General features: G+C 47.1%; 1 protein-coding gene across 1 annotated transcript; it reads right to left on the bottom strand.

Moving 5' to 3' along the window:
* Positions 1–55,082: 55,082 nt before the first annotated feature.
* On the bottom strand, positions 55,083–129,953 carry Tead4 (TEA domain transcription factor 4). The gene is made up of 12 exons (XM_038319260.2): positions 129,713–129,953; positions 99,742–99,996; positions 79,856–79,920; positions 79,537–79,599; positions 75,596–75,724; positions 74,465–74,508; positions 73,955–74,010; positions 70,768–70,907; positions 69,883–70,056; positions 57,291–57,431; positions 55,457–55,609; positions 55,083–55,357 (listed from the first exon to the last, which is right to left on the bottom strand). The coding sequence occupies exons 1-12, from the start codon at positions 129,951–129,953 to the stop codon at positions 55,244–55,246; spliced, it is 1,575 nt and encodes a 524-aa protein (XP_038175188.2). The 3' UTR covers positions 55,083–55,243.
* Between the last annotated feature and the right edge of the window lie 14,226 nt (positions 129,954–144,179).

Below are 144,179 nucleotides of genomic sequence, written 5' to 3'. Positions count from 1 at the left end.
TTTTTTTTTTTTCCAAAAAGTAGGATTGTGGGCATGAGAGTGGCTTGTGGTATTTTTTAAAAATTTAGTTTTAATTTCATGCTAAGCAATATATAATAACAGCAAGGATCTGTGAATTATTATATAACTAAGAAGACATTTCAGTGGCTGTGGCATCTTGTGCACCATGCTAGGGAGACCCGGGGGGGGGGGGGGGGTTACGTTCACACACAAAGGCAGTATTCCCGTCTTGGTACCCCAGGAGCTACTCACCCAACTGGCAAGCTTTCATGATCTGTCCAGCAGAAGATTCTGGGGACACGACCATTCTCCACACTACAGGCCTTGAAGAAAGGTGGCATGCAGCTGTTTCACCTCTTACCTCTAGGTGGTGCTAAGTGAGAGAAGGTCCCTTGATGCAGAGGAACCTAACCCTACTGACCCCCTGTGTTCTGAACCCCCATCACTTTCCATCCTGGGACCCCCTTTAAGACATCCATCCATCCAGCCCTAGCCCAGCACTGTGGAGGGCCATGGAGCAGAAAGAGGCAAAGATTTTTTTTTCTACTATGAAGGAATATATCATTGAAATCAAAGTAGTTAGTGAGCTGGACAGAGGTGGAGGATCCCAAACTTGTCCCAGAATCTGCTCTGGAGCTGGAATGTACAACCTCAGGAAATGGTGTTCACTTCCACAGGAGACCTACCCCATAGAGTATCTACTAGTCCCTGGAACCCAACACTGCCTCACCCTGCAGGTGCAGTCCAAGGCAGCCAGCCGCATCGCTGACCAGCCTTCTGAATGCTGCCTACCTTGCACCCTATTTGTGCAGACAGGCAGCTCGCAAACTGGGCCTGGAACAGGTGTGGGGAATCGGGTGGCTGACACATGAGCTGGGACAGTTATCTGTGGTATGGGGTGGCTCAGATCCACTGCTATGTAATTGTATGTGCCTGGGAGAAATGTCAGGCCCAGAAGAGAGCAGAAGGCTAGATGGGAAGAAGGCCTAACATGCTGTCCTGGCTTTGTCCAGTACACAGATGGATATTGGTGCCTCCCTACAGTGATATCTGCTGGTCTCACATTCTTCTCAGATATTCCTCAGAGTTGGACGGAAGGGGTCCACCTCCTCCTCTGCTGCACCTTGCTGCCATCTGCACTGGGGACAAGCTCAGACACGCTGCAGGACCACCACCACAGCACCTCAGTGTGAACAGAAACTCTCAGGGGGTGGGGGAGGCAGCAGCTTGGACAGAGAAAAACAAAGTGGCCTCTGCTCTAGACAGGTTCTCATCAGTTCCCCAGCACCCAGGAGGCAGACTGAGCAAACAAAGGCAGGAGGAGGAAGGCTGGCTGTGAGACAGGCAAGTTTCTTGCCTGGACATGTTTCCTTCCTAAGTGTGTGTGGCCGAGTCCACAGCAGACAGTGGTAGGAGGAGGGAGCAGGACGGGGGACAGGGGACTGCCCATGACTGATGCACACTCTCACTATTAGCAAATGCTCCTCACCTTTGAGCCCCCGGCATATGAGGACAGACGAGGATAGCTGCTAAGCTGCCCTTGCCTCCGATGCTCCCTCTTCTGGGTTCGGCTCAGTCTCCCTAAGGTGCCGGCGCTCAGAGAAGCCCGGCTCTTAGCATACAGAAGGTAGAAGTCAGAACAAGCAGTTAAACTCACTGCTCTTGGGGCTCGGGGCTTGAGGCTTGTGATGGAAAGTTGATGCTTTTCATTATAAAAAGTCTTCTGCTGTTAACAGCAACCATGTTAGAAAGATTAATAGGCTGTGTACAGCTCAAGAGTGGTGTGTGAGCATGTGCAAGGCTCAGCACACATACAACACACACACACACACACACGTACACACATACACACGTACACCCACCCCACATTGATTCAACTCCAGATTTGTAGAGCACGACCTTTGAGGATCCAGCTCACCTCAGAGCAATGTTTTCACTTGTTACCTCTCGCACCTCTCTCCCCACAGCTTCTCCGCTCCCTTTTGTCTTTCCTATCCACACAAGGACATGGCCCATCTCCCCTGTGCCCGGCAGATCCTGCCCCCTCCCAAAGCTAGGCCCAACTGCTGTTCTGCTCATAAGGAGAGTGTGAACTAAAGCATCTGAAGTCAGTCCCTGGGTCTCTATTCCAGCACCAGCCTCTTTTGGAGAGAGACAGCCACTGGGCCAAGTTGTAGCTGAGACCATTCCATCCCAGCCTGAGGCTACCAGGAATGCGCCATTAGGCTTTGTGTGAACACGCTCTTGCTGGAACAAGAAGGTTTTACGTCACTGAGTGGCCTGGGAATGAATGAGAATGAGAACTTGTGAGTAGGAGGCAGAAAGGAGGAAGCTGACTGGTGGGAGAGTGTCTGGAGCGTGTGGGGGCGTGCAAGGGCCCCATTCCCTGCACTGTAAAATAAATAAGCAAATAAGAACAAACAAACAAGAATAGAGCAAGGTGCAGCACCGAAAAACAAATAAATGCTTAAGATAAAAACAGCTCCTGGGAAGAGGGGTTCTGACACCTCCCAGGCCTGGCGTCAGGCATGGCCAAGGTTCCACGGTTAAGTTCAGTCACATACCTTCCTGCCCTTATTGCCTATTGGCCTGGCCTCCTCTCTGCACCCCTCCTGCGTGTTCTAGGCCCTGGAAGGACGATGTGAGGGCAGCTCTGTTCCCCCTGATCTTGGAGGAGGGCATCCTGTGGACCAGTTATAGCCACTCAACACCTCCCCAAGAGTGAGACGAAGAGAGAAGAACGGGCCAAGTTTGTGAATGAGACTGAGACAGCATGGGTATTTCCCTTTCGGTGGTCTGGCCAACGGCGGTGACAGATAGATAATGCCCTCTGCTACACTCTTCTTCTCCAGGGTCTACCAAGATCAACACTTCAAGACAGACACTGGAGTGCCAGCTAAGGACTAGCACCAGGCAAGGAACCCAAGGCTCAAGTGACATGCTCTGTATCAGCTCCTCTCCTGATCCCAGTACTCCTTCGTCCCAGTTCCTGCTCAGGACTGGATGCCACAGGCACCATCAGAGCCTCTGGGCTGGGGGTGTGCCTCTGTGCAGGAGCCTAGCCTAGCATGGAGAAGGTGCTAGGTGCCACCCAGTGCAGAGAGAAAGGAAAGGGGAACATAGGGGAAAAGAGGAAGGAAACGGCCAAAAACAAAGGAGCTCCTTTCATCGCCCAGCTCTCCAGCCTTAGCCCATTCCAGCACGTGGTTCCCACCAGCAGTGGCCTACTGTGTGTGCACCCATCCTCTCCCTCTGGTTGCCTCCTCCACAGTGAGGGTATCATGTTCTGCTCTTTCCACCATCCCAATGCACCGAAGAAGAAAGCAGGAAGAAGAGGCCCAGGGCTTACCCAGCACTTCATGAAGACACCAGCATTGGGGAATGTCTATTCAAACAGCCCCTTGAGGCTGCCCTTCTTCTCTGGGAGTTTGTCAGATCTGGTAGATGTCCATGACTTCAACATAGGGTCACTGGAGCTTGGGCTTGACTGGCCAGTGTGCATGACAGGTGCTTGTTTTACTGTGGACAGAAGAGGAGTTGGTCTGAGGGTGATGCCCAAAGGGTAGGAGAGACAGCCCTGGTGCCCAACCCATTTATGACCTGGGACAGATGACTTCCCCTTTCTTCATCTTCCCCTACTGGGAAAAGGGAGATAGTAAAGGTTTGCTTTCACACAGGGCTTTCTGAGGAAATGTGCATTTGATTAATAAAGTCCTCAGTTTAGAAACTAAGCTAGAGAATGTCAGAGCATCCTCCGAGCATGCCTGCCTCCTCCATACGCTCCTTAGATCTTGACAGATGCCTCTGGTTTTTCAGGATACCAGTCACTGAAGAGGGACAGAGCAGGCCCAGCCTACCGTATCCTGTCCCAGAAAATATGACAGCCGAGGCTCTGTAGCTTTCTGTGGGCACCTCAAAGCTAGGGAGCGAAGGGTAGGAAAAGAGGAGCAGGGCTGGGAGGAGAGGACATTGGAATGAGAGGGGGTAAATAAGGAACATGGGAGAAGCTTTGAAAACTGAGAGACAAAAAGGAAGCTTGAGGTAGAAAGAAAGCAGGCCAGGCAAAGGAGGCTGGAAAGGACCAAGGAAGCTCATTTAAACCCTAAAGAGGAGCAGGTAAGAAGCTAGAGGAGAGGGCAGAAGCAGAGCTTCCAGAATTGGGGACCTACCCTGTCCAGACTCGCTGGCTATCCGGGAAGCAGAAAACTCCAGGGTCCAGAAGAAGTTGGAGTTGGCCACACTCTTGCCCTACCCCTAGGGTGTCAGGGGTGCAGAGAGGTCCAGTAGCAGACTCATAACTCAACACAGGGTGAGAAGCACTTGGAATCTGTAATGCCTTCTGTGAGGACTCAATCGTGCCATTAAGAGCCCTGACTGCTGGGGCCAAGCCTAGGCTGAAGCTTTTGGGAGCAGTCTTCAGTACAGAAGGGCTCACACCATCAGTCCATGGGTCCAGGCCCAAACTTTAGGCTGAAGGTCTCAGGTCAACTGAACTGGAGGGCAGCCATGGCGGGCAGTGAGGGCCACATACTCTTGAGGCATTCCTCATCCAGGGAAGAAGACAGTCAGCTGAATTAATCTCCACAACACTGCAGAGGCTCTAGGAGCAGGAAATTTCCTGGATGGCTCACTCTTGCCTCAAATGCATAGAATACCACTTGCACACAGGGCTAGATGAATGGACTGGTGTTGGTAAGGTGAGCCCTCAGCACCACAGAGGAGCTCTTGGTGCCCCTGGGGCTAGTCAGGAATGTGCGGCTTGATAGCAGCCATGAAGTTCAAGTCCTCAGTGAAGACAGGGAAAGGCTACTCCAAGCCTGAAATTAATAGGGGTCAGTGCCTGGGGCCTAGTCATGTACGTCTGGAAAGGTCAGGGAAGGTCAAATTTGGGCTGGCAGCAGGACACAAGAGGAACAGCCAGCCAAGGGTGCAGTCCTAACAAGATGGAGGAAAGTCAAGGAAGAAAATTGTCAGCATGGCTTTGTTGTTGCTGCTGTTATTGTGATATTAGGGATGGAACCCAAGGCCTTGACAAGCACTCCAGGCAAGCTTTCTATCACTGGGTTATACCCAGCCCAGCTTTGCATGTGTGCACAATCCTACTCCAGTGTGAGCTACAGCACATTCCAAGCCGAGACTTGAGAATTTTCCAAGTGAAGAGTGAAGCCAGACCATGAGGTCAAGAGGAAAGGAAAACACATAATAGGAAAGGAATATCATCAACACTTGGTGGTAGCAATCTGTGAGTCGGAACTGTAGATCACTAAGGTTTTCCTTCTGGAAGCCTAGCAGCCACTAGTACCCTAAGCAAAAGAAGTGAACTCAGGCACAAGTTTTTTTGTTTTGTTTTGTTTTTTAAAAAAAAGGAAGACAAGAAAGAACAGTCCAGAAGAGTGGCCAGCCATGCTGAACACACCAGCCCACGCTTAGTGCATCCGCCTAATCTTTCTTCCCTTCCTTACTGCAGCCCCACTGCACCCAGGAACTGCTGTGTACACAGCAAAGGAAACCCACAAGGATATGCAGATACCAGCTGTAGGGACACAGACATAGCAGTGAAGAACACCCCTGCTGGACAGAGGTCTGCAGAGCCCTGGGTGGACAAACAGAGGGCACATAACCTGGGAGGGGCCAGGTAGGAAGGAGGAACCATGGCCCAAGAGGCACAATCTAGCCACGGTCCAGAGGCAGATTAGGGAGCACAGTGGACAGGACCAGGGAACACAGTAGCTGAGTCTCAGGAGCCCTGAAGATCTGTTGCAGAGCTCAGATCACATCATGAGGGCACCACAGGACCAGAGAGCATTTTAAGCCTGGAAATAACATGGTGAGAGAGATGCTTTGAGAATCTCAGGGAGCCAGATAAGAAGCTGGTGCGGGAGAATTGTCTGTATTATGTCAATCATGCTTTAAATAAATGCTGATTGGCCAGGCAGGAAGTATAGGTGGGAAAACCAGACAGGACATAGAAATAATATAATGAGAACAGGAGAATTCTGGGAAGGAGGAAGTTGATTCCTGTCACTCTTGCCCAGATCACCGAAGCAGCAGGATGTGATCTGCCCCACTGAAAAAGGTATTGAGCCACATGGCTAAAATAGATCAGAAAAATGGGTTAATCAAGATGTGAGAGTTAGCCAGTAAGAGGCTAGAGCTAATGGGCTAATCAGCTTTATAACTTACAAAGATCTCTGTGTTATTTCTTTGGGGCTTGCCAGCTGTGGGGTACTGGGCGGGACAGAAACCCCAACAAGCAGGCCCCGTTCATGTTACAGAAGCAACTGCAGTATTCCAGGCAACAACTAGGAGGATCTGAGTACAGACTGAATCAGCATGGACAGAGGGACGAGAAGAGAAAAGATGACAGGACATGAGGACTGGACCCAACTCAGCGATGCTCTCTATGGGGTGTGGCAGGAGAGCCTGAGAGGCCACAACCAGAACATCACAGCTGGTCACTCTCCACGGAAGGTTGAAAGTTTGACCTGGGCGGCAGTGTGGAAGGGGCTGAGGGAGCCTCTTGAGAGAAGGTAGCTGAGTGTGTCCATGGATGTATACAGTGCACTTCAAGGTTTCCTTCATGTCTCTGTTGTGATCCCCTGCAGGTGGAACAGAAGTATCCAGCATATCAATGTCATCCAACTATGTTCTGAAACCTTGTGCTTCCAACTGCCAACCTGTGTGTGGACTTAGCCACATAACCTCAACCTGGCTTGGATTTATTGCAGATATTCTTTATGGAAGCAATGTTTTGGATCCTGAGAGGCACCAGTGCCAAAAAAAAGTGAGGACACTGATTGGGTACCTCATGCCTTCCACCACCCTAGTCTCCAGGCCAGTATGTATCCTTTCCCCACACATGTGCTAGCTGTTGAAACAGGCATTGCCTGTGGGAACCATACAGGGCTTTCTAGCCTTCCCTGCTTCATACCCCACATGCTCTCCTCAGCCCAGGCAACTCTCAACAACTCTGGTTTGTGGTATCAACATCTTAACCTGTCTAGAAGTGACCCCTGAGTCTCCCTGCCATTTCCAGCTGACACTGGATCCCTAACCAGGCCTCTCAGCCCCAAGTAGAGACATGGACTAAGGAACCACCTTTCTCCATCCCTGTAGATCCCCCAAAAGGCCTTAGTTGGGTCAGCTCCAAAGTTTTCAGGGACAGCTACACTGGCCTGATGTGGCCACTAGCAATTGAGGAAGAAAAATGAAAATATTTGCTGAAAACAGGAAGAATGCCCTCTAAATCTAGAAAAATCCTGCAAAAGCAGATATATAGAAGAGGCCAAAGACAGTTCTTCCAGAGGTGACACAGGGCCATTTCTGCTATTTTCTGTGTGACCCAGTAGGACAGCTCTGTAGAACTCAACAGTGGCCTGTATAGGCAGGGATGACATCTTTCCCATTCGGTGACCTGGTTCCCGTGGCCAAAGTCAAATACCACAATACCTTTAAGAAAAAAATCCACTTGACTGACAGGTAGGCAGCAAGCTAAAGATAAAGTGGGAGAAGACGACACCAGCGCCATGACACGGCACTGGGGGCAGAGGATGGAACTGTAAACTTGAAGCCACTTTTAGTTCTCTAGAGTAAAAGGACAAATGACTTTCTTAGCCTTCCTAGTTTCTCAGCCCACAGTTCTGCTGCCCCCGGGAAACCTTTAGTAATCTTAGTTTGTGGTATCTACAGTCTTAACCTATCTAGACAGAGAGGAACAACCCAAAGGCCATTCACCTCAAAATATTCACCAACCATCTCAGAAGTGGATTTAATTACAAAACTGTAAGAGTAGCGAATTCAGACACAGGAAATTAAGTTACCATCATGTCCTTATCAGTGCTAGGGAAGCAGAACTTGAGTCTGGGGCTTCAGCTACTCTACCATCCTGACACTTAGCACTATTAAGGATGACAGCCAGTTTTGATTAGTTCTGGAAACCACAGCACCATACCCACTCACTGGGAACAACTATCCCATGAAATCCGAACAAATCATTTCAAGACATTGCACCCTTGTCACAAGAATCAAAGACTCAGCCCGGCAGTGGTGGCACACATAGAATCCCAGCACTCGGGGCCAGAGGTAGGCAGATCTCTGTGAATCTGAGGCCAACCTGGTCTACAGAGTGAGATCCAAGATAGCCAGGGCTACACAGAGAAACCCTGTCTTGGGGGAGGAAAAAAAGAATCGAAGAATTCTGCAACCCCTCCCCGTGAATTCTTCCTCATGAAGAGCTGCCAAGAGATGCAGTGCAGTCCACCCTGAAGCCCTCACCCCAACCAGATGACAGCCCAGTCACAGAGAAATGCAGGCCAGAAGACAGTGAAGCAGAGACCTGGCGCTGGGCTCCTAGCACTCCCCTGCCCACACTGCCTTCCTCTGTGTTGAGGCAGCTCTTTGTACTTCCCATACCAGATATCTGTGAGAATGACATCTGTCCAAACCTGTCCTGGATATGTTCTGCTGTTGAATTTTAAAAAGAAAAAAAAATTATCACTTCACAAAAGGCATCTGCAAGCTGTTGGCCAATATGAATTCCTGCAGAGAGCTAAAGGAGAAATTAAATCTAGAGTCCAAGTACATCTAGAATGTGAGCCTAAAAGTGTTCTAATAGGAATACTTTCATCAAGACTGTGTGATATGTATCTCTGTTTAAGAGAAATCCAAAGAATATTAGACCAACTTCCAAGAGCCAGTCCTATTTACCCAATTTGCCTATCTAAAGCATTGCACAAGGTTGAACGACACTCCTCATCCCATCAGATGCCTGTGTCTAACTTAGCAGTATGGACCTCCAAGCATTCTTTGACCTCCTACTTCCTCCAACTCAGAACTAGAAAACTAATTCACAAAATATGTTTTTGTTGCTTGTATAATTTCTAACCAAAAGTCACTGTCGGCTATAGAATAAATCATTTGTAGAAGAGGGTTCAGTTAGATGTGACCCCAGAAAGACCACCTCACATATATCTTGCTTTCAGATGAATGATTCCCCTGTGATTGGTGGGAAACGAGGCAAATGTGGGTTCTGATGACCCCTGCCTTAGCTAATAAAGAACCCAGGCCAGGGTGGGAGAAGCAGGGACTCTGCCTTCACCCTCACGGATTATAATGTCAATCAGCCCACATGGAAGGCTTTTAACTCCTAAGCAACACCGTCTCCAATCATCCTAATGATGCAGACATTCAAATGAAACAGCCTCCTGAGTCCAAGCCAGTGAATGTTTCTGTAACACACAGAGAGGCTTCAATTGAAACCCATCTTGGGGCCTCCTCTGGCAGGTGCATACACAACTATCTGTTCCTGGCTGCAGCTACAGCAATGGTGCCCAGAGCCCAGTGTCAGCTGTGTGGATACAAAGCTTTCCTTGCTCTGGGAATATACTAGAAAAATTATAGAGAAACTTTCAGAAAGAATGCAGTGCTCTCCCAAATTATGAAGACTACCTGAAGCAGAGCCAGCTCTCAGGAAAGGAGGGAACACATGTTACCATTGGAGCTCACTCCCAGGCACTGACACCAGCAAGAAAAATGTCACTAATGAAGCAGGAAGGAGAAAGGTCTCTCTGTTGATAAAGGAAATCAAATGGTGCTTTTCACTTAGTCCAAGCCACTGGTCATTTCAGTGGTGTCTTAACAGTCATTTGTCCTCCCAGAATCACCCCCATGTACCAAATCTTGATGCAACTACTCCCCAATTCACGGAGAGAAGATGCCCTTCAGGGTTCAAATTCCCATGGTTCTGTTCAGGTCCCAGCATAGATAATCAGAACTGTCCTCAGATGGTCCTATTTCAAGATTTACTCAAAGAATCAGCATACATCTAGCTGAGAATCTGTTTTGTTTTTGTTTTGGTTTGGTTTTTTGGTTTTTTTTTTTTTTTTTTTTTGGCAAGGAGTAGAAGATCATCTCAAATGGAGAAGCAGAAGCTTAGTGCAGTCCGTCATTGGGTGGGCAAGAGCATTGCCTCAAATCCAAACACTGGCAATCTTCTACCACCCTCAGCACTACCTATTGGCCAGAGGGTGAGCCTAGCTCTTCCGCTCATCTTTCCCAAACACTTGCCCATCTGGGTTACCAGGCAGCACCTAAGAAAGTACTTTTTCTCAGATTTCTGAGCACTGAGTACTCTCTACTAAGATGTACTTCTTGGACTAAAAACCAAGAAGAGTATCCTACTGACTTCAACAGACCCAGCCTCTTTTCTGGACTATTTGATCTCTCACCAAAGCAAGCCAGTAGTCATTTTTATTATACAAAAGAAAAGAAAAAAGAAATTGCAGTGGCATTTACCAATGCATTCTGCAACTCTTCACCCAAGTATGTAGTATGGCTAGTTTAAAAAACTGGAGCTTCGTAAAGAAAGTAAAGCGGAGGTTGGGATATAGCTCAGTTGGTAGAGTGCTTGTTGAGCGTGCACAAAGCCCTGGGCTTGAGCCCTGTAAACCAGGCATGGTGTACACCTGCAATCCTGTCACTCAGGAAACAGTAGCAACAGGATGAGAAATCCAAAGACAGCTTTGGCTACATGCAAGAGAGGCAGGGAGAGAAAGAACAAAAGCAGCCAGACCAGAAGAGAATGGGTTCCCTAAAAGGACCTTCATCTTCCAGTGCTTCTGGGGTTCCAGAAGCCAACTCATGGCAATAAAGCTGCAGACACATCTCTAAGGGCAGCCAAGGGACCAGGAGTCATGTAGACTGCCCAAGGACACGGTTGTTATCCTATAAGGGTTCAGAGAAACACTCCAGCTCTTTATTCAGACAAGTAGAAAGAAGAGCCAAACCTTCCATGAAGTTTCACAAGAGAGAAGAAAGAAGAGGATATGTCCTCCTAACATTCTACCTTAAAGAAGAGCCTCACCCAGCTCTGTGACTGTGGATGATGTGACCAGCCCAGATACAAGGCCTACTGATCATGTAGATAGGCATTTACCCAAAGACAGTTAAGCACAATACAAATCTGTTGTCTACAAGAACAGAACTGGGCTAATAATGACAAAGAAAATAATTATTATGACCCCTTTCATGAGATAGCTGGGATAGGCAGGAGAAGGAGTATCCTTGCTAGTACTTAGGACAAAAGAATTCTCTTTATGGAGATTATTCAAAAGATTTTCAGGCTAATATTTCTGTATTCTCTAACACTTTTCCCAATAAAGCCTTAGAGACACTGAGGTGAAAGAAAGTATATTCTGTAGATGAAGCCTGCCTATGTTAGCACTCTGTGACATTAGATGAGGAATTGCACTGGGTGAGAACACACAATGCAGAAAATGCATCTGCATGCCACTGAACATTTTTAAGAAGCAGGCAAGGCGAAACCATCCAAGAGAAAAGCATGTGCAGTCATGAAGGAAATCATGCAAAACCTCTCTGAATGCCGGACAGGGGCCATTTCTGTGGCTTCTGCTGGTCACTTCACCACATGGTTGTTCTAAGGAACTGACTTTGTTGATACAGTTAGAGTAGAAAAAACTAGAGTCATCCAAGAGCCACTGACACCATGACATCATGGTTCTTCTTTTCCTTTGTTCGTTTTTGTTTTGTTTTTTGAAACAGTATTACTCGTAGCTCAAGCTGGTCTCAGACTCACAGCAGTCCTCCTGCCTCAGCTTCCCAAATGCTTGTATTACAGATAAGAGCCACTGGACCCCGCTTGACGTCACAATTTTTAAAGGCGCGTCTTTGGTTTTCTCGTTTTCCCTTCGTGCCGAATTGATCTGAAAAGGCTCCTGGAAGCAGCTGTGAGAAGAAAGAAGGAAGTGTTGGCTATGCTCTTCCCAAAGGGGTTTGTGTTAAGGACAAGATCCGGAAATGCCTTTTTCTATTCTGAAAGTGGCCTCTACACAGCGTAAGCTTTCTTAATGCAGAGGGAAAGACTGCTGTACAGATAATTAGAGAAGCAATGATTTATGGGTGATGTTCTCCCTGTGGTTTGGGTGGCATGGCTATGAGCATGCCATGTTAGTAGCAATAATTGTATGGTGAGAAGGGACTTTAGAGCATTAAAATCAGAGAGAGGAATGTTACTCATCAGGACATCAAAAGAAAGGCTTACCTGTTAACAAGGAAACCAAGTGAAGGTTTTCTCTAAATTCAAGCCAGAGGCCAGTTCAGTAGTATCTCCTAGTACTCCCAGTGGTATCCCCATATCCTCCAAGTATGGATCCAGAAATGGCCCTTTGATGGTGCTGTATTTGGATACCTCCAGCTATACCCAGTGACTTGGACTTGTTTTATATGACTTTTGTCAGAAGACAAGATTTTTTTTTCTACTGCCTCAACTAGCGACATTTTCCTTTCCTTTTCTTTCTTTCTTTTCTTTTTTTTTTTAGGATTTGAATTTCTTTTTAATTTTGTATGTGTGTTTGGTAACATGTGCCTGCATGTTGTTGTATCTACCTTTTTGCTTGCCTGGCATCCTCAGAAGCCAGACGAGAACATTTGAGCCTTTGAAGCTGGAGCTACAAGTCAGGCGGTGGTGGCGCACGCCTTTAATCCCAGCACTCGGGAGGCAGAGGCAGGCGGATCTCTATGAGTTCAAGGCCAGCCTGGTCTACAAGAGCTAGGTCCAGGACAGGCTCTAAAACTACAGAGGAACCCTATCTTAAAGAAAAAGAGAGAGAGAGAGAGAGAGAGAGAGAGAGAGAGAGAGAGAGAGGAGAGAGAGAGAGAGAGAGAAGCTGGAGCTACAGAACAGCTGTGAGGCACCATGTGTCTGGGAATCAAGCCTGGGTCCTCTACACGAGCCATGCTCTTAAATGCTGAGTTGTCTCTCCAGCTCCCATTTATCTCACCCATGTCAGGTCATAACAGTACTCCTCTCTCATTTACATGAGTACTATTACCAACACGTGATCAATATACAGCCTTTGCCTGCTGAGGCATTTCTCTGCAGCCCTGCTTCTTAGACTTTGTTCAGCCAGGGAAAGAAATCACTCCTGCGTTACCCTTTCTCTCCTTTTCAGGATGAGCAGTCAAGGTATCAGTTTAGAGGGTGGCAGGTTAGAGACACAGCATAAAAGACTCAACAAAACACTTACTAGGGCTTCTCAGAGGGTCTGCCTTGGGGATTTTGACTTTCCAAAGTTTGACCATCTTTTTGCCAACTTGACCAGTGGTTTATAAATCGTTTAGATACTATAAGCTTGTTTTCTCTTACCTTCAGGTCACACTAGTGTATCCCTCATCTACTACTAAAGTAGCAGGCCTCACCAAGCAGAGAGAGGGACAGAACTAAATTAGAAGTACCTCTTCTTCAATAGATCTACTCACCTCTATGAAGTTGCTTAGAAGACTGTGTGATCCCGAGTCCATCATATATAGACTTTCATTTCCAAAACTAGCTTATTTCAAATTATTTTTATTAGTCCCCAGAAAACTGCCGTATCAGATACTCTTCCTGCTTCCAAAGGTATACTGTCAATTATATGATCATGGACCTATTTGCCTTGGTCATTATAACTCATTTGTAGAATTCTGTTACACTGTTACACTGGCCATGTCAATCTGGTGGGAAGTAGACTTTATCCTATAACCAGCCATGTCCATTAAGATGTTTAGATATTCATATGCATATTTTGTTGTATGATAAAGTCAGTAGGAATTCCCTTGTCCTCAGAGTATACTACTTTCAGGGGTAGGGAGGTAAATATCATATGGGTAGATATTAGTAAATATCTAAATGTCATCCTTAAAGAAATTACTTTTCTACTTACCAAAATTAAGAATTCTAGCATTTTCTTTTTCATACTGGCTGGTAGAAAAACCATGCAGGCAATCTGAGTCACAGAAGAAAACACAAGCATTTTCACTCCGTTATTATCATTCACTCTCTAGTTTCCTGAAAGCCTTCAATCCCAGAAGTCTACAATCCCCAAAAAACCAGGAGCCCAGCGAGCCCAGGCAGGGCAGACAGAGCATGGTTTGAACTCATTCAGAGCTCCATTCTTTTTTTTTAAATATTTATTGATTGACTTATTGATTCATTGATTATGTATACAATATTCTGTCTGTGTATATGCCTGAAGGCCAGAAGAGGGCACCAGACCTCACTACAGATGGTTGTGAGCCACCATGTGGTTGCTGGGAATTGAACTCAGGACCTTTGGAAAAACAGGCAGGGCTCTTAACCGCTGAGCCATCTCTCCAGCCCTCAGAGCTCCATTCTTAAAAAATTGTCTGCTTATACTTTCTGGTGATGCTGGGCAATGACAGCAAGTTTTCTTTTTTTTTTATTTATTTATTATGTATACATGTCTGCGTGTATGCCTGAAGGCCATAAGAGGGCACCAGGCCTCATTACAGATGGTTGTGAGGCACCATGTGGTTGCTGGGAATTGAACTCAGGACCTTTGGAAGAGCAGGCAATGCTCTTAACCGCTGAGCCATCTTTCCAGCCCCGACAGCAAGTTTTCAGCTCTGTCAGGCATCAATCAGAAAGGGATGCTCTACAGCACACTGTATAATGTTTGGGGGCTTGGTGTATTAACTGCTTGCTTGCTTGCTTGCTTGCTTGCTTGCTTGCTTGCTTGCTTGCTTGCTTGCTTGCTTGCTTGCTTGTTTAAGACAGAGTCTCTTTAAGGAGTTCAAGGGTGACCTTGAATTCCTCCTGCCCCTTCCTCCTAAGTGCTAGGGTTACAAATATTGATACCACATCCATCTTAACTGCCTTTTAGATTAAGATATTTTCAATTTAAAATGTGGTTTCCCCCATCATATATGGAGGGACATCTGTGGGGTTATTGTTGACATAATTAGTTTAGATGAGGTGATACTAGCCACATATGCACATTCATTATCACAGCACTTAAGAGGCCAGAAGCAGAAGAATCTAGAACTTGAGGCCATCTTCCCTATAGGCCAGGCTGGGCTAACTTTACCGTGTAGCTCAGGCTAGAATCAAACTCTTGGCAAATCTTTGTGCACCAGTCTCCCAGTCGCTGGAATTACATGTGAGCTGGTATATGTGATCTTTCATTTGTTCAGTTATTTTATTGCTATGCTGAGCATGAAACCTGGGACTTTAAACATGTGATGCAAACACCTTACCACTGAGCCATATCTTCAGGCCATGACAGGTGTTCGGTAAAAACAGAAAAAGCTAGACCCATGGCATACACCTGTAGTCCCAGCTCCTCAAAACACTGAAGCAGGAGAATTAGCTGATCTCAGGAGCTTAATAAAGGCCAGTCTAAAAAACATAGTATGACCCTGTCTCAAAACAAACAAGCCAATATACAGAGACAGACAGACAGACAGAGGTGATGAGGGAAAGAGATACTTGGGGGTTACAAAACACAAGCCAAAGACCAGGGATTTGCAGCTAATCAGAGCCAGTTAGACACAAAGGAACCCCAATACAGGTTTTTGATATTCCTATTGTAAACCCAATACAGGTTTAGAATAATCCTGTAAACACCTTATATTTGTGCTCCATCACTGAACTACATCCTCAGGCCTAGAACCTAAGACAATAAACTTCCAGTCTGTGGCATTTGGGCATGGTAGCCCTAGGAACTTAGTGCAACTGATTTTAAGTTCCACTCTTTGGTCTTTTATGTTCCCAGTCTGACTCCAATGTATCTAAGATGAACTTATTTTTTTTCATATATGTTTCCTCTTAGAGATTTCTGACTTATAAATCTAATTTTCAATAGTTTAGAGAAAGAACTTGCTGAGTGTGGTGGTGCATACCTTTATCTTTATGCCTTTGAGGCTAGCCTGGCCTACAAAGTGAGTTCAAAGACAGCCAGGGTTGTTACACAGAGAAAAATCCTGTCTAGGGGAGAGAGAGAAAGAGAGAGAGAGAGAGAGAGAGAGAGAGAGAGAGAGAGAGAGAGAGAGAGAGAGAGAGAGAGAGAGAGAGAGATCAACCTCTTTAAAAAATAAGCCTACTTCCATTCTCTTGACTTTTCTTCTGAGGTTCTAATGACATTTGACAGTGGAAATTACTTCTGTTTAAGGCCTCCCCTTCTTGTATATCCATTCTCATTTCCTTCTACCTCTATATTGATGGTAGATCCTCAATTGAGTCTTTTATTTCACTTGTTTTGGAGGCATGTGAATAAATGTACCTACTAAGGGTTTACATTTTAGTAAATTCTACGAGAGTTTGGTAGAAGTTGATAGTTTCTTTCCCACTAACAAATCACAGTTAAATTTCAGTAATAGACTTTCTCAGTTCATTTGGGGACTGTGTGTCACTTCAGATCAGGCCTGATTCAAATTCACGATCCTTGTGCCTTATACAGGAGTATGCTGTCACACAGAGCTAGATGTCCTTCATTTTAATTGAATAAGTGACTGTCTAGAATAAAGATTGCATTGCCAGGACTGGAGAGATGGCTCAGCGGTTAAGAGCATTGCCTGATCTTCCAAAGGTCCTGAGTTCAACTCCCATGGTAGCTCACAACCATCTGTAATGAGGTCTGGTGCCCTCTTCTGGCCTGCAGGCATACACGCAGACAGAATATTATATACATAATAAATAAATATTAAAAAAATAAATAAATGTGTGAAGAATACTAAAAAAAATTGCATTTCCAATTTGTCCTCAGGCAAGGAGTGACCACATATTTTAAAAGTCTTTAAAAGTGTGTGTGTGTGTGTGTGTGTGTGTGTGTTTGTGTGTGTGTGTGTGTGTGTGTACCAAAGTGTATATGTGGAGGTCAGAAAACAACTTGAAGAAATCCATTCTCTGCTTCTATGGGTTCTGGGAATCAAACTCAGATATCTGAGCTGGCTTGGTGACAAGGACCTTTATTGCCTAAGCCATTTTGCTGATCCATATGCAAAACACATATGCATTAGAGGTATAAATTTTAGGAAGTTTTGTGAACAGTACAGATCATGCCTTTCTTCTTCCCTTTGCACTTCTCTCTCTACTCTGTACCGGCAAACGTACCGGCAAATGCCGGCAGTACCGGCGGTTGTAGGGGTTAGGGAATAACCACGATAGTCCTTTTATAATTAATCAGTTTTAATACAAGGGGAAATAAGGGAACTTACAGAACCAAGGGTCCAGCGGAGCAGAAGGTACGCGGGGGAGAGCAAAACGGGGCTCCTTCCAGCGCCCTGATCCTATTTAAGGGGTATCCTACTCCGCTGGGGCAGCCACGCCCCTGAACGCAGGGATTGGGCCAGCTGCCCCAACACTACTCCATGGGATCTCCACACAGTTTGCTTGGCCACATGAGTTCCTTCAGTTAATGAAATATGAGTATGTAGGACAGATAGCACGCATACTTAGGCCTCCCTAAGTTCTGGGGCTTGGGAAATCAGCTCAGTGGCAGACTGCTTGTCTAGCAAGCATAGGGTGATTCCTGGCACACGTGGAGAGACCATCTGAATTTTTCTGAGTTGGTCTCCAGTGTGTTTGCTTTTCTACTATGAAGAGACCAAACCTTGCAATAATTGCTGTTTTATTCTGGGTCTTTGAATGGGAGATATATAGAACTGATTTAAATTTGACTTGTATCTGGAATACAGCCAAAGTATCCATGTCCCCATTCCTGCCAGCTTCCAATTTCTAATTAGTTAGATGACACAAGCAAGCCAACAAAAAGCTGTTTATACAGCACTGAATTCATAAGGGAATTCTTAGGAGCTGAACACCAGCTTTTTAAATTTTTTTGCTACGAATTTCTATTTATCAGTAATAAATAATGCTATTATAATACTCATGTGCCAATTTGTTTTTAAAGATTTATGTATTTTATGTATATGGGTGTTTTGTCTGTTTGTACATTGTACATCTGCATACCAGAAAGCTGCTATGTGAGCGATGGTGGCTCAGGACCTTTGGAAGAGCAGACATTAAACACTGAGCCATCTCTCTAGCCCATGCCAATTTGGTTTTTATTTTTGCTTGTTTGTATTTTATTTTTTCCATAAAGGATTTCTCTGTGTAGACCTGGTTGTCCTAGAACTACCTCTGTATATCATTCTGGCATCGAACTTCACAGAGACCTACCTGCCTCTGCCTCCCAAATTCTGGGACTAAAGGAGTGTGCCACCACTGACCGCTCACAACAATTTTTTTCTTTAGTTTTTTCCTTTTGTTCCTGGGGCTTGAACCCATGGCCTCTTGTGTGCTAGGCAAGTACCCTACAACTGACATATTTCCCCAGAAATAACTCATGTACCAAATTTGGAGTGAACATATGTTTTATATTCTTTGTTATATACCTAGGAGTGGAATTTCTGTGTCGTGTGGTAACTGAATTTTTAAAAGACTATTCCATAGTTCTACAAAGAGGCTTTGTAAAACCACTTAAAATAATTTCGCATTTCCAACAGTAGTGTATGAGGGAACCAACTCCACCCTTACCAAAACTTTCTCTTTCAGACATCCTTGTAAGTTTGATATGGAATCTCACTAATATTTTGATTTGCATTTTCTTAATGACTATGTGACCAACTTCCCATGTTCTCACTGCTATTTATAAATAAATATCTCTTTATCTCCTTCCCCTCATCCCTCCCCACCCCCCCCCTCAAGTGCTCTACTACAGAGCTATATCCTCAGTACTCACTTTCCTTTTTAAATTTTGAGACAGGGTCTCAGTAGCTCAGGTAGGCCTTGAACTTGTGACCTTCCTGCCTCAACCTCCCCAGTAATTGGAATTACACACTTTGCCTGGCATCTCTTCTCATTTTAAATGGTGTTGTCTTTCTTGTTGGGCTTTTAGTTATTCATATATCCAAGGTAGATCATAAAAGACATAGTTTGCAAATTGTTTTCCCAATCTATATGGTCTTTTAAAAAAACTTTTTTTAGATTTGCTGTGCATGAGTGTTTTGCCTACATGTATGTATGTATAATACAGGTGTAATTGGTGTAATTGGTCAGTGGTGGCATACTCCTTTAGAAGAGGGCATCAGATTCTCTGGAACTGAATAGATGGTTGTAACCACTATATTGGTGTTTGGAACCAAATCTGAGTCTTTAGCAAGAGCAGCAAGAGTTTTTGGGGGGTGAGATAGGGTCTCTCTATGTAACACTGGCCTTCCTGGAACTCACTCTGTAGACCAGTCTGGCCTTGAATTCACAGAGCTCTGCCTGACTCTACCTTCTGAGTCCTGAGTTTAAAGGGTGCACCACTATACCCAGCATAGCAAGAGCTCCTAACCACTGAACCATTCCTCCAGCCCCTGGTATTATCTTCTCATTTGTTTTTACACATAGGCTCATTATGTAACCCAGGCTATTTCCCAATTTGAGATCTTCTTGCCTTGGCCTCCTGAGTTCTGGGATTACAGAAACACACCACTGCACCTGGGGCATTTTACTTTCTTGACAATGTTTATATTAGTCTGTGAGGACAACCATATCAAAGTACCACAGATTGGATATGACCTCATTGGGGAGTAATTTTTTTTGTTTTTTATTGTTATTTGTTTAAATATTTTCTTTATTTTTATTTTATGTGCATTGGTGTTTTGCCTACATGTATGTCTGTGTGAGGGTGTTGGGTTCCCTAGAACTGGAGTTACAGACAGTTGTGAGCTGCCATGTGGGTGCTAGGAATTGAACCTGGTCAAGAACAGTGTTCTTAACTGCTGAGCCATCTCTACAGTCCATTTGTTGGTTTTTTGAGACCAAGTTTCATGTAGCCTAGCCTGGCCTGAAACTCACGATATATATATATCGTGTGTGTATGTGTGTGTGTGTGTGTGTGTGTGTGTGTGTGTGTGTGTATGTATGTATGTGTATAGCCAAGAATGGCCTTGAATTTATGATTTTCCTACCTCTACCACCCAAGTGCTAGGATTACAGATATATGCCACCATACCAGGCTAATCTGTGTTTGAAAGGAACCTAATTCAATCCATAACACTCTACCCCCAGACTTATAAATTAATGTCTACACACACACACACACACACACACACACACACACATATATACATAAAATTTTGACAGCCCCCAAATTCTTATCCCATGTCCGTGTCAAACTCTAAATCCAAAATATAGGTAGACAGTATGATGCCAAAATCCTGTAATTCCAGCATATGGGATAGTTGAGGCAGAATTACTTGTGCCTTGGGATTTGAGACACCTCCTCCCAGGCCTGGAAGTAGGAGGAAGGAAACCAACTAAAAGCCTCAAAATAAAACAAAAATTAGAAAACTAACAAGGTTAAATGTCCCTAATCTTGAAAATCTGAAGTGCTCAAAACTTCTGGAACACCACTATGATGCAATCAATGAAAAATTTCACATGCATGAACCTTTTTGCATAACATTATTAAAATATTTTAATTACCTTTAGGCTACTGATTTCCATATGCAATGAAGATTTTTTTTTTCCAGGAAAAAGGAATGCCCTTTAAGACATTTATAAGCTACAGATCCATTAGACTTTAAAGCTCAAATGAGAAATATCTTGAAAAAAAATGAGTTTTCGTGAAAAAGTTGACTGGAAACCCAAGGAATGATGTCTTTTAACAAGCTTGCCTGGCGGGCATCTAGTCACCTTGTTTGGCATCCGATCCTCTAAGGATAAGTAGTCGTGTTGAGTACTGAAGAGGGTGGAGCTGACAGTAGGGTCTGTAGCTATACTGATCTAGCTGCAGCACTGGGAAGGAAATGAGCAAAGAACCTGAGTAGGGAGAAACGAAACTGGTGAATGAATGAAACATAATACAGAGAGTAAAAATGTGAACGGGATTATACGGGAGCAAAAAGTTATAATGGTGGGAGGCGAATCTGAATAAATTGGTAAGTCTTGTTCAACTCTTGTCATCTCAAAGACATACTAAGTTATCTTAATGAACCCTAGGAGGCGGGGACGAAATATAATTCACACCACCCTTAGTATTTGGGAGCTGCTTAAATCCACATCCTTCAACGAATGGCTGCCACTACGCTCTTTGCATGGCCCCGACTAAAGAAAGCCTACTGCGGTTTAACGCAAAACTGGGATGCCTGAAATCAGGCAGCAGCAGCCTGGTGGCTTCGCCTTCGTGCTTGGTGCTTTCGGTTGCTGGCACTGCCCATGGGAATTAGTTCCCGCCCCTGCCCATGCCCCTGGCACAATCGCTACAGAAAAGTGATGTGCCGTGTGCCCCACGGACAACCCAGTGGCCCAGAGCACTACCTTCCAGGGCCATAAGTAAACGTGCCCTAGACAAACGATGCCCAGGCCACTCTAGCGACAATCACAGAGCCGCTCCTTCAGGCAGCGACGGGTAACGGTCCCGGTGGGAGAGGGGGCGACTCTAAAGTCTGGAGGGGGTTCCGCTCCGCGCCTCTCGGAGTCCCTTCCTGAGGCTGAGGTCCCCCGCGGGTCCGCTTGCTCCTCTCCAAGGCCGCCCTGGGCTTCCCACGGGTAGACTCCGGACTCGGTGTGTGAGGAGCCCCGTTAAGTGTGGACGCTCCGGAATGCGACTCCGCCTCTGAGCCCGGTTATCACCGCTTCCCGCCTCTAGCCTGTGAGGAATCCCGCCGGCCGCGAGCAACTGTGGAACCGGTGAGCGCTAGGGGCTGGGGGGGGGGGGGGGGGGGAATGAGAGCCGAGCCTGGGTGTGGGGCAAAAGATTGAGGGCGGGGCTTGGAGCGCGGGAGGCGGAGCCTGGGTGGGAATAAAAGATTTGGGGCGGGGCTTGGAGCGCCGGAGGCGGAGTTCGAGTGTTGAGGAGGGAATTTGGCGCTCCCTGCTGGTCAGTTGACTTGGTCTGTGCTCCAACTAGCTAGTCGCTCCTGGTGGTGGCTGGGGAAGGCAGATTAAAGAGACACCTCCCGGCTACGTAATAGCTCCTTAAAGTGAATTACTAAATCAATTAGAAAACCCTATCAGCAAGCTTTCATGCCTTGTTGGGCTAAAATGCATTGGTTCATTCTGCACATGAATGGCTCGTTTACAGTTTAGAGGGTATACATGATTTTAGTATTCTTAAATTTGTATTGGTCTTTTAAAACCTTTTTATATGTATTATTTTTATGTGTATAAGTGTTTTGTCTTCATGCATATTTGTGCACCATGTGCATGCAGTTCCCAGAAAACCAGAAGAGGGCATTGGGTCCCTGGAACTGGAGTTATAGATAGGAGCCGCCACCGTGTGGGTAACAGGAATGGAACCCAGGTCCTCATGCTAAGCAGCTATTGCTCTTGACTGCTGAACCATCTCTCCAGTCACCTTGTATAGGTCTTCTGGAAAATATTGTTTCATTGATTTATGCAGACCTTCTATACACTGCCATATTTCATTTGATAAAATTTTAAAATCCCATTCATTAACAGCGCCACCTATTAAGTATTGATTGGTAAGGTGTCAAACTCACCAAGTAGCTAACAAAGGTTTTCAAAATACATTTTCTGAAAGCTCACGCTTGTCATTGGCAACAAACATTATCAGTCATTGTGTTTGCCATAACAAGATCATTGTTGAGAAAATATTGACCAGTGTTGAAGCAAGAATTATCATAGATTGTCAGTTTGGTTTTTAAGTCAGAATGGTGCTCAGAGAGAAGAGCAGTATTATTGACAGATTTTATTATGTTATCATTAAATTTGAATTTGTTAGCTAGCCGTTCACTGTACTTTATTATTGTTTTGTGGAGATTCCCGTTAAGAATTTCTCTAAAATACTTGACACATATTCTAGAATTTCAATTTTGATCTAAACAGAATAAACCCATCCCTTCTTTCAAAATAATGATATAGCACAAAAGGATCTTATTAAGTAGACATTGAGCGGCACAAAGAATTGCTGCTAGGCACGATCATGCAAGCCTATAATCACAGCCCTTGGGAGAGAGATGGAGACCCTGATAATAATAATAGCAATAGTAATAAGTTTGGATAGTGCTGTATAATTTGACTTGAGGCTGGTTCTATAAGGCTTCATACTATTTTCATTAAGAAACTGTTGTTAATCGGGCATGTGGAACATGCCTTTAATTCCAGGACTCAGGAGGCAGAGGCAGGTGAATCTCTAAATTTGAGGCCAGCCTGGTCTACAGAGCAAGTTCCAGAACAGCCAGGATTACACAGAGAAACTCTGTCTCAAAAAAAAAAAATAAGAAAGAAAGAGAGGGAGGAAGGGAAGGAGGGAAGGAGGAAGGGAGCGAGGGACGGAGGGAGGGAGGGAAGGAGGGAGGGACGGAGGGAAGGAGAGAGGGAGGGAGGGAGGAAGGGAGGGAGGAAGGAAGGAAGGATACTGTTGTTGCATTCCTGAACACTCAGACAAATACTCCTAGTGATGTTTTGATGCCAGTTGTGAGCCGAGATTTGCCACCACTGGGACACTAAACAGCTTCTTCTAGAGACAACCACATTCATCTGTCTGAGTGGCAGAGTCTGGGTGACTTGTCTACAAGAGAGTGTTGTAGCTACAGGAGAGTGGGAATTGGAGTTTTCACTCCCACAGTAAGGAGGCAGAACTCACAATGATTTCTGCACATACAGAGGAAGGCTACTTCAGAGATGAGCATAAGCACAAAAGAGACATGCTCAGCATTATTAGTTGCTGGAGGAAAGCAATCAAAATCACTGTGGAGTTTTAGGGCAAGAACTCTGAGAACCCCAACCGACCAGGCTCATCTGTGTGCCACACTGCACCAATTACAGAGACACATAGTGGTGACAGGCAGGGAAGGGTTAAGCAATGTGGCTGTGTTGGGACCTTCAGTGACCACAAGTCCTTCATCGTGGCACTGATATGAACTTTAGCTTGGTCAGCGTGTTACCTGCCTGGTCCTTACCTCTGTGGTCTGGTTGACCGTTATCTGAGCTCTGCTTCTACATGGCATGTATAAGCTCCCACTGCTGAGGGGACAGTCTGTCTTTGAGGTGCTACTATTCCTGGAATCCAAGATAACTACAGATTTAAAACATTGTTTGGAGATATTCGGGCATCCTTTTGGGATCCAGAATAGGACATCATGAAAGCTATGACAAGATGCCTCAGTTTCTCTTCTCTCTGGACTGTTGGAGATAGGCTAGCTAACCTTGGTTTTTAAACAAGCACTTCTTTAATAATTAGCATAGTTAATGCTGACTTATGATACATGTGATGACATATCCAGAGAGTAAGGGAGACAGATACAAATGAAGGTAGTGATTCTGGGTCTTTATTGCCTTGGGAGCCCAAATGATGAGTCAATATTTTACAGCAAAAGCAATTTCTAGGTACCTGTGGCACTAATGATAACTTACTTAAATATTAATTACATTCATCAAGGTTCATCAAGTAAATTACTTGCTAATATTTATTTATTTATTAATTAATTAATTTATTTATTTAGCGACAAGGTCTGTATGTAACCTCGCTGTCCTAGATCTCCTTACGTAGACCAGGCTGGCCTTAAACTCAGAGAGCCACCTGCCTCTTCCTCTAGAGTCCTGGGACTGAAGGCATGAGCCACCATGCCTGCCCTTCAAAATACATTTTTAAAGGAAAATAAACTGGGCGTCCTGGCACAGGCCTGTAATCCTCACACCGAGAAGGCTGAGTTGGGAAGATTCCAAGTTCAAGGTCAGCTTGGACTGTAGAATGAAAGATGCTTCCCCTGGGGAGTTAATTTTATGCTGTGTTAATTACACCTCAATACATTGCTTTTTTTTTTTTCTCTTTGTTTTGAGGGTTTCTGGATTGCTGCTAATAAATACAAATGTTGACTGTAAAGGTTGTGACTGCTGTTTGTTGGCAGGACTGATTCCAATTTTTTTCTTTTTTTCTTTTTTTAAAGACAGGGGTTCTCTGTAGCTTTGCAGTCTGTCCTGGAACTTGCTCTGTAGACCAGGGGACCTCGAACACACAGAGATCCACCTGCCTCTGCCTCTTGAGTGCTGGTTGATTCTAATTCTTACTGGAGGATTGCCAGACAAGTATAGATACGAACACCAAAGAACTACAAAGATAAGTTGTAAAATCCTTAAGGTTTCAAATACTGGTGTTAAGCAGTCTAAATTGTCAGAGTGAGCTCTGGGATTCAATCAGGAACTTCCAGTAAGGGACACTCTGTACCCTGGCTATGTGAGGTTAGCACAGCTCAGGTTATACAGTTAAATTGGTTGAGCAAATTTTTTTACTTTGAAAATTACCAACTAGACCAGCCAGGCCCATATTCTGGGCCTTGGGTTTGTCCACCCTCAGAGCCCTCTACCCATCTACGATCTGCTGGAGAGGTGAAGAAACGGGGCCTGCGAAACCACAGCCTCAGGATCACCATGACTTGGGGCAGCAGTAGGATATCTCAGAGGAGTTTCCCTGAGGGTTCAATGATGACTGTGCGCCAGAGGCCTTGAACCAGACCAGTAACTGGTTGAAGTGACTTGCAGGTGGGGCTAATTGGACCAAAGGGTATAAAGCAGGACGCACCTTAACTCCCAAGACCACTACAAAGAATGAAGAGGTGTTGGGGGGACGGAGGAACAGAGATGGGGTTTTTGTTTGTTTGCTTTGTTTTGTTTTTAATTAATTTGAGAGGGGGTTCCTTTTAGAAAGCTGCAGTGATGAGGGGCTAATATGGAGGAATGGGGAAGGTGGGCGGGATTGGGGTGCATGATGTGAAATTCCCAAAGCATCATGTTATTAAAAAAAAGAAAGAAAATTACCAGTTGGAGGCAGCTGATCACAAATGTGTACTGTTTTGAAATATGTGCTTTATAGTCCACTAGAATAAGTGTTTTGTTTTTGTTTTTTCAATTGTATGATTGAAAGGGTTTTTGTTGTTCCTGGTGGGTTGCTGCTTTGTGGGTTGGTAGAGTGCTTGCTCTGCATATGTAAGGTCCTGGATTCCGTCCCAGCACTGAAGAAAAACAGATGGATCTGCAAACTTGTTTTTGAACTTTGTTACTGTTTATTAAATGTGTTTAAATATATGCTATATAAAAACAATTTAAACACGAGCCTTATTTCAAAGGAGAGGTAAATTGGCTCCATTTGAAAAGGAACTTAGAAAACTTAATAGCCCATTTCCCTTTCGTCTCATTCTATCTTCTTCTTAAACATGCTCATCCTAGTTTCCTTCTGCTGCGGTGATAGCGCTCTGGCCAAAATCAGCTTCGGGAAGAAACGGTTTATTTGGCTTATGTATCTAGGTCACAGTCCGTCACAGGGGGAAGTCGGGGCAGGGCCGCAAGGCAGGAACCTGAAGGTAGGAACCATGGAGGAAAAAAACGTTCCAACTCTTGTTCAGACACCTTCCATATACACCCCATGACCACCTGCCCAGGGAATGGTGCCACCCACAGCGGGCTGAGCTCCCTCCTGTATTTGTTAAGATAAAGAAAACAATCTGTTATGCACATGTCCACAAACCAACTTTATAAAGCTAATTACTCAGTTAAGACTTTTTTTTGGGGAGATCATTCTAGGCTGTGCCAAGTTGACAGTTAACACTAACTAGAACAATACTCCTTTTTCCACAGTGTCAAATGTTGGAGTTTCAGGCCTGACTGGTAGTGCACACCTTCAATCCAAGCACTTGGAAGACAGAGGCAAGGGGATCTCTCTCTGTGAGTTTGAGGCCAGCTTGGTGTACAGAGAAAGTTCCAGGACAGCAAGGACTATATTGAGAGGGGAAAGAGAGAGAGAGAGAGAGAGAGAGAGAGAGAGAGAGAGAGAGAGAGAGAGAAGAGAGAGAGAGAGAGAGAGAGAAAGAAAGAGAGAGAGAGCTATATGACTAAAGCATTGCTTCCTTCAATATCATTTTAGTAATCATTTGTATTAAAATTTTTTCATAATATTCTAGTAACTAACATTAAGATTTTGTGTCTAGGGCTGGAGAGATGGCTCAGTGGTTAAGGGCATTGCCTACTCTTCCAAAGGTCCTGAGTTCAATTCCCAGCAACCACATGGTGGCTCACAACCATCTGTAATGAGATCTGGCGCCCTCTTCTGGCCTTCAGGTACACACACAGACAGAATACTGTCTACGTAATAAATAAATAAATATTTAAAAAAAAAGATTTTGTGTCTAAGCCACTTAGCAATGTCTTTAATTATTTTAGGAATATATTTCAGTTTGACGTAAACCATTGTTTTATGCTAGGTCTAATGGCTTGTGCCTTTAGTCCCAGCACACAGGAGGAGAATCAGGCAAATAAATATCTGTGAATTCGCTGTCACATAGCAAGTTCCAGGCTAACTAGAGTTGTAGAGACCTTATCTCAGAAAAACAAAACAGACACATTTTATGTCATCATATAGCACTTGCCTTCCTTCCTTCCTTCTTTCCTTTCTTTTCCAGGACAAGGTTTCTGTGTGTAGCTCTGGCTGTCCTGGAACTTGCTCTATAGACCAGACTGGCCTTGAACTCACAGAGATCCGCTGGCCTCGGCCTCCTAAGTGCTGGGATCAAAATCTTGCACCACCACCTGGCCACTTGCCTTTTCTTTGTGGAAGGTATTATCATTGTTTTAAATTTGTTTCCCATTTTACTGGGAGAAAAAAAAAAAAAGGTGGCTCTCAACCACCAAATTAGTTTAACAACAAGGCTTTTTTTAAAAGCAGTGTAATGCTGTAGTCCTGTAATGTTAGCACCCTGGAAGCAGAGGCAGGAGGATCACAGCGAGTTCAAAGCTAATCCTGACTACATAGCAAGTTTCAAGCCAGCCAGAGATATATAGATAGACTGTGTCCCAAAACAAACAAACTGAAAAAACTGGTTTGAAAAGTCTCTAGTGTTATAAATGGGGTGTTTTTTCTATCAGCCAAGAACCATCAAGTTGAATAAAATGCAGTAATTAGAAAGTTTAGAATTGGCAGCAGCCCGATTATCAGGATATATAACTTTGTAACCAGAATACTAACAAAAAAATAAGTGGTCCTCAGGAGATTACTTGGATAACCCAAGAGTCTGTCCTGCTGGCTGCTCCACCAGATAGGGAAATCAGACAAGAATCATTGGTTAGAAGCAGGGCCTGCTTATGACCCTAAGACTGAGAAAATGGTGTGCTCTGAGTGTCTCAGGTACAAACTGAGTAAGGTGCAGGGGTACTCTCTGAAAAAAGTATCCCTGGAAGTAGCTAAGTACTGTTTTATTTCCTTAGGTAGGGATGAAAGGATGGATACCTGTTGGCACAGCGACCAAGATAGGGGAGTTCCCTTTCTTGCTGAAGACGTAAGTCTGTTTCAGCTCCATTTGCCTAAGGAAAATCACTTATGGACCAACACAGCTTTGATATAAGGAAAGTCCTCTGTTTACCATTAATCTATTACTAATGATACACATTTCAGAGCAAATCAGCCTATGTGCATCCTTGGTAATTTGCTATTTTCACTGTGTTTCCTCTTAGCTCCTGTACTTTCAAGGAATTGCTATAAATGGTAGCCTTGTTGTGTGTGTGTAGGGGGGGGGGGGGCTAGGAAGACCTCAAAGATAGAGACCAGATATAGAAACCTCTGCCCGTATGCACTGTCTCCATCAAAAAAAGAATTCAGAGATGACACAAAATAAGGAATTGGGAGGAAGTTGGTTACAGGACAAAAGCGCCCACTCCAGGGGTGGATCAAGGTTCTCAAATGAGTCGCATCTTGGAGTTTGGGGTAGATCACCTTCTAGAAACACTATAATCAGGGATAGCGGCAGGCAGGGGGAGGGAAGAGAAGGGGGAAGGGGAGAAGGGCGGGGATTATTTGTGAGTTGGAGTGAAGGAAAGGAGGAAAAATCCAGGAACGGGTTGGGATGCCCTGCTGTCAAGTGTATGATAAGAACTGCAAAGTGTACAAGACGAAGGCTATACACATGCAATTGGAATAAAGCAGAAAACGATAAGTAGCCATCTCAGTCAGCCTTGCAGGTCTGAGTGGTCGAATTATAATATGCCAACGACATCAGCCTCGGGCCCCTTGTCTTTCCCAGCACCTCTCCATTCATCCCATTGTGTCAGTGTGACATTCTGATTTTGAAGAGCCTACAGCAGTGCTGTTCCAAATGTCCGACAGTGGCATAAACTCTCAGAGGCTGAGCTGAGTGCCCAGATTCTGTTCTCTTTGTGGGGCCTGAAAAAGCATCCCCAGTGCTCTGCGTGTGTCTGTTTCAGGTCCCTGCTGCCTGAGTATCAGCGCGTGTGAACTTCCAACCCAATTATGACTTTGATGCCGAGTGGGAGAAGCATTTTTCAAAAGAGGCAGATTTTAAACCAGGACAAATCTCAAGGAAACATAATGGTTTTGGCAGGATCCTCCTCCAGCTTCCTAGGGTGTGAGCTACAGTAAACAAAGCATTTAAGGCATGTTTGTGTACGCGGTATTGGCTGCAGAGCTCAGTTTCTCCCCAGGACACCTCGAGAGTGTGCATGTTGTATCCTCAGTGGGGCTCTGTGGAGAATCGCTCTCTATTCGCAAGACTGCATTCGCTTTCCTTTATTTAAAGCAGATCTGTGTCTTCAGGGAGACACCATACTTTACCCAAGTTGTTTCTCCAAGTACAAGGTAGATAATACATAGTCATTTGTAGAGCCATGTTTTGTGAAAATTTGTTCCACGTTGCAAAGTAATAGTTACCTGCAGCAGAACATTTTAATTAAATGCAGCTAGACTGCACCAAAATATGCAGTTAAGAGTGAGTACTGCTGAGCCATCTTTCAGGCCGTTTTATTTTTAAAGATAATTCATCATGTATTTTTAATGTTTAAGAGTGTTTTCCCTATGTTTGTGCTTATGCACGTGGAGTCCAGAAGCGGGTTCAGATCCTCTGCGACTGGAGTTACAGACGTGAGCTGCCATGTGGGTGCTGGAATTGACCTGGATCCTCTGGACGAACAGCCTGTGCTCTTAACTGCTGGGCCATCTCCCCAGTCCTATTTTGCTTTGTTTTTGAGACAGGGCCTCCTATAGACTCAAACTCAGTGTGTAGCGGATGATCTTAAACATCTGCTCCTGTCTTTGTCTCCCGAGTGCTGGGATTAGAGGCAGAGGCCTCCATGTCCTGCTTTAAAACCAGCTCTTTTATAAGACAACATACAATCATTCCCCTTTAGAACTTTCACCTTGCTTTTTGTTTTTAAAGATTTGATTCTGTTTCGTGTGTGGGCCTGAGTATGTTTAAATGCTATATGCATGCAGGTCCTCGCAAATGCCTGCAGAGGCGGCGTTGGATCCTCTGGAACTAGAGTTAAAGACAATAGTGAGCTGCCATGTGGGTGCTAGGAACTGAAACTCGCCCCTCTGCAACATCTGAGCCATCTCTCCAATGCCTGTCTTGCTTTTTTATATTTTTTATAATTTTTTTATATTTTCAAGGCATACTTGCATTCAATTTGTACAACCTAAGATTTCCTGCTGTGTCTTGATCACAGACAGGCGTGGAAAGTGTACATTAAACACCATTTTGTGTTTGCTTTAGCATACTTCACAGTGCACAAAGTACTAGAGTCTATCTTTGTGTGTTTGTATGTATGTATGTATGTATGCATTGTGTGCAAGTGCACACACCCATGCATGCATGTGTAAAGAGGTCAGTGTCAGGCCTCTTCCTTTAACACTCTTCCCATTATATTTTAGTGTTTAAACATAATATGCTTCTTAATGATACTTGGTATAAGATTCCTGGCTCATCATTAGATCAACAGAATCATTAACCTTCTTCTGCAGTTCTAAGACTCTGCTGACACATGCACGTGCTTCCACACTGATTTTTTTCCCCCTGAGACTAATACAAGGACTCTCTGTGTTGCCCTAACTGGCCTGAAACTCACTATATAGACCAATTTGGCCTGGGATTTCCAGAGATCTGCCTGCCCCTGCCTTCTGAGTGCTGGGATTAAGGACTCCACCTTATTTTTTGAGACAAGGTCTCTCTTGAGCCTGGAGCTCACTGATTGGCTAGGTTGGCTGACCATTGAGTTCCTAGTACCCTCCTTTCTCTGCCTCCCAGTCCTGGGATCACAGGCCTTGCTGCCATGCACCTGGCTGCTCACATCAATGCTAAGGATCCATGCTCAAGCCCTCACACTTGCATAGCGAGCGCTTCAGCCACTGATGGCGGCCAGTATTCTGCTGGTTTTCCAGACCTAGTAATGATCACTGTCCAGGTCACTGTTGGCCTTATGAAATCCATGATGCTGAACTGATTCCACTGTAGAGGGGTTTCACTGTGAGGCTCCGGCCAAGCCTCCCGGACCATCTAAGTCACGGCTGTAATCTCATGGCTACACTAGCAGACCCACTCTGTAGGCAAGACCCACCTTTACTGTAAGCAAGCTATGTCACACGTGACACCAAGTGAACATGAAGAGATGAGATGTGAAGGAACAGGGCCATCTGTGATGCAACCACTTGGAAACTTAGTCTTCTTACTGAATTTGGCCATTTGCTCCATGTTCCCACGGAGCGCCACATCCACGAGCATTTTTAGGCTACAGCTTTGTGGCCCAACAAAGGTACCCATCCGTGGGTCTCTTTAGCTGCCAGACCTCAGTGCTGATTTGCACAGATCTTGCTATTAATAACATTGCAGTCTTTAATTTCATGGAGAGGCCTCTCTGGGACTTATAATGGAATTAGAGACGTCAGCAAGTCTCCAGATGTTTCTTGATTATTACAATACCCTGACAGCTCTTTGGCTCACAAAGATGTGTTATAAACAAGTGTCCTTCAGTCCACCAATCCAGATGTTCTTTCTCTGCCATTTGGCATGGAGTATACCCAGGATATTAAACGAGGTACCTAATAGAGATTTAATGGCATAGCAACACGGGCTATGAGAAATAACCTCCACAATTTAAATTATTTTATGATGTCAGAATACAGTTGTGCTGTTTATGTTTTCTGTTCAAAAATCCTTCCTGTTTTCCAGCTCCTTGAACTTTGTTATCCCCTTGCCCCTGCCTCCCCAGTGGTGGAATTATAAGAATGTACAGCCATGCCTGCCTTATGTGTGCTGAGACACAAACTCAGGGCTTCACGCATGCTAGTCAAGCATGCCACACTGGGCTATATTCCCAAGCCTTGGCTGAACATTTTCAAGAATATTCTCTAAAAAAATTGTTTACTGGGCCCCGGGGGTGGGGTTGGAGAGAGCAGGCTCAGCAGTTAAAACATTTGTGGCTCTTGTAACAGGACCCTGGTTTGTTTCTCAGAATCTTGGGACCAGGTGGCTGCTACCCATACTTCCAGTTGCAAAGGATCCAACGCCATCTTCTGACTTCTGAGGATAGTCGTCATACATGTGGCACACATACATATATGCAGCCAAAACACTTATACACAGAAAATAAAATAGATCTACAGATTTTTAATTAATCGAGAACCTTTACCTGTGTATGCCTTAAGAACTATTACTTTGGCCGGGCGGTGGTGGCGCATGCCTTTAATCCCAGCACTCGGGAGGCAGAGGCAGGCGGATCTCTGTGAGTTCGAGGCCAGCCTGGTCTAAAAGAGCTAGTTCCAGGACAGGCTCTAAAAAAGCTGCAGAGAAACCCTGTCTCGAAAAACTGAAAAAAAAAAAGAACTATTACTTTGTTCTGTTTCTGTTTCTATTTTCCCCACGCTCACTGAGTATTTGCATATTACTTGTGAATTGTGTATTTTTGTCAATTTTCTTGGGGAGGGGAAGGTCTTGGCATTTCATTGATTTATATGGGCTCTCTATCTTCACTATCTGATGATAGAGATTTTACCATCACAATTGCTATAAATTCTGATATTGTTTGCTCATTAGTGTTTGTCTTTTGATACACATCAATTTTAAAGTCCTGAATAGCATCAAATATATCACTCTTTTTAAAAATCATTTTTGATATATGCTTCTGCCTTAGAAGCTCTTTATTTTCTGAGTGTCATAAAATGTGCCTTCCTTTTTTTAATCTCAATTTTAGTTTTAAACTTAGCTCAAACCTCTCTGCAATGTATGCTGCATTTTGTGTAGACACACATTTATACTGATGTTTTCCTTATAACTGGTTGGTTTCTAAGTATTTTTTTTTATCATGATCAGCCCTCTTGAACTCACAGATCCACCTGCCTCGGTCTCCCAAATGCAGGGATTAAAAGTGTGCACCACCCCTGCTCAGCATTCAGCCCTCTTTTTATTTTTAGTTTTCCTTCCTTTTTGTTATTAAGTGCTTATATACTAGATGGTCTGTTTATTGACATGAATGTTGCATTCTTCCTTGTATTAGACTTATTATTTTAGTTCATAGGTTTTATTAATTACCTATTGGACATTGAAAAAAGATCCTTCAAAAAGAATATGTGTGTGGGGGGGAGGGGGTATACATACAACATATGTTACCCTTTCAAACTCTTTTTTTTTTGAGGTGCTCAGGATTGAATGCACAGCCTTACCCATGGTAAGTGGGTAAGCCCTCCCATCTACCACTGAGCTTTGTTTTCTCTGCCATCTCTCCAGCTCATGGAATGCACTTTTGAAAAATAACACATTAAGCACTTGAAAATAGACCCTGTTGACACTGGATGTTACCAAGGCTCAGAAGACCCTCTAAAGGACTTCCAGGGTCCTCGGTCCTCAATGAATTGATTAGATAGATAGATAGATAGATAGATAGATAGATAGATAGATAGATAGATAGACTTGCAGAAGAAGCAAGGACAGTTGATTAGGAAAAGATATACTCCCGAGGAAGGAGGAAGACTAGAAGAAAGAGACAAGATGAAATCTGATGTAGGTGTGTCTTCTATCTATCTGATGATTTCATTGGTTAATTAATAAAGAAACTGTTTGGCCTAATAAGTTAGAACATAGGTGGGTGGAGTAGACAGAACAGGAAGAAGGAAGTGAGGTAGATGGCTCAGACAATTGCCCTGCCTCTCCTCTCTGGGACAGTCGCCATGAAGCCAGCCACCAGGTCAGACATGCTGCATCCTTCCCAGTAAGATACCACTCATGGTGTTACATAGATTATTAGACATGGGTTAAAGCAAGAGATATGAAAGTTAGCCAAGAAGAAGTTAGATATAATGGGCCAAGCAGTGTTTAAAGGAATACAGTTTGTGTGTTGTTATTTCAGGTGAAAAGCTAATCATGTGGGAGCAGGGCAGGATGAAAAGCAGGCCCACAGATCCTCACTACAGAAATCCATTCTGCCACAAAGGATCAGGGCTCTGATGTCTCAGCCACCCATCATGGTTTATCCTAATTGAGCCCTTGGTGTAGATCCTCACACTTAGATGGCCATTTCTCCAGCTCTGTGTTGTCTTTTCTATACATCAACAAGCTGATTGTGCTGGGCAGTGGTGGCGATGCACGCCTTTAATCCCAGCCCTTGGGAGGCAGAGGCAGGAGAATCTCTGTGAGTTCAAGGCCAGCCTGGTCTACAAGAGCTAGCTCCAGGACAGCTAGTGCTGTTACACAGAGAAACCCTGTCTCAAAAACCAAAAACAAACAACAACAACAAAACCCGAACTGATTGATATATAGAAAAGGAGATATGTGTAGATGTGTAGATCAGAAGAGAACTGAGAAACTTTCTCTACCTAAATCTGAACAAAACTATAAACACACTGTTTTCTTTTTACCAATGTGAGTCTCTCAGTTTTTGGTAGAGTGGTGAGCAGTGGACCTGATTTTCCATTTACAATAATGAAAAGTAGCTTCAGTGAGAAATGCCCCTATGTTTATTACATTAAGTTTGCCCATCGCTGCACCTCTACAGGGTCCACTGTGGGGAACCCCATGGAGTTCTAGGACTACTTCCTTAGAAAAGTCCCTCCAGGGCACAGTAACCAGCTAAGGACCCAGAATGTCAAAATCTGATGAACCGTCCTAGTCACCGTGAGACCACACGCCTTAACAGGGCAGCTAACACAGCAAAGGCGAGCCTCGCCAGCGATACCTCACTTGTCGGAAGTTGCACTAGACACAGCCTTCAAGGTTCTGTAGCTGTTGTGTTGCGACCTGAAATAATGTAAAATGAGCGTTCTTTAGAGAGTGATGACCCTGCTTACTCCCAACTGGGTCCAGGAGTTGGAAGACAGGATTGGAGGGTCGTGAACTAGTCACACACATCTCAGTTCCCTTCTGCAGAGCACAGGGTTACCCAGATCGTCCTGATGAGTACATTTGTCTTTTGGAAAATTGTCCTTCAGGGTCTATCATAGAAAACCAAATATAATTGTCCTCCAAAATGGATCCTCAATATGCTTACTAACTATAAAGAATAAATAGAATTTTAGAGTCATAAAATCCAGTAGGTACTGTTGTGTGACAAAACTTTTCATAGGGAAACAAAATACACATCTACTCTCCCCAGATAAGAAGCCCAGAACAGACCAAAGTACAGATACCACCAACATCCAACCTGGTGAACCAATGAGTTTTATTGGGGTTACTTACAGGCATATGGGTGAGGGGTTGTTTACAGGAGCAGAAATGACTCTAAGACAGATGCATCACCATAGCCCACCCTCAGCATGGGTGACATCTCACAAAAGCTGGGAACCTGGAAACACTGCACAGCCTCCAGGCAGCTCAACAGGCTGGAGAGTGTCCTTTCCAAGTGACTCCGTGGAACTAAACCTCTTCAAAGCAGCTGTCTGGTGTCTGCTTCTTCCAGGCAGCTGGTCTGAGGTTGGCTCTTCTGAGAGTCTTCCTTGCTGCTCAGCTCCCTTCTATCTGAGAGGGACTCTCAGCGTTTATTGCTTACTATGGCAGGGAAACCCCTAGTGAATCTGGTCAGCTTCAGTGACTTGTTGAGCTCTCTTGAGTTGTTTGCCTTCCCGCTTAAGGAGCTTCCTTTCAGGGTGGAATGTTTCAATCTCGGAGGAAACTGTTCCACAACAGGTCCCAGCTCACCAGGAATCAGTACACTGCCAGAAAAGAGTAAATAAAATCCCAGCATTGTCAGTAGAATTCATTGAGAAAAAGATACTCACTGCCTTGGTGACAGTCCTACCAATAACACAAGCCTGGAACTCGTCCCTAGGAAACACTAGTAAAAATTAGATTAGGGCTGGAGTTATAGATGTGTGGGTTTTGGGTAGGTGCAGGGATCTGGATGCCAGTCACCATGATTGTACAACAAACACATTAACTATTGATTACCTCTGGCCCCTTGAGCCACACTTTCATCTACTTTCAAAAGAACAGAGATTTTTTTTTTTTACAGATGTATGAGTAAAGGAGTCAAGGCCCATGTTGTTATTTACCCCTGAAATGTGACCACTTAACAAACCGCATCAGTATACTTATACCTGTGCTTAGCTGGAAGGAAAAACTGTACCTTTTTCTGTAAAAGCTTTGATTTCTTAGGCTATTTCCCCAGGTATCATTTTATTCGTACCACACTTATTTCTCTTCTTTCTAACTACACCTTGGAGGGATTTTCACAGAGGAAAGAATGTTCAGATCCCCACATTGATCTTTACATTGCTGAGTAACCTAATGGACTGCCTTTGTGGTGGTGAACATTATGTTTAGAGGATAAATTTGTTGTGCTGGGCTTATACAAACTGGGGTTTTTAGTTCCTCCCACCTTGAATGTACCATCAGCTGGTACAATTCCTGGTGCAACTGGGTGGAGTAAGCTTCCTCTTTGGGACCACCAGCCCTCAAATAACAACACAGACTTATTAATTATGAATGCTTGGCCTTAGCGTAGGCTTTTTTCTAATTAACTCTTATAACTTAATTAATCTGTTTCTATTAGTCTACATTCTATCCCATGACTCGGTTGCCTTTCCTCCGTCCCCTATGTCAGATTGTTCTGCTTCCCACTGGCATCTCCGGAGCACCCAGACTCATTCCTCTCAGTTCTTCACTTCTCTTTGCCAGAAACCCTGCCTATCCTCTCCCGCCTAGCCGTTGGTCATTCAGACCTTTATTACACCAATCACAGCAACACATCTTCACACAGAGTACAAATATCCTATGACATTTTCCCCCTTTATGGAAATAAAAAGGGAAAGTTTTACCTCTTACATAGTAAAACTATGTACAATAAGAACAATTATCAGATAAGAATTACATTCACAATGTTCAGTCCATTTATATTTGCCAAATTTGGAGAAGGTACTGTATTATCTATCTTATCTTTGTGAGTCCAAAGTTTTATACCTAAATAATTTTCTACCATAACTTGTATTACCATCCTAAAAAGATCTTTTTAGACTCCAAGGCATTTTTTTAGATAAACAATGTAAGCATTTATGTTTCTCAATCTTATAAACTTTACACCTCTTATGTAAGCTTCTTTACTGAATTTGATAACAAGGAAAACTGTAACTATAACTACCTAGTCTTCAACCCTATCAAAGACTGGAGAAGGATGTAACATTACCTAAATAAATAGGAAGTACAAAGCAAACAACTTCCAAAACTATAGAAGTAACAAAGGCAGCTGGCTGCCTGTACAGTCACCTAAGGTTCCTCTGCAGTGATAGGGCATCCATCTTCAGCCTACAGCCTAGAATATGTGACAGACTTTTCTGTAAAGCAGGAATTTTGAATAACTGTCCTACCTTGCCTTGGTAAAGTTCAGCAGTCTCTTTCTTTTGTTTCCTGCTCATCCAATTTGGACAGCATACTGTCAGCAGTCAAGACAAAGCTAGTTTCTTGCCCAGTGACTAGCTTTGCCACATTGAAAGTGAACTCCATATGGAGGTCCTTTGATACTCATTATCCCTTTTTTAAGTAAATTGGTACTTCCAGGAGCAGACTTGTCTCACTGTCATGCCTTATGTTATTAAAACATCTTAAATGCCATATCTCTGAAGTGTTTGAAGACCATCTATCTTCCTAAAATATATCTGCTTGACCTTGAAAACATACCTAACATGACTGCAAATTTGTTTGTTATAGATGACTAACTACTAACCTGTATTTCTTAACTATCTTAAACAGTTTATTACAATAGCTTTCAAGGACTAGACATTTACCTTATATTGTTAAATGAACTGCATGGGTACAATGCCTTAAACAAGAGTAGAAACATATATGTCATATAACTAAAATAGCCTTAAATTTGCATCAGTATACTAAAATCCATACTAATGTAAAATATTTGAGATGAATAGTTGCTTTTTTAGTTTAAAAGTTGATGGAGGAGAGTTATCTGTCTATGTTACTTTCATTGGTTAATTAATAAAGAAAACTGCCTTGGCCCTTTAAGAGACAGAAAATTAGGTAGGTGGAATAGACAGAACAGAATTCTGGGAAAGAGGGGAGACGCTTCAGTCAGTCACCATGATTCTCCTCTCTGAGATGGACGCAGGTTAAGATCTCTCCTGGTAAGCCACACCTCGTGGTGCTACACGGATTACTAAATATGGGTGAAAGAAAGATGTGAGAATTAACCAATAAGAGGCTACAGATAATGGGCCAGGCAGTGTTTAAAAGAATACAGTTTCCGTGTAATTATTTTGGGCAAAGCTAGCCGGGTGGCGGGACACAGCCCACTGTTCCCTCAACAGATTGGCGCCCAACGTGGTAACTAAATCCACTTAAAGACCTGAGAGGGATTTAAATAAAGGAGAGAGAGAGAGTTTAACACAGCTTTTTGATGTTTTCCTGGACATGCTGTAGAGAGATTTCCTGTTTCGGCAATAGCGGCAGAGAAAAAGCTGAGTCATTTTAAAACGCGGCTTCCTGGGGCTGTGCCACCAGTGCAAACTCTGGCTATAAAGCATTTCAGTGGCTTTTATGGACTGGATATTTGTGTTCCTGCTTGGGATCGGAAGGAGAGTGCTCTGAGACCAGGCCAATGGCTCAGAGCTCCCTGCCTGCACTTGGGCTGATGGCAGAATCAGGCTTAGGCGATCGGGAGAACATGGCAGATTTCTGCCATACAGAGAGATGTTTCCAGGCTGCGCGGTGCTCTGCGCATCAGATTTGGCTGTAACTTGATTGAAAAGAGTTTCTGTGCTGCACGCTCAGTCTCAGAATTAAACTGCTGATTGCGGCTCCAATGTGGACTGCTGTGTGCCTGGAACTGTGTGCGGCTCAGGGGCACCAAATGACTGAGGCAGGAGAGGCTGTGGCTCTGCTCCACCATGCTGAACTGTGCTGATCTCAGGCAGGATCTATTGTAATTACCATGATAACAGCGCAGTTAAGGTTTAGACTGGGCTGGAAACAGGCGGTACCATATTACCTCTACGTGGCACAACTTAAGTTTTTTTTTTTTTTAAATATTTATTTATTTATTATGTATACAATATTCTGTCTGTGTGTATGTCTGCAGGCCAGAAGAGGGCACCAGACCCCATTACAGATGGTTGTCAGCCACCATGTGGTTGCTGGGAATTGAACTCAGGACCTTTGGAAGAACAGGCAATGCTCTTAACCTCTGAGCCATTTCTCCAGCCCACAACTTAAGTTTTTAAGAAGTGCTTAACCTTTTAAGAAATGCTCCTGGATAGTAAAAAAAATTACAGATTCACAATAGGAAAGATTCAGACATAGAAGGCCTTTAAATGGCTCACAATGTTGGATGAATATACGTAGGCTTGAGAGAGAGAAGAAAAAATATAGAGAATAAAGTTAATGCCTTAAAAAAGGGTAAAGTCTTTAAAGAGACAGAATAAAGTAAGTGATAGAGTAAAAATAAGCCACGTAAAAATGAAAAATTCACAGAGAGTCTGAATTATGTATTTTATTGTGTTTTCTTTGAAATTTTTGACTGTAAAGGAGCTAAATACAGAGAGACATTTCATTATATGGGCTGCCAGTCTAGACCAGAATGGACATCTTAACGGTATGACTTCAGAATTTGGATCTAAGAACGTGATGCTTTGGAAAAGAGTTTCTTCTTTTGTTTTCACAGAGGATGAGACTCTGTGGATTGCTTCTATTCCAATATGGTATGATAGACCACGCCCTCCTGAAAGGTTGCTGTGAACACCCTCAAAAAATTACTTCACTCAACTGCCGACTGAGATGAACCTGGCAGACAGGTTATACCATGAAAGACCTAAATAACAACGCCCCCATTCAGCAGGAAGCAGTTTGGAGAGACAAAACTGCACCCATTTTCCCAAATATTGTTTATAAATGTTCTTTTACATTTAAAGGGGGAGATGATATAGATATGAATAATTTGCATTGGTATGGATTTTAAGGTCAATTTGTTATATGTATATGTATTTCTGATCTTGATTAAGGTATTGTAATTGTATAGTTCATTTAAAAATGTAATGTATAATTAGGAAATATAGGTTGTTAATGGATAATCATTGATAATAGTTAAGCTTGTAGTCATGTTATTAGATTTTCTAGATATGTAGAGATATATTTCAGTTAGATAGACATTCTTCATATCTTTCAAAGACTGCAGAATATGGCATTTAATGTTTTAATAACTTAGGGTTTTTCATGACAATGAGACACGTCTGCTCCTGGCAGAACCAATCTACTTCGAGAGGAAGATGGGCATCGAAGAGGCTCCTTATGGAGTTTGTTAGCCATTTGGGCAAGAAACTGCTCTTGCCTGGACTGTTGCATAAACTGGACACAAGGAACCCACAGAAAGAGGACTGCTGAACTTGCCTAAAGGTGAGATGGCCTTTTGGGGTTCCTGATTCATTAAAGAGTCTACGAGATGTTCTGCAGGACACAGCAGAAAGTGACTGAACTGTCTTTGGAATTTCCTGCTTCATGGAAATGTCTGCTGGATACTTATGGGCCTGTAGGCTGAAGATGGATGCCCCAACGGTACAGAGGAACTTTGGGTGACTGTCCAGGCAGCGAGTTGTCTCTGTCATTTCTAGAGTTTGAAAGTTGCATATGACTTGTTTACTTAGGTAATATTATATCCTTCTGGAGTCTTTGATGGAGTTGAAGAATAAATAGATAGTTATACCTTTCCTTAGTTATGATAAAAGATAAAATAGATTTAAATATTGTAACTGTAATACTTGCTTGATAACTGTTTTGTTATATGTAATTTTGCTATGTTAAAGTTGAAGCCTTTCTTTTTTGTTTAAACAGAAAAAGGGGAAATGATGGAGAAGAGTTATCTATCTATGTTACTTTCATTGGTTAATTAATAAAGAAAACTGCCTTGGCCCTTTAAGAGACAGAAAATTAGGTAGGTGGAGTAGACAGAAAAGAATTCTGGGAAAGAGGGGGAGACGCTTCAGGCAGTCACCATGATTCTCCTCTCTGAGATGGACGCAGGTTAAGATCTCTCCTGGTAAGCCACACCTCGTGGTGCTACACGGATTACTAAATATGGGTTAAAGGAAGATGTGAGAATTAATCAATAAGAGGCTACAGATAATGGGCCAGGCAGTGTTTAAAAGAATACAGTTTCCGTGTAATTATTTTGGGCAAAGCTAGCCGGGTGGCGGGACACAGCCCGCCATTCCCTCAACAAAAAGTATATTCAATAATCTATTCTTTTAGCCTATCATTTCTATATCCCCCATTTTTATCTTCAGAATGAGATCACTGAATCTAATCTCCTTTGCTTAGCTTCCTCCCTGACTATGACCAACAACTTTTAGTCAACGCCCTAAATGATAATAAACATCCATAATCCATCAAAAGACCAAAACCCACCCACCCCGCCTCTTGACTGTTTTCCATTGTCTGAGGGTGACAACATCTTTAGGGGACCCTGAGAAAATTGAGAAATTTGGGACAATGGTCAAGTCCTGGGAGAGCCACACAGCTCCCAAATAATTGATACAGAGACTTATTAATTAAGAAAGCTTGGCTTTAGCTTAGGTTTGTTCCACTAGCTCTTATACTTAAACTAATCTGCTCCTATTAATCTATGGTGGTTTTGTTTTGTTTTGTGTTTTGTTTTTTTTCTTTTTTGAGATTTTTTTAAAAGATTATTTATTTATTACATATACAGTATTCTGCCTGCATGTGTACCTGCACCCCAGAAGAGAGTACCAGATCTCATTACAGATGGTTGTGAGCCACCATGTGGTTGCAGGGAATTGAACTCAGGACCTCTGGAAGAAGAGTTAGTGCTCTTAACCACTGAGCCATCTCTCCAGCCCCTTAATCTATGTTTTATCATTTGACTTTTTACCTCTTTTCATTCTGTATGTCCAACTCCCTCTGTGTCTCATTGGCTTCTCTCTGGCATAATTCAAGCACCTAGATTTCTCTCCTTCTTCTCTATCCTCAGAAATTCTTCTTGTCTCTCTTTCCTAGCTACTGGTCATTCAGCTCTTTATTAAATCAGTCACAGTGGCACATTCTCACACAGTGTAAATAAATATTCTGAAACAGTTGGGCTGTTCTTTAAAAAATTGCCGATTGTTGCAAAATATTTCAGTGCCTCAGCTATTTCTATGAGGTCACAATATTAAACAGGTTGATGGCTAAATTCTGCTTTTGTGTGAAACACCTGCTTGCTTAGATGACTGAGGAACCCACTGGAGTCTGTTACATAATCAAGCCTTGCCCGAACCCAAACACAATATGAGTTAATTTGGCTTCCCAAGATTATAACTTTGTGGGGGTTTGCCTATATAATCCTTTGCCTGACAATAGCCGGGACCTTATCTGGAGCACTCTCTCTGGTTTGGTCCTGACCAGTCTCTTTTTAATAAAAAGCCTCTAATTTACCAAACCCAAACTTGAGTCAGACTGGTGAATCTCTGAACGACTCTAGACCCACAAAACCTTTCCTGTAATTTTCTTGTGCTTTCATGGTTCAAGTCTCGCCGAACAACGTTTCTCACTTTCTAGTTCCTAGACTGTGTTTCCTTGGCTGGCTGTTCTAGCTAGCACTTTTTTTTTAATTGAAAATAAAATCTGCCTTATTCTCTGCTCCCCTCCCTGCCTCTGCCCTCCCCCTTCAACCCTCCCACGAGGTCCCCATGCTCCCAATTTACTCAGGAGATCTTGTCTTTTTCTACTTCCCATGTAGACTAGATCTATGTAAGTCTCTCTTAGTGTCCTCATTGTCTATGTTCTCTGGGATTGTGGTTTGTAGGCTGGCTTTCTTTGCTTTGTGTTTAAAAACCACCTATAAGTAAGTACATGTGATAATTGTCTTTCTGTGTCTGGGTTACCTCACCCAAAATAATGTTTTCTAGCTCCATCCATTTTCCCGCAAAATTCAAGGTCTCATTATTTTTTTCTGCTGTGTAGTACTTCATTGTTAAATTACCACATTTTCCTTATCCATTCTTTGGTCGAGGGGTATTTAGGTTGTTTCCAGCTTCTGGCTGTGACAAACAAAGCTGCTATGAACATAGTTGAGCACATGTCCTTGTGGCACAATTGAGCATCCTTTGGATATGTACCCAAAAGAGGTATTACTGGGTCTTGAGGAAGGTTGTTTCCTAATTTTTTGAGAAATCTCCACACTAACATCCAAAGGGGCTATTCCAGCTCACATTCCTACCCTGGCTAGCGCTTCTAGAAGGGCGTTCAGCTTCATGGAAAGTACATCTGTCCTATCTTATTTCTGATTTTCAAAGGGATCTTCTGGATAGTTCTCCACCCATTGTAGGTTTTATTAGGTGAACAAACTTCTCTCATAATCCTACTTAGAGAGGCCTTTATTTTTGGTTTTGGCTTTTAATCTTTAGTGGATGTTTTCCCAGTTTTCCTGTGTCCTTTGAAACAACTGTAATGTTTTTCTTTTTTGTTTATTTGTTTGTTTTTTGAGACAGGGTTCCTCTGTGTGCTCCCTGGCTGTTCTGGAACTCACTCTGTAGACCAGGCTGGCCTTGAACTCAGAGATCCGCCTGCTTCTACCTCCTGAGTGCTGGGATTAAAGACACGTGCCACCAATGTCCGGCTACATTTACCCCTTTTAATTTAACAAGATGAGCTTGGTTTTGTGTCCTAGGAAGAGCTGGAATGTGGTTATGATTCTCTTTTATTAAACCATTGTGGATTTTTGTTCTTTATTGCATATTTTATTGAATCATATCAACATATTATTTTTCTCCTTTTGTTTGAGACAGGGCTTTTTATGTACCCTGTACTGGCCTTAATCTTGCTCTATTGCCCAGACTGAATTTGAGCTTAAAGATCCTTCTGCCTTGGCCTCCAAAGTGTTGAGATTACGACCATGTGCCCCACACATAACTTTTAGTTTTCTGTTGTAGTTTCAAAGGTTCCCAGCCCGGTAAAGTCTGCTTCGGTTGCTCCCTTTTGTCTACTTGAGGATTTATAACAATTTGAATTCATGTGTCTGAGTTTCCTTCCCTTCCTCACTGGGTATGTGTTTATGTGTATGTGTATGTACATGTGTTTGTATGTGTGTATATATGTGTGTGTGTGTATATGTGTGTATGTATGTATGTGTATGTGTGTGTGTGTGTATGTGTGTGTTCCTAGGAATGAACTCAGGGTCTCACATAGGCAGGTGATTGCTTAATAATGAGTTATTCTCCCAATGGGTTCATATGTTTCTTGAGTGTATGCTAGAATTTGCTAGAAAAATCACTTTTTGCTAGAAAAAAAGCACTTTCTGGTGCTTTCTTTTGGAGGAGACACTGTAACTCCTTATTCACTCCCTAGTGGCTACATAAATAGTCCTTTGTCCTCTATTCACGTTTAGTAGGTTATATTTTCTAAGAATTTGTCTATTTTCTCTAAATTTTAAAATTAGTTGGCATACTTAGTAATATCATTTTCCTAAAATTATTTCAAAAAATTGATTAGTGTTAAATGCTGAGGGTCTAAGATAGATTTATAAGTCAGTTTAGGACAGGTTAGATAGTAAATGTTTAAAATGCTACATTTTGTATTTTTTTCTTTTCTTCAATTTTCTTTGAATTTTGCAATAAGATTTCACACTGTAGTCAGAACTCATTGGCTTCCCAAGTGCTGGAACTACAGGTGAGATCCACCATGCCGAGATACTTAATTATTTTAAATAGCCCAAGCTAATCTAATTAAGCTTGTAAGCGATGTTAAATACTGATAGGACTCGTGAGGCAACTGAGCATTAATCAAAGAGCAAGTGAACGAGACCTAATACAAACACACTAGCTTGAAACACAAGGCAATACAAGTTGAACCCAATAAAACTAGTCCTTTAATTGTTCAAAATAAGTCAATATTCAGAGATCTTCAAGTCTTCTTTTTCATGCATAAAACTTCTCTTCAGACATTAAAAATTCTGTTGATGATTTTAGACTATGAAGCATCCAGCTGAGCCCGGCCTGGTGGCTTGTGTTTGTAATTCTAGCATTCAGGAGAATGAGACCAGCGCGGGCAATGGAGTGAGATTTTCTTTTTTAGAAAGAAAGGGAAGTGGAGAGATGACTCAGTGGTTAAGAGCACTGGCTGCTCCTCCAAATGACTGGGGTTTGATTCCCAGCACCCACGTGGTAGTTCCCAACTATCTGTAACTCCAATTCCAGGGTATCTGACGCCTTCTGACCTCGTAGACACTGCATGCATGCAGTGCGTAGGCATACACGAAGGCAGAGTACCCGTACGTACGTTGTTTTCTTAAACTTGCACAGTTGAAAAGATTGCATGGAGCAAAGCATGGTGTCAAGTGCCTGGCGCACTGGAAGCAGGAGAATTAGTCCAGGTGGGATACATTGCAAGATCCTGTTTCAAAGAAACAAAAAAGATTATGCGTCAATATAAACTTGGAATATGAGCCGGGCGGTGGTGGTGCACGCCTTTAATCCCAGCACTCGGGAGGCAGAGGCAGGCGGATCTCTGAGTTCGAGGCCAGCCTGGTCTACATAGAGCTAGTTCCAGGACAGGCTCTAGAAACTACAGGGAAACCCTGTCTCGAAAAAAAAATAGTGGCTCCTTGAAATTTAATTTTCTTGCATTCATTTTTATTGCTGTCTTTTCAAAGATTTTCTTTACTCTTTTCATCTTATGTGTATATGCGTGTTCCTGCATGCATGCCTGTGTACCACGTGCCTGCAGTGCCCATGGGTGATAGTAGAGGGTGTCTTGATCTCCTGAAGCTGGAGTTAGATGGTTGTGAGCTGCCATGTAGACACTGGAAACTGAATGCAGGTTCTCTGCAAAGGTAGCAAGTCCTGTTGGTCATTGAGTTATCTCTACAGCCCCTGGATCTTTTTCTTTAAAGAGAAAAATAATTTTACTGTGATGAATATGCTGTTCAACTATACCCCTTGTATTCCAACCCCAACCCTGCTGTGGAATATTTGTTTAAGATAGGCTACATTTGTTTATGCTGTGGAATACTTGTTTAATATGATGCAAAGATGTGTTGCATTCTGTTGTAGGAGGAGGCCACTTGTTTGTTCCTGTTTGCCCAGAACCAAAATAATACACAGAAACTGTATTAATTACAACACTGCTTGGCTTTATGCATATTTCTAGCTCACTCTTATCTCTTAATTTTATATTTTACCATGAGGGTCTTTTTATATTTTACCTTGGCCTACCGGCAAGGTTCCTGGCAACTTGCATCTTTCTCCTCTGGCTCCAGGGCATCTACTGACTCCTCCTTCTTCCTCCCAGCATTCAGTTTAGTTTTCCCCACCTATCTCTATTCTTCCTTATCACAAGCCAAGGCAGTTTCTTTATTCATTAACCAATAAAAGCAACACATATACAGGACTTCCCACACCAGCATTCTTTTATGTTACATTTGTTTAACTCTGTGAAACTGTGATTCTTTGCCTGTCTAAAACATCTGATGGTCTAATAAAGAGCTGACTGGCCCATAGTTAAGCAGGAGAAAGGATAGGTGGGGCTGGCAGGCAGAGAGAATAAATAGAAGGAGAAATCTGGGAGGAGAGAAGGAAGAGCAAGAGAACAGGAGAGGAGGACACTAGGAGTCAACAACCTAACCACCCACCCAGCCAGCCAGCCAGCCAGTCAGGGAGTAAGAGTGAAAGTAAGAATTGCAGAAGTAAGAAAAAGGTAAAAACCCAGAAGCAAAAGTTAGATGGATTAATTAAGATAAGAAATTAATTAAGATAAGATAAGGTGTCTGGGCAGTGGTGGTGCACACTTTTAATCCCAGCACTCGAGAGGCAGAAGTAGGAGGATCTCTGTGAGTTCAAGACCAGCTTGGTCTACAAGAGCTAGTTCCAGGACAGGAACCAAAGCTACAGAGAAACCCTGCTCGAAAAACAAAAACAAAAAAAAAAAAACAACAAAAACCAAACAAACAAAAAAGATAAGAAAAGCTGGATAGAAACAAGTCAAAAGTCACACTAAGACATTTATAAGAATAATAAGCCTCCATGTGTTTTATTTGGGAGCTGGGTGGCAGGTCCCCTAAAGAGTTAAAAACAACCAACAACATAGCCCCCTGCTCTATCTACAAGAAGAAATCACTGAGCCTCAATACAGCCTGAGGGTGGAGCTTTCTCGTTTGTTGAAAAGTCCACCCCAGTGACTTCTCAAACTTGAACATGCTTAGGAGTCACCCATAGGTGTAAAGTTCCAAGAACAGGGGAGGGTAGTAAGACCTTAGAGTTCCAGGGAGTCCCAGGTCATGCAGGAACAAGTCCCACAAGAGTGGCCATCCTTCACCAAAAAGCCCTGGCAGTGGCTGCCCTTCACCAGTGGCCGCCTGGGTACACACAGGCGCTTTCCTGCCAGGTAACAAGGCCTGGAATCGCTCTCAGCTCAACCAGCACTTGCCCACCACTGCCCACACAGTGCAACAGTTGGGCCTTCGTCTAAGGAGAGCTTAGGCCTGTTGTCATTCCTGGCTCGGTTCTTCTGTTGACTTGTGTGTGCCCCTGTCATCTAATAGGGAACAGATCATAAAACTGGTTAGGGGGCAGCTGCAATGGCAGCCATTTGTGAGTGAAGTGATGTGGGAGTCCCCTCTGTATGCTGCGAATACCATTGGTTAATAAAGAAACTGGAATGGGGGTGGGGCACAGCCACATCTATAGCAGCTGGAGTGAGTCAGACACTTAGGCCCAATCAGAAAGGACTATGGGATGCACCTTGCATGTGTGTCTTCCTCAAGGGGCAGCTAGGGCTAAGGGCAGATCTCAGGTGCTACAGGCCACTGCAAGGCCACTTCGAATCCTGGCTTAGCCGTAGGATTCTGCAGAGTCCAAACCAGAGGGAATGCTCCTCATGAGAGGCCATGTAGGTACATAAAACCAGAGTAGGGGACACAGCAGCAGGCTAACCAATAAAACCCAGAGGCCCCCAAAAACCACAAGGGGAACGTGGTGAGTTGCCAAACCAGAGAGCGCAGCAGCAGATATCAAAGCCAGGGAGCACAGCCAGGAATCCCAGACCAGAGAGATGAAGGGAAAGAGCAAGTGGGCAGATCACAGCGGGGAGGGGCCCGGGCCAACTGGGAGCAGGCATCTGAGGCTTGCTTTAATGTGTCTCCCTCCAGCACAGGTTGGGGCGGGAGAGTCAAGGTTATAGAGCCATAGAGGACTGCACAGAACAGGATTTCCTAGGGCTCCTTGTTTCTCGGAGCGAAGGAAGACAGTATGTGGGAGTAGGAGGCACATGGCTGGCAACAAGGGCAGTGAGAGCCTGGGTGAGCAGCTCTAAGCCTCCGTCAATGCACACCCTAGGAGCTGGCATACACAATCCCTAGTGTTGGTGTCAGGACTGGGGGCTACATTTCAAGAAAGGAACTGGAAAGAAGTCAGCAAAGGCGTCTCTGGGGACAATGGTGGTGGCGCGTATCTATGATCCCCATCTTTGAAAGGGTCAAGAGTTAACCAGCTAAATATTGAGTTTGAAGTCAACCTGAGCCATGTGAGATCCTGTCTCAAAACAACGTTACTGAAGGGGAAAGACAGAATGAGAAAATGGTGGCAAATTCTTAATTCCCAGCTTGTGCTTGGGGCTGGGAGGACTGAAAAAACCTAATCCCTAAAAAAGGCACGGTCATAAGACGCTCCCCAGACTTGGCTACGCATCTGATGACTTCTGATTATGTCTAGGATGGGCTTGTGAACCCGCCACCTGGCAAACACATTTCCCTCCCACGGAGCTGGTCATCTGCTCCCTTTTTCTCCACAGCATCTTGTGAACCACACACCCTTGCTTTAGCCACAAGGTGATTATTGTACAAGGGGAAAAAAAAAAAACCTGTTTTCTTCATCTTGCTTTAATTTTTTGTTTTGTTTCCTTGGATGCAAGCCAGGGCCACAGACGCTAGGCAAATGTTGTACTGCTAAACTGCTCCCACCTCTAAACTATATCCTCTCGGGGCTTCCCACCCTATCCCAGCCAGCTTCAGGCAAGCCCTGACCACCCGTGATCAGCCCACCTGCATTCATGAGACACGAGGGCTGGGCTGAGCAGCCAGCCAAAGCAGAGGTGAAAAGGCCTGTAGAGTACTTGCCAGGTGTGTAACTTTTCTGGTCCCTGTGATTAGACACCAAAGAGAAGAAGCGAGGTGTGGTCTGAGGGGGTGCAGTCTGCTGTGGAAGATGCGATCACAAGAACTGCTCACGCCAGGAGCAGTGGAGCGGATGGCGTAGCTTGGTCACCTCCACGTCGATCAGGACACAGAGAGCATGGGAAGTGTGCTGACCTGGAACTCTCAAGTGCTGACTTTAGGGCACTGGCACCAGCTAGGTTCTGGAACCTTCCAGAACAGTGCTACCCACTGGGGACCAAGTGTTCAAACACATAGGCCTGTGGGGACATTTCACACTCAAACCAGACCAGCTGAAGTTAGTTACTGATTTCCCAAGCTTCTTCATCCATGAAAAGAACGGCCTGTAGGAGCACAGGGCAGCCGTGGGCATCAAGCAAGAAAATGTTTCAGAAGTGTTTTGTACACTGAAAAGTGCGAGGAAAAGCTGAGTGGCACACGCCTGTGGTGCAAGCGTTTGGAGGGCTGAGGAAGGAGACAGGTTTTGCCTCAGAAGGTGTAGGTATCGTCACCATTTTCGTCACCATCATCATCACGGTCGTCGTCGTCGTTTTTATGCCTTAACTCTGTCGCCTCCAACTTTGCTCCCAGACTGAACACTGTTGTGTGTTAGAATTAAGTTTGGCTGCTAATTCAAAAAAAAAAAAAACTAGACACAATGAAAGGGGCAAACAGAAAACTTCATTCCTCACGTGAAATCTACTAGAGCTTGGTAACACTCTTGTGTTTCTGCTCTAGCTTGTACCGTGACCCGTCTAAGGTCATCTCAGAGTCCACTGTAGCTACACAAAGCCTGGCCACTACAGTGTAGCGATATTTCGTTTGTATTTAATTAAAGCTTGCCTGAGTTCAGAAAGTAAAACAACTGCACTGGTCAGCCTTACAGAGCAGGCAGTGGTGACACAGCCCTTTAATCCCAGTAGACCCACTAGTTTTCCATAGAAGCTGGGCGGTAGTGGTCCACGCCTTTAATACCAGCGCTAGAGAGGAATATAAGAGACAGCTCTCACACAGTCTCATTCTGAGATTCCTGGAGGCAGGCTCACCATTTTGGACAGGTCAAGGTAAGAGCCAGTGGCTGACTGTTTTGCTTTTCTGACCTTCAGGTTGAACCCCAGTTTCCGTCTCTGGATTTTTATTAATTGTGCTACATTACAGCACATTCCCGATAACTCCTCAGAACAAAGTGCATGCCCTCTCCCTTTAAGGTCATTCCTGGAAATTTTATTTCTACTTACCTCCACTGGCCAACTTAGTCAGTTAACCACCTCAGACTGCAATGGAAACTAGGAAATATGGTTTTACCAAGAATGACCACACGTCTAGATAAAAACAGAGGGGTCTAGTCCTGTCATTTGAAAAGGAGGCAGGGGACTGTCAGAAGTGGTCACTTCTCCATCCTCATCTCCTAGTGAGTAGCAGCTGGCCTCCCCCGGCCCCCAAACCTCTCCTTTACTACTGAGAGCAAATCACACTCCTGCTCCTCCTGTCTGTAAAGGCACCGTAGTCAGCACAGGGCTGCCACAGCTTCTCTTCTTAGCCCCAACTCACCTCTCAGTAATGACCCAGCTCCCAACTCCAGTAAGAATCTGGGTGTCCTTCCCGAGTCTGGTCCAGGGAGGATGGTGCCCACTGAAAGGCAGGCCCTGACATCCAGGCAAGGCTTCCTCCTGCCTCCCTGCTCAGGACGGGGAGCAAAGGGAGAGAGTGCAGCAGGTATGGGTGGGGTTTCTGCATCAGCCCTCTCTGAACCCCAAACTAGTTCAGTTTAGCACAGTGGCTGATGAGAATTCAGTTCTTGGGAGTGTTGTGGGACGGTGGGCAGCCTCTTCATGACCTATTCAAGAGCATCTGAACTCTTCAGCTCCGAGTTCAGGTCCTGCTCCCACTGGTTTGGTTCAGCACTGGCCAGTCCCAGTGTGCACCGCTAGTATGCATCTTTATGACCAGGCACAGGCCTCTACAGAGAAATGATGAGCACGCAGACCTCTGGGTTTGTAACAGACTTTACTGAAGATTTGAAGAGATGAAGGGGGTTTACATAGAAAAAAAATACAAAAGTCTTAAAGTCGAATATCAGACATCTGTGAGTGTAAAAAAAACCAACATTTCCACCGCCTGGGCTCTGGCTCGCTAGGAAGGCCCGTGCCCATCTGTCCTTTCTAACCAATGGATATATATACAAAAGCCAAGTTCCAAACACTTCTCAAAGGACTTTTATTTCAGAGAGCAGGTTCCACCGTGCAGTTCATGCTGGCCTCAGTCTCCTCCTGAGTGTATGTTGGGGCGGGGAGCAAAGGTGTGCACTTGGCCACCTGGCTGGGCATATTAGTTAGCTACATCCTATATATAGAGTCAACTCTTGAAGGAAAAGTCAGTTTTCTTTCTAACCTCTAAATTATTCAAGATGCCATTGCCCCTTACTACCGTAGCTCTATGAAAGAAGAGGTTTTCAGCAGGAGCCGCACCCAGGCAGCCACTGGGTGGAACCCGAGGGAAGCACACACTGTTCTCTCGTCCCCCTTCTGTGCCTGGCTGGCCGAGGTCTCAGAAAGCTCAGGCCTCCTGCACTCAACCCCCAGCCTGGGAAAGAATGGGTGCACAGACCAGGGGTGTAAGACCAGATCTCGGCCCCTTCACCTGTGGGTCTGGGACACACTCATACACACAAATACTAGTTGGTTGTATGTGTGTGTGTGGGGGGGGGGGGTTGTTTTGTTTTAGTTTTTTGGGTTTTGTTTTGTCTTTGCCTAGTGTTTGTTTTTCTGGTCAGGACACATTCCTTTCATTCTCTGACACTTTGCTGCTACAATCTGTCAGACCCTGTGAAGCAGAAAACCTTTCACCTGACCCTACTGCCACTTCTGACATTTCCTGCTAACTAGGTAACGCCAGGAGGGTTTTCACTCCCAGGGTAGTTGGCTCCAAGACCTTTCCTCATCTCGCAGGCCTGGTGACATGGGTGACCTTCTCTGGTCTATTCTCCCTTTTCTCTCACGTGGCTGCCAAATGGAACAGTCCTAGGAAACTAATAGTTTCCAGCCCCAAATACCCAGGGAAGCATTACTGGATAGGATCACCCTCAAATGCCCAGGGAAGCATTGCTAGATTGGATCACCCAAATGCCCAGGGAAGCATTGCTGGATTGGATCACTCCCAAATGCCCAGGGAAGCATTGCTGGGTGGGAACACCCCCAAATGCCCAGGAAAGAATGCTGGATGGGATCACCCACAAATGCCCAGGGAAGCATGCTGGGTGGGTTCAAGAGCATCAAGAGCAACAATCACACCTGCTCCTTTGTAGAATCCAAAGACTCTAGGTCTGTTCTCTAAAAATAGTATCAAAGGAATGAACTCCCTTGCTTGACACCTCCAGGCCTTGCTCCCACCCAGTGAGAACTCCAGAGTGCACATCCACACACGGAGTGCGGGTGACACAAGAGACACCACCTGCCTGGCATCTACCTGGCATGCTGGCAGGGGCTTGCCCAAGTTCTGTCACTCGGCGTACCCCTGGGGCACACCCATTCCCTCCCTATCTCCAAGACTCTCTATTCTCCCTTGGAATGTTCCTTCAGATCCACTGTGGTTCAAGAGTCAGTGTAGACTCTGGGCATCGGCAGCCTCCCCTATGAAGCTAACCTTGGTGCCCCCCACACCCCAGCATTTCCCACTGTCCACAAGGCTCTTGCATCCAGTCACCCCTTCCTTAGTCCACAGTCAGCTCAGAGTCACCCTGACTGTTTTGCTCATGGATACATTCCCAGAGCCTGCCACATCTCAGAAATTAAACAACTACTCACAAAGCAAACAGAAAATACACCAACAACCCAAGCAACTTCCTTAAGCTCTCAGGGTCTCACTTTCTTAATCCTTAAAATAGGACTTCAGCTCCCCAGGAAGCTGAGGCAGGAGGATCACTGGAGGTAGTAGCCCAGACCAGAGAGGGTGAGCTCATCTAAATAGACAATAGCACCAGCACAGAACCATCTGCAAGACTGGTAGGATTGGGGTGAGGGTGCCTTAGTCAAAGGCCATGCTGGCTCAAGTGAGAGGCAACTGAGACTACTGTCTTCTACGGTGACTCTCTGTTAGGCCACTGAGGTCAGGTCACACAGGAAAAACTCATGATCCACACTGGGACCCAACATCTGAACTGACCTGCTTCCCAGAGGAAAAGATTGTGTGTCCTTCATGTCCCTAGAGAATGTCCAGAATGAAATGTCAGTCTGGGGCTTTTCAAGAATGCTGCAGCATGGCCAGGCAGCATACATGGGGGTAAGGGTAGGGATAAGATTGGGGGTGGGGGTTCAAACACAGGACTGCATGTGAGGGGTGAGTCCTCATCACAGGTCCAGGGATGCAGTAGTCTTTCCAGGACCCTTGACCCCCTCTGACAACAGGACCTCTATACAGTGCAGTGGGGAGCAGGTCTGGGTCTAGCCACCATCCTACCATGGTAGAGAGGTGTGGGTTAAACTTCTTTGGGTTAAGAGGGAATTTGGGGGCCACTGAAACACTGGGTGGCTTGTCTGTCTTCCTCATCTGAGATGCAACCAGACTCCTCCCACATGCTTAATTTGCATATTTCTGGCAGTCACTCTGCCCATACCAAGCCCTGAGGTCTTCTGCCCCAGCACCAAAATTAAACAGAAATAACATCAATAAATATCAGAACTTGTTCCCTCAAAGGCTACCTCTTCCCTGAGACCCTGGATCCCTCCTATCTGAAGGGCAGTTGCTGCAGGGTCACCCCACTCCGGTGCATAGCTCCCACCTCCGGCTCCTCAGCAGGAGCTGCAGCTCCCATGGTTAGTACCAATGTATATTTATTGCATATGTGAATGTGCTCAGCACTACATGAGGCACTGATCATACACGAGGTAGGTGAGTGTTATACCCATTTTACAGATGGGGAAACTGAGGCACCATGACATTGATACACCACAGGTTGCACATCAAAGTCAGGCTAGACTGATTCCAGATCCTTTGCTCCTCACCCCTGTAGCATCCCCTCAATGCTGCCCTGCTCACTATTGCATCCCCATAGATACATCCCTGAGTTCTGGGCACACACAAACACGCCCAGGTTGGATCTTTCTTCCTGAGGCTCCAGGTTACTAGAAACTGGCCCCAACTGGGGAAGAGGACACCAGAAAGCCAGGAGAGGGTAGCAGAGAGCCAGATCCAGGCTCTCCAGAGGGAGGGAAGCAAGGGGCTGGGCTGAGAGTCAGATCATTTAACTGGCACTGTGCCCAGTTACTTTTTTGTTGTTTTTGTTTTGTTTTTTTTTTTCTTTTTCGTTTTGTTTTGCTTTGTTTTGTTTTGGAGACGGAGTTTCTTTTGTAGCCCTAGCTTTCCTAAAACTCAGATCCCCTGCCATGTGTGCCATCCCGACACAGCAGCCCCTCCTCACCAGTGCTGAGCAGAGAGGAAAAGGGACTAAGAGCGAAGCTGAGGAGCCTGACAGGAGCTGGAAACGCTGGCCCTGAAGCGGGACTCCCTACCTCCAAGCCTTGCCTAGGCCTGGAGCCACTGACCCCTGCAAGGCCACTGCAGGACCACCTGAGTAAATCTTACCCAGTCTCCAGCCAAACCTAAACCCAGCCCTGTTAGCAGGGGTGGGGCCTTCTGCTATAGCTATCCTCGGGCAGCCACGGCAAGGCTGACAGTACATGCGGTCACGCATTGCATCTCTGGGTGTGTGACCCACATGCCATCTGTCCTTAGGCCACGAGTGTGACCAGCAGCAGAGTGCAGGGTTCCAGCAGCTGAGGAGGGACCACTGGGTCTTGAGCTTTGGTGTCTGGCTGAGTCCATTAGGGTTCTGGCTCCTGGACCATGGGGCATCTCTGGGCTTGCTTCCAGCTTGCCTCCTGGTGCCCCCTTCTCCCTTGCCCTTCTGGGCTCACACAGTCAGACCAGCTCCTCTGAAAACACTTGACACCTCGGGTTTATTGGGGGTTGGGCACTGCAAGATCAGGCAGTTGGTTCCTCCTGCTCAGCTCTCTTGGCACTTCCGGGGACTATCCCTGAAGGTTCCCTCCCAGGTCCCCTTTCCTGGATTTGTCCCCCCACCATCATTCTGCAAGTCTGTCATTCTTTCACCAGCCGGTAGATGTGGTGCTGAGCCCCGTGTTCGCTGGCTGACACTTCGAAGACATAGGCAATACATAACAAGGTCTCCTGCGTGTCTCGATTGGTGACCACCTGTAGGTGAGACAAAGGTGAGGGTCAACGCCCTGGGCCGAGAAACCATTGGTGCCGCCCACCTATGCACCACATCCTGGGCACCTGCCCTGGGCATACCTGCAAGATGGTGAAGTTCTCCAACACACTGTTCATCATGTACTTCTCGGGTAAGTGCTTCAGCTTGTGAATGAAGTTGATCATGTACTCACAGAGCGGGGACCGGTGGATGCGGTACAGATAGTGGCCGTTCTCATAGCGAGCATACTCTGTCTGTAGAACCCCAGGGACAACAGAGGCTTAGAATCCCCTCCACTCCTACGCAAGCCCACTTTTAGCAGGGATGTACAAAAGTCCAACCACAGCCACTGGGAAGTAGAGGCAGAAGATGGCCCGGGAGCAGAGCCCATCCTCAGAAGTTTCTGGACATAAGCCAGGTCTCTCCTCTTTGTCACTGACACAACAGGCAGACACTTCCAGGAGAAGGCAATGTAAAGACCTGAAAGTCGTGGCAATGAGATGGGGCAGGGGTTGCTCGTGAGGATGGGGTGAGGGAGGGTACCAGCACCTGTGTGATGGAAGTGCCAAATGCAGGATGGTTGGTGGTGGATGCTACTGGCATAGGAGCTGGATGAACAGGACACTGAATGATGACTGGCTAGAGACACAAGCATCTCAGAACCTTGATAAGCTTAATGAAAAGTCCTAACTGTAGGAGCTGTGTAAAAATATGCCTTTGTGGGGGTAGGGTGGATGTAGGGCAACTGTGAGCCCTGGAGTCCTTTTCTAGTATCAAAACAGAACAAGAGACCACACACACAGCTACTACTGGATTACACTCAGGGCAGCTAACATGAATCCAAAGCTTCCCGGCAATGGAACAGGGAGGGTTGGGACCCCGAGGCAAAGCTCCATTCCCGGGTCCTGCCTGGCATGAGTGGCTGTCAACACCAGGTAGAGAGGATACCATCAGTTCAGGCCCACATGGGCCAAGAGTTACCAGGATGACATCATGCAGTGTTAGCACTGCACAGGGTCACAGACTTAAGGGCCACTGGTACCCTGGGGTGCAGGCTGTAGGGTCATTTTGTCATTCTCATTACATAATAAGACCAGAATGTCACAGCTATTGGGATCAGTGGGTGGTGAAAACCCAGTAATTCCTTAGAGAAAAGTGGGGGCTGTTAACACAACCCCAACAGGAAATGGGGCTCAGGGGAGATACAGGGATCAAACCCAGGTCCTCTTAGCTTGTGCTCACTGCCTGCCTTTGACAGGGTGAGTGGTGGAGAGACAGAGAATTCTGCCCAAGTGTATAAGGTCTCCAAGGCACACCCAAACTGGAAAGCTGCTGGGCTGCTGGGAAGGGGGAATCTGAAGACCGTATCAAAATGGGGGGATGTAGAAGCAAAGCTGTATAGCTCGATGGGAGAGGACTTGCCTAGCATATACCCAAACCCCTGGAGAAACGGGGACCCCACAAACTCTGCATTCATGGCGTAAAAAACGAGAGCGAACAGAGCCTGAACATTCATTTTCACTGCCTCCGCCTCTAGAGAGCTGTGCAGCTGAGGAAGGCCACGCCTATTACCCCTCTCCCCCAAGCTGTCAAAGACACAGATGGATCAGGGAGAAATCCTTGGGCTAGCCTGTGCGTTGGTCCTGCTCTAGAAGGTGTGGGATGCTTGTAAGGAAGGCTTGAAAGAGATCCTGACCAGAAAATCCAGCCAGGGCTCCGAGGCACAGAATGGACAACTAAATCAGTAACTTATTAGATACAACTCAGTAACTTATTAGATGCTTCACACCCAACCCAAAACGCGTACTTCCTGAAGGTAATGGAAGTACATAGGGCCACCACCCTCAGCAATTCTGCACCTGGGTGGGGGAGCTCCAGGGAAAGGGGGCACGCAGGCCACCCCCTTCACCCCACACCTACTGAGTGGCCTCCTACCTCAACTTTCTCCACGACTTGCTTGCCGAAGGAGCAGACCTTAGTAGAACAAGTAATGATCATGTTGTCCAGGCTCTCGTACTGGCTGGACACCCCATAGAAGGCGCTGCCCTCATCGTCGATGTTAGTATTGAGGTCTGCCTGCCGGAGAAATAGGAAGATGTGGCTGTGTTCAGGGGTGTTCTTAGGGGTTATGGTGCAGGTTCTTGTGAAGGGACTCTAGCTGGCCTCAGTGTGACAAACATGGCTCTGGCCGGCTTTGCCCTTCTCCCCCATTCCCTCTGTCCTGCTAAAAACCATTAGATTACATTCCGAAGGCTACCCCCAAGGCCTATTCCCTGTTAGGTCACTTCCTCCTCCTGAGGCTGACACCAAGGTCCAGCTGTCAAAGTATTAAAGTCCAGAAATCTAAAGTCCTCTCAGGGCTGCCCTAATTAACCTGTCCAATCAAAATTAAACATCTCATCCTAACACTAGGTTTCCCCTTTTACCTTTATCAGCTGTCATTTGCCTATGGGCGGCATTCTCCTCTGCCTCCTCTCTCTCCAGAGGCAGGATTTGTCCTCCAGGAAAAATACCCCTTCCCACTCTCCCTGGTTGCCTTCCCCTTCTTCTACTTCCTCTATCTCCAGTCTTTGTCTCTTATTCCCTGCCCTTTGTGCCCCTGGGGCAAATAAATCTCCTTTGTGCTGAGAACTTGGTCTTGAGATTTCTTGTGCTGATACTGATCCCTTCATCTTGGACAAGAGAAGAGAACTTGAAAAGAATGGGGATGGGACTTGGGTACAGCTCAGTGGGAGAGCCAGTTGTTGACCTGGAAGATCAAAAAGAAAAAAGAAGAAAGAAAGAAAGAAAGAAAGAAAGGAAGGAAGAAAGAAAGAAAGAACACGGTACACAGCAAGCATAAGAAAGCTTCTGCCATCCCCCACATCCAGGCTCAGTGTAATTCTGGTTTGTTTCCCAAACATGAGAAATGAGTTCCCAGCTGCCCACAGGGAAGCCAGGCAATTAGTTATTGGTTGGATATTGCATTAATTACTTTAGGGTCACTGTGACTAACTACCACACACAAACAATCTAAGGAAGGTTTATCTTGGCTGTCCCATTCCCTCCTTGCAGGGAAGACAGAGCAAAATAATCCCATCCTGATGCTAAGACCATGAGATAGTGGCTGTTCACATGGCATGGGACAGGAAGCAGAGAACACGAGCCAAAACCAGGAGTGGGTGTAACCTTCAAGGACTTGCCACTAGTGTCTTATTTCCAGCAGTGAGGCCACAACTCTTAAAAGCTCTACAGCTTTCAAAACAGAGCCACGAGCTAGGAACAAGCATTCCAAATGCAAGTCTGTGGGAGACACTGCAGATTCAAAGCATACCCCTGACCCAGAAAGGTTCGTGTCCATCTCCTAATAAAAACAATCACATGTAGTCAGACATGTCCGGAGTGCAACGTCTCTTCTGAGGCAATCTGAGCTATGAACCCTGCAAAATCAGAAAGAAAACTGCCTACTTCCCATTCATCCTGGAACCGAGTAAACATTCCCATATCGGAAGCAAAGGAGAGCAGCAAGAACCTCAGACACTGGAAAAACAAAGACTCAACAGTTAGGAGCACTGGCTGCTCTTACAGAGAACCTGCGCTCAGCCCCCAGCACCCACGTTGGGCAGCTCACACTCTCTTATGTTCTCTTCTGGCTTCCGTGGGCATCTGTACAGAGATACACACTAAAATCAACTCAACAAAATAGGAAATTTTGTAACTCCTTATCTGATAGCCGGGGCTTACGGTGACATCTGTACTCCAAGAGCTTGGGCGTTCCAACCCCTATGGCTCTGCCATTTGCAGTTATGGCCTCTCCTGTGAGCTGGCTCTACTGGGTGCCTGCAGCTTTCTTCAGAGACATCCCACATTGCCATTATCTTCAATGTCCTGCAACTCAGGCTCCCTCCATGTGTAGTTAGCACAGGGATGCCTATCAGAGAACCCAACCCTTCCATACATCGTGTGGCCTCACGGGTTGTTCTGGAACCCCATGACCCTGTAACTCACGCATTTGTACACCAGCAAACCCAGCAAACAGTGGGTGATTGCAAGTTTTGCTGCTAACTCAAGGGGTAGCTGGATCCCCAGAGACCATGGCAACAGTGTCCTCTGAGTGCCTATTGGGCCGAACTTGGTAAACATTGCCAGAAAGACACCCCTCAGCTCTTTGGTTTGGGGTGTTCTGCTGCTTTGGGGTATGTCCTATATTTATTTTAGGTGTATGAGTACACCCACGTCAGAGGAAGCATGTGGAACCAAAGGGCAACTTTTGGGTACCGATTTCTGCCTTAATATGTATTTACCTGCCTGGGCTGGCCTGATTTGCTTGACGTGATAACCTCTAACTCTATCCATTTCCCTAAAGATGACCAGACAGCAGGCTGATTTATTTATTTTATTTTATTTTTTTTGAGAACAGGTCTCACTATGCAGGTCTGACTGTCCTGGAACTCAGGCTGTAGACCAGCCTGCCTCTGCCTCCCAAATGCTAGGACTGAAGGCGTGTGTCACTGCGACTGGCCAGAAGTCTGATTCTTTTTTTTTTTTTTTTTTTTTTTTTTTTTTTTTTTTTTTTTTGGTTTTTCGAGACAGGGTTTCTCTGTAGCTTTGGAGCCTGTCCTGGAACTAGCTCTTGTAGACCAGGCTGGCCTCGAACTCACAGAGATCCGCCTGCCTCTGCCTCCCGAGTGCTGGGATTAAAGGCGTGCGCCATCGCCGCCCGGCTCAGAAGTCTGATTCTTATGGTGGGGCTTCCTCATCGACCACAGAATGCAGAAGTAACTGCCACGTGGACCAGAGTAGAGGCTGTGAATGCCGTGTGAGCTGCCAATCACAATATAAGTTCTGAGACTCACAACTCTTCTGCAGATTTGAGCACAGGTGACAGGCAGTTTTACTCGTGGCCGCTAGGTGGCAGACTAGCACTAGTTTTCTCTCCTTTGCCTCTTCCTTTCAACAGCAAAATCTTCCTGTAAACTGACAAGAAAGTGTTAATTACCCTGTAATTAATTCATGTGGCACGGAAGACATGTAATGCAGGCGCCTGTGAGAGACAGGCACACACTACTGAGAATGACTAGCCTTTACCACGATGGATGAACACAGCCTGCTGAGTGAGGAAGCAATTATGGAATAAAATGAAGAAATGTTTTTTTTTTTTTTTTTTAGGATGTCTTAGTTGACTGTGCATGGCTTAAACGGGGCCATTCTTTGGGAGGAAGGAAAAACAAAGCAACAGTTACAACAGCATCCTAGCCAATGTTTAGCCTCTGAGACAAACAATCCCCTTTCTAAACACTCTCCTTTCCCAACCCAGGATGGCTTTCTGTCTCCCCACCCTGCCGCCACCCTGATCCTGTGAAAGAGGGCAGCTGGGGGTGGGGCGGGGTGGGAGAGGAGCACCTGTGAGTCCTGGAGGATGTGGGTCAGCCATGGTCCAAGGTCTTCCTCTGACAAATGAGGTGAACAAGGACCTGGGCCCAGGTTTTCTCCCACTTTCTCTGTCATACGACCTTCCTAGAAGACCACTTCGTCAGACTGGTCTGAAAACATTGTCGTGAGACCCAGCTGTCTGGAAAGGTAGAGGCCCTGGGGATGAGGCCAGGGCATTATAAGGTGACAATACTCAGATGACGAACACAGTGGCCATTAACCACAGACCCTCCATACCCTCATGGTGTCTTTGAGCTGAGATCTTGTCATGGAGCCCAGGCTGACCTCCACGGTCATTCATTCTGCTCCAGCCTCCTAAGCACTAGGATCACTGGCATCCACCTAGCTTGTGCATCCTTCCGTGACACTTTGTAAAAATGTTTGTTTTGTGTGTGTGCATGCACGTGCATGATGGTGTGCATGAGGTCAGAGGACAACTTGTATGAGTCAATTTTCTCCCTCCGATATGTGTGTTCCAGGAGTTGAAGTCGGGTCATCAGATGAATGGCAAGCACCCTTCCTAACTGCGCCATCTGCTGGCCTTTGGGATATCTTTGACATCAATTCACTTTTATTCCTTAACTTTACCCTAAGCAATGCAATCATGAAAACTATTTTTTTCTCCTCTTATATAAGCCAAATGAACTAATAAATAAGAAATGTCAGTGGACATAACACTTACAAGACCTCTCTCTGCACCATGCTGGAAAGATCCGATACCAAAGAACTCCTCAGGCCATGCACAAAGGCAGCCTCCTGTGTCTGCGCCCCACGTCTGTGTGGCTTGCCCAGGCAAAGGTCCATGGGGTGCAAGAACCCTGTCCTTGGCAAACCTCACTACGTGCCTGGCACACCTGGCCTTTCAGTAAAGACTGCGGGTACCAGTTCCACTTCCCAGCTCTGGGTGGTGCTATGATAGAGGGGTCATGTCCCTGGGTACATCAGGGTTACTCCCCCCCTGAGTTCTGGACCCCACCCTGAGCCCTCCAACTCTTCAGTCATTCCCTCCCACCCTAGGACCCCTTTAAAACACCCATGCATAGCCAGGCAGTGGTGGCCCACGCCACCGCTCCCAGCACTCAGGAGGCAGAGGCAGGCAGATCTGTGAGTTCGGGGACAGTCAGGACTACACAGAGAAACCCTGTTGTGAAAAACAAAACAAAGAAACAAACAAACAAAAACCAAAGAAACATTCATCCAACCACAGCCCCACATTTCTGGGGACTGTAGGACAGAAAGGGGCTAAGGAATATCCGTGTACTCAACTGAGGAAAAAGTAAGATTATGGAGAAGGATGGAATCGGCCCTGGGCCTGTGATGCACAGATCTGGGAGACGGTGGCCAAGGTGACACAGAGGACCCATCCCACAGTATCTCAGCTAGTCCTTGGGCTCCAGGGTCCGTCCAGCTCCACCAGCACCTTCCCTGGCAGCTGTAATCCAGGACAGCTGTCCCTCTCGGCGAGCAGCCTTCTGAATACCCCACCCCCTCACCCGCCCTATTCATAGCTGGTTCACGGGGGTGGGCAGCTCGTGGGCTGGGCTTGGGACAGGTGTGAGGGATCAAGTGACTGACAAATGAGCAGACAGCCTTGACTGTCATGTGCTGGTATGTATCTGGGAGGAATGTTGGGCCCAGAGGAGAACAGAGGACTGGACGGTAGAAAGGCCCAGGGAATGGTCCTGTTACCCAGCTCCGCCCAGCGTGCAGACTGGTGTCCCTTCCCCTGCCCAGGACAAGCAGCCTCTGTTAGTTTTCACGAGGTTCTGGGGGATGGGGTTTACGTATTTCAACCCTTACTCCAGTGGGAATTCTCTCAGAACTGGGCCTTAAGGGCTCCACCACCTCCTCCTCTGCTGCACCTTGCTGCCATCTGCACTGGGGACAAGCCCAGACACGCTGCAGGACCACCACCACAGCCCCTCAATGTGAACAGAAACTCTCAGGGGGTGGGGGAGGCAGCAGCTTGGACAGAGAAAAACAAAGTGGCCTCTGCTCTAGACAGGTTCTCATCAGCTCATCACCCGGGAGGCAGACTGAGCAAACAAAGGCAGGAGGAGGAAGGCTGGCTGTGAGACAGGCAAGTTTCTTGCCTGGACATGTTTCCTTCCTAAGTGTGTATGGCCGAGTCCACAGCAGACAGTGGTAGGAGGAGAGAGCAGGACAGGGGACAGGGGACTGCCTATGACTGATGCACACTCTCACTATTAGCAAATGCTCCTTTGAGCCCCCTCCCCCACCTCCCCGGCACATGAGGACAGACAAGGATAGCTGCTAAGCTGCCCTGGCCTCCGATGCTCCTTCTTCTGGGTTCAGCTCAGCCTCCCTAAGGCAACTGTGCTCGGGTCGTAGTGAGAAGAGGAAGGACAAGGTGGCACCTGAGCCCCCAGATTGGAGCCCACATGAACAACTGCTAATCTTTAAGCTGGAAAAACAGAGGCACACAGAAGCCAAGACTCCCTCAGGATCCAGCTCTCAAGGGGAATGCCTGCATCCCATCGGGACAGCTGGGCCCCAAAGTCAGCTGACCAGTCACACTGTGAGGGCTCTCCTAATGTCCACTAGGCTCCTGGAAAGTCCATGCTGCCCTGAGTCCAAGGCCCACTGTGGAGCTCCCCAGAGTCTGTGCTGTTATAAGGCAATGACTACATAGGCTGTTTACACAGCCATGACCAAGCAAGTCTGCAGACCAGCCCAGTCCAACTCCTGGTGTCCCAGCTGTCCCCACACATCCTTCTTCTACCAGTTCCCTACCAGTGTGCCTAAGGGAAGGCAAATGAGTAAAGGGGGCCCAGTAAGGTAGTCGAAGGAGACTCAAGTTTTACTTCCACCTAGAAGGAAGACTTTATCATATTTCCTGGGAGAACAGTCAAGATCTAGAAAAAGAGCCCAGGTGCTCTCCTCTGGGAGTAGATGGTCAGAGCTAAGTCTGCCTTCCTCTCTGCTATCAACTGGCAGTCCTTGGAGTCCTCTGGAGCAATCCAGAACCTTTCCCCTGGACTGGGATGAGCAGCAAATCTGTGCCTGGGGGCATTCTGTTATCAGGTCGGATTGCCCTGACTCTGGAGCCACATTGTTTGGGACTACAGTCTGGTTCTGTCCAACAACCTCGGTTAAGTTTGGTGAAACTGTTTATCCTGACCATGCCTCAACTTTTCCTCTGAAGACAGGTTATCACCTTTATTCACCTTTGAAGGCTCGGCAACATTCACAATGAGAGCCCATGTGACCCATTGACACGAGTGACCTATGACCGTTCAGTCTTCCCAGAATATACCAAGCACGACCATAGGAATGATGGAGGCCCACCCAAAATGCAGGCCTCAGACCCAAGCCCTTGTCTGCAACATGAATTTCCCCAGTTTGTGAAATGGAGATTCTAAGATAAGCCTTACCCGAAATGTGTCTCTTAAAATATAAACTATTGCCTCCAACTGCGCTAGGGTGCAGCTCAGCCATACAAGGCTTACCTGGCATGTTTAGTACAGGGATTGCCTTGCACATGCAGGGCCCTGGGCTCCCTATACCCAGAACTGAAAAAAATAAATAATAAAAGGAAACTGCCAGCCAGAGAGGAAGGCACTGATGTCTAGTCCTCCAAGGCAGTATGCTGATAAACACATCGCGCCACTGCCAGCAGAGCCTCCCTTCTGACTCCAGTCACATCCCAAGGGAGCTGGGCTGGTGCTGAGAGTCACTAGTCACCTCACTCTGGAGGGGAACCCAGGATCCCCCTAAACATTTCAGAAATTGGAAGCTGCCAGTATACCACAGCGATGCTTACTGAAGCCCACAGCAGAGCCGCGGAGTTCGCTCTTCCCTGGTTTACCAGAGCAAGGTGCAGCCACACAAATAAATACACACTGCACCGCACGGGACTTTCGAAAGGACCCCACAGCAAGCTCCAGTAGAGTTCTTTCCTAATGCTTGCTATGTGGAGAGCATGGCTGGAATTCCAGTGGCCATGACAGATGCTGAGGGTGACAAGGAGAGAGGACTCAGGCTACGGGGGATATTACAGAGCAGTCAAGACCACCCCTGGAGGCTCTACCCCCAGGCTTCCTCTACGTGAACTTGACTTATGCACCAATGCTTTGGGCTTTGGATAATTTGCCCTTAGATATAACACTGAAAGAATCCAGAAACTAGAAGACAAAATAAGGAAGTCTCTAGAAAAAGAGACCAAACAAATAAACTGAAAATATAAAAATGGCATTGGAGGGACTTGCCTTGAAAGAATGAGAGCCTGAATTCAGAACCCACATGGAAAAGCCAGGCTCTGAGCTTAATTGTCATCCCAGATCTAGGGAGGGAGAGGCAGGTGGATCCCTGGGGCTCTTTGGCCTAATCATTGATCTCCAGGCCAACAAGAGACACGCAACACACAAATACACTGATGACTCACACCAGCAATGGATGACGCAGGCTCCTGGGAGGACCACTACAAGTCTGAGGACAGCCTGAGCTATATAATGATTTCCAGGATAGTCTAGGCTATACAGTGAGATTCAGTTTCAACTCCCCTGCCCTCTCCCACCTACCCCCAAAAAGCAAAACTCACAGAGCCAGGGAGTAGGGTAGTACTGGGGACTCAGGAAAGACGTGGTCAAAGAAATAACAGACGGAAATGTTCACAAATAGAAAGATTCTAATCTTACGGTTATGTCTACCAACTACAAGGCTGAAGAAGAGAAGTAAGACAACGTATTACCAAAGATCATCAAGGTGAAATGGAAGAACACAGAAATCGAGAAACTATGAAACCCAGAGAATAAAAAAAGCAGGTCATATAATTCATAAAGCAGAATGGCTCAGACACACATACCAGAAGACAGGGGCACAATGTACTTACAAATGACTGCTGTACTTACTTCAGGTGTAGCGGTGGACACTTGGAACCCCAGAACCCAGGAAGTTGAGATAGAAAGACTCTGAGGTCTAGATCAGTCTGAGCTATATACCAAGACCCTGTCTCCATGAATGTGTGTGCTCAGCCATATAGTACTCCTCTAATGTGCAAAACCCATGCATTCAATACCTAGCACCAAGCAAAAAAAAAAACCAAGAGAAAATAGTCTTTGATCTACATTTTCTATCACGTATAAGTGCCTCCTCCCTATCCCCCACCCATACCCACTTCAAACAGAAAGAGGTATTTATAGCCTATGCTGGTCAGTTCTGTGTCCACTTAACACGAGCTAGAGTCATTTGGTAAGAGGGAACCTCAGCTGAGAAGATTCCATAAGACTGGACTGTAGCCAAGCCTGCAGTACATTGTTGACTGATGTGGAAGAGCCCAGCCCACTGCGGGGAACACCATCCCTCGACTTGAGGCCTAAATGCCATAAGAAGGCAGGCTGGGCGAAGCAGTACAGCACTCCCCCACAGCCTCTGCATCAGTCGCTGCCTGAGCTCCTGACCTAGACTTCCCCAGATGAAGGACTACAAGCTATAAGAAACTCATTCTTTATAAAAGTAACAGAAACCAGAAGACATAGGCCTTGTGGGTTTTTTTTTCTTGGATTTTTCTTTGGCATGTGTTCCAATCAAATGAGTCCAGTACGCCAATAAGGGAACTATGAGATCCCAGAGACTACACAGTAGAGGCTCATGCTGACAACTATGTCAGTACCGGTTCACTCGGGAGCAGGGAATTGAGGCTCCCAGGAAAAAGATCTCCAAGGGGAAGGAGGGACTAATAAGATAACTGTTGTTTGTGTCTAAACAAATAAAGCTTGTCTGAAGATCAGAGTGCAGAGCTAAGACAGACAGGGCAGGAACTGATGGCACACACCTTTAATCCCAGGACTCTGTGAGTTCAAGGCCACCCTGGGCCACCCTGGGTTAGGGACAGATTGAATCTGTCTAGAAGAGAAACAGAGCTCACACAAAGGTGGTAATCCCAGCACTAGGGAGGTAGAGAGAGTGATATGGCTGGGCAGAGAGAGGAGCTGGAGGAGACAGGAGCTCAGGGCACTCTGGAGATGCAGTCTGAAGCAGTCAGTCAGAGGATGCAGTCTGAGGACAGGATTGTCCCTTTGGCCTGAGCATTGGTAGAGGTAAAAGGTCTCTCTGGCTGCTCTGCTTCTCTGATCTTTCAGCTTTCATCCCCTACTATCTGACTCCGGGTTTTTATTGAGAACAAGTAGAATTCATGCTACAGATAACAGCTAGAAGTATTCGAAAAGACCATTCCTCTCTGTCTCATGTGGTGTCTTACGGAGCAATATGTAAAATTTAAGAATAACTTCATCTAAAAATATTCAATTTATACACAGAAATCCACTTACAGGGAAAAGAAAAGGTACAAAATAAGGGAAATGTAGTCATAATACAGTCTTTGGCTCGTTGGTAACCAATTTACATTGTCAAACAAAATTCAAACAGTACATGGCTGACTCATTCCATGTGCACAGACTGAGGTGAAGGGAAAGCGATATAACATGGATGATTTTTATTTTAGAATGCATTGGTTATGACAATTAAGATACAGCAACCTAAATGTTTACTAACACAGGATATAAAATCTAAAAGAAGCCTGGGAGCTGGAAAGATGGATGGCTTAGCAGTTAAGAACACTGGCTGCTCTTCTAGAGGTCCTGAGTTCAGTTCCCCACAACAACATGGTGGCTCATAACTATTTATAATAGAATCCAATGCCCTCTTTCTGGCATGCAGGTGTACATGCAGACAGAGTGCTCATATATACAATATACATAGAAAAATAAGTAAATAATCTTAAAAAAAACTAAAAGAAAATTACAATTTACCAGTCTGGGACTTAGGAAGGTATTGACACAAGAATCGGATATCTTGGGGCTGGAGAGATGGCTCAGTGGTTAAGAGCATTGTCTGCTCTTCCAAAGATCCTGAGTTCAATTCCCAGCAACCATATGGTGGCTCACAACCATCTGTAATGAGGTCTGGTGCCCTCTTCTGGCCTGCAGACATACACACAAACACAGAATATTGTATACATAATAAATAAATAAATATTTTTAAAAAAGAATTGGATATCTTTCCTTATTAAAGACTCTTGGGAGCTGGAGAGATGGCTCAGAGGTTAAGAACACTGACTTCTCTTTCAGAGGACCCCGGTTCAATTCTCAGCACCCAAGTGGCAGCTCAAAACTGTCTGTAGCTTCAGTTTCAGTGAATCTGATACCTGACATACATGTAGGCAAAACGCTAATGAACACAAAACTATAAAAATAAAAAGGAATCATTAAAACAAATTTTAAAGACTCCTGGAATTAATAATATAACTATGAACACACTTATTTAAAGTCAGTGGAATGATATGTAGTGCAGCGGTAGAACACGTGCTTACAAGGCTCGGTGTTGATCACACCCCCCTCCCACTTTCCCCCCCAACTCTTCCCCCTCCGCAAAAGACACTCCCTATCTTTCAACCTATACTTAACTGCTATGCTTTCTTTCTTTTTTTTCTCCTCTTTTTTGGGGGCGATGTGTGGAGGGAGCTTGAGACAGGGTTTCTCTGTGAAACAGCTCTAGCTGTCCTGGAACTCACTCTGTAGACCAGGCTGCCCTTGAACTCAGAGATCCGCCTGCCTCTGCCTCCCAAGTGCTGGGATTAAAGGCGTGTGCCACCAATGCCCAGCTCTTTTCTATTATTCTGTCTCACATACATTTCTTCAAACTTCCTTGCTCCCTCATGCCTTTTCCACTCATATACTGCATGGGAAGAAATGGCCTTTCTTCTCTCTGTCTAGCAGACCCTGCCTACTCAAATCCAGGTCCAGGCATCATCCTATTTGGAGAATAGCTAACTATGCAAACATAGGACAAGATGTACACATCGTCAAGGTAAGGCCCAACATCCCTAAAGCAGCACTTGGGGCTTCTGCTGACAGCCAGGAACTCGGGGAGGGAGAGCAGGGCTGGGCTAGGCATTCCTCGGTAGGGCGCGAAAGTCAGCTGGAATACTGTATCCACATTTACTGTCAACATGCTCTTTCCAGAACAAGAAGCTTCCAGATTACCAAGAGGCTTGGGAGCAAATTAGGCCGAGACAATCTTGGTGGAGGTAGAAAGAGGGGTGCTGTAGGGGCTGGGGTGCAGCTCGATGGTGGAACATTCATCAGTCACAGCTGAGGTCCTAGGGCTCCAAACCCAGTGCTATGAAATTAAAACACAGTCAGCTAAATGGAGGGTACTCCAGCACTGCAAACTAAATAAATGAAAGAAAAGCACCCGGGCGGTCCTCTAGGGTTAGCAGAAGCCAGAGGGAGCAGCAAGACTTCGGCCTTGGCCTCCCAGGCCTGGAAGAAGATATGGAAAAAGTTCCATGCCTGAAGTTCAGTCAGAGGCATGAAGGATGTTCCACCCTTATCATCCATTGGCCTGGCCTCCCCTATGTCCCTTCTGGGTGTCCTAGGCCCTGGTAAGAAGCTGTGAGGGCAGCCCTGTGCCTCCTAGTTTCAGAGGAGAGCGCCTTACGAATTGGTTCTAGGCACCCAACATTCACTGAGGACGGGGGCAAAGGTCAAGTCTGTGGACAGGACCCTTGGAGACAGACATGGTGTTTCCTTTTGGGTGGCCAGGGCTACGGCAGCTGCCATCCTTAGCTACACTCCTCTTTTCAAACCTCTGCACAGCCCAATCAAACTCACAGCTGGAAAACCAGATGGGGGCCAGTGGCAGACCCAGAACCAATAGCTCCATGTGGACTCTCCTCCCATCCCTCAGTTCCCCCACCCCAACACGACCACCTCCTTAAGACCCCACAGTTCCTGATCAGGACGCTGCCACAGTCACCATCAGACAAAAAGCCTCCTGAGTTAGGTGGGATTCAGGAAGGTTCTCTACCACAGTATGCTGGAGGCCATGCTGCGTATCGCCAGCACAGAGAGAAAGGAAAAGAAGTCAGGAGTAGACAGAAGGAGGAAGAAACAAAACACAGGCCTCCCACCAGCTGCCGCCACTCTAAGCTCTCAGTACTGCGTTCTGGCACTCGGCTCCCACCAGCAGTGGCCTCTGGTGTGTGTGCTCCCGGCCACCCCGTGTCCTTGCCTCCTCCACAGTGAGTGTGATCTCCTCTCTTTCCCCACCATCTCAGTGCGCTGAGGGAAGGAAAGGGAGGCCCAGGGCTTACCCAGAACTTCACAAGGAAGAAGGCATTCGAGGGCCCCCGTTCAAATAGCTCCTTGAGGCCCCCCTTCTTCTCTGGGAATTTGTCATAGATCTGGCGGATGTCCACGGCTTCGAGGTAGGGGTCACTGTAGCTTGGGCTCGACTGGCTGATGTGCACAAACAGGTGCTTGCTGTACTGTAGACAGAACAATCAGCCTGAGGGTGATGCCAAAGGGTAGGGTAGAGAGACAGCTCGACCGCCTGCCTCACTTAGGACCTGGGGCAAATCGCTTTGCCTCTCTCTGGGCCTCAGTTTTCTCAGTAGAAAAAGGGAGACAAGATGGGTCAGGGGCAACCTGCTGCACTCGGCTAGTTTCCCAGAGGATGTGGATTACACACCACAGACTCCTCAGCTTCCTGAGTACCCCTCAGAGCCAAGGGCTGGGGGAGGGGCAGGGCTGGGGGGAGGACACTAGACTAAGAGGAGAGATAAGACAAGGAAGAAGCCTGAGAGAGCTGAGAGGGAGAAAGGAAGTCAAGAAGGGTTGAGGTGGGAAACCTGCAGACAGCAAGGGAAAGAACAGAGCGAAGGAGGAGGAGACAGGTGGGAGAAGAACAAGGAATCTATTAAACCCTGAAGGGAGAGGGAGAAGAAAGGAAAGAAAGGAAGAGAGGATATGGTGGGTGGAGGCACCATGGAAGGTTAGACCTCTGGGCCTGCCGAGCTACTATGGAGGCAGGATTTCCAGGGGTGGGAACCCATTTATTTGGGACAGCAAGCTTCCCAAGATTTGAGGCCTACTTTGAGGACAGGGCCTGTGGGATAGGGGACCTGCAGCGGTGGCAGAGCCTCTGAGGTTAGAATGGTCTCTCTTGGAGTAAGACAGTCGGGCATGGGAAGACATACGGTGTCAGGATCTTGCTGGCGCTCCAGGAAAGCAGAGAACTCCAACATCCAGAGCTTGGAACTGGCCACACTGCGGCCTTGCCATGGGGAAGCTGGCGGTGCTGAGGGCGATGGGGTGGGTCCTGCAGGAGACTCAAAGCCTGTATGAAGGGAGAGAGACACGTGGAACCTGCGCCTACTTGTCCTCCCAGCGTTAGTCCTCAGCCAGGACTGGAGAAAACCAGTGAAGTGTGCCGGGTGGCAGGACAGAGCCTGTGATGATCCGGCTCAGTGATCCCCGGCTTCTGCACAGGCCCTTGCTCAGGGCAGATGGATTCTGCACAACCCAGGTTGCCTGGAAAGCTGCCAGAGCAGGCACTGCAGGACTCTCGCCCCAAGGCAACTTCTAGTCCAGGCAGGAAGAGAGCCAGCTGAACCAACTAGCACAGTAATTCCCGAGGCCCAGGGAGCAGGAAGCTTCCTGGAGGGCCCACAATTGGCCTCTAACCCAGAGAACACCACCTATGAAAAGGGTTCATAGGCCTAGACCAGCACGGATAAGAGCGTGCCTGTGGCACCAGAGAAGACTTCTTGGTGCCCCTGAGGCTAACCAATGTGAGGCTAAAGGAAATCTTGAAGTTTAAGTGACAAGTTCTTAGTGAAGATGGGGAAAGGGTACCCCAAATTGGGAAGCATCAAAGGTAAGTGGGGGATGGGGGCAGGGGACGAGGAGGCTGGGAACGGGCTGAGGGAATCTGGAAAGCCTCAACTTCACTGGTGAGCAGGTCTGAACTAGTGGTGGGAAATGAGGCTCTGTAGTCAGCCCACAAGGCAGGCTAACAGGGTGGATTTTATTCCTAAATTAAGGCAAGCCAGTGGTTGAATTAAATGGGACTGGGAAGCTGTCAGCTTTGCAATCTTTTTTTTTTTTCCTGGTAATACTGGAGATGGAACCCTGCCTGGAGCAAGGAATGTGAATGAAAATTCCTGAAAAGAAGCTGTGTCTGGCTGTGAACAGAAACTCCTGGAAGGAGTTGCTGGGTCTGCAGAGACTGATGGACCGACTGGAATTTCAGTACTGTGGAGAGACCGGAAATGTATAGGTTCAGAGGCTAATTACTTTATCTTGGCTAGAGTTAGCCTTCTGGGACAGCCATGCCTTGACTTGCTCTGTAGCTGAACTAACACCTCGGATAATAAACAGAAACCTCTTAGAAGCTATTAACTCAGCAGAACATGAGCATCTGCCAATCCAAGAGCTAGGAGTGTCATCACACAGCATCTTGGACCTATAGACTAGCTCCCCCATCTCGCTGTGCCTGCCTCTCTGGTGTACCACCAGCTTATTTTAAAGTTGCCTTGATTTAAGACTTTTTTTGTTCAGTAAAACTATGAAAACCCTGTGAAATCATTTCTACAGAGAAACACAGAATTTGAGGTAACCTAAATCTGTGTTCCCAGGCCAATGTCACTCACAATGGCTCAAGAATAAACTAACACACACACACACACACACACACTCACACACAATCTCTCTCTCTCTCTCTCTCTCTCTCTCTCTCTCTCTCTCTCTCTCTCTCTCTCTCTCTCATTTATGGTTTTTCAAGACAGGGTTTCTCTGCAGCTTTGGAGCCTGTCCTGGAACTAGCTCTTGTAGCACAGGCTGGTCTCGGACTCACAGAGATCTGCCTGCCTCTGCCGAGTGCTGTGATTAAAGGCGTACACTACCACCGCCTGGCTCAGAATAAACTAACTCTTATTCCATTTAAGATGAGAACTGTGGTTTTGATGCTGACAGTACTCTAAGCAGGCTCTTTACTACTGAGTTTGGCAGCTTTTTATTTCTTCTTCATTGTGGAAGAAGGGTGGGACAAAGGGGGACACATTAGAGGCAAGGTCTTCATGAATCAGGTTTTCTGGAAGCCTGGAGGCCACTAGTATCCTGAGCAGAAGCGGTGAACTCAGGCACAGGGTTATTAAAAAAAAAAAAAGGAAGACAAGAAAGAACAGTTCAGAAGAGTGGCCAGCCATGCTGAACACATCAGCCTGCGCTTAGTGCATCCGCCAAATCTTTCTTCCCTTCCTTACTGCAGCCCCAGTGCACCCAGGAACTGCTGTGTACACAGCAAAGGAAACCCACAAGGATATGCAGATATCAGCTGCAGGGACACAGACATAGCAGTGAAGAATACCCCTGCTGGAGAGAGGTCTGCAGAGCCCTGGGTGGACAAACAGAGGGCACATAACATGGGAGGGGCAGGTAGGAGGAACCATGGCCCATGAGGAGCAATCTAGCCACGATCCAGAGGCAGAGTAGGGAGCACAGTGGACAGGACCAGGGAACACAGTAGCTGAGTCTCAGGAGCCCTGAAGATCTGCTGCAGGGCTCAGATCGCATCATGAAGGCACCACGGGGCCAGGGAGCATTTTAAGCCTGGAAATAACATGGTGAGAGAGATGCTGTGAGAATCTCAGGGAGCCAGATAAGAAGCAACTGCGGTATTCCAGGCAACAACTAGGAGGATCTGAGTACAGACTGAATCAGCATGGACAGAGGGATGAGAAGAGAAAAGATGACAGGACATGAGGAATGGACCCAACTCAGTGATGCTCTCTATGGGGTGTGGCAGGAGAGCCTGAGAGGCCACAACCAGAACGTCACAGCTGGTCACTCTCCACGGAAGGTTGAAAGTTTGACCTGGGCTGCAGTGTGGAAAGGGCTGAGGGAGCCTCTTGAGAGGTTGTCAGAATAGGTCCACTGAAGCCTGAGGGAGGGCCCAAATCAGCAAGCTGCTTCTGTCACATTACCCAACAGCACTTTCCAGCCATCGGGGTCTCCTGTGCTAGGGAGGGATCAGGCTTGCAAACAGTGTCCCTCGGCTCCCAACTAAGAGGCAGTAGGCAGTTCTCCAAGGGGGAAGCCTGAAGAGCCAGCACATACATCCTAGAAGAGTGGCCTGGGGACACAGGCACTCCCTTCCAATGTTGTGTCCCAGCCAGCCCTGAGCACAACTGGCAAGAAGGCACCTGGCATTGCCCCAGAATGCCATGGCACCTGTGAAGCAAGGTTGCAGCATGCTATCTAGAGGAAAGAAATATAGACATGTGACATCATGACATCTCACAGGACCCAGGTGCTCAGAGCCTGGGTCCGGAGGCAGGAGCCACTGAGCGGGACACATAAGCAGATCATGTACCCGCTACCTACCTGGCAGAGGCAGCGGAGGCTGGACAGTATAAGCATTTTGAGAGAAAGGTTTCACACTGTGGGGAAAAAGGAGAGAGAAGGCATCAGCCACTGGGAAGAGCTGCAGGCTAGGCTTGGCCACTGGTGGCCTCAGTAGGCATTGGTTTCCAGCCTCCTCCCCTGCCAATTCCCTCAGGTTTTGGTTTTGAGTCATGAAAGCAACATGTCTGTTGGGGCAATCCACCTCACATCCTCTCCCAGGCCAAGCAGATGTCTCTTTGGGTATCAGCTTTAGAGCCCCTCCTTTACCCTGTCCAGATGACCACTTCAGCAAAAGGCACTTTGAGTGTGGACATTGCAGACTAAGCAAGTGACGTCTGGGAGCAAAGCCTAATTCCTAAAGTCAAGGCCGATCCCACAGTGTAGCCTGTCTCCCTCTGCTCCACCTCCCAAAGCCAGGCTCCATTTCCTAAAATTCTAGGTTCGAATTCAGTTCAGGGAGTGAGGGGTAGGAAATCAAACCATACTCACTCGTGGGATGTTCCAGGTTGGCCTGGCAAAGCTCCTTGCCAAAACTGTGGAGGTAAAAGGTATAGACTCAGCTTGGCTGTGCTGTACACAAAAGCCCACGAGGATTGTGAGAAGAGTCTGTAAGGAAGAGAGACCGTGCAGGCCTCCGGGTGTAAAAGGAGGAAGGAAGCCAAGGCCTCTGTTTAACTAGCTGACCAGGCAGCAGCCACAACAAGGTGTGTTTCCCTGTGCTCCCCAGGGAAAGCCAGGTTTTGATGGTAAATGGCCCCAGTCACACCAAAGAGTGTTCCCCTGTGCTCCCTGGGGAAAGCCAGGCTTGCTGACCCTGCACTTTCTCCCTCCTCCCATTGAGACTCACAGGGTTCTTCAACATGTAAGTTTCTGAGGCCCTAAAGTCAAGAAATATACCCAGGGGCTCAGTGGTAGAGCGTGTGCTTAGCTTGCATAAGGTACATGGCTCCCACCTTGAATACCAAAAATGATACAATCCAAGCGTCTACAGAATCATTTTACATCCAACCTTACTAACATCCCAACTAGTGCCCTCTGACTCCCTATGAAATATGATGGTGGAAAGGCCTATGGAATTCAAGACATGTCCCTTCCCCACCAGCGAGGGCAGTGCAAGTCGGGCGTCTTAAAGAGGTTATATGACAAGCTTCGGAAGGAGGAGCATTTCTGGAACATTCTAAAAGTGTGGCGATGCAGACAGGGTTGAGACTGGTCGTCAGGCTGACAGAAGCAAAATCTGAGCACAGTTTGTCCCTAGACAGCAGCTCTGCACACGGAAGGTGGGCTTTGCTGGGATGCTGAGCAGGAGGAGCAGGGTCAAGGGTGAATGGCGGCTCTTTGAGGACCGAACAGTCTAGTCCAAGCCTCAGGATTCAGCTCCAGTCGCTGGACTTCTGGCCACCTGGCCGGCTAATGAGAGCAGCCGCTTGCATCTCTTTAAAGTCTGCCGTATTGCTGTTAAGGACCTCAAACAGCGGTTCCAGCAACAGCCCTGGTTTAGAATGAGCTCTGGGAGGGCTCAGAAGAGAGGGACGGAGACTGGCCTCTGTGCCCAGCTCTGAAGAAGCGACAGTGTGAGGAGAGCTCTGATGGCCTCTTGCTCTGGGTTGCCCCACTTACCCCTGAGATTGCTGGGTAGCCAGGGCCCCGGGCCAGAGCCATTTTATTGTGGAAGGCTGTGGCAGAGACGATCTGGGCGGACGACATGGCAGCCATGCTCTGCAGGGCCTTGTTCTTAGCTGCCTGGTCCTGGGAAGACATGGGAAGGGAGGACCTCAGCAGGGCCACCAGCCAGGCTCAAGGGAGGGTGATCCGGCCTCGGGGCCAGAAAAGCTGTCTAGTGCCAGTAGCCAGAGCTGGGGACCAGATTTGAGTCTGTGATGTACTAACGTGCTGGTGACTGAGCAGGGGGCTCAGCTTCTCTCCTAAGTTTCCTCATCTGTTTGGAAGCATAAAACTGACTAGAGACTATGCCAGACTGACTGACTGACTGCCCTCTCTCCCTCCCTCCCTTTCTTCCTCCCTCTCTCTCCTGTCTTTTTTTAGTGCTGGGGATGGAACCCAAGCTTCAAGCATGTGCTCTACCATTGAACCCACAGCCCAGTTACAATCATTATAAAATGGAGAGTAGTGAGCCAATACTTCATAGTAAATGAGAATGTGGTAGAACCGAGTCAGCCTTGGGTAAGACAAAAATTAAGACTGGCAGCTACCTTGGTAGCTTAAAAGTCTACAGGGCAATCTCCCTCAGTCCACACAGCAACTCTGTGGCAGGATGCAGTGCAGTCCTGAGTCCTGAGAGGTGTCTAACCAGAGCCACTCTGGAACAGTCTGGAAATAGGTGTGGTCTGAGACGTCGCACGGGGGATCCTGAGAAATGCTAGTGCACTTTGACCCCTAGGAGGGCAGAGGTTCAGGAGGATCCCTCTTAGAAGGTGAAGAACTGGGACTCAGAGAATTTAGCCTTAAGACAATGATCCATGCTATGGCTTAGAAGTGTTCCCCTAAGTTCACAGGTTGATGGCTATTTGGAGATGGGACCTTTGGAAGGTAATTAAGCAAAGTCACGAGCATGAGTCCCCATGATGGTATTCATGGTCTACAAGACTTGTGCTAGCTTGTTCTCTGTGGTGGTACCCTTCTCCATGTTTTAATGCAGGAAGAAGGCCCTCACAGATACTGGTTAGATGCTATAGCAGTGTTCTCAGACTGTGAGCTGCAGAAGAATTTATTATTTTTTATATTAATTTATTATTTATGTGTATGTTTTGTTTTATGTGTGTATTTTGTTTTATGTGTGTGTTTTGCCTACATGTATGATGCATGTATTGCTATATGAACATGCCTGGTGCCTACAGAAGCCAGAAGAGTCCCTGGAACTAGAGTTAGAGATGGTTATGAGCTACTTACTATGGTTACTGTAAACTGAACCCCAACCCTCCCTCTTCCATAGCAATTAACCGCTGATCCATCTCTCCAGTCCCATTAGCACCGCGTTAAACTTCTCTCTTTTGTTTTTCTTTCTGTACAGAGACTGGGCCTAGGACCTTTGCACATGCTAGGCACCCACTCTACCACGGCAGTAGCTCTCTTCATGGCCCCTAGCCCTTGTCTTCAAGGTACTGAGGCTTGAACTCGGGGCCTTACAAACACTACAGAACCCTACCCCTGAACTATAGCACCAACCTCTTTTTGTTTAAAATTTTGAGATAGGGTCTCACTGGAATGCCCAGGCTGGCCTTGAGCTTGGATCCTCCCAAGTAACTGAGATTATACACAGGCGCCATCGTGCCCAGTTCCCCTCTTTTTAAAGACAGAGGCTGCCATATAGGCTGTTCTCAGATACATGGGATGAGTGATCTTTCTGCCTCAGCCTCCAGATAAGACTATAGGCACATACAATCATACGACTAGTTTTTTTATAAATAATTACTCAGTCTGAGGAATTTTTCCATCATCACAGGAAAAATGACTAAGACACAGCATGCTGGTACAGAGAGGGCCATGCCAGCCAAAAGAGGCAGTGCAAAAGTGTTAGGATGTGGTAGCAACTAGCACTCAACGATGCAGGACATGGAAGCCATATTATGGTCCCCATCAGCAGGGAGTGGGTGAAACTTGTCTCTGGCACCCTCACCCTGTCCTCCTGTGGTTAAACAAGGGTCTTGTTCTCAAAGGCCAACTCTGAAGCCAAGTACTTTCAGGAGGAAAAGACATTCCAGGCCAGCCCTCCCAGGCAGACCACATCCTCACGGCTGCTGAGATTAACAACTGCATCCAGAGAGCTCCATCCGTTCCATGCCAACAACACGTGTCCCTTCCTGTATCCTTAATCTAAACAAATGACAGGGCTCAGGAAACCACATCCTCAATATGTGAGCCGGGAGGAAGGGGAAAGGACATCGTAAGGATGACATCAAATGGCCAGACAGCAGGGTCAGGAGTCGGGTATTTTCCAGTTGAAGGGGACCTTACCTATCTATCATCTTACCACAACACCCTGTCATTTTGTAGATGAGAATACAGAACGGGGCTCATGAAGGGTGCAGGACATGACCGTGAGACAGAGATGGGGTACAACAAGCCCAAGGATTTCTGCCCACCCTACTGTCCATCCCAGAGCTTAACCACTGTGATCCCAGGAGCCTCAAAAGCAGGGCAGAGTCCTCAGACCAGCTTCTGAGGAGATGGAAATACATGACAGTTTAGGTACTTTAAGAGATTCGTGGCTCCTCTTGATGCCTGGCTGGAGGCCCACTGACAGTTGTCCTCAAGTCTCAAGTTACAAACAGACATGTGATTCTGTGAAGCAAATATGGACGGTACAGACACCCCAAGGAATAGAGCAGTCCCTAGACAGTCTACTAACATGGCTCTTCGGTCCTCGCTGTCACCTCTGGGATCTCAGTGAGTCAGAGGCAGACCAGAGAGGGGACATGGAAAGTCAGTGTCAGTGGGTCTTTAGGGTTGGGGGTGTCCCAGGGGGGAACCACAGCTGCAGGTAGGCCAGCTGTCCTGGGAACAAAGGATGGGGGTGCTGAGCCACAGCTTCGGGATGTGGAGGGCAGCTGGGCTGAGGGCAGGAAGAACAATGGGTGTGGCTTCTTAGGAGGCAGAGGTCCGTGGTTCTACCTCTGGGCCAAGCCATGTAAGAGGTGATAGACAGGTCGGAAGGTGGTGGTACACACCTTTAATCCCAGCACTCAAAAGAGGCAGACGCAGGTAGATGTCTGTGAGTCTGAGGCTAGCCTGGTCTACAGAGTGAGTTCCAGGACAGCCAGGGCTACACAAAGGAACCCTGTCTTAAAACCACCACTACCAGCCCCCTCCAAAAGAAGAAGTAATGGACAGGACAGTGTGAGGTGATCCAGACCAGCAGCTTTCTTTTTCTTTTTCTTTTTTAAAGATTTATTTATTTATTTATTATGTGTACAGTAGTCTCAGTATTTTGTCTGCATGTATGCCTGCAGGCCAGAAGAAGGCACCAGATTTCATTACATGTGGTTGCTGGGAATTGAACTCAGGACCTCTGGAAGAACTATCAGTGCTCTCTGAGACATTTCTCCAGCCCCTCTTGACTTTTCTTCTGAGGTTTTAATGACATTTAAAAGTGGCCAGTCAGGCCATGTGATTAAGAACTAATTCCCTGATGGAGAATTCACTCCCTCCTAGCGCTCCCGAGAAGGCCCTGGGCCCAGAGTCCCAGAGGACTGTCTTCCTAAGGGGACCCACCTGCAAGTGACCGTACACTGAAGGGGGTCTGGGGAAGAGATGGAACGGTCATCTCAGAGAACAGAGGGAGCAGAAATGCTAAGTGTGGCCCTTCTACACTAAATCCTCAGAAGGGCCCAGCAGGGGACCACCATCCATATACACAGATCTACAGAGGACACAGGCTAGGCCTGACTGTCCTTAATGGCAAAAGGCACATAGGCTTAGCATAGCAGAAACCCCTGAGCCCACAAGATTGACTTTCCCAACTGGAAAAAGTCCCAGCTTCTGGAAAGCCCCACTGCCCCCAAGTCCCAGGGTTCCCTCCCTGCTGACACTGTTTTCCTTACCTTGAGTTTGGCCTGGATCTCCCGGGCTTTTCGGCGGGCAAGCACCTGGATGTGGCTGGAGACCTATTGTAGAAAGAGAGAATTCCTGTCCTTGCCTCTCGACTGCTTATGCTTCCCCAACCCTCACTCCTGCCTGGCCCAGTTCACCGTGAGCCTGGCAGTACTGCCCATGAGTGGCATGATGTGCTTCTCCCCTAGTACCCTGGAGAGGGAGTTTGACTCTCTAGAAAAGGGATGGACCCAGGAACCCAGATGAGTGGTTGCTACTCCCACCCCCATGGGCATAGGAGTGGTGGGTGGGGTGATCTTCCAGCCTCACCTGCTTCCTGGTGCGTGTCTTCCCTGTGCGGAGCTTGATGTATCGTGCAATCAGCTCGTTCCGACCTGCAGAGACACCCACAACCTCTCAGTTTGCAGCATTTGAGAGTGGGCTCCTCGCTCTGCCCACATTGAGTGGGACTTGGGAAAAAGGCTCTGCAGTTCATTTTCTCCTGCCCTCTTTGAGCACAGGGACAGCCCAGGAGTGAGAGGAGACCACACTCTTACTGAACAGACTGATAATAATAGAGTCAGGACACATGGGCCAATGCCACTCTGTCCAAGCTCCTCATCCCACAGTGGCTGCTTAAACATCATGGCCCCTCCTGGGCTTTCTGTGTGAGGAGTACCTGGCCCAGAAGACTATTATAGTTAATGCTGCCTCTGGGAATAAGGAGGACCTTAAAGATGGTTGGTGGGCAACCGGGGGCATGGGAGGTGTCGTACTGAGTCTCTCAGAGTTGCCAGGGAGGAGTCCTGCCTCTTCATACAGAAAGAGCTCCCAGGAGAAGTCGTTTAGTGCTGAGGTCTGTGTAGCAGGCACAAGGACTTTGTTCCAATCTGGCCTCACAAAAACAAAAACAAACCCAGGCAATTTGGAAACCAAGCCTAGAGCACTGTGTATGCTGGGGAAGCCCTCTACCACAGTGCTGGAGGTCTGTGCCACCATGCCAGGCTTTCTACAGTGCTGGAAACCAAGCCTAGAGCACTGTGTATGTTGGGTAAGCCCTCTACCACCTAAGCTACATACTCAGCCTCGTTTTGTAGTATTTTCCTTTATGTGTGTATTTGTTTGCTTTTTTGGGAAAAGGTATTGCTATCTAGCCCTGGCTGGATAGGAAATGTCCATCCTTGATTCTCCTGCCTCTGTCCTCTTATCGGAACTCAGCACCTAGGTTAGGGGGCATATATCCACATAACAGAGCTGTATATGCTGGAAACAGATGTGTTTGAGGATGAGGGGTGAGTTCAGGCCTGGGGAGCAGGTGGACCTCAGTGGGACCATGGCCACTGGGTAGGATAAAAGGAAAGAACAGAGAACATCAGATGGCTGGGTGGTGGCTCACACCTTTAATCCCAGCACTTGGGAGGCAGAGGCAGGTAGATCTCTGTGAGTTTGAGGTCAGCCTGGTCTACAGAGCGAGTTCCAGGATAGCCAGGGCTATACAGAGAAACCCTGTCTCAAAAAAAGAGGAAGGAAGGGAGGGAGAGAGAGAGGGAGGAGGGAAGGAAGCATTGGATGAAGGCAAGGGAAAACTGAATAAAAGAAACCTATTACCTCTTTGCTCTACATCTAAGCCAGAGGGCACAGCGGAGGCCTGCCCTGTCAGCTGAGGCTGGAGTGGCCATGTGAGGAAGCTGCTGTTGCAGGGGCAGGTGAGGCGAACAGGCTGCCTGCCACCTGGGCTGTAACTAGAGAACTTGGCCAAAGCCAGACTGGCCCCCAAGCTGACCTTTTCCCATGGCCAAGTCCAAATTAAGAGTCCTCAACTGCCAGGAAGATGTGCTGGCCTGGGAACTCTTGACTTGTCTGTGTCCGAGGAAGGAAGGAGTAGAGAATCAGGCTCCCAGGTCTACACCTATAAATCTGAGTCCTGAAAGATGTCTCTTCTCAAGGCCTTGAGGGAAACAGATTCCATAGGAGCTTTTGGCATTCCGATGAACATCCAGTTCTACTCTGTGTCTAACTACAGGCAATTGTGCTGCAGCTGTGAAACAAGAGGTCTAAGTCACCCGTGGCTGGTTACAGAAAAAGAACCACAAACCTGGGGTTTAGGGAGCCAGGCTTGAACTTGCAGCTCCACAAAGGGGCTTTGGGACCACAGCAAGTCACTTCCCTCTGTGGACCTCCACCCAGTCACCTTCTAATCTAGCTCAGTCTAGTTTAAAGTCTTTCTTCTTTATTTGACCACACAAATTTCTACTGCCTTAGGATGCTGAGCTTAATACGAGCTGAACAAGGACTCTGACCAGGCTTGGGGCCATACCTATCATCCCAGCACTTAGGAGCCCAGTGCGGGAAGATTGCCTCAAGTTTGAGTCCAACCTGGGCTACAGAGAACACCCAGCCTTTTATTTTTGTTTGTTTGTTTGTTTGTTTAAGGCAGGATAAGGGGCAGGAGGACAAGTCTGCCCGTAGCTCAGCCAGTCTCTTCCTCAGGAGGGAGAACACATTCTCAGCCTAAAGAAGTGATCAGAGTTCAGAGATGAAGGCCAGGGATAAGTTGGTGACTGAGAAGAGGTTTCTGAAAGCCACAGGCCAATCCAAGCCTGGAGAGATGGTGGCAGTCTCCGAGTTGGTGGTGGGACAGTGGAGCGACAGGGAAGGTAGGTGTCTTAGGCAGGGTAACTACGCTGCATTGGAACACCAGGACCAAAGCCACATGGAGAGGAAAGGGCTTGTTTGGCTTATACTTCCACATCACAGCTTATCATCAAAGTAAGTCAGGACAGGAACTCAAACAGGGCAGGAACCTAGAGGTAGGAGTTGATGCGGAAGCCATGGAGGAGTGCTGCTTACTGGCTTGTTCCTCATGACATGCTTAGCCTGCTTTCTTGGTTTGTTGTTTGTTTGTTTGTTTTTCAAGACAGGGTTTCTCTCTCTCTTAGCCTGCTTTCTTATAGAACCCAGGACCAGAGCAGGGGTGGCACCACCCACAACGGGCTGGGCCTCACGTCAATCACTAATGAAGAAAATAGCTTCAGGCTTGCCTGTAGTTCTTCTCAAGGAGCCGTTTTCTCCGTTGAGACTCCTTCCTCACTGGTGATAGCATGTGTCAAGTTGACAGAGAGCTAGCCAGCACAGCAGGGGATGTTAGGAACCTCAGGGAGCTCTGGGACTATCCTCTCTCTCATGCCTTGGCTGCTCATCAGTTCTCTGTGCCCGTTAGATTCTCAGCACCCCAGAGGGGAAGAATACACTCAAGCTTCAGCTGTTCCCACTCCAGTCTGCACCTCCAAAGCTGGGAATTGGGGGCATACGCCTACAACCCAGCACTTAAGAAGCTGAAGCAGGAGAATCAGGAATTACAGGTCAGCCTGGGCTACACAATGAGACCATGGTTCATACAACAAACATGTTAACGTCTCCAGTGTTTGGCACCAGATGAATGAAATCAGTGCAGGAATGGCCGAGTCTATCGCTGTTCCACTGTGATAGGACTAGGCCACTTTCCCCCACCTCAGTTCTGGGGTCCAAACCATCACACGCTTGCCTGGATTATTAATCCCCTCCACCTGGCTTCCTGCTTCAGGCTATTCTCGGCTCAGCAGCTGACATGTCTACTAAAATCCAAAAAGTGCTGCCCTTGCTTCCCATCCTTCTCAGAGGAAGAGTCCCAGTTCTGCCAGGTATTGGAGTGTCGGCTACTCAGGAGGCTGAGAGGCAGGAGGATTGCTTCTGCCGGGGGACACCAGCTTAAGCCACAGAGACAGAGTTTCTTGAGGGGGAACAAAAGCAGTGAAGAAAGCTGGGGATGGTGGCAGAGCTCTTACCCGGTGTACACAAGGAACCTACAAAATACAGACACACACAGATGCACACATACAGGCACACAGACATACACACTCTACACAGACACACACAGATGCACACGCACACATATACACATATACAGACATACACAGACACACACAGAGACAAACACATACTCTACACAGACACACATATAGACACACACACCACACATACACACTCTACACAGACACAGATACAGACACACAGACACACACTCATATACACACATATACAGACACACACAGACACACATACACACACATATAGACACACTCTACACAGACACACACATAGACACACACATAGACACATACAGGCATACAGGTACACTCTACACAGATACAAACATACAGGCACATAGACACACACATACAGACACACACAGACACACATATACACACAAAGAGACACACACACACTCTACACAGACATAGACACACATACAGGCACACAGACAGACACACACAGTTCAAGTCCCTCCAAAGGCCAGGATGCACCTGAAGGATCTATCCACCCTCATAGCAGCTCAGCCACCTCTCTGACGTCACCTATCTGCCACTCTGAGCTGCTTCCTGGGACACGCTGGGCCCGCTTGCCACCCTTCCACAGAAACTCTCGCCTTCTTCATGTTCCTGACAGAGTCTAGAATGGTCTCATAGCCTGGGTGGAGATGGATGACACGGTCTTGTGACATCTTCCCTGACCATGATACAAGGGCAAGGATGCCCCGCCCATCAGCACACCTCAGCCTGCGCTTCCTGCCATTCTCATTTCCCTCCCTGTGCCATGTGATCTACTGATATTCTGGCTCCTGTCACCCCCACAAAAGGGCACTCTGAGAACGCACTTGAGTGATTGCTTTATCAGACACCTAGGGAACTGCCTGGAAAGTTGGGGAGATGACTCCGTGGATAAAACAGTTGTATAAGTGAGAGGACTGGAGCATAGATGAACCCATGTCATTTCCAGGCAAGCTTGGTAGCTTGAAAGGTGGACACAGAGGCCCCTGAAGCAACCTGGATAACTCAAGTAGCCCATGTCAGCAAGCTCTGGGTTCAATGTGAGAGTGCAGAAGACAGAGTGATCAATAGACCCCCAATATCAACACACAGGGAGACAAACACACATGCGCACCACACGTGCCTGCGTATTGTAAGCACTCAATAAATATTTCTTTAAAAAAAAAAGAACTAAATAGTATTGGTTCACCTTTAATCCCAGCACTTGGGAGGGAGATGCAGGCAGATCTCCTAGTTCAAGGCCAGCCTGGTCTGCAAAGTGAGAGCCAGGACAGTCAGGACTACACACAGAAACCCTGCCTTCAGGTTATTCCTCATTCCCAAGGCACACTTTATCTTACTCTCAAAGGAGCTTTTGCTATACATAACCAACGGGAATTCTATGGAGCCAAAGGCATTTAAAACACAGGAGACTCTTTGGGAAGAAGAATGAGAAGGTGAAAACTACAAACACAAAATTAGGTTTCACAATGCTTGGCTAGGGGCGTGTGTGCCTTAGCGGTAGAGCACTTGCCTAGCACGCACAGGGTCCTAGGTCTTGTCATTAACACTGAGAGGAAAGAAAGCCAACCTCTTGGACAGTGATGGATGCTTACTATTTTGATGGTGGCAATATCTTCACAGGTCCCCACATCTGCCCAAACTTATCACCACGAAGGCCTTAAGCACATGTCATTGACACTTCAATAAGATGCCTTGAAGATTAAGTTTAGGGGCCAAAGAGGTGCCATGCATGATGACCTGAGTCTGATTCCCAGACCCATGGTGGAAGAAGAGAAATGGCACTCAGGAATTGGTCTCTTCCTTCCACATGTGTGCTAGGGACACACGCACACACACACGCACGCACACACACACACACACACACACACATTATTCTTCAACTAAAGGTGTTTTTCCCTTGGCACTCCTCCCAATCTTGGGAGTCCTCTACTTAATTTTCCTAAATAAACCTACTCATCAAAAACTTTAAACAATAACAGAAACAAACTTTAAAGGTCCAGGATCTGGGTGTGGCGGCTCACACCCGCAATCCCAGCATAAAGGAGGATTGCTGCAAGTCCCAAGCTTATCTGTGTAAAGGGGGTGGGGGCTGAAGAGGTGGCGCAATGGCCTAAGAGCATCCACTGTTCTTGCAAAAGAGCCCTGTTCAGTTCCCAGCACCAACATCTCCTAACTCTAGTTCCATGGGAAGCCTAGACCGTCTTCTGTGTGAACCTACATGACTGGGGTTCACATAAGCTCATGAAGGCACACACAGATTCAACTAAATAAGTTCAAATAAATCTTAGAGCCAGGAGTTGTATCTATTTTAATCTCAGCAGTCAGGAGACTGAGGCAGGTAGATCTCTCGAGTTCAAGGCCAACCTGATCTATGTAGTGAGCTCCAAATCAGCCAGAGCTAAATGGTGAGACCCTTCTCAAAACAACAAACATCACGGGGAGACAATATAGCTCAGTAAATAGAATGCTCAACTATCATGCAGGGAGCCCAATGTTCAGTCCTGCCCCCCAGAACTACATAAACCAGGTGTGGTGGTTCATGCCTACAGTTCTAACACTGTGGAAGTAGAGGCAGGAGGATCAGAAGTTCAAAGTCATCAGGATCTCCAGATGGCTACATAGGTAGGGACATTTTTCTCACCGCCTAACAACTGGAGCTGTAAAGGTGGAAGGAGAAAACCACTTGTCCTCTGACTTCTGCATACATGTTATAGCATGTGTGTACCCACCCACACACACACATTAACCAACAAACCAATCAATCAAATAAACAGATCACAAAAGTGGCTCAGCAGGTCGAGGGGCTTTCTGTGAAGACCGAAGTCCTGAATTCAAGTCCCAGGACCCACTTGGAGGGAGTGGAGTTATCCTCTGGCCTCATCATGTACACTGTGGCATGCCCACATCTATCCACAAACATCCGCACAAATAAATACATACATATATATATTTATGTATATATATAAATTGAATATATGTATATATATGTATATATATATATATATATAAATTGAAGTTCAAACTTCCTTTAAAAAGAAGTTTGGAGTCTGCTCAGCAGTGATAGAGGATGCCTTTAATCCCAACACTTGGGAGGCAGAGAGAGGCAGGCGGTCTATAGAGCAAGCTTCAGGACAGCCAGGGCTACACAAAGAAACCTTGTCTGGAAAAAAAAAAAAAAAAAAAAAAAAAAAAAAAAAAAACGTTCAGGGTCATCTTCAGCAAGGTCAGCCTGAATCGTAAGGAATTAGGTTTAGGGATGTAGTAGATGCACAAGCAAGCAGGGAATCGAATCCTGTGATGTCAGCTCATGCATACCTCTCCTTACAACTGTGGGTCATGCTACCTATTTTCTAAATAACAAAATGAGCTGAAAAAATGTCACTCAAACCATCCATTAACAGATATAGGGGTGACGACTACCCAAGCCACTTGCTTGTGGCACCAAGCCAGGCCCAAGGGGATGCTGGGAAATGTCTCTTACAGGCTAGGCCACCAAAGGCTGGCTGAGACCCTCTGACAAGCCCAGGGGAACACTCCGTGCAAAAATCCAACATTGCCTCAGCCTCCCAAGTGCTGGTATGACCAGTGTATTACCACCTCTGGTTCCTTAAAAAAAAATTAGCCAGGTATGTAATTCAGGGGAGAGAGGCAAGAAAGAGGATCACTTTGAGTTTAAAGACCAGACTAGACTACCTAATAAATTTCCAGGTCAGTCAAGACTATTAAACAGGACCCAATTCAACAATTTAAAAAAAAAAAGAAAAGAGCTCTCAGTAATTCTGAGGCACACACCATGCTATGGAGAGCTGCCTCCTGCCCAGTGGGGTCTTCGAACCTCTAACGACCATCTCCACATTCTCGCCTGGGAATGGCCATTTTTAATTCCATGCCTAAGGGTTGGTCACACAGTGTCCGTCCTGTGTTTGCTCAGTACGCTGTCTACAACCTTGGATTCTCTCTCCTGTCTCCGTGCCATTCACCTCGGGCCATCACTCCATCAAGTCCCTCGCCGTAGGAGATGCTGGCAGAGGTGAGTGCCCTAGCATGGAACTGGAGTTTGGGAGGGTGTTGGAGCCAAGAGAAACAGTTCCCTCCTGTCCCACGGGAACGGTCACTGCAGCCACACGCTGCATCCAGGACGGTTATTATCCAATTCACACCGATATGCACAGAGCAACCATTAGCTCTTTCTTCCCTTTGACCCCTGCAGTGTTATCAGCAGTACCCAGACACTCTGCCATATCAGCAGAAGTATTTACACAAATATAGATATGGAAGCCCCAGGAGCACTTGCGTCCCTGCGTTACATCACCACGCAGTTCTATGCAGTTAGTGTCATCCCCTCCATGCTACAGATGGGCAGGGTTGGTGAGTTATTCAAGCTCAAGATTACGTTATGAGTGGCTGAGATTCAAATTTACACGGACGGACCTCAGACCCTCTTGCTTTTATTTTTCATTTCCTGTTTATTTTCAAGAGTTACTTATTTATGTATTTACTTAGGGGCAGAGGGATGTCTAAGTAGGATGAAGACCATCTGGAGCATAGGAGGCAGGAATATGCTCCTAGAGAGAGAACTTCCAAAGTATGTCAAGCTAGTAAAAGGAATCTTGACCAGAAGAAACCTGCGGGAACACCAGGAATGGTAAAGCACACCTGTAATTTCAGCACTGAGGCAGGAGGATTTTTAGTTGAAAGCCTGACTAGACTACAGAGTGAATTTAAGATTAGCCTGAGCTATACAGTGGTAGGTCTCAAAAACACCTCCCACCTAAGGAAAAAAAAGGAAGGGGATGTGGAGGGAAAGAGCAAGAACAGGATAGAAAGTTCAGATATTTCAGAGGGAGAGAAAGAGACACATGTCCCTGTCCCAGCCCTGCCACCAGTTGTACAACCATAGGCCTTGGCCCCTCTGCAGTTGAGTTCACAAGTCAGTGACGTAGGAGGTCATCCTGGCCTTCGGAGGGGACCCTGAGCAGCTGGAAATTGCAATGTGGCAGGTGGTCTTGGCCCACCCCAGAGAGGACCTGGGAGAGGCTTGGAAGGACATCCCCACCAGACAGATGGTAGGCCCATCTGTCAGAGAACATGTGTCCAAGAGCACACGCAGCTCAGATCCATGGCCCGCCATGGGAAGGAAGGACGGCCCAAGAAGAGTGGAATGCCTCAGCCTGACCACAGCCTTGAGGGTGGGGACCTCTGATGAGGAATTAGCACGGTCTTCTCATGACCTCTCTACTTCCCACAAACCCTACCAGCCAGCCTGGGCCCGGACCTAGACACACTTCCACTAGATCTGCTGTCTTCCTGGAACAGTCCCTTCTAGTCCCATTTCCTGGAGCAGGGCAGTCTCTTCTCTCCACACCAGCCCTCTCGCTATGCCATAAAAACATAAAAACAGCATCAAAGAAGTAAAGACCCAGCTACTTAGCGGGAGGCCAGTGCAGGCAGCCGTCTTTCCCCAGACTATCAGGTTCCGCTCTGGTTGGTACTGCTGTTAATTACCCTATTATTATTATCCTGCTATACATTGCTCTATTATAATGTATTCAGTGAGTTTTAAAAATCAAAATGGGCTAAGAATCTAAAGCATCCACTGAGGTCTCTCCAGAGAGTCAGCACTTTCTCTGAGTCCTGTGTCAACATCCCTTCTTGTAGGCCAGGGCCCAGGAAGAAGCTATGCTCTAATCTGGATAGCACAGGAGCCTCTCTCTCTCTCTAAGATTCATTGACACCTGAGGGCTGGGGGAGGAGCTTATTTGTGGAGAGGTGACCACAGCAATGTGATGTAACCCTGAGCTACTAGGACCATCATCCCTGAATGGGCTCCAAGACTTCTGATGAAATCCTTGTTGGCTGGCATTCCCAAGAGCTTGCTCTGAACATATAGATATGCCCATTCCCACCTCCACTTCCCAGCTGAGGGTTTGGGGCTTCACGTTCCTTGGCTGAGCTCTGTGCCACAGTCCCCATTAAACATGGAGCTGGTTGAAAGGACTTCTACATCGTCTCTGCACAGTAACTGTCCTAACTGTGGGGGGCGCTCATCATCACAGTTGCCTGGGAGACAGCGTCCATGTAAAAAGGTATTCAACATCTCTGAGCATCACTGTTACAAGACACCACCTCACACCTACTCACATGGCTACGAACAGAAAGGGGAAAACAACCAGGTTGGCAAGCATGTGGAAAAACTGGAACCTTCTGCCTCGCTGGGGTGGGGACGGTATAAAGTGGGCCATTCACTATGGGAAATGGGTTACTACTGTCAGCTTGATCTAGAATCTCTAGGAGAGGCACCACTAGGCACACCCATGACGGATAACTTAGATTACAGTTAGGCTCAGGACTGGCCTGTGGGGCATTATCTTGATTATACTGAGTTGGACAGAACAACCCTAAAAGGGCAGCACCATTCTTCGAGTTGATGGGTGGAAAGGAGAGAAGGAAAGCTGAGCACAAGAATTCGTCACTCTTGGAGCTGGTGAGACAGTGGGTAAGGGGAGGGCTGCCAAGACTGACACCCTGAGCTCAGTTCCTGGGACACACATGGTAGAGGAAGAGAACCCGCCATCTGTGGGAGCTGCAGGTGGTCCTCTGAACGAGAGTGCCATGACATGAACGTCACCCTGTTGTGGAGTGACCTCTTTGTACACTTGAAGATGTGTTGTTCTCATTGGTTTAACAAAGAGTTAAATGCCCAGTGACCAGTAGCTAGACAAGAGGTTAGACAGGACTTGTGTGCAGGGAGGTGTTACTGGGATAAAGAAGGGAAGAGTCACCAGAAGCAAGATAAACATGCCATACTGAGAAAAGATACCAGGAGCCTCATGATAAAAACACAGATAAGAAATATGGGTTGATTTAAATTGTAAAAACTGGTTAGTAACAAGCCCAAGCTATCGGCCAACCATTCATAATTAATGTCTCTGTGTGGTTATTTGGGAGCTGGCTGGCTATACCAGCTATTCCACCTATACTCCTACTGTACCCCCTGCTGCCCTGCCCCCCACCCACATGCATAAACCTGGAGAGATGGCTTAGAAGTTAAGAGCACTTCTGTTCTTCCAGAGGATGAAGTGTCAATTCCCAGCATCCACATGTTTGCTCAAGACCATCTGGAACTCCAATCCCAGGAGACCCAATGCCCTCCTTCCGGCTTCCATAAGCAACAGGCATGAGTGTAGTACACAGAAAGTACCCAAATACATAGAATAAAAACTTAATTTTTTTTAATTTAAAAGTTAACCATTCTCTACTTCTTACTTGTGGATGCAATGTCACCAGCTGCCCCAAGCGCCTGCTCTCATGGCTTCCCTCCACAGTGGACTGTAACTTGGAACTTCTAGCCCAAATACACTTTCCCCTTTAAGTGCTTCTGTAAAACTATTTTTCATCACAGTAAAATAAAATAGTAGTAAACATTTTTAGGTTTGTTTGTTTGTTTGTTTTGAGACACAGCTTCATTATGTAGCCTTGACTATTCTGGAAATCCATATGGATACCATGCATACCTCAAACTCAGAGAGATTTTCCTGCCTCTGCCTCCTGTGTGCTGGGACTAAAGGCATGCGCCACCACACCCAGCTAAACATTGTTTTTAGAGTTAAACACAAAATCACCATAGAAGCCAACAGTTCCTTCTTCTGTCCGCTGGATTCCCAAAGGAGTTGCAGAGACTGCCACACTAATGCTCACTGGCAGTGTCCTAACAGCCAGAGGACACAAACAACACAGAAGTCCCTTGGCCGATGATGGGCTAGCAAGCCAGACATTTGGGCTAGGGCTGTAGCTCAGTGATAGGTCATGTGTTTCAAAAGGACAAAGTCCTGTCTTCTACCCTTGATACAAAACCAAAACAAAACCTTCACAAACATTGAAGCAAATGTTGATTCTACCACTCTGAGGCCAATCCACAAAGATTAAAAAGTAAGATAGATAAAACATGCCTTTCATCCCAGCACTCAGGAGGCAGAGGCAGGTGGATCTCTGTGAGTTCAAGAGCAACATGGCATGTAGAGAGAGTTCTAGAACTACCAGGGTTTATACAGAGAAACCTTGTCTCGAAAAAGAAATAAAAAAAAAAATAGATGTTGTTATAGAGGCTTCCAGGGCCCAAAATAATGAGCAGTTATAGTTTGATGGGTACAATGTCGACCGCTGAAAGCTATCCTCAGACCTCCGCACGCATGCCGTGGCACATGAGCACACATAGACACACACAAGCACACAACATACATCAATGAAGTGTAATTTAAAATAATAATGTTGTGTTACTTAATGCGGGTGTGTCTATCCAAACGCAGAGGTGAGACAAGAATGGCAGATGTCCTGCTCTGTCACTCCCCACCTCACTCCCTGGAGACAGGGTCTCTCAATGGATATGAAGACAGGCTGGGAAGCTCCATTCACCCTCCTGTCTCTACCCACCAGGCACTGTGGCCATGTGTGACATTTTACACAGATGCTTAAAATTTTGACTCAGATCCTCATACTCGCACAGAAACTACTCTCACCCACTCAGCCAGCCCCCCAAACAGTAATTTTTAAATATAAATAAACTGTGAATATACTTAACAGTGTTGACCATTGTCCATACAAACAGCTTAACAGCCATATTCTTGCCATGAAATAAAGGAAATCAAAACACTCCTGTCAGAGCTGGCCACATCACCAACATATTCTACAGAAGAGAAACACAATGTTCAACAAGGTTAAGTCTTGCTCCAGGTCACACCTGCCATCGGAGCGGCTTAAGTAGAAGAATCTTTTTCCATAGGCCTCTAGAAGCCAGAGAAAGGTGGCGGCCTCAGAGGACTATTGGAAGAGCTGGAAACACAAAAGGTAACAGTGAAAAGAGCAAAAGCCCTGGGTTCTCGCCAGTTTTTCATCAACTTGACACAGCTAGAGTTGTCTGGGAAAACGGAACTGTGACTGAAAAAAAAATTGCCTCCATCAGACTGGCCTATACTGTGGGCAAGGCTACCACTCATGCACTGCTGGTCCTAGGTTGTATGAAAAAGAAGGCTGAGCAAACCATGAGGAGCAAGCCAGTAAGCAGAATCCCTCCATGGTATCTGCTTCAGTGGCTTCTCTTGATGATGGACGGTAACTTCTAAGTCCACTAAGACCTTTCCTAAGTTGCTTAACTGCAGCAATGGACGGCAAACTAGGACACCAGGAACAATGTCATGGCATCAAGACAGAGTAGGAGGCTCAGTCTTCCAGGCTGAGCTCCCAGTCTCTGCCCCATCCCTCAGTAAATAGAGTCTTGACAAGATTCCAGCCTTAGGCTACCAAGGTCTAGCCAGATTCTGCCTTTTAACAGGTGTGTAGCACTCATCTCTAAATGAGAGGATCTTTCCTTATAGGGTTCTGTTTACCTGCTCCACTTTGGTCTCTCAAAGCCACCATGCCAAATCCTACCTGTGAGCTGGTGCCGCACCCTACTTCCTTTGCCTAGAGCACATTTGCCACCCCCACCCCCAGATCAGGTTCCACTTCCTTCCAGAAATGTCCAAGACAACCCAGCCTTTTCTGGTTTCTTGGCTATACCCTACATGCCTGTCTGGGTGACTTACAAACAGTATTTCTCCTGACTATCTCATTAACATGGAGTCATGGAGGACAGAAACCCCCCCCCCCCGACCCCTACTCCAGCTAGGTTAGAGATGGATGCTTCATAAGACTAACACACCAAGGATACAGCACAGAAACCAAGAGACAGGGAATGCAAGCAGGGGCAGAAAGATTCAGTTGTACAGAGCCACCTCCAGGTAGGTGAAGGCTTGGACTAGAAAAAAAAACAGATGCAAATGATTAAAGGAGCTGGCTAGCCTCAGCGAGAAGGAAGATGACCACTCAGTATAGCTGCTAAGAAGAGGAAGAAGGGACAGGGCAGAGGCGGGCGGGAGTAGAAACGTCACTCTTTCCTCCCTGCCTCTGTTCCCAGTGCCCAGCGGCCAGGCTGGCCAAAGGAGGTCAGAAGGAGTAGGAAGGGCAGTAACAGAGTGAGGGTCACACAGTGACAGGGCAAAAGTGAAGGCAGGGAGCGGTAAGCAGGAGGTGAGCAGCCCAGGCATGGGAGCTGGTCCAGGAGAGATGAGAAGGGTTCAAGTCGGGGGCCAAAGCCAATAAGTATCGGTGCCTCGGCTCAGAAATAACAGGTGTTAATCTGTGTTGCGGTTCTGCGTGTCATCTGCATGTCTGCCTGGCTCTGGTCGGTGGCTTCTGCTCGGGTGTACTGTGGCCTGAGCTGGTAACAGGCCTAATCCCTGTCCTCAAAACACTAAGGCCACTGCTCCAACTCTAGGATCTGCTGTCATCTGACGAGACGGGTCCCACTGGCTGGTCCACTTGGGAGATGATCTCTGCATGCAGGAAGTGTAAAGACAGGGCTCTTGGGCCTGCTGGCAGCTGACTAGGGGTGAGGATAGCACACCACAGGTCCCCCAGGGAAGATGAGAGGAGCAGAGGAGCACAGCCAGAGGCAGAGGAGGTCTGAGTCAGACCTCCCTGGGGGCCTGCCCCACACACTGCCATGAGCTCAGAGCTATCTATACCTCCCAGCTGTGCTGGCCGCCCCCAAGCTGGTAAAAAGAGACCAGGGTGAGCCAGGGTCTGGCGCACAGAGATACCTCCCTTCACGCAGGCCAGGTGAGTCATCAGATGGAGCAGGATGCTCCTGTCCCCTTTGTCCAGAGACTGACCCACCTGACCCAAGGCCAGGCAGAGTTCAGAGTGAGGGCAAGAGGTGGAGGCTGCTAGCCTTGCTCTGCTCACTACCCGAGAGACTTTCCTAACCCCCACATCTTTACATGTAAAGCAGGGAAAGAATGGACTACCCACAATCACTAGAGAAATCTAAATATCAGCTAAGAGATGATGTATGGTACCTATGTGCATAGATGGAAATTCTGACACATACTGCAACATGAGAGTAGGATGATGAGTGGAAGAATGAGCAGGAGGAGGAGGAGGAGGGAGGAGGAGGAGAGGGGAGGAAGAGGAGGAGGAGAAGAAGGGAGGAGGAAGAGGAGGAGGAGGAGGAGGAGGAGGAGGAGGGAGGAATAAGGAGAAAAAGACAAATACATTATCTCATTAAGGTGAAGGACCTAAAATGGTTAGATCCACAGAGAAAGAAAGTGGCAGCTGCCTGGGGGGCTGTCTGCTGGGTGTGGCAGTGATGCACATAAATCCATCACTCAGGAGGGAAAGGCAGGTAAGCCAATCAGGATGACATGTGAGACCTTGTCAGAGAGAGACAGAGAGAGAGACAGAGAGAGAGACAGAGACAGAAGGAGGGAGGGAGGGGAGGAGAGAGGAAGGAAGGAGAGAGAGAATAAGGAACTACTGTTTAAGGGGTACAGAGCTCCACTCTGGGATGACGGTTTCTGCAGTTAAGAACATGGTGGCTACAGCAACAGTGTGAATTATACAATGTCATTAAACCTACAGCCCCCGAAGACGCTGGGCCACAGAGCCAATTAAATTCATTTTTAGTGTGTTTTTGTTCAACTATATGTGTATCTCTCTCTCTCTCTCTCTCTCTCTCTCTCTCTCTCTCTCTGTGTGTGTGTGTGTGTGTGAGAGAGAGAGAGAGAGAGAGAGAGAGAGAGAGCGCACCCATGTGTGTATACATGCCTGGGGTGTGGTGACAGATACGTGTAGATCTGGGGTGACTTAAGGGTGAGCACATACATGCCTTGGTGTGCACGCAGAAGTCAGAGAACAGTTTCGGGGAACTGGTGCTTGCTTTTGAGGGGGGGGCTCTCTTATTTCTGCTTTTGAATGACTGCCCCCATCTTGCCATAGGCGAGCAATTACAGATGTAGTCCAGTTCATCTGACCATTTTTTTGTTTTGTTTTGTTTTTGTTTTTCAACACAGGGTTTCTTTGTGTAACTGCTCTGGCTATCCTGGAACTAGCTCTGTAGATCAGGTTGGCCTTGAACTCACAGAGATCCACTTGCCTCTGTCTCCCGAGTGCTGGGATTAAAGGTGTATGACACCACAGCCTAGCTTTCATCTAATTATTTTTAAAGATTTGTTTTGCAGATGCAAACCCACAGGCAAACGTTAGGCAGAGTTTAGGGAATCCCGTTGAAGAGGGGAAGAAAGAATTATAGAAGCCAGAGGGGTCACGGACACAAGAAAACTCACAGAATCAGCCAACAAAAGAGATTCACAGAGACTGAACTGACAACCAAGGAGCCCGCACAGGACTGACCTAGGCTTTCTGCATATAAGTGACAGTTATGTGGATTGGTCTTCTTGTGGGACTCCTAACAGTGGGGACAGGGGTTGTCTCTGACTCCTTTTGCTGGCTTTTGGGACTCTATTCCTCATACTGGGTCATCTTGCCAAGCCTTAATGAAAGGGGAGGTGCTTAGTCTTACTGCAACTTGATATGCCATGTTTTGTTGATACCCAAGCAAGGCCTGCCCTTTTCTGAACAGAAACAGAGGAGGAATGGGGGGGGAGTGCGTGGGGGAGGGACTAGAAGGAGAGAAGGAAGGGTAACTGCGGCTGGGATGTAAAATAAATAAATATAAATTTATTTTTAAAAGATTTGTTCTATTTTTACTTTATGCGTATATGTGTTTGGTCTACACGTGTATTGCATGCATGCCTGATGCATACTGGGGTCAGCAGAGGGGCTGGGTCTCCTGGAACTAGTTTATGTGAATGTTGGGACCTGATCCTGGGTATTCTACATGAGCAACAATGCTCTTAACAGCTGAGCTCTCTCCAGCCTTCTGTGACTTTTTAGATGAGTTTCAGGGATCAAACTGGGCCACCAGGCTGGTGGAAGCAAATGCTTTTCACTTGCTGAGCCATCTCCCCGGCCATTTTTTTAAAAAATAAGAAATGTATGTGTGTGTGTCTGACCCATGTGTACTGGTACCCACGGAGGCCAGAGAGGGCTTCAGATCCACTAGAACCAGAATTACAGGTAGTTGTGAATTACCTGGTGTGGGTGCTGGGAACCAAACTTGGGTCTTCTGAAAGAGCTCTTAACACTGAGCCATCGTTCCAACTTCACCACACCTTCTGTTTTACAGACAGGGTCTTGCATAGCCTAGGCTGGCCTCAGACTTCTGCTTTCCTTGAGTGCTGGGCACAGGCAGGGGCCACTGTGGCAGCTAGTTGCTATGCTAACTTGACAGAAGCTAGAGTCCTCTGAGAGGAGGGAACATCAATTGAGAAAATGCCTCCTTAAGAAAGGGATGTAAGAAGGCAAGCCTGTAGGGTATTTTCTTAATCAGTGATTGACAGCGAAAGACCCATCCCATTATCAGCGAGGCTACCCCTGGCCTGGTAGTCCTAGGTTCTATAAGAAGGCGGACTGAATACGCCATGTGGAACAAGCCAGTAGCCGCTCCCCGTGGCCTCTGCTCCTGCCTCTAGGTTCTTGCCCTGCTTGAGAGATGTCGAAATATAAATGGAATTAACCCTTCACTCCCCTACTTGCTTTTGGCTAGGTGTTTCATCACAGCAACAGAAGCCTTATGGCAGTCACCATGCCTGGCTGAGTGTACTGATTGTGCGCATTCTGGCTTCTCCCCAGGGCCTTCTCAGTTCCTGCAACACCTGCCCTCTGCGGAATGATTCCGGAATTTCAGCTGCTTCTTTACACAGTGATTCCTTCTCAGGGTCCTTGCACATACTCTGAATGTAGTGATATTTCATTTGTATTTTAATAAAGCTTGCCTGAAGAGTAGAGAATAAAACAGCCCCACTGGACAGCCATACAGACCAGGCAGTGGCGACACACACCTTTAATCCCAGTAGCCACACTAGTTTGCCATAGAAACCGGGCGGCACATGCCTTTAATCCCAGCACTAGAGAGGAATATAAAACGGGAGGAGACAGCTCTTAGACAGTCTCATTCTGAGGATTTGTGGAGGCAGAGCAGGCTCGCCATTTTGGTCTGAGGTGCAGATAAGAGCCAGTGGCTGGCTGCTTGATTTTCTGATCTTCAGGTTGAACCCCAATATCTGTCTCTGGGTGTTTATTATTTGTGCTACCCCAGCAGGGTGCTGACAGAACTCTACAGTCATGCCAACCTCAGCATACCTCCTGCCCTTCCCCACCATCACCCCTGAGCTGATGATCAACATCTACCTTGCTCTCCATCCAAAGAGCTCATGGTCCTGGGACAGCCATGGGAGGAAGCCCCACAGAACTCACTACCCCCAGCTGGCACCTTATGGGTGCTCCATAGGTCAGCTTTCTCCTCTAGGAAGCTCCCCTGAGGGAGCACTCAGAGCAGGGGTTGCCATCCTAGCAGTATCTGAGAGACTCTGGGCACTGAGGGGCACGGAGGGAGCAGTTTTAACAGTCTGAGGAGGGGGAGGAGGGCGGATATGATGTGAAAGGTTCTTACTTTTCCAAAGGAAAAGGAAGGAAAACCTTTCTTTGGTCTCATGAGGAAGACTATATGTTAAAAAAGAGGAGCTATCAGGATCTATCACCCCAGGGGCGGGGCTGGATTTCGGTTTAGTCAGCTGAAGAACACTGAAGAGTGACTCCTTAGAACTACAACCTACAACTTCAACACAGGCTTTGTAGTGTGTGATGATGGAGATGGGACTAGGGCCTTACGTATGCTGGGCCAGCACTCCACCACTGAACCACACCACAGCCCAACACAGGAGCTAGTTTAGAAGCAGGGTTTTGTGGGCACATTAGTTAAGCTGAGGTCATGTTGGACTAAGGCATACCCTAGACCCAATGCCTAGTGTCTTTATAAGAAGGCAAGAGGAAGGCTGAAGGGATGGTTCGGTGTTTAAGAGCACTTACTGTTCCTGTGGAGGACACAGGTTTGGTTTCCAGCACCCATATGGCAGCTCACAACCATTGGTAACTCCAGTTCCAGGGGATCAGACATCTCTTCTGACCTCCATAGGCACTGCACGCATATATACTCAGGCCCACACACATACACATAAAAATAAATGTAATGGGTTTTTAATTAAGCGGTATGTCCACATACCACCTTCATGCCTGAGTCATGCGCGCCAAAATCATGCTCTCCCCCAAAGCAACTCCCAACTCATTCCTGTTGCTCTCAGCCACATGGCTTGTGAGACCTTGTCAGTCACCCTAGGGAACTAATACGTTCAGCTGACAAGCACCTGTGCTGGGGTGGGGAGACGCTCATGAATGGAAACCCTTGGGGTAAGGGTGGCATCTGAGGTGGGAGAGGCCCTCTGCTGTCCTAACATCACCAGTTAGAGGCCTTCTCAAACCTTTGGATATCCACCCTTCAACATACTATGTGTTTCCTGTGAGAGAAGACGCCTGAACAAAGACTGACCCAGGCCTTGCAGCAGCTGTGAGTTTTGGCCCAGCTTTTACTTTCCCAGAATCCTCTCCTCCAAAAGTCAGTATGCCTCACACAGGCTGCTGGTCCTCTCCTGTGACTGCTCAATGTGGTGTTCCACACCCAGGTCACTCAAGAAGCTGGAGTGGGTGGGTCCTCACAGCCTGCCTAAGAGAACAGTTAGCTGCACATGTGTGTTCACTTCCCCAGTCTACATACATGGACCATACCTGCTGTACCCACAATGCTTGGCATGTGCTGGACACACGAAGGAGGGAGGAGGAACAAGGGAGGAGGGGAGAATCCTATCCCAAAAGAATCCCTTCATCTTCCCTTCCCTTTCTTTATTCCCTTATTTCTGTGGTACTGGGGATTAAACGCAGGGCAGTTCAGTGAGGCGAGCACTGTACCATTGAGCAACACTCCCAAGTGAAGTGCCCTGTACTTGTCAGGCTTTATATCCAAGGATGACAGCATGGAGACTAAGCATTTGTTCGTGATGATGATGTGTGTATATGTGCGTGCGCATGTGAGGGGGAGGGAAGAGGGAAAAAGGGAGAGGGAGAGAAAGAGGGAGGAAAAGGGAGGGGGGAGGGGATTTTTAGTCTGCCCTGTGGAGATAGTCTATTCTACCCACAATGATCTTCAGAAAATTTTCCACTGACAGGCAGCAGAGGCACGCACCTTTAACCCCAACACTTGGGAGGCAGAGGTGGAAGGATCTCTGGGTTCTGAAATAGCTTGGTCTACAGAGAGAGTTCCAGAACAACCAAGGCAGAGAAACCCTGCCTCGAACAAACAAATAAACAAACAAATGAAAAAAATTTTCTACTAGCATGCAGTCTCCTCAGCAGACCCCCTTCCCCCCAGCTTCTCTTACTCGGGTGCTTGGAACTCAGAACAGAAGGAAGTGCTGTATACCTAGTAGAAGGCACAAGAGGTCATTTGAGGAGAACCCAAGGTGCCCTTTCTGCTGAACTACAAGGCCGGCTTCTGCCCAGCTCTGATGGACTTCTTACCGTACATCTTGCCTTCGTCGGACAGGATGATTTTGCGGCGGCCGCAGGGTGGGTAAATGGCCAATGCCTCCTGGAAGCTTTGCTCAATATCGGGACTCCACACGCCCTCTGCATCATTGTCAATGGGCTTGTCCAATGCTTGGCTGCCCCCAGAGATGCTGCTCCCCTCGGGGGAGTCCGGAGAGCTCCACTCGTTGGAGGTAATGGTGCCGGCCTTGCCCTCCAAGGCTCGGCTTGGAGGAGCGCCCTTTGAACCTGTTAAAGCCAAAACAAGGCAAAGGTAAGAGGTGGAAAAACCGTAAAGGCTGCAGGCTGCAGGACACAGGACGCCCAGAAAGTGCACCAGTACCAAACCAGTTACTCAGGGAACAAAGCAAAAGGTCTAGGGGTTCCGGAGTTGGGGAGGCTTGAACTGGTTGTTTCCCCTCAGCAGACCAAGCGTCCAAACGGCCCAATAAGCATAAATGACCCCTCTGATTATACCTCTAAGAACACACCCAGGGCTGGGAAGTAGGGGGACGAAGACACAGTGACAGATTTAGTCTGACACCAGATGAACACTAGGCAAAAAGGATCTTAAATATTATCGAGGAGGCCGGGTGGTGGTGGCGCACGCCTTTAATCCCAGCACTCGGGAGGCAGAGGCAGGTGGATCTCTGTGTTCGAGGCCAGCCTGGTCTACAAGCGCTAGTTCCAGGACAGGCTCTAAAAAAAAAAGCTGCAGAGAAACCCTGTCTCGAAAAACCAAAAAAAAAAAAAAAATATATTATCGAGGAGGTGAAACAGTGCAAACACCATGGAAACAGTATGCAAAATCTTCAAAAATTTAAATGAAAGACAGGGGGTGGAGCCCAACGATAGAGGGTTTGTTGAGCGTGCTTCAGGGTTCTAGCTTCAGCACTACCAATAATAATAATGACGATGGTAATTATAATAATTTAAAAATTAATAATAAATTAATAAATAATAATTATTAAATCAACAATAATAATGTGATCCACTAGTCCTGCTTCTTGATATATACTCTAAAGAATTAAAAGCAGGAGCTCCAGGAGACATCTGTATACCAATGTTCATGGCTGCACTATTCGCAACAGGCAAAGAATGAAGGGCATGGTGCATCCATCTCTACATGATCACAGAACGTGGTGTGGGTACGCAGTGGACTACCATTAGCACTAAAAAGGAAGGTAACCCTGCCACAGACTACAAGGATGAGCGTTGACAACATTATGTTAAGTAAAACAAGCCAGTCATAGAGAGAAAAAAGACAGTATGGTTATACACATAGAAGGCAATACATTCTTAGAAATAAGATACAGTGAAGGTTGCCAGGGGCTGGGGGAGGGAGAAATGGGGAGTTGTTGTCCAGCAGATACAGAATGGCGGGCTGTTGCGCAATAATGTGAACACGTTGCCTCTCTGGGGCCCACACACTGGTGAAAGGTGAAGATGGTAGGCTGCTGTTGCTCAGTGACAGAGCCCCCGCCTAGCAAGGACATGGCCCTGGGTTCAAGCCCTAGGTGCACCAGATATAATTCCAGAAAATGAAACAAGCAAGAACTAAAAAAAGCAGGGAAACTTCCTCAGCTGATGAAAGATTCGAAAGATTCTGGAACCATATGTATCTTAAGTAGCATAAATTCAAATAAACACAATACCCAAAACAAACCTTAAAAGCATCCAGGGTGAAAATGGACAGATCAGCTACAGCAAAAGAGCCCACAGTGTGGAGATGGAACCTAAGGCCTCTTGCATGCTAAGAAGATGCTGTATCGACCCCAGCCCAGAAAGAAATATTAAACTAATAGTAGGTTTCCCCGGCAATACTAAAAGACTCAAGATAATATTTCTCCAAACTGTTGCAGAGATCAGCCATCATCTCAGAACTCAAACCCCAGCGGAGGAGTTGGGGGATGGTTCGTGGGTAAGTACTTGCTGTGTGTGCTCGTGTCAGGACCAGGGTTTGGAATCCTAGCCGCCCATGTTGAAGGAAGTGGCCCATGCCTATAATCACAGCGCTCCCACTGGAAGCGAGAGGAAGAGGCAGGACAGTCCCTGAAACTCGGGAGCCAGGTGGCCTGATGTACGTACACAGTCGGGACCAGGACAAGTGACTCAAGCCAAGGAGATGGTTACGTGGGTAACAGCGCTTGGTGCATAAGCCAGATGGCCTGAGTTTGATTCTCTAAAAAGCTGGAGGCTGTGGTAAACACCTGTGGTCCCAGCACTCCTACAATGATATGGGAGGCAGGGACAGGGAAAAAGCTCTTGTCTGATCTCCACGTGTGTCCCATGGCACCTCTCAGCCTACACTTACACATAATACACAAATGCGCGCGCACACACACACACACACACACAGAAACACGTGCACAATGGTAAATAAATCTTTAAAAGGAGAGATGGCTAAAATAAAAAAAAAATTTTAAAAAAAGGAGTGATGGCTCAGGTTAAGATCACTGGTTCCAAGTCTCAGCACCCACATGGCAGCTGACAACAGTGTGTAACCCAGTTTCAGGGGATTTGATGTTTGCCTCTGGCTTCTACAGTCACTAGGTACCCATGTAGCACACAGGCACACATGCAGGCAAAACACCCATACACATGAAAGTGCATGCTGCTCTTGCAAAGAAACCTGGTTCAATTCCCAGCAACTCCACGCCAGATGCTCACAACTGCCTACATACAACTCCAGCTCCCCGAGACCCAGTGCCTCTGACCTACGTGGATATCTACACTCAGCTATATAGACACACACAACTACATATAATTAAAAATAAAATAAACGTTTTTAAAAAAGGAAATGTGCTGGTTAGATTTTTGTCAACTTGATACATGTTGACAAAATACAAGTTGACATAGAAGATGGAACCTCAGCTGAGAAAATGAGTCCATCAGATTGGCCTGTAGGCAAGTCTGTGGGGGAATTTTCTTGATTAATTATTGATATGGGAAGGCCCACTCCATTGTGGGTGGTGCCATCCCCGGGCAGGTGGATCCTTGGGGTGTATAAGAAAGCAGACTGAGCAAGCCGTGAGGAGCAAGCAGAGAAGCAGCCCTCCTCACAGCCCCTGCTTCTGTTCCTGCCTTCTGCCTCCTGGTTCCTGCCCCGACTTCCTTCAATGATGGTCTAAAACTGTAAGCTGAGACAAACCCTGTCTTCCCCACGTTTCTTTCATCCGTGGTCTTTATCACAGCAACAGAAACTAAGACAGGGATAAAGGAGGTGTAGGAAAAACACAAAACTGACATGAGGAGAAGATAATACACAGAGATTGAGCAAAGTGTCTGGCAGAAGCCTTAGGACATAGGAACCAAAGCTAAGGCAAACAAATGGCTCAGTGGTAAAGAACCCGCCTAGCATGTGAGGCCCTAAATGCCAACCAGCACTAACAGAAGCTAACTTAACAGCGAGACCACATTTCTGAAACATAAATTTAGTATATGCAAGTCTTTCACCATGATGTTGGTGACACACACCTTTGATCCCAGCACTCAGCAGGCAGAGGCAGGCAGATCTCTGAGTTCAAGACCAGGCTGGACTAATAGAGAGAGTTCCAGGAAAGCAGGGCTATACAAGAAACCCTGTCTTGAAAAACAAAACCAATAAAACCTAAGACCTTTCTACAAGAATAACTATTTAATAAATAAATAGTCAACAGTGACAGAGATGAAAGGGTTCAGTCTGAGCAAAGACATCTTTTGAAAACTTACGCAAAGAGGACTCTGGCTGAAACAATGGAAACAATACATCGTAAGTTAAAGATAAGAACAAGGAGGCTCGCTCTGAGCACTTCAAACACTAGGAAAGTCAGACAGTGGGGGCGGGACAGAGGCAGGTGATCTCTAAGTTTGAGGCCAGCCTGATCTAAACAGGGAGTTCTAGGACAGCCAACGTTGCACACGGAGTTCAAAGAATGCTTAATTTGTGGGAAAATAACAAGAAAAACACAAATTCAGTGAAATTATGATTTTAAAAATGTCTACAAGGTTTTTCACAAAACCTTGACAAGCAGATCCTGAGATGACTCTCAAGCTCCCTAACGCTCTGTTTTTTGGTTTTGGTTTTTCTCTTCTGGCTGCTGTCGTGAGCAGTGGCCTGCCGTGTGACAAGATCACTGGTGACTTCACTCCTACAGCAAACAAAATGACTCTGTGTAAATCACACCATCGCTCGGGACCTCACCCGTACAATCCAGGGACCTGAGTTCTTCCTGCGCGGGCAGTGTCTGTGGGCCCCATATTTCTCCATGGGCCTCCAAGTACACCCTGTAAATACTCAGCGGAGGATGGCGTTCCCACAGTGGTCAATACCCAGGTGCGGGTGCCAGGGCTAGAGAGTCGGTTCAGGTGAAAGCTCTGGCTTTCAATACAAGCACAAGGCTCTGGGTTTCATGCCCCACCTCGCCCTGCGAGGGGTAGTGGGGTGGTTCCAGTCCGCTACAGGGCTTGCCTCCCAGTCAGTGCTTAGTACCATGTGTTTAATAACCATTGTTCTTAAGCTCCAAGCCTGGAGAGCAAGAGCTGAACCCTTAACAGGCCTGGCAGGTACACATAGCTTAAGCCCTAATGATGAAGATTAATATCTGACCGTGATTAATTAACCTTTTAAGGCATAAGGCCCCATTAGGTTTGGTGTTGGACTTCATTTTCTCCATTGACCTGATGCAAGCACAGCCATAGGCTCTGAGTTGGGTGGAGGGCAGGATGGAGAGGAGGGCTAGCCCTACACCTTCTCATGTGATGCCCGCCAACACCCACTGCCACTGCTGCCAGAGGAGGTAGTCTCTGGACCCCGAACTAGAGACCATTTGTGCCAGACTGCCCCACGGGAGAGGTTTTCTGAGGACCTGAACTCCATGTTCCCAAGACTGGGTCTGTCCCAGAGAAAGTGGGGCAGCAGGTCACGCAAGGCCCTAGGACATGGGATTCGTTACTGCAGTGAGCTGTCCCTGGCCCCGTGTGGCTGTGGTACTCCTGGTCCCCTGTTGTGACTGGCTGGCCACTCCCACCCTTACTAGGCAAACTGCCCACACAAGCCTGCCCTGTGTGGCCAGAAGAATGGGGTAAGTCAACCCCAGCCCAGAGATGTTCTCCACTCCTCCTGCTCCTCCCCCAAGTGACCCTCCAGGGACTGCCAGGGGAGAGGTAGAGAGCGAAACAGATGGCACGGCTGCCCAGACCATGTGCTATAGCCAGAGAAATAAAAATAATCTCGGGCTTGACTCCCAGGCCTTGGCCTGGAGGCTTCTAGCTCTCTCGGCCCCACCCAATAGCCACCAGATGTCCTGCTCAGGACAACCAGGCCCAAAGAACACTTTACCCCAAGGCCCACAGGTGCTGGCCATGGAGGAAATTCCAGAAGAATCAGGAATTGGGGTTGTATTAGGATCTTCCTAAGGCTCAGAGCCCTGTGCTCTTCTAGAAACAAGACAATAAAAATCCGCAAGAGACTGAAGATGAGCACGGAGAAGCCACTGCTGGGGGGTGTGGTGTGGGTGGAGAGGACAGTTTGACCAAGAAGGCAGCCAAACCAGGCCACTGGGAGCTGGGGTTGTAGCTCTGAGACCTCTCCCACATGACCACAGTTATCTCTCTCACTCCCCCAACCACCAAAGCACACAACACAGTACAACATGTTGGTGTGACAGTCCAGTCCTGGGCTGTGATCTCACTTGAGCTTGCCTGTCGTTCCCCAAGTTGGAGAACACGATTGTCACCCAGACATTAGTGTCTGCCCTGCTCCTGGCTTGGTGGTAGGAACTTAGGCAGTCGGGATCACTCTTAATGAGTTGACTCTGCCAAAGGCTCCCTTTCTCTAGGCCAGGACAGATAACACTATTATTTCACAACATAGATGTTCTTCTACATACAATGGGATATATTCTAGTAAACTTATTAGGCAGCTAACAACACCCTAGTGAAGAAGGGAATGGTGACGCATGCCTGTAGGTTAGATTCTGGAGCTGAGGCAGAAGGATCGTGAGTTCCAGAGCTAACCTTATGAGTAACCTTCATACTGACTTCCATAGTGACTGCACCAATCTCTGCTTCTACCAACAGCGAAGAGCAGGTTCCTTGTCCACAGCCTCACCAGCATTTGCAGCCATATGATTTATTTTATTTATTTTATTTTATTTTTTGGTGTTATTTTTGTTTTTGACAGGGTTTCTCTGTAGCTTTGGAGACTGTCCTGGAACTCACTTTGTAGACCAAGTTGGCCTCGGACTCACAGAGATCCACCTGCTTCTGCCTCCTGAGTGCTGGGATTAAAGGCGTGCACCACCACCACCTGGCTAGTAATCTGATTTTTTTGATGATAGCCATTCTGATTGGAGTGAGATGGATTCTCAAAGCAATTTTAATTTCTATTTCCCTGATAGTTATTGACATTAAACATTTTTTCAGGTTTTATTTTATGTCTATCAGTGCTATCCTAGATGTATGGTATCGCACAACATGTGTGCCTAGTGCCGGAGAAGGTCCGAAGAGGACGCTGGATCCCCAGAACTAGAGTAACAGATGGTTGTGAGCTGCCCTGTGGGTGTCAGGAACTGAACCAGGTCCTCTGCAAGAGCAGCCAGTGCTCTTAACTGCTGAGCCATCTCTTCAGTCCCTCCGTGGGACATGTTTGTTTTTGCTTTTTTTAAGTTAGAGTACTAACATTAGAGTTTCACTGTGTAGCCCTGGCTAGCCTAGAACCCTCTATGTAGATCAGGCTGTGCTCCACCTCATAGTGATCATCCTGCCTCTGATGCCCAAGCGCTGGCATGCAAGGCTTGCACCTCTGCTTCCTGCCTACATACTTTTACACTATGACTTTGTATATCCCATGAAATATATTCAGTGCCCACATCTAAGCAGTGCTGGCCACACTACCAAGCGGCTGGCTGGACACGCCGGCTCACTGCTGCTGCCCCACATGACAAATACATACTGTTTATCATTAGCCAGGAAAACGGCAACACTCAAGTTTCAAAGAACAGTTTCTACTGAATGTGCCTTGCTTCCACACCATCACAAAGCAGAAAAATCACATGCTGACCTTTGTACACTGGGGGCTGTCCGTGCAGATAACCCATGGGATGTCAATATGTAATCTATAACCAGCTCCCATGGTCCCAGCCAAACAGGACATGATAGAAATTGAAACTCAACGTTTACGAGATGTGCCTGGAGTTACACAGAAATGAGGAGAGACTCTGGCCACTCAGAGCACAGAGACAGAAATGGTTCCCTCTGGTCTCCTCTCCAGCCACTGACTCTATGGGCTTTAGAGGTGTAGGTCAAAGGTCAAGCCACACCACGACCCTCATTGCCTGTGGGCTCTGACATCAATCGCTAGTACAGCCCCTGCTTTGCAGTGACAGACCTGTGACTGAAACTAGGAAGGAAAAGAAAACCTAAGACTTCCTTCCTGGAGATCCACCCTAACCTAAGGACACACGAGGCGACAGAGTGGCTGCAGTAATTCACAGTGGGGACAAGCTGGGAATCCCCTTCAGGACAGAAGTCCTCCTCCAGGCGGGCAGAACTCCCAGCATGCTTTGATGACCCAGACAAGAAATAACAAGAAATAACAAACCTGAACCCCAGATACTCTGCCTTGATCTAATCCAGCTGCGGCCAGAGAGACACTCTTTGGGACAGGCCTGGCCCCACCTAGTCCGATGGCTCCCGGCTACTACCTAGCTAGCCCTGGCTATTCTTACCAGACTGGGCTCTATAGAGACTGAGCCCACAGTCCACTCATCCAGAGGTGTTATAAAAACAAGATGGTCCCGGATACATTCAAGGAGGAGGGTAGGGAAGAGGCTTAGAGCCTTCGCTACTCTGACCTCATCTCAAAAAGAAAGAAAATTATACAAAGTATGGTGACTCACACCTATAATTTGAGCACTCAGGAGGCAGAAACAGGAAGATCACAATTTCAAAGCCAGCCTGGGGCTATCAGTGAGTTCCAGGCCACCCACAGATACAGAGTGAGATCTTGTCTCAAAAATAAAAATTAAAAAATTGGTCGGTTGTCAGTGGCACATGCCTTTAATCCCAACACTTGGGAGACAGAGGTAGGCAGATCTCTGTGAGTTTGAGGCCAGCCTAGTCTACAAAGGGAGTTCCAGGATAGCCAGAGAACACAGAGAAGCATTGTCTGGGGTGGGGCTGGGGGGGTGGAGAAAAGAAAAATTAACCAGCATAGCGATACAGGTTGGTAACACCTGCACTCAGAAAGCTGAGGCAGGAGGACTGTCACAGGTTCAAGGGCAGGCTAGGCTACATTGTAAGACCCAATCAACCACCACCACCACCCTAAAATAGGCTGATGCCATGCTTACCTGGCACCTAGCATGCACAAGGCACTGGAATCAATCCGCCACTTTCAGAAGGGAGGGAGGAAATGAGACGGAAGAGAAAGTCTCAGGCTTGTTTGAGACCCACCTCTACAACCCAGGTCTCCTCCTCCCCCCTTCTCCTTTCCTCCTCTTCCCTTTCTTCCCTCCCCTCCTCTCCTCCCCTTCCCTCTTCTCCTCCCCTCCCCTCTCCTCCCCTACTGAATCCCAGCTTCATTCCCTGCTCAGGGCAGGCCGGTCCTAATTAAACTCCCACCAGAAGTCAATCAACACACCTCATCCTATCTGAAGGGAAGCCAGGCTAAGGTGGAAGGCGGTAGGAGTCCCAGTGTGACACACATGCTCAGGTCCTCGGCCCTGATTCCAGCTTGTAGCACACACTAACACACCACCTGATCGGCTCCCTTGGCTTTGGCAGGTGAGGCCCCTGCCTGCCGCCTTTGGTCCTCATGCTCAGCAATAACTCTAGGCCAGAGAGGAGGCGGGCTGGGTGAGAGGAGATCAGTGCCGGGTTAGAGAGTGACTACCCAGTCTCCCGGCATGACTCTGTCCCCAGGACACGTGGCAGAGGAGCCTGAAGAACTGGTGTCTGCAGAAGGTGCCTAGGACACTGAGGGCCACACTCTGCCCTGAGAGTGAATGACCTTAAAGCTGACACCACAGGGAACCATTTCCCAGACCCACTTGCTGCCAAGACTGGACTAGGTACTTGATTACATCTTCACTCACCCCATACCCCCTCTGAGCTAGTAAGGCCCAGCCCATTGCACAGCTGGAGAGACTGAGACACTTCATGGTGCACTGCTGTGCTCAGGTCTCACGGCCAGTGAGTGGTTGCCTAGCTGCAGGCTCAGAGGCTCTTCCTCACAGAAAGTTACCAAGTGGAAGGGGATGAGGTCTGACCATGGCAGGAGGGAAGTAAATCAGGTGTGAAAAGGGTGGCCCACTAAAGGGGCTAGACAAGTCTCTCTCTGCACAGTGGGCTTGTCCTGGTCTTTCTCGGTGTAAATGAAAAAAGACACTATGTCTGGCTGTGAACAAAAACCACTCCTGGAAGGAGTTTCTGTGTCTGCCGAGATTGATTGACTGATTGGAAATTCGTTAGTTGACAGATAGGAATTTTGTAGTTTCAGAGTCTAATTATTTTGGTCTCATTTTGGCCTTCTGGAACAGCCATGTATCTGAACTAATGATTTGTGATAATAAATAGAAACCTTCTAGAAGCCATTAACTTAGCAGAAGACTAGCATCTGCCAATCCAAGAGCTAAGAGCACCATCACAGCCCGTCGAACAGCTGTCCCCACTCCCATTTCATTGTACCCTCTGTGATGCACCCACCAATACATTTCAAACTTGTCTTGACTTGTGATTTTCTTTGTTCTGTAAAAGTATAGAAACCCCCTGAAATCGCTTTCACGTTGGAACACGAAATTCAGGGTAACTTAAATCTGTGTTCCTGAGCCATGGTCACTAAGCTCTCTCTTCTTCCCTTTAAGATGAGAGCTGTGGTTTTTAGTTGATATCGGAAAGAGCTCTGCTGCTTCCTCAGCCTCTGAAGAAGCCCTAGTGGAGAGATGCTGGTCCCCAAGCTTTGTGTGAGAAGAAACAGACCTGCAGAGGGGACCTGGAGTTGTCAAGAATCAGGTGAGGGGGCTGGAGAGATGGCTCAGAGGTTAAGAGCATTGCCTGCTCTTCCAAAGGTCCTGAGTTCAATTCCCAGCAACCACATGGTGGCTCACATCTGTAATGGGGTCTGGTGCCCTCTTCTGACCTGCAGGCATACACACAGAATATTGTATACATAATATCTAGATAGATAGATAGATAGATAGATAGATAGATAGATAGATAGATAGATAGAATCAGGTGAAGACATTGAAACCCTAAGAGGGGAAGTGACCATCAAATGGCCACAGAACTGATTGAGGCTGGACTGGAATCTGAGCCCTGGGCTTTCTGCCTCTCAGTTAGCACAGCCTGGATCCGGCTCAGTGACTAGAGGGGCTGTACTCCCAGGAGGGAGAAGAGCAGGTCCCAGCCAGGGAAAGCCAGGGAAATCTCCCTCTTCCTAGTTGCAGGCCTCCTCGGGTCTGTGTTCCAGTCCATTGCCTTCCCCTGTAATTCAGAATTCTGGAGAGGAGGCAGAAATGGAGCAGGAGGAACTCAAGGTCATCCTTGGCAACAGAGAAAAAGTGGTGTGAGCATACACTACCCGGCCGGCACTGGCGACAAAGCCAAGTGAGACACGGCCCTGCCTGGAAGGCCCATCTGTCTGGTGTGTGCAAGGTGCGGGGTCAGAGTCATCTAGAAAGATCAAGCGCACCCAGTCCTCATAACCACAGTCTTCGGGTTTGTATGTGCGGTCATCTACTCAAGAATACCAGTGATCGCCGGGCGGTGGTGGCCCACGCCTTTAATCCCAGCACTCGGGAGGCAGAGGCAGGCGGATCTCCGTGAGTTCGAGACCAGCCTGGTCTACAAGAGTTAGTTCCAGGACAGGCTCCAAAGCTACAGAGAAACCAAAAAAAAAAAAAAAAAAAAAAAAAAAAAAAAAATACCGGTGATCTCAGAGCATCTGTAGATTCTGGGACCTCTAGGAGAAGGCCAAATTTTCTGAAGCCGGAGTGCCTTGTCTAGAATGGCAGTGGATTTCTGTAACATGTACATATCCTCCCATCTCACTCTGTGGCCATGAATTTGCACTATCCCTGCCTCAGCCTCCTTTACGCCAGCATTACAGGCATAAGCCACCACATCCCTCTGACTTCACTATTCAGAGTGGACCCTCGGTCAGCAGGCCAGCTCAGCAGGTAAAAGGGCTTGGCGCCAACCATAAGGACCCGAGTTCAATCCCTGGGAAAGAACCTACTCCTGTCACGTTGTCCTCAGACCTCCAAAGGACACACACACGCACTTAGTTATTTAGCTGACTATTTCAGTAAACTAGCTGAGTTGAATGAAAAAAAAAAAACTGTATTAGTATTTAATTGCCAGAAAACAGGCAAATTATTTGTAAAAAAAAAAAAATCATGATGTAGGAAAAAAACAAGCTGTGAATTAAGACAATAAAAGTTACTATCATACACACGCACAGAGGAAACATTCTCTGTAAAGCATAAAAAACATTTCCATTCCACCAGCAGGCACAGTGGTGCACACCGGGAGCTCTGGCACTTGGGAACAAAGGCCAAAGGCAGGAGGACCGCCACAAGTCTTGAGTCCAGCCTGGTTTACATAGCCAAGTTCAAGCTGGCCGGGGATATGGTGAGGTCTAGTCTTTATCTAAATCAATGAGAAAACACAAATGGGAAACAATTGTGTGTATGTATGTATGTATGTATGTATGTGCACATGTGTGTTGTGCATGCAACACTCTATCTTCCGAGCTCGGTTTGCTTCACTGTTTCTATTTATTTCTCACTTTTCATGGCTGAGCTACTACCCTCAGCATCACACCAATTAACCCTCCGCTTGATACTCCATAAATGATCCTGACTAAAAGCAAATTGAACAGCCTCAAGCAAAGAACTGTCTGTTCCCAAGCACAGGAGGCTGGAATGTGCCTGCGGGAGAAAACTCCTGTGTTAGATGAGCTTCCTGCAGGCGTGAGTTCTGGTGCTGCTGTGGGCCCCGGGTTAATGAATCAACAATGTATATTAAGCAAGGTGTCTTGGGACAGAGCGCCCACAAAACAAGCCTATAAATTAATTGGCTGACAAAAATCTTGTGACCAGAGGCTTGAATGAATGCAACCCAGTGTTTCTCCTGTGACTAATAGCTCAGTGTTTGTTAATTCAATGGCTTTATAGGACATTAATTACCGTAAAAAACACCAGTGGCCCAGCTGGGTGTGGCAGAAGGAGGCTGCAAGCCCAGTACTCGTGAAGCCAAGAGAGATACCAAGTTTACAACCAGCCTGAACCAAGTCGTGACACCTTGCCTAAGACCAAACAAAACAGAAGGTTTGGCTGTACCTAGCAAGATTAACATGGGCATAGGTAAACAGCTATTGTCGGGAGGGTAACGCTGAGCTTCCTGCACGAAGAATCCAGAATAGTCCAAAGGTGTCCATCAACAGAAAAATAAACAAAATGTGGTACGTCCAGATGATGGACTAGTATCCAGTCAGGAAAAATGTAACAGGGACGAACCTTGGACAGATTCTACCTAGTGGAATAATCCAGACACAAGCAAATAGTTTCTATTTGTTTGTTTGGCCACTTACAAGAAGTACTTCAAACAGTCAAATTCAGAGACAGAAAGTCAAGAGTCGTTATCAAGCTGGGAGGAGGGGAAACAGTGGTTATTATTTGATACAGGACAAAGTGATGGAGACGGATGACGGTGACAGTCGCACAAGCTGTGACCATGCGTAAGGACATGAAACTGCAGACTGAAAAGAACTTAGGATGAGGGGCTGGAGAGGTGGCTCAGTCATCAAGAGCAGTTGCTGCTGTCACAAAGGTCCCAGGTTTGGTTCCCAGCACCCACATGGAGGTTCACAACCATATCTGTGACTCCAATTCCAGGGGACCTGACACCCTCTTCTCCAGGAGGCACTGCACACATGTGGTGCACAGACATACACACAGGCAAAACACACACTAAAAATAGCTTAAGGATTTATGATGAAAAGTTGGGCAAGATAGCACATGCCAGCAATCCCAGTGTTTGGGGAACCAACGCAGGAGGATTGCAAGTTGCAGGTCAGTCAGAGCTACCTCCATGTTTGGTCAAGTGGTAGGGCACACCTGTGACCCCAGCGCTTAAGAGGTAGACTGGGTGTGGTGACACACACCTTTAGCCCCAGCCCTCAGGAAGCAGTTCTCAGTGAGCTGGAAGCACCCTTGTCCGTACAGTGAGACCTTCTCTCAAACCACCCCCAGAAAAGAGGCTGAGGCAGCAAGATCCCTAAGAGTTCTTGGCTGACCTGAGGCATGTTGCAAGTTCTAGCATCTTATCTTGGATTACGCAGTGTCCAAATAAGGAAATAAAGAGATGGGGGGGATGACAAAAACTTACCTGTGAAGGTAATTTTATGTTTTGAGTATATTTGATTGACTAATTGAGGTACTGGGATTGACCCCAGAGCTTCACACATGTCTCCCCAATTTGAATTTTGAAACAGGCTTTTTCTGGCACTGAACCTGTGATCCTCCTACCTCAGTCTCTGGAGTAGCTGGGATAACAGGTTTGCACCACTAGGCCTGGCCTATTATATTTCACCATAAGTTCTGTTTGCTTGAGTCACAGTCTTGCTATATGTAGTCCAAGATGGTCTCAAAACTATGGTGTTTTTGCCTCAGCCTTCACACTCCAGTGTTGGCATCACAGACATGTACCATGTCTCTCTCTATCCCTGGGCATTTAAAAGTCATTTAAAAACCAAGCAAGGTGGCACACACCTTTAATCCCAGAAGGCAGAGGCAAGATACTTCTGAGTTCAAGGTCAGCCGAATTCAAAGCAACCAGAACTTCAAAGGAAGAGGAAGAGGAGGAAAAGAAAGAGGAAGAGGAAGAGAAGAAGAAGAAGAAGAAGAAGAAGAAGAAGAAGAAGAAGAAGAAGAAGAAGAAGAAGAAGAAGAAGAAGAAGAAGAAGAAGAAGAAGAAGAAGAAGAAGAAGAAAAGGAGGAGGAGGAGGAAGAAGAGGCAGGAGGGAAAAAGATGACCAAGAAGGCACTGCAGGGGACCTGGTCCAAAGTACAAAGTACAGACACAAAGAAAAGCGACCGTTTGTGCCTGGACACGAAGACTGACCAAAGTTTCCTGCCAGCCTTGGGTAGATGGGTTCCTGGAGAACAGAGGAAGGAGTGGGGTAAAGAAGACAATCCAGCAAATGGACTAGCCTGGGCTAGGTCAGCTACTCGGTCAGAAAAATCTTGTGACCCTAGTGTGGTTTTTAAAAGGCTGGAGGGGAGAAGGGGACCTTCTAGAAAACGTGTGTGTCTATATCAAGACTTGGGCTGAGGCTCAGTAGATCAGCACCTGCCTTTCCTGAAGCCCATCTCAGCATTGCAGAGATAATGATCAAACCACACCTAGGTGTCCCTGTGTCTAAAATTACCACTGGACTACTTGGCCTTCTGCTGGCTTTGATTAGAAGCTAGTATACTTAAAGAAACTTCCAGAGTTTAAAATTATCTCTTACCAGCTACGTGGCTGCTCAGCTCCTCGAATGCCTACTTGCCTAGTGTGTACCAGACACTGAGTTTGAACCTTAGCACCAAAAATTGTAGCCAGGTATGGTGACTTATTCCTGTAATCCCAGCATTCTAGTCACTGAGGCAGGGGGAGCACCCCCAGTTCAAAACCAACCCAGGCTATACACTGAGTTCAGGGTCATTCTGGGGTACAATGTGTAATTATATCTCAAAAAGAAACAAATTTGCGCAGCCAAGCTATAGCTCAGCGGTAGAGGGTTTGCCTGGCTGTCCGCATCCTTCTCCAGCACCCAGTGCAGAGACATTGTCTTTCTGCCACCCAGGACAATGACCACGCCTTGCTCTTGGCAGGATGGGAACCTCAGAAGGCAGTAGTGAGCACCCATAAGCTTTGGAGGGAAGATACATTGGAACAAAAGACCCTGAGAGGGCAGAGAAGCCATGGGGCAGAGACCCAGCTCTCTGAACTTCATGTTCATCAAAAATATAACTGGGACGCAAGTGATGATTTGATTGACACACTTGCCATGTGTACTGGCCTGCTGGTAGTTCCAGCTACTCAAGAGGCACATGGCTCCAAGTGGCAGCCCAAGTCTCTAAAACAAACGAGCCAATAAATAAACAAATTCGAATACCTCAGAACCTGGTAACCTAGCACAAGGAGGGCTGTTGCCTTTGAGGTTAGGCAGGGAGGGACCAAGAAGGGGGAGGCTGTGTGTGAATCAGGAGGAACCAAAGGGAGATAAGCAAGTGGGTGGGGAGGCACTTGGGGAAGGAAGTCAAGGAGGAGTCTCACGGAGGAGAGGTGGGAAGGGAAGCTCCCAGGCCCAGAGAAATGGAGGGAGATAAGAGTCCTAAGAGACAATGGGGCTCCAGGCTCAACCTGAGGCTGGGTCAGTGAGGACAGGCAGCTCAGGTCAGCATCCATCCCCTGCTCTTTGGAAGTTGGGGAGCCTGACCCCAGCTAGCCTTTCCAAACAGCTGAGCCGTGGGTGTCTGCAGACTTGCCCCTAACACCTCCAGGAAGTGGGTCACAGCAACTGGCTTCCACGCCCCTCCACCCTCTCTCTGGGGCCCCACAGTTGGTAATGAAGCCATGATGAAACACGATTTTCCGCCCCTGGGAACAGGTAATGGAAGAAAAAAAGCATTAGGCTCAAGCTCAGGTTTGTTGCAGACTACCGGAACCTCTAGAAGCAGACATTTGCCCTCTTTAAACTTCAGGGGCCCCATGTGCGCACACACACATACACACACACACACACACACACACACACAAGGCAAGCAGTGGAATATTATTCAGCAATGAAAAAAAGCATTTGCTATTAAGCCATGGAAAGGTATTCATAACATCAATTGAAGGAAGAGTCTGAGGTGAATCTCTGTGATCTCAGTTACCCTTCCAGAAAGGACAAGACTCGGGGGCTGGAGGCAGTTCTGTGGGTGACAACAGCTGCTGTGATCCCTGTGAATGGCCACACCCCTGCACCTCCCGGGGACAGAGGGAGGTGAAGGCAGGCCCATCTCTCCGGCTTGCTGGCCTATCACCAGGTCCAGAAAGTCCCCTGTCTCAAGGAAGTTCAACATCACAGCGCAGGACACACAACATCCTTGTTTCCGGCACCCGCTCCATAGGAAGAGCGAGGAAGAGAGAAAGAAAAAAGCTCCCTGGGTTAACAGAGAGGTCAGAGGTTAGCTGTGGTTAGAAGAGAAGATGAGGAGGATATTTTAGGGCAGAAGAGCGATCCTGCCATGGTGAGTACCTACCACTCAGAGCCCAGCGTGAACGCTTCTGTGAGCTACAGGCTGCCAGACTGCTAACACCCCTCAGTCATAACACAGGCACCATGCTAACTTGAGATATTAGTAATCAAAGAAACGGAGGGAAGATGACTACCTCGGGGAATTCTATACTTCTTCCTCGATTCTTCTATAAACTCCAAACTGATACGTTTTTAAGATTTCATTTGTGTGTTTTGTATGTCTGTCTGGGTGTGAATATGTGCACCTGAGTGCCAATGCCCTCAGGGGGTATCAGAGCCCCTGGGGCTGCAGTTAAGAAGCAATTGTGAGCTACCTGACAGGGGTGCCAGAAATAAACTCAAGTCCTCTGCAAAAGCAACTGGGTCATCCCTCCAGCCCCCAAACTGTTCTTTGCAAGTCTTCTTACTAAGCATGGTGGCACAGGCCTTTATTCCCAGCACTCGGGAGACAGAGACAGGGGGATCTCTGTTAGTTTAAGGCCAGCCTGGTTTACATAGCAAGGTCCAGGCCAACCACAGCTATATAGTGAAAAGAAGGAAAAAATAGTCTAACTGGTTTAGTGGATAAAGGCACCTGCTGCCAATCCTAACAATGTGAGTTTGATCTCCAGGGTTCACAGGATGGAAGGAGAGAACAGACCCTGATAACAGCCTGCTCCTTTCCCTCCACATGTGTGCTGTGGCATCCTCTCTCCCTCTCTCTCGGTCACAAACACACACACACACACACAAATACATAAACATGTAATTTTTAAAAATGTTGATTTTTGGAACAAGGAAGACTTAATCTTGCATTCTTTCCCAGGGACCTTTCTTCTTCAGGCTTCCACACTGAAGCAAGTGTTGCCAGTTCTGAACAGGCCTGAGGCAGAAGAGCCGACTTTACTTTATCTAAAGTGGACCTGCCCCCGAAAACTTCAGCTCAACACAGGGGAACTCCCTATGGAGTCTTTGCCAGAGAGGCCCTGGGGCTGACAGTGGTAATCCCGTGGTAATCCCATCAGGTGGTGGTCCCCTGGAGCAGATAGAGCACACCCTAGGGTTTATTTCCCCTTAGGGCTGGGCTGGCCCTCAAGTACTCTCCCAGGGATATAGGGTTACCCTTGTCCAACCAAAACCCGAGGTTAGCCCAACCCAGTAACTGGAGTTCTGCTCCTCACTAAGTTCAAGGCCTTCAATCCTCCCCGAGAAGGAATATTCTATAGCGTGGACAAAGTCATGCTCCTGGTACACGGGAAGGCAAGGTACAGACCCAGCCTTCATCCTCCCTGGAGAAGGAATATTCTACCGTGTGGACAAAGTCATGCTCCAGGTACATGGGAAGGCAAGGTATGGACCCGGAAGAGGTGGGAGGCAGCATCCACTTAGCCTCAGTCATTTCCCATAGGAGTGTCTCCACAGAGATAGGGATGAGGATAACACGCTGGACTTAGGTCACCGAAGCAGAGGAACCTCCCTAACCCAGAAAACTCATTCCGGAATCCCTCTGGCTCAGCCACACACCCACCACCCCTGAAGGCCTACCAGTCACCCCACCTCCAATTCCAGAACACACAGTCATCCAGTTTGGAAACAAGGCCATGTAAATGGCTGAGGTGCAGGCTGGGGCAATAGCCCTTATTTTGTTTTTCCTGGGTGGAGACAGCCTAACCTGACCCACGATGCGCAAAGGAGGACCAGCCAGACCTCGAGGATGCGCACCTGAGCCTCTTATTCTGAGGTGGGTTCTACAGCAGGTGCTAAGCCAGGAGCAGACCTTGGGGACGGGGCGGCACACATTGTTCTCCCTCTTCTCCACAGACCACTCTCTGGGTTCCCCATTCCTGAGCCTGGGTCCCACCCTGGCCCTTGAGGAGAGGCCATGACCATCTCACCTCCACCAATCACCTTCCTCCGGGGATCTTTTTCTTTATGTGGAGGCTTCCACGTGCAATCCCATGATTGGGAAACTGGACAAGGAGAACCTCTTAGTTCTAGAGCAGCCTGAGCTACAGGGAACCCACCCCCCTGTACACACACACACACACACACACACACGGCACTTGCCACCAAGCCTCGCGACCTGACTTCAGTACCCAGGACCACACAGTGGAAGAAGAGAACCAGCTCCCACAAGCTGTTCACTGGCCTCCACACGCACACATCTTCCAGAAAGTCATAAAAACTTCCCTAAAATGAATGAAGAATATACCTGAAAAACCAGATATATTGTTGCACACCTCCCAGCACTTGAGAGGCAGAGGCAGGCGGATCTTTGTGAGTTCCAAGACAGCCAGAGCTCCACAGAGAGACTCAAAACAAAACAATAAACAAAAATAAAAAACAAAACCCATCAACAACAAAAGAATATACCTGGCCAAAGGCCTGATAGTAGATAACTAAAGAATGCTCATAACAAGAGAAAAGACGGGTAGACACTGGGCAGACCCTCACCATAGTTACAGGGAATGAGCTGTTCAGCATCAGTAGCCATTGGAAATATAAACCAGGGCTGCAGAGACGCCTCAGCAGATAAAAGCACCAGCTGCTCTTGCACCCACAAAGTGGCTCACAACCACCTGTAATTCCAGTTCCAGAGGATCTTTTGCAACTTCTTGCCCCCGTGGGCACCAGACACACAAGTGGTACAGACATAAACTCAAGCATACACACACACACACACATACACATAGAATGAATACCAGCACCACCCTGACACACCAAGCCATGAGAATGAGCATGAAATACACACATATATTCCTATGTGGCAATACAAAATGGTGCATACTAGAAAGAGTACGGCAGATTTAGATGGAGTGTATTAGGGCTTGCCTGCATTTATATATGAATACTACATACATTGCATGCCTGGTCACCATGGAGGCTAGAAGAGGGCACCAAATCCCAGGATCTGGAGCTACAGATGATTGTGAGCCACCACATGGGTGCTGGGAATTGAATCCAGGTCCTCTGGGAAAAGCAGCCAGTACTCTCAACCAGGGAGCCATCTCACCAGGCCCATATGGCAGAGTCTCAAGACATTCAACGAATATATCTGTTACAAAAGACCCAGCCATCCCATTCCTAAGTATTAATGCAAGAAAAAATGGAAAGCCTATGTTCACACAGAAACAGAAAATGCATTTTATTCACAACTAGCTGGAAAACCCAAGACGAGCAAACACGCTGTGATCCATCCGTTTACAGTAAGGGAACACTACTCAGTACTAAAATGGAGCAAACTGAAGGGAAGCAGACGTCGCAGCTTGCATGGCTATCAAAGGTATTATGGTGGGTTAAAGAAGCCAGACCCAAAGAGCTACACAACTGTATGATTTGGTTTACACGACTTTCCTGAAATGGCAAAAGTCACAGGACCAGCGAACACATCAGCGTTGCCAAGAGATGAGCATGGGGGAGGGGAAGTGACTGTAAATGAAGAAATGTGGGGAGCCTAACCTTCCTGTGCCTTGATCGTGGTGTGAACGTACAACTCCATGCATTTGTCAAAACCATAACCCGTACACCATGAAGACCATGTTTTGTTGATATAAATATAATGTAAACCGTGGGCAGAGCTCAGTGGTAACCTGCCTGTCTAGTTGTGCAGAGGTGAACACACATGCACACATACAGAAACACACACACGTGCGCACACACACATACACACACACAGAGAAACATACAGAAACACGCACACACATACACACATACACACACACACACCTACATTCTGCCTGGTGTGTGCAGCTCAAATCTACCTCTTTTACAACCCCATGATAACAACCCTCATACAATGACATGTCAGCCTACACAGATGCTTCCTCCTCCCGGGTCCCCCTCTCCAGCACACACTGTCACACCCCCACCTATTCTAAAAGCTTTTCCCTCACCCACTCTAAGAAGCCTTCCATGGCTCCTCCTAACCCCATCAGAACGAGTCATTTGTGCCTTTACTCTTCCTACATCTTGAAGAGCATCACTGCGGGCAGAGTATCAGCCAGCCACCAGGTCTTCCATTCAGTTGCCCCAAACAGCACACAGTAGGTGCTTTGTGGGTGCTGTGCATCAGCTAAGGGCTGCAGTCTGAAGAGGGGAGCCTGCAGTCTTTTCTAGGGGTGCAGGATGGGTCGGCAAAGGGCTGCAGTCAGAAGAGGGAAGCCTGCAGTGTTTTCTAGGAGCGCAGGAAGCCACCCAGTGTCTGAGTCAGCCCCTCACCTGCTGCAACTCCACCTTCCGTCACCACACAAGGTCACAAGTTTACAAAGGGACATTTCTGAGGATCTCTGCTTATTTCCTGCCTACCAGCCCCAGAGTTCCCAGGCCTGGCAGGCAGACCCTTGAGATCCACCTGCAGGAGAACTGGAGACTCAGAACTGTCATTTCTCATTTGCAGCCAGGCGATGGTGTCCCTCAACTGAAGTCAGTTTCACAAAGCAGACCCACAAGGGCACAGGCCCGGCCCGCCAGGACTCCTCAGACCACTCCACAATCGGATTTTCTAAACATATCGCCAGCCTCTCCTTAAAAATTCCAACTGGTCTAGTTTTTAAGGACCATCCGTAAGTCATTTATTTGACAAACACTTACACAGTGCTTGGGCTTGGGAGAAGCTGGGCAAGGACCAAAGCCTTTAAATATTAACTCATTTAATCTTCACATCAATGCTGTGAAATTGCTGCTGACTTTCTTCTTTCTTTGGGTGAGACAGTCTCATGTAACTATGGCTGCCTTGAACTCTGAGATTCTCCTGCCTCAGCCTCAATCCAGAATGCTGGAATTACATGTTTGTGCTACTGAATATGGGTCTCTATTAACACTTTTACCTTCATTCTGAAGAGGGGAAACTGAGGCACACCATACAGTTAAATAAGCTGCCCTAGAAAAACCTTTCTGGCCAGGTGGTAGTGGTGCATGCCTTTAATCCCTGCACTCGGCAGGCGGATCTCTATGAGTCCGTGGCCAACCTGGTCTACAGAGCTAGTGGGGGGACAGTCAGGGCCACATAGAGAGGCCCTGTCTCAGAGAGAGAGAGAGAGAGAGAGAGAGAGAGAGAGAGAGAGAGAGAGAGAGAGAGAGAGACAGAGACAGAGACAGAGACAGAGACAGACAGAGAGACAGAGCGCTTCCTGGGTGGATAGGACAGAGGCTCAGACTCAAGCAGGCTGTCTAGAAAGCTATGCTAGCCTCGGGCAGCAGGTAGCAATGAGATGAGATGTGGCTAATCTGAATTGAGATGCCCCATTACATGTGATTTTTCAATACTCTATGAATAATGCCAACTAGGTCTTTCATCCTTTTACTTTTTCTCCCAGTACTGGGGACTGAACTCAGGGCCTTTCATATATGCAAGGCAAGTTCTCTATCACTGGCTGACCTCTCCCTATCCAATACATGTTAAATGTAATATTACAGTAAGTCAAAACATATTACAGAATGTTAGGGAATACTAAAAATGTAGCATAGAGCTTTTTGTTTTTTACATATTATGTTTAATGTTATATGTGCGAACGTCTTGCCTGCGTATATGTCTGTGCACTTATACAGGTGTGCTTGGTGCCTGCAGAGGTCAGCAGAGGATGCTGGATCCCCTGGAACTGGAGTTAGATAGAGTGTGGGCTGCCCAACTGCCATGGGGGCTGGGAACTGAACCTCGGTCCTTTGCAAGAACAGTAAACGCTTTTACCAGCTATGCTATCTCTCCAGCCCCGTTTGCTGTTTGTTCACTCTGAGACAAAGTCTCACTATAAAGCCCTTGCGAGGCCTGGAACTCCAGAGAGACACATTAGCTTCACAGAGACCTCCTTGCCTCTGCCCTGGGCACTGGGACTGTACACCACCACACATAGAACATTACATTTTATTTTATATGTTTGCTGGGGATGGGGCTGCACGCATGCCACTTGCAGGAGTGTGGAAGTCAAGAACAATTTGGGGAGTGGGTTCTCTCCCTTCTCCCACGTGGGACCTAAGGACTGAGCTCAGGTGGTCAGGCTTGGCAACACGCACCTTTACCTGTGGAGCCATCGTGCCTGGCTAAACTCCTAGGTTTTTTCATGCTAGGCAAGCATTCTGCCATTGACTCACTACCCCAGCCTTTGGCTTTTCTGATACGGAACCTTACTGTATAGCCTAAGCTGTCCTCATACTTCAGGTCCTCCTGCCTCAGCCTCAGGAGGGAACCAGAGCCTTGAGCACAATAACTGAATGTTCTACCATTGAGCCGTTCCAGTCTTCTTACTTAGATATTATGTTGGATAGTTCCCCTCTGGCATCTGGACTAGGACTCCATTCTGGGGTCATCTACCCCACATTCTAGCTTCAGGGCAGGACCAAGATGTAGCTTGATTCCAATACAAAGATGCCACACCCTCCTGCTCTCACAAGCGCATTCTCTCTCTTCCAGCCTGAACACTCCCCTCTCCCAATCTCACCTCCATTTTGGGAGGCAGCTCTTTCTCCCTCTAATAGGAATGTCTGATGGGAGAGTATCTCACCATCACTAGTGGGGCCTCTTAGTGTACCGCAGAAGGGCTGAAACAGAGGTACCCAGGTCATCCATCCAAATTCTCACATAGGAAGAGAGTGTAGAGCCCTCCTCCACAACACCTACAGATTCTAAGGTGGGGCTCCAAGGGTTGTAACTTCCATTAGGAAGTAACACATGTGATGGACACCTCTGTGGTGGCCACAAAGAGGAGCTGCTTGTCTTCAGGATCACAGCTTCCAATTCCCCATCAGCCCCAATGAAGACATTCAAACACTGGTCTGGCTTGCATGGTGGCAAATGCCTAGAATTCCATCCAGCACTCCAGGGGAAGAGAAGTGGGGATCCCAAGTTCCAGGCCACCTGGAACTTTGTGAGTCTAATAATGAGTTCAGGGTCTGCCTTCATGAGACTTTGACTCAGAAGAAAAGCCAGAGCCTGGAGTGATAGCTCAGCGGCTAAGAGCACTGACTGCTCTTCCAAAGATGCTGAGACCTGGGTTTGATTCCCAGCACCCACATCGGGTGGCTCACAACCATTTATATAGCTCTAGTCCCAGGGGATCCAACAGCCTCTTTTGGCCTTTGAGAGCATTACACACACATGGTGAACAGACACACATGCAGGCAAGCCACACATACAATAAGAAATTTAAAAACTTAAGAGAAACACAAAAGCGCCGCCTTTCTGGGTGCCTTATCTTGCTCTTTGACCTCCAATGAAGCCCAAGATCACACACGCAGAAAGGAACTAAGCTGTTCATCTGGCACTAGCCAGTAAACTAAGTATAACTGGTAGGAATCAAAAGGTATAAACAACCAACGTGATGCAAAGAAGAATTAAGTGCCAGATCCTGATGCCCAGCGTTGACAAGCCCACGCTGTCTGCCCAGCAGCTTCAGGAGCTGCCTGGCCCACAGAGCCATGGAGGGGAAGTACTCCCAATGTACCACAATCCTACTGTGCTCAGATAGGTGTGTGATCGTTCATAATGTGTTCTCCAAGATCCTCAAAGCTGCCATGGGAAGAGCGGCAGAACTGGTCATCAGTCACCAATGCCAGCACCAAACCACACAGTGGTTAGAAGAGACATAAATAAAACAAACAGACACTTCATTTGTGCTTAAATAAAGCCACAAAAAACTCACACACGCACACACAGACACACACAGAGAGAGAGAGAGAGACAAAAATGGCAAATTTAATTTCACACTTTTTTTCTTTCAGTGGTCCTGGGAATAAAATCCAGTGCCCTATTGTGCTATCTAGGCAACCGCTCTTCCACTGGGCTACATCTGGCAAACACAGTTCTCATAGACTAGTCTCCACCTTTAAATGCCAGATACGGCTCTTGATGTGGCCAGAGTGTCATAGAACTGAGTCAAGACCTCATAACTCCACTGCCTCATTCCTAAATTGTGATATTATTGACCACTTGGGTTTTTTTTCCCTCTCAATTTTCTTCCAGGTTTTCTACTGAGTTTATATTAATTTCCACAAGTAAAAAAACAACAACAAAATTAAAGCCAGTTGTGGTGGCTCAGGGGGCTAAGGCAGGAGAACTGCCATGAGTTCAAGACCGACATGGGCTCCAGTGTGTGACCCTGTCTGAAAACAACAGAAGAGTTGAATACTGGAGTGCTCAACACAGTTCTAAAATACTTGGGAGGCAGCGGCAGGGAGATAAGGAATGTAAGTTCACCCAGAAATATATATGAAGGCTGAGGTCAGCCTGGGCTACCTGAGCCTTGGTCTCCAGTAAGAGTTGGGGATGCAGCTTACTTGCCAGAATGCTTGCCTGGCACGCACAAAGCCCTGGGTTCTACCTGCAGTGCCACCTAACCATGTGTAGTGGCGTGGCACATGGCTGTAACAAGCACAAGGGAGGTAGAGGCCTGCAGGGGCCAGTGGTTCAAGGTCCTTGTCAGGGACAAAATAAACTTGAAGCCAGCTCGAGAAACACCTCAGAAAACAATAAGACAAAATTTGAAAGGGCTGGGGAAGCTGGGCTGTGGTGACACACGCCCTTAATCTCAGCACTCCGGAGGCAGAGGCATGCGAATTTCTGAATTCAAGACCAGCGTGGTCTAAAAGAGCTAGTTCCATGACAGGCTTCAAAGCTACAGAGAAATGTCCTGAAAAACCAAAAAAGCAAAGGCAGGGGATGTGGCTCAGGGGAAAGTGCTCTCTTGCCCAGCCTGTCCACGTCCCAGAGTTCAACCCCTAGAATGGGAGGAAACTGTTTTCTAGGCAAATATAAATCACATTTTCTTTTCGCTTAGCCTCCAACCTCCTAGAACATTCTATCAGTTAAGATGATACAGGCCTGGATCTCCCATCCAGGGCTTGCTCACTATCCTCAGCACCCACAGGGCTGACGGAGAACAAAGCTAGAGAGAGCTGTGGCTCTACCCTGAGGAAGCTTCCATGCCTCACAGGAGGTGGAGGGTGAGCATTGTACAAAGCTCCCAGGACAGTCCTTCAACCAGACACACCCCACACCAGCCACTTCCCCTGTTCCCGGGAAATCCACGAAGCTGAAAACCCTTCTTGAAGAGTTAGAGTGTCGTTCAGTGCTTGCCTGGCACGCACAAGGCCTCGAGTTCTAGACCCAGCATCACAAACAAAAAGGAAAGAAAAAGAACATATCTCCATCCAAAGATTACACAGGATGCATCCAAGCTAGTCACCTCAAACTCCATTTCTCCATAGAGATTTTGTGTAAAACTCTGATGCAGAGGGCTGGGGGTCTGAGCACTTGCCTGGCACCCATGAGGTCCCGGGATCTAGTTTCAGTATAGCAAGCTATACTGAATTAACTAATTAATAAATAGACTAGAACTTGACGTGGAACTGGGCAAGGGATGAACAAGGAACCCAGCACTCTGCCATTCCCAGCACCCTTGTCTTGTTCCTTGGAGAAACAATCAGGCTAGCATATGTTCTCTCCACCACACCCCTCTTGGATGGGTCCTGGCAGTGGTCCTACGGCCACTCCTGAGGCTGCTCAACCCCAAACCATGACCTGTGAGAATCTGGCAACCTGAACTCACACAAAGAAAAAATTCCACGGGCTGACTGACTCTCCCTTCTAAAGCCAAGCGCCCCTTTGCTCTCACAGCCAGACTCTGTCCCACCCTTCCACAGATGATGGCAAGATAAATGTCCAGCCTCCGAGAACATTCCGCCACCTGCCTCAGGCAGGAATCTCCCCCTGCCTGTCTTGCTCTGTGACTGAAGAAATCTCTTCACGGTTGTCCAAGTGACCCAAGGCTCCTCTCTCCCTACCCAAAGCTCTGCCCACTGTCACCTCCCATCAACTATTACTTGGGGCTCAGTGCCAAGGTGGAGGGCAGCCAGGTTGGACGGCAGCCAGGAAGAAACAACACTAGTCTTTCATCCTGGCCAAGGCAACTCACGAAGCCATCCTGGGGGCTCTAGGGGTAGGCCCGGTGAGCCTGGCAGGAACCTGGCAGAAGGCTGCCAGACACAAGATCTTTGCTAGTGGGACACAGACCAGAGAGCTCAGCCAGATAATGGGCCCTTCTGCTCAGGTTTCGCTCTGAGTCAACAGCCCCCTTAGGCAGAGAGCCCCACCTCAGGGCCCACCCTATGTGTCATCAGCCCCTCCCCAGTGCCCTCTGCACTGGCCCTAACACTCAACCGGATATGCAATCCCATCCCCCAGGAGGGTCACCCTGGCCTTAGCACGGCTCCCATTTCCTGCCCCTGGTGACTCCTCTGAGGTCTATTGTTCCCATTGAGTTTGGGTCAAAGGAAGCTGGGACCCCACCCATGGGGGCCTGCCTGCCCACCCTAGCCTAGAAGCTGGCCCAAACCATGGAGCAGCAGGCCCATCTTCCTACCTTTCTGGAAGCTGGCCTGCGTTGCAAGCAAACAGATGGGCACAGATCTTGGCCTGAAGTTCTGGCGGGAAATTTCCCACAGATCCTGTCCCACCAGCTGAGGGCTCCAGGAACAACCACACAGGTGTGACTAGACTCTCCCCAAAACACAGCCTTAAAAAAATGACATGGAGAAAGCTACCATTCCACAAGAGGTCAAAGCAACACTGGAGATGTGGGCTCCCTGCTCCCAGTGAGGCAGCCTGCCCTACCCCAGCCTCCACCTGGGCCCCTGGTCCTGGTGACACCCCCGCCCTCAGGGTGCTGGGGAGCAGCTGTTCAGCTCCAATTTCAGAGCTTTAAACAGAGTCGTCGTTCCCACTTCTGCCAACCAAGGGTCAAGGGGGCAAAGAGGGAAAGCCGCTCTCAGGAGCCCCGAATTATCAACTTCCACCAGACCAGCCTCAACTACAAGAAGGGTAAGGCCGAAAGTCAGGGACCAATGTCTTCTACCTCCCCTGAGAAAGAGGAGACACAAGTTTGGCAATAGTTATTGCTTTGTGACAGTCACCAGCGCAAGACTGCAGAATGGAGGCCAAAGGAGGTTGTGACATCTGCATCCTTGGATCTGGAAAGATGGAGCTGGGGGAGAAGCTCAGTGGCAGAACAGTGTGCTTAGCAAAGCCCAGGCCCTGAGTCCATCCTTAGGACCAAAACGCAAAATGGCAGAGTGGATGGATGCATCGATAATCAGACAGTTGGATAGATAGATGGATAGATATATACATACATACATACACACACAAACACACCACACACATACATACACATACACATAACACTCCACACACATATATACACACATGCATACATACACACATACACACACATACACACATAACACTCCACACTCATACATACATACACATACATACCCATACATACATGCCCCCACACACACACATACACATACATGCGTACACACATACATACACATAACACTCCACACACATACATACATACACACACACACATACACACATATACATACACACATACACACATGCATACATGCACACATATATACACATACATACACACATACATGCTCCACATACATACACCACACCTGGCAGAGCAGTACTCAGACCTTTAGCTGGAGAATGATGCTATCTCCTGGCAAAGGATGGCCTCTCCATGGCACGGGACCCACGGCAAATGCTCAGTTCATGTCGGCAAAACGAACACAGTGAACAGAGTGATGAGGTTTCCCAAGGGGGGCTCAGAGAAACGGTTGCTCAAAATCCTCTAGCTTCATGTGTTATCGGACCCTGGATCCATCCCTCAGCATGGGAAAGGGAAAGGGGGTTCTTGCCAAAGCAAGTGGGAGAAAGCTACTCCATTTCCGAGGACCTTGGGATGTACTACCAGGGGCTTGGGATGTACCACCACCCCGCCACCCGGCCACCCCTCCTCACCTCCACTCCCCCTCACCCCGCCACCCCTCCTCATCCCCCATTCCCTCCTCACTCCCCTCCACAAGTTACTCATCAGGAAACTGAGCCCCAAAGCCTTATACATAATGATTCTCAGGATACATGCCCCGTCTGTCTGACCCCAAGCCTGTCCATTTTCTACCTGACAAGAGCTGCTTTTGTAAATCAGCAGTACACATGGCCTGAGCTGTTAGGAGTGTGAGGTATTTCCCAGCAGACTATCTAATCTACATTAGCACCATAGAAGGAAGGATAAACACAAGAGCCCCCACTCCTGACACAGTCTTCTGTTTCTTCCTTCCAAGAAACCCTAGCTGCCATCTCTCTGTTGTGTTAATGAGGGAGACCTCTGATGCCAAGTCTGTCTGTGACACTCACACCATGCTCCTGTCAATATCCTGGAGGCAGCCAACAAGTCCCAGGCAGCCCTCACCTTCCGAACTAGTTCCCGCAGCCCCACAGAAACAAGCAAGCCTAGCAAGCTGTGAAGAAAGAGGGAGCAATCCCAACGCTCTGGAAACTGAGGCAGTTTGAACCCAGTATGGTTACAGACCAAGGCACTGATTATTAAGGAACAATCAAGTCTAATAGTCTACTAATTAATAAGAGATTTTCCCTTCAAGGCCCCATGGAGAAGGTAAACATGGACACTCTTCTGTCCTTGAGGCCAACTTAGAAACACTATCAACATCCCAGTGTCCAACACTGGTCAACTAAGCCTGGTGACTCAGACCTGTAATCCCAGTTCAAGGCCAGATTGGTCTTTTGAATCTGTCTCAAAAGAAGTTTTTTGTTGTTGCTTTTTTTCCCCTTTGTATTTTTTTTTGGTGGGGGGGGAGGGTTGTTTGTTTGTTTTGAGGCTGAAGGACGAAAGTGAGTTTATGCTAGGGTAGTAACTAGGGTAGAAGTACCTGGCCAGGCTAGACTAGGCTTCTGTCCCAAAAGAAAACAATCTAAAAAGGTCTCTCCCATTCCCAAAAACCCACCCTATCCCCTAAAGGCAAAGATCGGTCAGCTTCGCTAGCCTTCCAGCAGCTCTCTAAACTGTTCCGGCAGAACAGGATCCACTCTCCCTCAGAAAGACAGCTGCCTGGAAGGGGGGCAGGTGTAGGCAGCTTCCTGCCAGTTCTGCCCAACCCAGCCGGGACGGAGTGGGGAGTGGGGGTGGGCGGACACCTCCAACGACTACTGTCAATTTCTCCCTGCGCACAAAGAACTTGGAGACGCTGTCTCCTGCTCCGGTTCTGCAGGAAGAAATCAGAGCCAGAACCAACATCCTCAGAGCGAGGACAGTCTTGGAGGAGACATCATCACACACCCACTCAGGGCTTCAGACAGCACCCTCTTCAAGGTGGACTGTAGTACAATGTACACACTGTCACGTTCAGCACAAATACACCTACTGGAAACAAAGTGAGTCATAGCGTACAGATCTCTCTCCCTCAGGTACACCCAAAACTTAGGGACGCTGGCACAGAAAGATCTCGCTTGAACTCACAGAATCGGAGTATGGGTGTGCCTGGAGCCCCCTGACGTATGCACCGCGGCGCCCCCCCCCCCCGGGCTGCCTGCTAGGGTACAGTGCCTTGGATTTTGGGGAGCTCACGTTCATCAATCCTCAGCATGGGGAGACAGTGTCTCAAACCCTGGGGGACCTCTGCAAAAGGTCCAAGCAACACACTTCCCTCCGGGGCTCGCTTCTCCAGGCAAAAAAGTAGAAAAGGGTCTGGCAAGTGCTCTTTGATCGCCTGTTTCTGATACTTCAGCCAGGCGACCCTGCTCTGCCCAGCCCCTGGGCTCTGCCGCCCGCACGTGCCCCGCTGGTCCTCTAGTGCTTCCCGGGACCACGCGGGGACGCCGAAATCCTCCGAACCTGGCAGTCTTACCGGTCCCAGTGTGCGGGAGGCAGGGTGGGAGCGCTCGGCCGGTTGCAGCAGGTCCGCACGGGGTGCCAAGTCTTCCAGCAGCAGCGACGGCTGCAGGGGCCGGAGCGCGGAGCTGCGGCGGTCCCCACCTCCGGGGCTGGAGTTTGCAGAGGAGCCCGGCAGGAATGCACGGAATGGGCGCTGGAATGAGACGCGCGCGGCTGGGGAGGGAGCGGAGGGAGTGGCGCTGCCACCCGCACATCGGGGAGGAGACCTGGCCAGAGAGGGGCCGGGCAGCGCGGCGGGGCGGAGCCCGGGGGACCACGGGCGGCCACGGGACCGGGCACGGCCGAGACACCCCGGGACCCCACGCGGATCCTTCGGCGCCTCCCGTCGCGTCCACAGCCTAGACTCTGGTCTACCAATTTCCCGCTCTCATCCAGCTCCCCACACTCCCGGGTGGCGTTGAGTCCTAGCCGTCTTCCACCCTCCACCACTTCCAGCTGAAAACCGTTCCCTCCGCCGGGTGGGGCGCGCCTCGCTGTGCTCCTGGAAGAACGCGGACGCGAGCAGGAAGGGCTGTTCCTTCCCCCAGGCTGCTACCGAGGACTCTCGCTCCGGGAGCAGGAAGCAGGAACTCCCGGCGCTGCTCCCAGATCCGCCACCGCTTTCCCTCTCCAGCCCTCCCCAGTATTGGCCTTTTCAGTTCTCTCAGTGTCCCTCGGGATCTGCAGAACTGCCACATAGAAAGCAGGGAAGAAAAGGGAGACCCATCATGGGCTCGGTTGTAACTCTGTGACTCTATCCTGTGAATAAGTCCACCGGATGCTAGGGAGAATAATAAGGATATAGGGTCCCGGCAGGGGTTCACAGAGATCTGGAACTTGGCTGGGGACCCTAGATACAGGACAGTGTCGCCAAGTCTGGGTGTTGTAGAAACGTGCCAGATCAACTTAGGAGAAACACGTGGGCTCGGGCTGAGTAACCAGTTTGGCTGAAAGCCATTACAGTTACTACGTAGCTCCAGCACCCACCTTGTCGCTTCGGGAAACTTAAAACCAAAGAGACTTGGCTATTTCCAAAAATCAAACTATCTCTGGAGCATTACCATTTAGTTTCCATTGCTGTGGTTCTCCCAGTCAGATCTCCTTGGCCAAACAAACTCTTGAAGGCAGTAAATGGCTGGATTTATCTTATCTTTTGCCCAGCACTAACAACAGAAGATGTGTATGCTAAATGAAGGGTGAGTAGCAGGAGAAATGAGGTGATCTAAAGAGTCTGCGGAAATGCCGACATCACGGGACTAAGCAGCATCCAGCTTTACAAAGTGAAGACTTTGAAGGAAGCAGTCCTCATTTGGATATATAAATTCTAGTATGCTTATTAACTAATGAGTCATATCAAAGCTTGGTCATTCCCATTCACATGAAAAGGGCAGCAGCGCAAGGCGGTGTATCTGCCCTACCACTCAGCTCAACAATCCTTTGTGGAGCGTCTGTTGACTCTGGCACCAAACTAAGTGCAGAAAGAGGCCCCTGCCCTCAAGAAGTTCACTGTCAGAGCAAGGCAGTAATTCAATAGCGCAACGTCCAACATGAATTCAAGAGCGGAAACAATGAAATTCAAGGCACAGGATGACATTTCTCAGTGTGATGTTTGCTCAGGGTCTTGTGTATGCTGGGCAAATAAATGCTCTGCCACTGTGCTGTGGCCCCCGGCTTAATTCATTCTGGTTTTCGAGACTGGTTTATGGAGTTACTCAGGCTGACCTTGAACTGGTCAATTCTCCTGCCTCAGCTACGGGAATAGCTGGAATTACAGTACAGGTCTTTTGCTACGGGGTCTGTGAGGTGACCTCCATCCAATTCTTGAAGGACACGGGAGTTTGCCAAGTGGTTTTCCAGAAAGGCTTGATGTGAGAAATTAAGAGCGGAAGGGGGATGGTGGTGCCCGCCTGAAATCCTAGCTTAGGACTAGCGTGGACAAAAGTTTGAGAAGTGAGTGCCAGACGGTGGGGCTCATACAGGCTGCACTGAAGATGTGGCCATCCCGAAGGCCACTTAGACCTAGGTGTGACTTTCTTGGTGCTATCATTAGACCCTCTGACAATGGTCTTGATTGTCATGTAGAGACTCCTGTTCTGTCCTAAACACATGCAGTCACCCTGAGACTGAACAGAGAACCTTGGGATCTAAAAATAAAGGTAAATTCAAGTGTGCTCTGTCCCTTAAGCTGAAAGAGAAGCTGTCACAGCTGGACAGCTGACCACGTCACAAAGAAAGAGCTCTGGCCAGCTGTGGCGTGGTGGCCTGGTGGGAAGGACCTGAGAAGGTTAAAGCAGGAAGATCAAGCGTTCAAGGCCAGCCTGGACTATACTGCAAAACTGTCTCAAAAATAAAATATAATAAATAATTTGAACTACAGGGAAATAGGATCATATGGGAGGGGACTCTGGCCAGCACAATGTGGGATACAGACAGAACATCTTTTCACAGACAGTGAAGGATGCTTGGAGATCACACTGCTTACTTGCTTCTCTTCAAAACCACTGGGGAGCCAAGCTGGAAAGTGTGTCTTCTTACTTCCTGGTTCGTAACCTTACAGGCTTCTAGAGAGTCCTAGGTCTTCGGGAATTCCACTTTCTGAGCACATCAGGACCATCTGAGAACACTTTCTGCTAAAAAAAACTAACCAAGGGCACCATTCTGAGGGGCTGGTGGCTGGCAGTGACTCTTTTTATTCCCCTGGAGCTGGAATTACAAGTGAAGTGCTGGGAGCTGCCTGATGTGGCTGCCTGGAGCTGAACTCCAGGTCCTCTACAGGAGACCAGATAATCACTGAGTCATCTTCCCATCCCTCCCATCCCCCCAGTGGGGACTTGACAGAGGTCATCTGCCCAGCCCAGGTGGGTTCAGACTGCTCCCTTCCTTCCCTGAGCCCCTCCAATTACTATCACGTGGCCCATGACCTCCCTCATTTACTGGAGCTCCAGTCTGCTCCGGTCCAGCAAGTGGGTGGAGGCCAAAAGCAAGGTGGTTTGTGGTCAGAGCTGGTTTTGATGTGGGGAGGGTATTTGTGTTGATGAGGCCCCATGTCAAACTTTAAAACCATATTAATTAGTGCTACCATATGCTGCTTGGTATTATTTTGATTCCTGTAATAAACTTTGTTTCTTTAACCTACTTGGGTCAAAATCAAAATATTTTTATAAGGATCCTTTATTGAACACATTCACTCACATGGACGTGATGGAATCGGTCAGCTCCTAGTAACAGGAATGTTTAAGATTCGTAGTAGTTTCTTTAGTGTTTTGGTTGTTTCTTTGGTGCTGAGGCTCAAACCCAGGATCTCACATATTCTCCAACACTAAACTACACTCCAGTCCCTACACTGTGATATTTTAAATAAACCAGATATCCATGACGTACTGAATGGAAAGGGCAGATTCTCTCCCCCTCCTGCCTGCCCCCTTCCCTTAGATATTTTGAGACAAGGTTTCTCTTGTAACAGCCCTGCCTGTCCTAGAACACACTCTACAGACCAAGGTGGCATCAAACTCAAGAGATCCACCTGCCTCTGCTTCCCAAGTGTTAGGATTAAAGGTGTGCGCCACCACCGCCAACCAGGCCAGATTCTCAAAGTAGGGTTCAGGTACACAGGTTGGCTCCAGAAGGTTTGGGGCTTTTTGTCATTGTTGTTTTGTTTTTTAAGGACTTGCTTCTGGAAACAAATACACACACATAAAGAGAGAGAGAAAAGAGAGAGAGAGAGGAATTTGTTAAAATGACTTACCGGCTGCGCTTCAGCTAATCCAATGTTGTTCAGTCTGCAAAGTGGAATGTCTCAGCTGGTCTTTGGGATACATCAGAACCCTCAAAGAAGTAGTATCTTCTGCCACTGAAGGAATGGACTTGCTAGGGAAACAGAAGCCAGCAGACAAAGAGCAAGAACTTCCTTCTTAGATTCTTATAAAGGCTTCCAGCAGAAGGCGTAGCCCAGATTAGAGTTGCTTCTTCCCGTCTCAAAGATTCAGGTTAAAGCCGGACAGCGTACTTGGGGGGCAGAGGCAGCTGGATCTCTGTGAGTTTGAGGCCAGCCTAGCCTGCCTCCAGAGCTAGTTCCAGGCAGCCAGAGCTACACAGAGAAACCCTTTCTCAAACAAACAAACAAAAGATTAAGATTAGAAGAGGGCCTTCCTGCCAAGGTGGAGGTGGCACTCAGGAGGCTGGTGGATCTCTGTGAGTTCAAGGTTAGCCTAGTCTAGGAGTGAGTTCCAAGGAGGAAAAAAATGTGGAAGTGGATCTTCCCAATTCAAATTAAGCAAAAATCCCTCACAGAAGTGGCCCATTTAGGGAATTTAGTTATTGTAATCAAATTGACAACCAAGAACAGCATCACGCCTTCTGAACCACCTCTTCAGCCCCTAAGATTTCTTTCCGTGGCTCAGCAGACAGGCAGTTCCCAGTTACCTATACCTAGAGCTCCCTGGAGCTCTGATGCCTCTAGATTCTCTGTCTCTCGGTCTCTGTCTCTCGGTCTCTGTCTCTCTCGCGTGCACACACACCACACACACACACACACACACACACACACACACACACACACACACAAACACACACACACTGGAAAAGAAGTTATTTGTAGTTAAAAGAGTTCAATGACTGGATCTTTGGGAACCACCAACATCTGAAAGCCCCAGGCTTTTCACGGGTGTTGTTATCCGAAGTCTGCTGTCGCTAAGTCACAACGTGAGTCTGCAAAGTTTTCCCTGTGCCTCAGTTTCTCAAAAACAAGGGCTGGCAAGATGGCTCAGGGGTAATGGTCTGTTTGTTCGTTTTTTGAGACAGGGTTTCTCTGTGTAACAGCTCTGACTATCCTGGAACTAGCTCTTGTTCCAGGCTGGCCTCAAACTCAGGGAGATCTGCCTGCCTCTACCTCCTGGGTCCCGAGTACTGGGATTAAAAAAGTGTACCACTACTCCCTGACCACCTCTGTTAATTTTATTATCTCTTTATCTCTTCCTCAAAGAAGAGCTGGAGGTTTATTTTGGTGATAGAGTACTTGCCTAGCACACTCAAAGCCCTGGGTTCCACCACCACCACCACCACCCCCACACACACACACATGGTGGGGGCACATTAGGAAGAGAGAATTAGGATCTGTATGCCTACCTTGCTCAAAAATGTAGATACCATCCCTAGCAGATGGCAGTTTATTTATTTATAAATAAAATCAATAAATTCTGGGCAAACTACCTTGGGAACAGCAGTCCTAATGGTTAAATTGTATCCCTTTCCTGTATGTTGAAGAGCTAACCTCCCATACTTCACAACCGGACAGTGTTTGGAGGTAAAATTTTTTGAAAACAGTTATTTATTCATTTTTTATGAAGATTGGTGTTTCACCTATGCAAGGTTATCAGTCAGATCCTCTGGAATTGTAGTTAGAAACAGTTGTGAGCTGCCCTGTAGGTGCAGGAAATTGAACTCTGGTCCAAACAGTCAGTGCTCTTAACCACTGAGCCAAGACTCCAGCCCCGGAGGTAAAAACCTTATCTTAAAAAAAGAAGTGATTAGGTGCCATAGTGACTCGCTGCTGTAACCTCAGTATTCCAGGGCCCAAGCAGTTGGGCTACCACGAGTCTGAGGTCAGTTCTGATTGTATAGTGAATTCCAGGCTAGCCTGGGCTGTAGAATTCAGAAAAGAGAAACAACCTGTGGCTGGAAAGATGGCTCAGCACTTAGCAGCACTTGCTGCCGAGTTCCTAGAGCAGCACTTGCTGCCGAGTTCCTAGCGTGGTGGTTTACAACCTTGTAATGCCAGTTCCATGAGTTCCAGATGCCCTCTTCTGGCCCTCTTGAGCACTGCAGGCACATGGTGCACAGGTAGGCGTGCATGCTGGCAAACCCTCATATACATACTTTTAAAAGTTTTTTTGATTGTAGGGTTTTTTTTTATTACTGTATACATGGAATCCAGAAGACAGCGACCAAGAATCATTTCTCTTCTTCCACCAACTGTGCCTCAGGGACGGAATTCATGTTGTCTGGCTCAGTGTCCTTATGGCAGGAAAGCTCTTTATCCACTGAGCCACTTCACCAGCCCTGTTTTGTTTCTAAAGATTTATCTTATGTTACTGTGCATGAGTCTATGTCCATATGTATGGAGCAGGGGCATTCCCTCAGAGGCCAGAACAGGGTATCGAATCTCAAGAGCTGGCGTTATAGGAATTTGTAAACCACCCAGCCTAGAAGCTGGGTGTTCACTTGAACTCTCGTCCTCATAATTGATCAGCAAGCAACCATAACCACTGAGTCTTCTCCCCAACCACCTCCTGACTCCCACACTCCTCCAGACAGTGTTTAACCTGTGTCAGGCCCGCTCTGCTCCCCAAGTGATTAAGGGTGACCCCTCATATAACTATAAGATTGGCTTTGGATGGCTGATCCTCCTGCCTCCACCTTCTGATTCCAGGCTCTGAACACAAATGCCTCCATCAGCCCCATGGTAGCTAAGAACTACAGATACCCAGAGGAAAGTGATCTTCCCTGCCTCTCAAGTACTGACAGCCTAGAGGACACTGGACAAGCGACACCTCCAGCTTCCACACAGGAGACGAGAAGCTAGGTCAACTTGGAAACCAGAAGTTGGGATGTCTGTGGTTGGTAAACAACATCCAACCTAAGGGCTCAATTTTAATTTGTTTCCATTTAAATAAGCAGGGTCTAAACATCCAGGCCCAGCTGAGGCCAGTCTGGACTATGTAAGACTGTCTCAAAAAGATCAGTGGTGGTGGTGCACACCTTTAATCCCAGCACAGAGATGGAGGCAGGCAGATCTCTGTGAGTTCAAGGCCAGCGTGGTCTACAGGAACTAGTTCAAAAAAAAAAAAAAAAAAAGAACTAGTTCCAGGACAGGTTTCAAAGCTACAGAGAAACCCTGTCTTGAAAAAAACAAAGTAAATAAATAAAAATAATAATCACATATACACTAGTGGCTATCCTGGTTAGCAGCACAGCCATGGACTGTTTATAAAGGCAGATATCCAAAGAGTGACTGTCATAGCTAGGAGAGAATTCGGGATTGGAGGAGATATCAAGAGTGAGGTGTAGCTAAGTGGGGGTGGCGCACTCCAGAGACAGAGGCAGGCAGATCTCTGTAAGTTCGAGGCCAACCTGGTCTATAAAGTGAGTTTCAGGACAGCCAGAGCTGTTATATAGTGAAACCCTATCTTGGAAGAAAAAAAAAAAAACCGAGGTGTAGTTGAAGGTTATTGAATGAGGACGTGGGTGTCCACGGCACAGAACGTTGTTAGCATACAAACTGACAGTCTGTTCACAAGAAATGGTGAATGTCTGAAGAGATGGATGTTAGCCCTGGTGACTCTGTATCCATAAATATGTATGATTTCTATGCATCCGTTAGAAATTTTAGAAAATAAAAGGGAGGCACGGGGATGTAGCTCAGTTGGCAGAGTGTTCATTGTTATGATCTGCAGGCCTGGCCTGTCACCTGGGTACGCTGTCCCTTTAATAGACAAGCCCCGCCCACTCCCAGCCCGCCCCTTCCGCTGAGGCAAGCAGATCTCCGCCTCCTCCAGCCTGTGTGCTCTCTCTTCCCATCTCTCTCCTGAAGAGGTAACTTCTGCTCTCTCCCCTCCATCTCTCTCCCTCTCTTCTTTCCCCTTCCCCCTTTCCTTTTCCCTCCATAACCCACTAAATAAATTCTATACCCAAACTCTCTCTGCATGACGTATCTCTCTGTCTGCCTGTCGCCCGCCCAGGGTCTCCCACCCGCCAAGGTGACTCGCTAAGTCCTCGGGTCACCCGCCCCTCGGGGGGACCCGCCTTCCCCCCACCCTTCTATCTTTAAAAAGAGTTACTCACCTAGCATGCTCAAAGCCCTGGACTGATCCTGAGCGCTGTGATTCTACTCTCAGCACCTGAGTGTGGGGGCGGGGCGGGGGTTCGTAATTCACGGTCATCCTGTGTTACATTTAGGACTTCAAAAGACAGACTCAGACAACTACAATGAATAAATACATAAATAAATTGAATGAAAAGGAAAGAAAAACCTAAGGAAAAACCAAACTGGAAAGTATGCAGCAACTCCCTCACTAGATCAGAATGGAGCCTAACGGTGTAAGGAAGAACTATCGTTTTTTTTTTTTTTTTTTTTTTTTTTTTTTTTTTTTTTAATTATTGTTTATTTCAAGGCAGGATCTCCCTTTATGGTCTAAGCAGTGAATTCATTCATGAGCTCTTGCCTGAGTCTGCCCAATGTTGGAAATACAGATACGAGCTAGCATATCTGCCTAGCAGGGCTCTATCTGCTGATGCGGAACTATGCACAGGGACGAGCAAGCCACAGCACGGGCTGGGAAGCTACAGACACATTTACATTTTTTAAAATGTAAACTGGTCCCAACAGGCATGAGATCTTTTTTTTTAACTTTACATATTTATTTATTTCCTATGCATTGGTGTTTTTCCTGCATGTAATTTGTGAGAGGGTGTCAGATCCTGGAGTTGCAGACAGTTGTAAGCTGCCATGTGGGTGCTGGGAATTGAACCCAGGTCCTCTGGAAGAGCAGCATGTGCTCTTAACCACTGAGCCATCTCTCCAGCCCCCACATTTCCATTTTTGCACAAACACTGAGAAGGTATCTAGTGGCATTTCAGCTGTATTTTAATAAAGACTGTCTGGAGATCTGAGAGTAAAATGGTCCCACTGTTAGCCTTACAGACCAAATTTACCTTTAATCCTAGTAGCCACACTAGTTGCCATAGAAACTGGGCAGTGCACGTTTTTAATCCCAGCCCTCGAGGGGATTATAAATAAAATTATAAATAAAACGGGAGGAAACAGCTCTCAGACTCGCAGTCTCTTTCTGAGATTCCAGGAGGCAGGATGGCCATTCTGGACTGAGGTCGAGGTAAGAGCCAGTGCCTGTTTTGCTTTCAGATCTTCAGGCTGAACCGTAATTTCCGACCCTGAGCTTTTATTAACCATGCTTCAGGTATCAACTAGACAGACGCTCGGAAGTGGTTAAATAGAAGGAGAAGGAGGTAGGAGTGGACTTGTTTAACTTTTCAAAAATTATTTCTATCAGTTTTATGGATCTCTTTGTAGTATTTACTAGAGTCACCAAAGAGACGAGCCCCTGGCCCTGCCGACAAGGCGTAATCTAGAGTAGGTTAGCCTCTAGGAATGCCTATGAGGGACTATAGACTAGATTAATCCAGGTGGGGAGGACATCCCCTAACTGGGGAGCTGATTGCTAGTGTCTGTGGATGCAGTGTGAACAGCTGCTCAGGTTTCTGCCTCCACACACCCCACCATGGCAGACCATACCTGCAAACCGTGAGCCAAAATAAGTCCTTTCCCCCTAAAATGCTTTTATTATGGTTTGCTTTATTACTGCAACAGAAAAAGTAACTGGGACGCTATTAATATCTATATACCTGGCTAAGGATAATGGAAAACAGACCAAAACCAAAATCAAACATTTAACTGTTTAAATTTTTCTCGACATTTTCTTTCTTTTGTGCATGTGACAGTCAGAGGACACCTTTTGGGCACTGGATCTAGGAATCCAACTCGGGTTGTTGGCGATACCCTTACCTGCTGAGCATCTAGCCAACCCTCAATTTTAAAATCACCTAATTCCTGACTTTGTTTGTCACCCTCATTTCCTCCTCAAACCATCCTTCCTCCCCTGTCTTCCTGCTCCCAAGCTGAAGGGACTGGTTATCAGTACGAGGCACCCAAGACCAAGTTCTAGGTACGAGACACCCAAGACCAAGTTCTCGGCACAAAGGAGATGACAAAGGGCAGGGAATACAAGACAAAGACAGGAGTCACAGGACAAAGGGGAAGGGGTATTTGTCCTGGAGGGACAAGGGTAGAAAGGAGACAGATGTGGGCCATACGCAAATGACAGCTTATAAAGGTAAAAGGGGAACCCAGTGTTAGGATGAGGTGTTTAATTTTGATTGGACAGGTTAATTAGGGCTTTTGATTGCTGGGCTTTAACAGCTGGACCTTGGTAGTCAGCCTCAGGAGGATGGTCAAATAAGGGAACAGACCTTGACGGTGTTATGCCCAAATCTGCGAAGTCCCCGCAAAAGCCAACAGGGAAACTGAGTTCTGTATTTAAAAGCAAAGAGCCTTTATTTTATGCAAGTTTGCAAACTCGATCTCTCCGCATGTCCAATGTGTTGGAATAAACGGAGAGCCCCAAGCTCAATTAAAATAGGGTTTTTATAGTAGTAAAGGTGGGGGTGAGGGGTTTCTGAGATTTTAGGACTCCTGATTGGCTGACATTTGTCTAGGGGTGTCCTGGTGAGTGTGTACTGGCAGGTGATTCTATCTACAATGGTTGGAACATTAGGCATTTCCTTTGGATGGTCTGTTCTTGGAGGTCGGGTAATCTGTGGTTCTTCCTGCAACCCTGCTTCAGGGTAAACTACTGAGACTCAGGCCTCTTAATTAAGTTTATCGATGGCCGAGTTCTACTCTGGCAGGTGATAATGGTTGAAAGTAAAGAACTTCCTTTGGGTGACCTGCCCATGGCTGGCTTCCACATTGGCTGGCTTTAGGAATGTAATCTGTTTTAGCAGAGGGAATCCAGGAAGGGCAAGGCCTGCCAGAGCCGTGTCTGCCATGTTTGGGCCTGCTAGAGCACCTTCAGAAGCTTCTAAGAGTGCTGCTAGCTAATCATTCTACAAACACTGTAGCCAGAGAAAGGATGGCATGCAGGTTTGTAGCATGGCCCTGAGGCCCCGGAACTACTATTTTTCTTTTTTTTTAATTGATATTTATTGAGCTCTACATTTTTCTCTGCTCCCCTCCCTGCTTCTCCCCTTCCGCCTTCAACCCTCCCCCAATGTCCCCATGCTCCAAATTTACTCAGGAGATCTTGTCTTTTTCTACTTTCTACTTCCCATGTAGATTAGATCTATGTGAGTCTCTCTTAGTGTCCTCATTGTTGTCTAGGTTCTCTGGGATTGTGATTTATGGGCTGGTTTTCTTTGCTTTATGTTTAAAAACCACTTATGAGTGAGTACATGTAATAATTGTCTTTCTGTGTCTGGGTTACCTCACTCAAAATAATGTTTTCTAGTTCCATCCATTTTCCTGCAAAATTCAAGCTGTCCTTATTTTTTTTCTGCTGTGTAGTACTCCATTGTGTAAATGTACCACATTTTCCTTATCCATTCTTTGGTTGAGGGGCATTTAGGTTGTTTCCAGGTTCTGGCTATGACAAACAAAGCTGCTATGAACATAGTTGAGCATATGTCCTTGTGGCATGATTGAGCATCCTTTGGATATATACCCAAAAATGGTATTACTGGGTCTTGAGGAAGGTTGTTTCCTAATTTTCTGAGAAATCGTCACACAGGCGTCCAAAGGGGCTGTACCAGCTTGTATTCCCACCAGCAATGCAGAAGTGTTCTCTTTACCTCGCAACCTCTCCAGCATAAGTTGTCATCAGTGTTTTTGATCTTGGCCATTCTTTCAGGTGTAAGATGGAATCTCAGAGTTGTTTTGATTTGCATTTCTCTGATGACTAAGGATGTTGAACATTTCCTTAAGTGTCTTTCAGCCATTTTAGATTCTTCTGTTGAAAGTTCTCTATTTAGGTCTGTACTCCGTTATTTTTTATTGGATTATGTGTTCTTTTGGTGTCCAATTTCTTGAGTTCTTTGTATATTTTGGAGATCAGACCTCTGTCTGATGTGGGGTTAGTGAAGATCTTTTCCCATTCTGTAGGCTGTCGTTTTATCTTGTTGACTGTGTCCTTAGCTTTACAGAAGCTTTTCAGTTTCAAGAGGTCCTATTTATTAATTGTTAATCCTAAAGATGTAAAACCATTGTGGCCAAATGAAGGCAAGCGATTAATGAAAGTAAACCTTTTTATTCGTGAACCCCTAAGGTGGAGTTGGAGTTTGAGAGGTCAGCACTGGACACCAGGAAGACAAGGCTCAGGGGTAAGGGATTTCCAAATGGGGGAATTGGCAGCCAAATAGGAAGGGTTACAGGAGCAGAACGTAAGCTTACACGTTAGTCCTAATGACCTCCTGAAACAAAAGCTTGGGTTGCAAGGTGGCCACCAGGTCGTCATAACAACTGTTTGAAACAAAGATATGGTTGCTGTTTCCTGGGACAGGCAGTTCAGAACCATTTGTAGTTAAGGTTACAGGTAGGCAATAGACAAATCCCTTAGAAACAGAGGTTTAATCATAAACGGGAATAAGTTTTAGTTTGTCTTTACAATAAGATAGCTTTTAAGCCTAAAATGGAGGCAGGCTGGTTCATCAATATGTCTATGCACTATGTGTATTCCTGGTGCCTGCTGAGGTCAGAAGAGGGTGTCTGCCCCCTGGACCTGGAGTTATAGAAGGTTATGAGCAGTCATGTGAAGACTAGTGATTAAATCCAGGTCCTCTGGAAAAGTTACAAGTGCTCTTAGCCTCTGAGCCATCTCTCTAGGCCCTGACATTTATTTTAAAAGTATTTAGCGCGGGGTGTGTAGCTTGTGGACAGTTTGACTATCAAGACTCAATCCCCTGACAATCAATCAATCAATCAATCAATCAATCAATCAAAAACAAATAAGTAAGTAAAATAAGTAAATAAATAAAAGTAAGTAAATAAAAGTTTACTGTGTCCTCAGTACCTTATGAGTTACTCTGTAATAGAGTGGTGTGGAGGTCACTCGAGTTTTTAAGAACTTGTCATGTGCATTATTGACCACAAGGTGGCGCCACAACAAGTCTTTGATAACAAAGGCCATTTGTTGTGGCACTGAAATCCTGTCCTTTGCAGACTGGACATTTGCTAGTTTGTCAGGCTATGTAGACCAGATTGGCCTCAAAGTCCCCCTTTCTGACTTCCGCCACTGTAGTGCTGAAATTACAGGCATGTGATGCCATGTTGCCCTTCAAGACTGGGACTTAAAAACAAAACAGCAGCCAGTCCATGATAAATGGAGACCAGAAAGGGCCCAGAGGCTGGGAACAGGGTGGCCGGCAGTGTCAGCCTCACCAGTGATATACATAGTGAAACAGATGTTTATTTGGGGGCAGGGGTGGAGTTGGGGAGTGGCTCAGTAAGAGCGCTTACTAGGAAAGCATAGAAAGGCCTGGCTTACGGGGGGGGGGGGGGTTTGTTTTTGAGGTAGGGTCTCTACGTAGCTCTGGATGCTCTGGAACTCATGTAGACCAGGCTGGCCTCAAACTCACAAAGACCTACCTGCCCAGCCTGGTTTGTGTCTCTCAGAGGAAGACAGGCCATCCAGCCTAGCCTAACCTGGGAGCCTCTGTCAGAGACCTTTTCTCAAAAAACTGAGAATGACACCTAAGGAATGTCACTTGAGGTTGACCTTGGGTCCCCATATGCATGTGGACCTACGCACACCACGTGCATGTGTATATACAACACAGCCACCTGCGGAAGAGGCTATTTTCAGGTGTATCCTCAACTACACAGTTACAGTATAGCCGTGTCTTACAAAAAAATCAGAGACTGAGTATAATGGCAACTAAGTTTAATCACAGCATTCAAGAGGGAGAGGCGGACAGACCTCAGTGAGTTCAAGACCAGCCTAGTCTATATAGTGAGTTCCAAGTCAGCTAGGGCAAGGAGGAGGAGAAGCGGGGTGGGGGGAAGAGGAGCAGAGGAAGAATTATTCACACAGGACCTCAATATGTAACCCAAGCCGGCTTCAAACTCAAGAGCTTCTGCACTCAGCAGCCCAAATTCTAGGATTACAGGCATGTCACCATGTTCAATTTGGACCTTTTCTTTTGGCTAACGGTGTGAGCTAGCACATGAGGCCCTGGATTCCATGGCCAATACTGAAAGACAAACCAACCCTCTGATCACTAAATATTGAATAAAACTGTTACAAAGAGTCTATTTGGATCTCAACACTCGAGACAGAGGCAGAGGGTAGACACGGCTTAGTGGCTGAGAGCATTGGCTGCTCTTCCAGAGGACCAGAGTTCAATTTTTTAGCACCCACAGGACAGCTTGCAACAGTCTGTAACTCCAGCTAAAGCAGTCAATGTCTCTATGGCCTCTGTGAGCCCAGGCACAAGCACATACACAAGCAAAAACCCACAGCCAAAGCCATCACGGACCTTAGTCACATAGAATCATACAAAAAGAAAAACCAGGCTATTAAGAACTAAATTCTCAGCGGGGGCTTTCGGCTTTTCCTGTCCTTATTGCTGATGGAGGAGTGAAAGCCCACGAGAGATCTACGGACACGTGCTTTCTTTTCATGTGCTAATGCAAGGGGACCCTTAAATGCGAGGCATTGCTACGGTGACCCAGCCCTGTGGTCAGATCTGGGAGGCTGAGGTAGGGCAGATGTGAGTGCAAAGACAGCCTGGGCTGCACAGTGAACTCCAGGTCAGCCTTGGGTACCCAACACCCCGTCTAAAAAACTCCACACACACACACACCCATACACACAAGT

Source organism: Arvicola amphibius, chromosome 2 (assembly GCF_903992535.2).
Source record: "Arvicola amphibius chromosome 2, mArvAmp1.2, whole genome shotgun sequence".
In the NCBI taxonomy this organism is placed as follows: domain Eukaryota; kingdom Metazoa; phylum Chordata; class Mammalia; order Rodentia; family Cricetidae; genus Arvicola; species Arvicola amphibius.
This window is presented reverse-complemented; position numbering and strand designations above follow the sequence as displayed.

Excerpts from the sequence above, each read along its gene's own strand:
- Tead4 (XM_038319260.2), bottom strand. The coding sequence starts at position 129,953 with ATGTGCGGGTGGCAGCGCCACTCCCTCCGCTCCCTCCCCAGCCGCGCG. Across the intron at positions 75,725-79,536 it reads AGATCCAGGCCAAACTCAAG|GACCAGGCAGCTAAGAACAA; the intron begins GTAAGGAAAACA and ends ATGTCTTCCCAG. Across the intron at positions 70,908-73,954 it reads GCCTCCGCTGCCTCTGCCAG|GCTTTGAGTCTCCTGCAGGA; the intron begins GTAGGTAGCGGG and ends CCCTTCATACAG.